Raw genomic sequence first — 144,179 nt, 5'->3', positions numbered from 1 at the left:
CACTTGATGTTCTAGTTTCAAGCATGTTTTACTCAATATAGGTCAACAAATCTCAGCTACAAGCTGTAATATCTTACTGAGATCATTTAGGACCTAAACACTTAAAACAAGTATAACATTTTATGTATGGCCGCGCAAGTCCCGGGATGCCCAAAATGTCCATAACACACCCAGCCGAGTCCCATGGGAAGGGGGTATGAAAGTTGGAAAAGTCAGCAGAAGTCCCAAAAATGTTCAAAATACCTACACAGGTTCGAGTCCAACAAGTTCCCGCGCCGGCCGGGATGCCCAAAATGTCCAAAACGCGCCCAGCAAAGTCCCACGGGAAGGTGGGGAGAAAAGTCGGTGAAATGTTCAAAAGTCCCACCCGGGTTCGAGTGTGCACTCAAACTCGAACCCGGTTGGGACTCGAACCTTGGTAGATATTTTGAAAATTTTAGGGGGACTTTTGCCGACTTTTCTAATTTTCCCCCCCTACTTCCCGTGGGACTTTGCTGGGTGCGTTTTGAAAATTTTTTGTATCCCGGGATTTGTGTGGCCGGCGGCGGGACTCGTGGGACTGGAACCCGGGGAGGTATTTTGGACACAATTGGGACTTATGAGCATTTTGGCCGCCTTTTCCCCCTCTTCTTCCTCGCCTTCCTGTGCACCATTGCTGGGTGTGTTTTGGACACTTGGACAAAAATAGTTTCAAGCATATTTTACTCAAAATAGGTCATAAAATGTTGGAAACAAGCTGTAATATCTTACTGAGATCATTTAGGAGCAAAACCCTTAAAACAAGTAAAATACTCTAACATAAAATCTGCTTAGTGAGAAAAATGATCTCATCAGACAGAAAATAAGCAAATATCCCCCTTATTTGAGATATTTCATCTTACTTAGATTTCAGTTTTTGCAGTGCAGGAGATGAAAAACTGAGGCGGACAATTCTTTCTTTTGTCTGCGGAAAAAAGAATGAGCATGCAAAAAAAACAAAAAAAACCCCGACAACAACACAATGTCAGCCCCTCACAAGCCTGGCTGGAAGCGTCAAAGTGGGGACTCGGTCTGAGGAGATTTAGGCATGAGCCCAAGATGAAATGAAGCCTGACTTCAACACAGCAGCACAGAGCCGTGCTTGTTAATGAGCATGAGCATGTACGTCTTTTTTTTTTTTGCCCTGCATGTTGGCAGGGACTTATCAAATTGCATGCATGAATGTGTCTATTGCAGTAAAGTATTTAAGTGTGTGTGTGTGTGTGTGTTCTTGTATTTCTACCCGTCTTGAGACATCAACAAGGAAAAGTACCTTGCATCTAGTAGAGAGCCAAGTACTAGAGCAGTGGTTCTTAACATTGTTGGCTGGCATCAAACCCCACCAGTTTCATATGTGCATTCACCGAAGCCTTAATTAGTGAAATTCAAGACAATGTTATACGTTTTTGGTAACACTTTAGTATAGGTAACACATTCTAAGTAACAAAGACTTAATTTTGTCATGATCTGTGGTCTGGATAATGTTTTTGTTATTTTTTTGTTAGTTTTTGGACTCTTTTAGTGTTCTGTCTGCGCTCCCTTTTTTGTTCGGTTACCATGCCGACTTATGGTTTTCACCTGTCTCTGGTGTTCGGACCGTGCACGTGTTTCTAATCAAGACCCTTATTTAAGCCTGTCTTTGCCAGTCAGTCGGCCTGGCGTCATTGCCTGTTTTCATGCGATAGCACAGTTTGTGTGTGCTCGATTCATGCCGTGTCCATGTAAGTCTTGTTTATTTCTTGCCACAGTTTTGTGTTTTTTCGAAGCCATAGTTTATGTTTGTTTGTTTCATGCACTGTTTTGTGTTTGTTCCACGCCATAGTTTATGTTTGTTTATCTCATGCCCTGCCAAGATTTATCGAGTTAATAAATATGTTTCTACCTGCAAGCATAGTCTATTTGCATCCCGGACAACAAACCTCGCAGTAAGCTGCGACCCCTCCGTCCTGACAGAATGATCATAAGTCGGCATGGTAACCAAACAAAATAAGGGAGCGCAAACAGGAACTAAAAGAGTCCAAAAACTAACAAAAAATTACAAACATAATCCGGACCATAGATCATGACCAATTTAGAGTTATTTGGACAATAGGGAATGTTTTCTAAGTAATAAAGACTTAATTTAGAGTTATTTGGTTAGGGTTAGGGACAAGGTTAGAGGGTTAGGGTTATAATAAGGCCTTAATAATGACTAGTTAAGATCCAAAATGTTACTAATTCGCATGTTAATAAGCAACTAATTAATGGTGAATATGTTCCCCATACTAAAGTGTTACCTTGTTTTTTTACTGGTGCACAAAATGAACCGTGCATGAACATCACTTTGTTCAAACAACAAAACCAACACAGTGCATAAACTCACAACAAATTACACACATGCAAATCAATCATTTGTTGCCGTATCCGTAAAACGCCGATAGGGAGAATTTTGAATTTACACGGTGAGTCGGGTGTGTTTTGACCTTCGCCGAACCCCTGAGGCCGACACACCGAACCCCTAGGGTTCGATCGAGTCTGTGAACATTGCTCCAAAGTCAGGATTATTTTGTTGATTTAATGTGCATACAAAAGTAAACATTGACAGGTGCAAAGGCAGCAATATATGATCAAACAAGACGGTAGCTAAAGAAGGACTTCCCTATTCATCCGGGAATAAGCCGCAAGGAGAACAGCTGATTTTACGACTTCTGGCGCTGACTTAAGACAACCCATATGTAAGCATAGGGTGAACAAATACACTACAGTACTAGGACTATGGTGGCCATTAACAGTTAGCCTCTGCAGCTGGGTTGCCCAAAGTGCGGCACCGGGGCCATCTGTGGTCCATGACTCCTATGTCATCGGCCTTAGGCACATTACAAAAAACAAAACAGATCTCAATTTTGCCCCCTGGTGGTGAAATCTATCAAAATGAGGTTGGTCCCAAAAAGGAGGGATTTTCAAAATTGACTGTGTGTTGGTTTTAAAAGTGCTCGCCCTCTGATCAACATATGAAATAACAAGTGTGTGTAAAAATTTGAGGTGGTCCCCCTCTGGCCAACATATGAGCTAACAAGTGTGTGTAAGAACTTTAAATGTGCCCCCTTTGGCCAAAATGTATTTAAAAAAATAAACAAATATGTATATGGAGACATACCATATGTAATAACTTGAAGTAAATAAAAAACACAAAATAAAATAAAATAAAAAATTTATAAAAGAAGTTTTTTCTCACAATTGGTTGACTTGTTTCCTTATAAAATTGTGAACAATTTCTCATATTCTTTGTGTTTCTGTAATATTGCAATATTTTCCCGTAAAATTAATACTTTTTTTTAATGTAAAATTGTTACTTTTTAACACAAAATGTTGACATTTGTGACATACAATTCTGTCTTGTATAACAATATTGCCGGTTTTGTTGTTTTTGTGAAATAGTGACATTTTTGGAGTGAAATGATGACTATCGTCATCATTTCGCCAAGTAAAATTCCGATTATTTTTATAATATGGCCCACATTTTTGAGTTTTCTTATACAACTATGACTTTTGTCAAGTAAGAGTACGACTCTTTTCAGAAAATTGCCAAGATTTGAAGCTGTTCTTGCAAAATAGCAACGGTTAAGTCAAATTCCAACTTTTATCATAATATTGCACAAATCTTCAGTTTTTCTTGTAAAATGTTGACTTGCCTTGAGTAAAACTACAACCACAGGCAGATTGGTAGGGTGGTCCAGAAACATCTAAAAGAGGGGCTCGTAAAGATCGACGGCAGCCAACTTCCTGGGAAGTTGAAGGTTTGGCGTTACCACTTCACATTTTTCCACCGCGTGATGTGGCCGCTGAAAGTAGCCGAAATTCCATCTTCTCAGGCCAGCAAGATGGACAGCACCGCCAAAGGTTGTATCAGGAAGTGGCTGGGCCTCCCCCGGCGTTTCTCGGACACAGGTCTTTTCGGCAAGAACATTCTGCAACTTCCTCTAAAGTCCATCAATCTGGGTTACAGGCAAAAGAAGACTCGCCTTGTACTGGAGATGAGGGAATCAAAAGACGAAGCTGTGAAGAGTACAGCGGTGACAGGTCCGCACTGGACGAAAGTGGATGGCCCAGGTGGGAGTGGACCAAGCTGTCTCGAGGCTGAAATACAAGGAGATTCTGGGAAGAGTCCAAGACAGCCGGGCAGGACTGGGATGGGGGAAACCAGTCCAGGTCTGGTCCAAAGCCAGCAGAGGAAGGCCATGGTGGTGGAAGAGGTCACACAAGTGGCACAAGACCAGTATCGGATCAAGGCCGTATCCCAGGGAAAACAGGGGGCATGGACTCGCTGGGAGGATACCATCAAAAGAGTCATAACCTGGGCCGACATCTGGCGAACTCCTCAATCTCGGCTAAGCTTCCTCGTGAGGGCAGCGTATGACACCCTGTCATGCCCTCGAAACCTCGCCCAGTGGTTCAGAAGCGATAGCAAGTGCTCCCTGTGCAGCAAAGACAATGCAGGACTCAAGCACATCCTTTCAGGTTGCAATGTAGCGCTGACGCAGGGGCGCTTCCGGTGGCGACACAATCAGGTGCGGAGGAAGTTGGCAGAGCTGTTAGAGAGATGCAGAGTCGGGGCAAACAACGCCACAGATCCCCATCGGCCAAACATCACTTTTATCAAACCAGGTGAGGTAGGACAGAAGACAGAGAAGGGAAGATCATCACTTCTGCTTACCCCTGGTAAGGGCTGGGAGATGCGCCTTGACCTGGACAAGCAGCTAGTCTTCCCAACTGAGGTAATACAGACAACGCTAAGACCAGACGTTGTGATGTGGTCCTCAGCTGCTAAGAAAGTCCTCATCATTGAACTAACTGTGCCATGGGAAGAGGGAATATCAGTAGCACATGAGTTCCAAAGGTGAAAGTACAGCGACCTAGCAGAGGACTGCAAGGGGGGAGGCTGGTCTGCTTCCATTCACCCCGTGGAGATCGGATGCAGGGGCTTCGTAGGAGGTTCTGCGACCCGGCTCCTGCGTGCGGGGGGGATGACCGGTTCCAGCCTGAGGAGGGCCATCAAGGAGTTGGCAGAGGAGGCAGAGAAGGCAAGTTTCTGGATGTGGCTAAGAAGGAGGGACAAGACTTGGGGCTCAACACCCAAGTGAGGTCAGTTGCAGGGAGTGGCTCGGGGAGACGTCCCCGCGTAGCCACTGCCCCCCCACCGCGAGGTGTCCTGGCTCAGGGGGCGAAAAACAGCAGTGAACGGTGGCACTAGCTGAAGACCCCGCAGCTGAACTCGAAGTGCACTGGAGGAGGTGCGACAGGCAGAGATGCCGAGCAGTTTGGTCTGTACGTATTAATAATACTGCCAAAATTCGAAGTTTTTCTTGTGAAATTCCGACGCATTTTTCACAATAAGCTTTTTGATATTTGCACAAGAACAAGAAAGTTTGATCACATTACGCCTGTACTGGCTCGCCTGCACTGGCTTCCTGTGCACTTAAGATGTGACTTTAAGGTTTTACTACTTACGTATAAAATACTACACGGTCTAGCTCCATCCTATCTTGCCGATTGTATTGTACCAGATGTCCCGGCAAGAAATCTGCGTTCAAAGGACTCCGGCTTATTAGTGATTCCCAAAGCCCAAAAAAGTCTGCGGGCTATGGAGCTTTTTCATTTCGGGCTCCAGTACTCTGGAATGCCCTCCCGGTAACAGTTCGAGATGCCACCTCAGTAGAAGCATTTAAGTCTCACCTTACAACTCATTTGTATACTCTAGCCTTTAAATAGACTCCCTTTTTAGACCAGTTGATCTGCCGTTTCTTTTCTTTTTCTCCTATGTCCCACTCTCCCTTGTGGAGGGGGTCCGGTCCGATCCGGTGGCCATGTACTGCTCGCCTGTGTATCGGCTGGGGATATCTCTGCGCTGCTGATCCGCCTCCGCTTGGGACGGTTTCCTGCTGGCTCCGCTGTGAACGGGACTCTCGCTGCTGTGTTGGATCCACTTTGGACTGGACTCTCGCGACTGTGTTGGATCCATTATGGATTGAACTTTCACAGTATCATGTTGGACCCGCTCGACATCCATTGCTTTCCTCCTCTCCAAGGTTCTCATAGTCATCATTGTCACCGACGTCCCACTGGGTGTGAGTTTTCCTTGCCCTTATGTGGGCCTACCGAGGATGTCGTAGTGGTTTGTGCTGCCCTTTGAGACACTAGTGATTTAGGGCTATATAAGTAAACATTGATTGATTGATTGATATTATTCATGTTGTAAATACACATCTTTATATATCTAGAAAGGGTGCACCTAAAGGGGAAGGCATTATTCGGAGGTCTCAACAAAGTCGGAAATACAATAATTTGTGTGTGTGTGTGTGTGTGTGTGCGTGTGTGTGTTTCTCACCACACATCCCTCCCACAGATCCCACAGCCTGAGCTCTGTGGTCCAGATTTTCTCTGCAGCCCCTCCGCTGCCCCTATCTGCCATCTGAACGTAATCCTTTTGGCCTCCTTTGACATGCATCTTGCTAATGAACGTCAATATTTTGGTCAGGGAGAAAAGCGCTGGGCTTACGAGCACAGGAGCGGACTAGACTGTGTGCGTAGTGTATGCATACATGCAAGTCATGATGGTAAAAGTGTGGTTTGGGATGAAATTAACTTGTTAATATTATATGACAATTTAGTAATTGGTGGCAGATTAATGTCTTGAATGGAATGGCTATAAGTATCATACTTGTTATCTTTAAATATTGATTGTAACTCACAATCATTTGTATTACATGTGGCTAATGGCTAAGATCCATTGTAGTACTGGAGGACTCCAGCAGGGGGCGCATGGTGCTTCAAGCTATACTAGCTACGCCCGGTCTCATCCAATTGCAGGGGTGCCCAAAGCATGACCTCGGGGCCATTTGTGTCCCGCAGCTACTTAGCCAAAGGCCCGTGGCACATATTAAAAATACGACTGCAAAAACTAAACCATAAAAAGTGGAATACAAGAGCAAATGGGGGCAATGCATCAAGAAAATGGTGCAATATTGACACTAGCGCCACAAAGCTGCCATGCAGGCAGTTTTTTTTTTACTTTAAAACGTGCATTGTGGATGAAACATACTTAAAGAATATTGGATAGAAGTTGATCTCGAGCACAAGTATGAAACTCAAGGCCCGGGGGCCAGCTGTGGTCCGCCACTTTATTTTATTTGACCCTTGAAATCCTGGAAATATGCATCAATAAACTTTAATTGATTGATTGCTTGAAACTTTTATTAGTAGATTGCACAGTTCAGTACATATTCCGTAAAATTGACCACTAAATGGTAACACCCAAATAAGTTTTTCAACTTGTTAAAGTCGCGGTGTCATGATCCGCTACCCGGATGTTTTGTGGAGTTTTGAGTTGGTTTGTTCACTTCCTTGTTTGTTCTGTCACCATGGTTGCTTATTTGTTTCACTTGCTCCTTTTTTCCGGACTCTCACCTGTTTGTTGATTGCCATCCTTATTTAAGCCTGCCCTTTCTGTGACTCGTTCTCGCATCCTAGCTTTTGTTGCACGCAACTAGTGACGACGCTGTTTCCTTATTCTGGTAAAACTTGTTTTGTTCTTGTTAACTTCCACGCGATGCTTTTGTTTTTTTCTAGCTCCCATGCTATCTCTTTGTTTTTGCCTTTTCTGTGCCTAGTGCAAGTTTTCTGTTCCTAGTCTGTTTTTAGTTTTTATAAATCAGTATTTCTAAACCTTTCGCTGTGTCCGAGCCCGAACTGCATTTTGGAAGAACGCACCATCACCACCATGCCCAGCAAACGTCACACGGTGTCCACAGTAATCAATTCATTCATTGTTTAAGTCGCGGTGTCATGATCCGCTACCCGGATCATGTGTTTTGTGGAAGTTTGAGTGTGTTTGTGCACTTCCTTGTTTGTTCTGTCACCATGGTTGCTTATTTGTTTCACCTGCTCCTTGTTTCCGGACTCTCACCTGCTTGTTGATTACCATCCTTATTTAAGCCTGCCCTTTCTGTGACTCGTTCTCACATCCTAGCTTTTGTTGCACGCAACTAGTGACGACGCTGTTTCCTTATTCTGGTAAAACCTGCTTTGTTCTTGTTAACTTCCACGCGATGCTTTTGTGTTTTTCTAGCTCCCATGCTAGCTCTTTGTTTTTGCCTTTTTTGTGCCTAGTGCAAGTTTTCTGTTCCTAGTCTGTTTTTAGTTTTAATAAATCAGTATTTCTAAACTTTTCGCTGTGTCCGAGCCCGAACTGCATCTTGGAAGAACGCACCCTCACCACCATGCCCAGCAAATGTCACACGGGGTCCACAGTAATCAATTCATTCATTGTTTAAGTCGCGGTGTCATGATCCGCTACCCGGATGTTTTGTGGAGTTTTGAGTTGGTTTGTGCACTTCTTTGTTTGTTCTGTCACCATGGTTGCTTATTTGTTTCACCTGCTCCTTGTTTCCGGACTCTCACCTGCTTGTTGATACCCATCCTTATTTAAGCCTGCCCTTTCTGTGACTGGTTCTCGCATCCTAGCTTTTGTTGCACGCAACTAGTGACGACACTGTTTCCTTATTCTGGTAAAACCTGCTTTGTTCTTGTTAACTTCCACGCGATGCTTTTGTGTTTTTCTAGCTCCCATGCTAGCTCTTTGTTTTTGCCTTTTTTGTGCCTAGTGCAAGTTTTCTGTTCCTAGTCTGTTTTTAGTTTTAATAAATCAGTATTTCTAAACCTTTTGCTGTGTCCGAGCCCGAACTGCATCTTGGAAGAACGCACCATCACCACCATGCCCAGCAAACGTCACACGGGGTCCACAGTAATCAATTCATTCATTGTTTCAGTCGCGGTGTCATGATCCGCTACCCGGATCATGTGTTTTGTGGAGTTTTGATTTGGTTTGTGCACTTCTTTGTTTGTTCTGTCACCATGGTTGCTTATTTGTTTCACCTGCTCCTTGTTTCAAGACTCTCACCTGCTTGTTGATTACCATCCATATTTAAGCCTGCCCTTTCTGTGACTCGTTCTCGCATCCTAGCTTTTGTTGCACGCAACTAGTGACGATGCTGTTTCCTTATTCTGGTAAAACCTGCCTTGTTCTTGTTAACTTCCACGCGATGCTTTTGTGTTTTTCTAGCTCCCATGCTAGCTCTTTGTTTTTGCCTTTTTGTGCCTAGTGCAAGTTTTCTGTTCCTAGTGTGTTTTTAGTTTTAATAAATCAGTATTTCTAAACCTTTCGCTGTGTCCGAGCCCGAACTGCATCTTGGAAGAATGCACCATCACCACCATGCCCAGCAAACGTCACACGGGGTCCACGTTAATCAATTTATTCATTGTCTTACGAAATGTACTCTTTCTTTCTATTTTGGCATAAAAAAAAATGCATGTACTCCATGCAAACGCAAATGATGTTATCCAATCCACTTTATTTGTATAGCACATTAAAAAAATCAACAAAAATATTTCCAAAGTGCTGCACAACGATATTAAAAACAATATTCAAATATTATCACTAGCTCCATTAATGACTGAATACAAACACAAATAAATAAATATAAAAACATTATAAAATATATATTTGATTAAGAATGATGTTAAAGGGTAAAACCAATTAAAACAATAAATAAAAATCAACATTTGAAACAGAGAACCACACAGCTCACATAGTGTTAAAAGCCAGAGAATAAAAGTGGGCCTTTTAAGACGTTACTACCCACTATAATAACTTAAATATTGTCTAATTATGTAAAAATGTATTACCAAACATTCAAACCATTTTTAAAATAGAAATAAATACTAATAATAATGATTTCAAAGCAAGTTATCCAACAAATTGTGCAATGTAAAAGTAGCAATAGATTGCATGTTTAAATCGTGAAATTTACTGTGGTTTTTACAGCATTTTTCTCTAAATGTAAAAAAAAAAACTGTATTTTTTTTTTTTTTACTGTCATACACCATAAGATGTATAGTTATTGATTTGCGGCTAAAATAACAAACAAAAAAACTGGCGGCTCGGGTGTCAAATATTGCTTTGAAAAGGCATTGTTTTTATTTACAGGAAAAAAAACAAATGTATATTTTACAAGGTCTTGTGAGATGACGCTGGCTGCTGCCAGATCAATATTAGGTCATACCTGAATGTCGGAGGGGTGTGGCCACGGGTGTGGTGACCGCCAGTGTCTCTGGTGGGAGGAGGTAAGAGAGTCCGCATCTGCAGGAGGACGCAATCTCCGCTTATGTCTACGGTAAGAGCCGACTTATTACCACAATTTTCTCACCGAAACCTGGTCAGGAACCATGTTCGCTTGACCACTCTGTTCCATAGTAAAACTTCACCTTCGGGAATGTAAAATATGTGTTTCTCTTGCTAAAGGCAGCTGCAATACACCGCTTCCCACCTACATCTTTCTTCTTTGACGTCTCTATTAATAATTGAACAAATTGGAAAAAATTCAGCAACACAGATGTCCAGAATACTGTGCAATTATGCGATTAAAGTAGACTACTGATAGCTTGGATCGGGCTGGAAAATAATGTCCGGTGACGTCAAACGCAAGCGTCATCATGTTTTTAACACGACACTTTGCGGTAAATTTAAAATTGGAATTTTGCAAACTAAAAAGGCCGTATTGGCATGTGTTGCAATGTTAATATTTCATCATTGATATATAAACTATCAGACTGCGTGGCGGGTAATAGTGGGTTTCAGTAGGCCTTTAACCATACTCCAGAGCAGTAAAGGCTAGAATGTGGATTTAATATTGAAATTGGGCTCATTTAGTGCTTGAGTGACTAATGTTGCTCTGTGTGGTTTTATAATGGTTTTCTAAACCTATTAGAGTCAGCTCTTAATAAGAGATGGACCGAGATGACCAAGAAAAGATGTAGAAATGAGTTTGAACAGGAATATGAAAAGGAGCAAATGGGTTCGGCATGTGTGTGTATATCACATGCCACTCTCTGCAAGCTTTCAATCAAGACATAATTCTCCAGCCTGGCTTTTGTGACCACATTTTATTGCCTACAGGCCCGCGAGCATGGCTTTTTTGTTTTTATTATTTGGCAGGATCTTAAAGCCGAGCAGCAACAAGTTGGATTTTTTTTTTTTTTTTTTCCGTACCCGGCTGCGGTTTCAAACTGCAAAGGTTTTTCTTTCGATCGCCCCTGACCGCAACCCGGGAGGAGACGGGAGGCAAAGTAGGGCGAGCGGACGCCAAGGTTGGGGAAAGGAGAAACCAAACGGAGCATCACGGAGGTCGAGGGGGGAATAAAAGATGAAGAGGGTCGTTTAATCTGGACACAAGGGGGCTTAAACCAGGTTTGGAATGTGAACATAATAACTTTCAAAGAAAATGTTTAACAATTGCTTTTTTGCACTGCAAAAACTGAAATCTAAATAGGATGAAATATCTCAAATAAGGGTGATATTTACTTATTTTCTGTCTGATAAGATAATTATTCTCATTAAGCAGATTTTACGTTAGAGTCTTTTACTTGTTTTAAGGGTTTTGCTCCTAAATAATCTCAGTAAAATACTACAGCTTGTTTCCGACATTTTATGACCTATTTTGAGTAAAATATGCTTGAAACTATTTTTGTCCAAGTGTCCAAAACACACCCAGCAATGGTGCACAGGAAGGCGGGGAAGAAGAGGGGGAAAAGGCGGCCAAAATGTTCATAAGTCCCAATTGTGTCCAAAATACCTCCCCGGGTTCCAGTCCCACGAGTCCCGCCGCCGGCCACACGAAACATTTCCAAAACGCACCCAGCAAAGTACCACAGGAAGTAGGGGGGAAAAATTAGAAAAGTCGGCAAAAGTCCCCCAAAATTTGCAAAATACCTACCAAGGTTCGAGTCCCAACCGGGCTCAAGGTTGAGTGCACACTTGAACCCGGGTGGGACTTTTGAACATTTCACCGACTTTTCTCCCCACCTTCCCGTGGGACTTTGCTGGGCGCGTTTTAGAGATTTTGGGCATCCCGGCCGCCGGCGGAACTTGTGGGACTCGAACCTGTGTAGGTATTTTGAAAATTTTGGGGGCTTTTGCTGACTTTTCCAACTTTCATACCCCCTTCCCATGGGACTCGGCTGGGTGTGTTATGGACATTTTGGGCTTCCCGGGACTTGCGCGGCCATACATAACATTTTATACTTGTTTTAAGTGTTTAGGTCCTAAATGATCTCAGTTAGATATTACAGCTTGTAGCTGAGATTTGATGACCTATATTGAGTAAAACATGCTTGAAACTAGAATATCAAGTGTTGCAAAGCTGTGTCATCAACACTCACAAGTATAAAACTACTTTTTAAAGTAAGAATTTCTTATTTTAAGAACGTAAAACAAAGTCATGACTTTGACACAATTGTTTCTCATATTAAAACAGATGACAGCCAAATAGACTTTGCCGTTTTATTTTCAATGAAAAAATAGAAAATACGTACTCGTATAGTAGTACACTTGTTATTAGTGAGAATATACTTATTTTAAGAAATTTTTGGGTTCATTGAAGTTAGCTAATTTTACTTGTTTTGAAAAGTCTTGACAAGCCAAATTTTCTTGTTCTATTGGCAGATAATTTTGCTTAGTTCAAGTAAACTACCCCTCATTTTTGTATTATTTTTTCTTGTTTTTGAACACTGACTTTTTGCAGTGTGTATTGGTAACTTTGCTGTGATTTCTTGGTTGGTGGGTTTCCTGTGTTAAGCAGCTCATCCTTTAGTCCGCCCAGCGACTTCAATCACGCTGCACAAGAGAGGGCTTAGTGCAATAAAGTGTTGAAAATGAAGTCAAGAGATGAATCAGCCTTTCTGTTCCCGTATCAAACCGCTCATGATAACTCGCCTTCTCGCCATGTTTATCTCTCCTGGCGGCCAGACCGTGTTAGTTGGATTAGTAAAGATCCTCTCGCTGGAGGAGTTGGGGATAAATGATGTCACGACTAAAACTTACATGGTGATTTCGTTGTTTTTTTGTCTCTTAAAGGCCCACTGAAACCCACTACTACCGACCACGCAGTCTGATAGTTTATATATCAATGATGAAATATGAACATTGCAACACATGCCAATACGGCCGGTTTAGTTTACTAAATTGCAATTTTAAATTTCCCGCGGAGTTTCCTGTTGAAAACGTCGCGTGGCGTCACGGACTGTCAGGAAATATTAGCACAGAACCATTAAACAGTATTCTGGACATCTGTGTTGCTGAATCTTTTGCAATTTGTACAATGAAAGGGGAACATTATCACAATTTCAAAATGGTTAAAAACAATACAAATCAGTTCCCAGTGGCTTGTTTTATTTTTCGAAGTTTTTTTCAAAATTTTACACATCCCGGAATATCCCGAAAAACTGCTTCAAAGTGCCGGATTTTCACCATCGCTATATCCACCCGTCCATTTCCCTGTGACGTCATACAGGGCTGCCAATACAAACAACATGGCGGTTACCACAGCAAGATATAGCGACATTAGCTCGGATTCAGACTCGGATTTCAGCGGTTTAAGTGATTCAACAGCATGTATTGAAACAGATGGTCGAAGTATGGAGGCAGATAGCGAAAACGAAATTGAAGAAGAAATTGAAGCTATTGACGCTATTCGGCCATAGCATGGGTGTACCTAATGAAGTGGCCCATAGCATGGCTGCCTTATTAGCATCGCCGGTAAATTGTGCGGACCAAACGATCAGGACTTTCGCATCTTGTCACACTGTAGCAACTTAAATCCGTCGATTGGTAAGTGTTTGTTTCGCATTAAATGTGGGTATTTAGTTTCAAATGTACATACAGCTAGCGTAAATAGCATGTTAGCATCGATTAGCGTAGCATGTTAGCATCGATTAGCTGGCAGTCATGCCGCGACCAAATATGTCTGATTAGCACATAAGTCAACAACATCAACAAAACTCACCTTTGTGATTTCGTTGACTTAATCGTTGCAAATTCATCTGCAGGTTATCCATACATCTCTGTGCCATGTCTGTCTTAGCATCGCCGGCAGACACTCTGGCAAATTCAATGGGGGTCTGGCAGCAGATTTCTTGCCAGTGGTGCAACTTGAATCCCTCCCTGTTAGTGTTGTTACACCCTCCGACAACACACCGACGAAGCATGATGTCTCCAAGGTTCCAAAAACTAGTCGAAAAAAAATGGAAAATAACAGAGCTGAGACCCGGTGTTTGTAATGTGAAAATGTGACGTCACGTTCTGACGTCATCGCTAAAAGACCGATAAACAGAAAGGCGTTTAATTAGCCAAAATTCACCCATTTAGAGTTTGGAAATCGCTTAAAAAAATACATGGTCTTTTTTCTGCAACATCAAGGTATATATTGACGCTTGCATAGATTTAGTGATAATGTTCCCCTTTAATAATGGAGAAGTCAAAGTAGAAAGATAGAGTTGGGAAGCTTTAGACTTTAGCCACACAAACACACGGTGATTCCTTGTTTAAAATTCCCGGAGGTGAAGCTTTACTACGGATCAGAGCGGTCAAGCAAACATGGTTCCCGACCACTTGTCAATCGGCAGGTTTCGGTGCGAAAATTATGTTAAAAAGTCGCCTCTCACCGGTGATCTGTGGATCTGACAGCAAAATTTGATTTAGTTTTAGTCATAGTCTTTTGACTAAAATGTAATTTAGTTTTAGTCATGATTTAGTTATTTAAATTGTTTTAGTTTTAGTCTAGTTTTAGTCGACGAAATATCATAAGATTATAGTCGAGGAAAAATACAGTAGATTTAGTCGACTAAAGGGTAATATGTAAACGTTCCCTTCAATTTCTGAAAGTCAAAGCAAAACAGCGGAAAAATCACAGATACAAGTCGTATTTTGATGAAAATCATGTCTCAAATTTAGTATTTCACGAGTAAGCCGTGTAATAAACGGGATAACGTAGAGTGAGTTGTATGTTGGGGAAAAAGCTTACCTGTGTGTGGATTTCGGGGTGATTCGACTGTAAATGTCGCTTAAAATTTGTTGTGTTTTTCCTCGTAATCCTCACGCTGCATTTCTTACACTGCGTCTTGTTATTTTTGACGTCAAATATAAAATTTCCCCATATGTCATCTCTCCTCTTCCTCCCCGGCGTTGACTCAAACGCAAACTACGTTTACGTAACTTCCTTACCATGTCGCTCTGATTGGTTCTCTTCCCAACTCCTACCGCCTCTTCCTAACGAAATGAGTTCCGATTGGATCTCGTCTCTGGCAGACATTTTCGTCTCGTTTTTATTCGTTGACGAATATGTCAATGCACCTCGTCACGTTAATTATTTTTTATTTAGTCATTGTCTTGTTTTAGTCGGAAAAAAAAGGTCGTTGACGAAAATTTTTCGTCAACAAAATTAACACACCCATCCGACTATCAGGTACTATTTAATCTCACTAAAACACCAGCAACACAATAGAAAGATAAGGGATTTCCCAGAATTATCCTAGTAAATGTGTCTATAAACATCTGAATCCGTCCCAATGCAATTGCCTTTTTTTTTTACTGTTTTTTTTTTTTTTTCCTAGTCCTTCGCTATCAATATCGTCATCCACAAATCTTTCATCCTCACTCAAATTAATGAGGAAATTGTCGTTTTCTCCGTCCGAATAGCTCTTGCTACTGGAGGCTCTCACCCTTGTGACGTCATCGTCTGCGATTTCCGGTAAAGGCAAGGCTTTTTTATCAGCACCAAAAGTTGCGAACTTTATCATCGATGTTCTCTACTAAATCCTTTCAGCAAAAATATGTCAATATCGGGAAATGATCAAGTATGACACGCTATCCCCGTTTAAATAAGAAAATCTCATTTCAGTAGGCCTTTAATGATGGTGATTCATTACCAAAAGGACATGACGCCTTCTTTGATTCGATCGCACTTCTCAGTCACACTAACACAACATTCTCAGCTGAATGAATTTGAGTGGAGAGGAGTGAACTTGGAAAAAAAGTGTTTGTTTTTTGTTGTAATTTTATTATTTTGGATGCAAACCCCACAATAACTTTTCAAAAAATCTTATAAGGCCCAACTCGTCCGTTTGACAAAAATTTCACTAAAAAGGTCCCATTAGTGTTTTTTTTGGTCCTGAAAATTAATCTGGCAGTCATTTCCCATAATATCAATTAGTTGTTGAGCAATAAGTAAACAAATAATGTATTTTACAGACTATACTACACACTCAAATTTTGACAGTGCGCCTTAAAAACCGGTGTGCCTAATGTGCGGAATAATTCTGGTTTTGCTCACCGACCTCAAAGCAATTTTATTTGGTACATGTAATGACAAGTGTGACCAGTAGATGGCAGTCATACACAAGAGATGCGTATAGACTGCAATGTGATGGCAATATAACTCAAGTAAACAACACCAACATTGTATATGTTCCATTGAAAATATAGAACATTACACACAGCGCTCAAAAATCCATAAAATTGTTTTTAGTAGGACTTTGGTAAGCTATGAAGCCACGCCGCTTGATGGATTATACTGTGCTTCAACATAAATGGTAAATAAATGGTAAATAAATATTTCCGGATGGCGAAATAAAAACAAAAAGACGAAGTTGAGGCAGCTTTTTTTTTAAACCCTTTGTGAGGATTGTGATTGAATCTTCATCCAAACAGAATAATGAGAGCGTCCCGTCGGTCGGCATCCCAGCGAAAATGGAAATATTACATTAAGTGTTTCTTATTAAGGTTAAATAAATGATAAATGGGTTGTACTTGTATAGCGCTTTTCTACCTTCAAGGTACTCAAAACGCTTTGACACTACTTCCACATTTACCCATTCACACACACATTCACACAGTGATGGCGGGAGCTGCCATGCAAGGCGCTAACCAAGGCCCATCAGGAGCAAGGGTGAAGTGTCTTGCTCAAGGACAAAACGGACATGACGGAGGAGTGTTATTATGCTGTGTGTATAAGGTAAGACATTATCTGGCGTTTTGTTTCGCAATATTATGCAAAAACAACTTTTTTTATTTTCTGGTTCTTGCTGATCTGTATTTGGGATCTGCATAAATCCTGAAAAATTGTACCAGTCCGCCTTTGTAGTCCGTGTGGACACTGTAGTCGATTAGCTTCTTCTTTTTCTCTATCTTCTTGTTATGTGACATTCATCCTCTACTGTTGCCATTTGTAATATAAAGTAGTTTAAAATTATTGCTTATATCTGTCAGTAAACTCGCCATGAAAGCAGTAAAACATACCGGTGTAGTGAGTTGACATTTTTCACCCAAGAAACTTTAGTAATTAGAGAGTTCCGGTGGGACTTTTTTTTCACGGGACACATTTTGGGTGTTGTAGTTGCACTAGTGAGCCACGGATGAGAAGATTCTGCTCCAGTTATTGATTGACGTAAAGTCTGAATGTCATTAAAACAGTTAGCGCCATCTTTTGACACTTTTTCCACTCCCGTCTTTGCACGCTACACCGCTACAACAAAGATGATGGGGAGAAGATGTTGTCCAAGTGGAGGCATGTAAATAAGACCGCCCACAAAATGGTGCATCCTGAAGTGACTTGAAGATGTGTAAAACATCATCTATGCAACATTTTGACCAAAGGACTACCATTACATGTTATGTTGACCACGAGGAAGTATTTTACCATATAGAAAATAATAATAATAATATGACTGGTTTAATGCACCCTATAGTCTGGTGTGCCTTAGAAATGAAAACGATCTAAAATAGACCATTGATCGGCAGTGCGCCTTACATTCCGGTGTGCCCTATGCTCCGGAAAATATGGTAAATATACCTGATATGCTGCCTTCTCTTGGTTCTGACGTCATTTACAGAACTGGATCCCATTTCCCCATATAGACAGCGTGGGTTAAGGCATGTAAAACTGTTATTTTGATCACATAATGCAGGGGTAGGGAACCTATGGCTCTAGAGCCAGATGTGGCTCTTTTGATGACTGCATCTGGCTCTTGGATAAATCTGAGCTGACACTGCTTAACACAATACGTAATGACTAATTCCACTTGTAAACAAAGTGTTAAAAATAACGTTCAAAATATTAAACATGCTCATGCATTTGAATCCATCCATCCTTTTTCTACCGCACTTTATTTTATTTTTTATTTTTTTAGGGCTTGCCCTCCTGGGGGTTCTTCAGACCACATAGCACCGACATGAAAGCCTGTGTCAGGGTTACGATATGTTTTTATTTTTCAATAAGTCTCTCTTTTTATCTTTCATTCTCGCTCACACTCTGGCTCCAGCTCCAACCCTGTCTCTCCTCCTGGCTGCTGCTTATAACAGAGCGACAGGTGATTAGATAACAAGGCCTATGTGGGTTTGTCTACGCACCTGTCGCTGATTTCGAGGCAGGTCCCGGCACACCCCGCTTCGCTGCAGGCCCGCAGGCTACGCCCCCTCCACGGTTAGACCTATTATACTTTAGTAATGTTGGTCTTACTTAAAAATGCACGCATTTAGGTGTGTTCAGTGTTGAAAAAAAAATTATATGGCTCTTACGGAAATACATTTTAAAATATTCGGATTCTTGGCTCCCTTAGCCAAAAATGTTCCCGCCCCCTGACATAATGGCATGTTTTTGTCGCCTAGGTCCATGATTACTTCAACATCCATATGTATGCAGGCTGGACATATTCTATTACTCTAAAGTTAATCTGCCATGAATAATTGCGGACTGTTCATGTCTCTGTTTGGGGCTTGAACTTGCAAAATCAGCAAAGGATGAAATCGTTATTTCCCCCAAGGTACTGTCAGGGACTTGACAGAGGAAGGACACAAAGGCAGACTTGGCAGACAAGATGCATGGGAGTTTACTACGGGGCAGGAGTCGGTATGCACAGGACAGTCCGACGCAGCAAAGGTATGCAAAAAGTGGAAGGCAGAAGACGAGATCCGAAATCAGGCAGTGGTTGATAAGGAAACCGATCAGGGAGGAGAATGCTGAGACCAGGGGCGTCGCCAGACATATTTCAGTGGGGCACGTGCCCCACTGTTGATCTGCAGTGCCCCAGTAAAAATTTCACCAATAAAAAAAAAACGCTTCAGAGTTTTAAGTCTACATAACATAGACAACAGCGCACATACTACTTAGTATGGTAATTGATTGCTACTGTATTCACTCCACCTAACACTGAGCACATGGCTAATTAATATGGTAATTTATGCACGTGTGGATCGAGACTTCGGTTGAGAGAGAGAGAGAGAGAGAGAGAGAGAGAGAGAGAGAGAGAGAGGGGGGGGGGGGGGGGGGATGCGTATCACTGCGTGAGGTAGGTAACGTTAGCCAACAACAATTTGCTAATTACATTATTTTGATTTTGATTTTACTTAAACTGTAACTCCTAGATGGATATCAGAAAGTTATTCGCCCGCAGCAATGAAGAAGAAGCAGCAGGAATGAGAGATGTAAGTGAAGTCCTAGCTAGCTAGGCAACATCATTGTCTTAAGTTGATGCTAAGTTAGCTAACGTTATTCCTTGTATCAAGACAAACATATTCATTTGCTGTACGAGCTGTCGGGGGAATTGCCAATGAACATGAAACATAATGTTGGTTATTGTCTGCTGGTTCTGCATCAATGATGATTTGGAGTAAGCATGTGTGAGTTGAGTGCTTCTCAAATGGTTTATCTTCAGGAAGAAAAACATTTTTCCATATCATCAAGTCGTGAGCCAAATTTGGAAATCATTCAAGTTTATTTCACAGAAAAATAGCACAGTAGACTTGTCTTGTTAATCGGTGCGACTTTGACTAAAATAATCTTGTTTTGTCAGCAGAAAAATGGCTACAGCTAAAGCATCTGGTTTTGTTTCAAGAAAAAATAGCAACATTTCTGTATTTGTTTTCAGAAAGATGGCTAAAAATATCGGGTTTTGTTGCCCGATATAGATTTTTTTTAAATATATTTCCATGTCTGTCCTGAGTCCTCCTCCAACTTGTTAGTCGGTTTGCCTTTTGCTAAAATACTCACTAATAGTCACTAGAAAAAAGGCTGAAATAATCTGGTTTTGTTGCCACAATTTGATTTTTTTCTCCCTAAACTTTTTTTTTTAATGCACACATCTGACTGTGACTCACTGAAAATGACACACAATCCACTTTTATGTCACGACCCAGCAGTTGGGAACCACTGGTCAACTGTGTAACAGTTACTGTAATATTTCCATGTCGGTCCAGACTGATTGACCACTTTGCGAAATGAAATCGAGACGTTACAGTTTACTTCTCAGAAAATGATTCCCTGAACAGTTGTTCATTTATTCTACTACTGTGGCTTTATTGTTTTGTGTATATTTTATAGTTTTGTGTATCTGAAATAGGATTAGCCACATTGCCAGAAATGGAAAATAAATAATATAAAACAACCCAGACATGTAGGGGTGCTTTATTTTTTGTTTTACTTTTGTAGATGTTAAATTTGCAGATGATTACTGCAATATATATTTCAAAAACAATGATTGCTCTTCCTTTTTGCTTTTGCCAGAAGCAGTTCAGAAGTCTGGAGTAAAAAAAGTGCACAAGTAGGTCAAATGCATTAGTTAATTTCAGGTGATTAATCAAAGATCCATACAACATAATCTGATATGATTTCATAGTTTAAAGCACTATTTATGTATTTTTTATGATAAATAAGTGCTGAAAATGTTTTTGCTTGCACGCTTTGCACGCTCACATGAATTATTTGTGCCCCAGGTGTGCCCCAGTACAGTATTAGGTCTAGTGACGCCCCTGGCTGAGACGTGACTTGAAGTACAAACGAACCGGCACAAGACAGAAGAGCGAGACAATATTTATGGGGCTTGTGACGACCCCAGATAGGAAACACCTGGGCGGACACAGACAGACAATGATTAGAAACACCTGGGCGGAGACAGACAGGCAGAGGGTAGTCCCAGAGGAGGGCACAACCGCCAGGCCAGAAAGATGGCAGACATGACAGCAGCTGGCACCTAAATCAATCAAACTTCATTCATAAAGCACTTTTCATACAGAAGAGAAATGCAACACAAAGTGCTTTGCAAAGTTAAAAACAATACCCTGAAGACGACACACACAAACAAACACATCTGCAACTGTATGAGCAAATGAATGCATGGCTGAATACAGAGGAGCCACGTGAGTAAACACTATCACAGGAGCCATCTGCACCAGGAGGTCCTGAGACCACGGCCACCAAGATGATGACAAAAAGCGCCCCCAGGAGCACGGCCGATATCCCCTAATGAAGTAAAGTGAAGTTATATTTATATAGCACTTTTCTCTAGTGACTCAAAGCGCTTTACATAGTGAAACCCAATATCTAGGTTACATTTAAAGCAGTGTGGGTGGCACTGGGGGCAGGTGGGTAAAGTGTCTTGCCCGAGGACACAACGGCAGTGACTCGGATGGCTGAAGCGGGGGATCGAACCTGGAACCCTCAAATTGCTGGCACGGCCACTCTACCAACTGAGCCACTCTACCATCGAAGTTATACCGAAATGGCTCCCACTGAGGAACGTTGGGAAGTAAAAATAACACAACTTGTAAAATAGTACGAACCTGGAGTAGGGATTAAGCATAAAATACAAGTAAGACATTTAAAGATTAATGGAAGGAAAAATAAATAAAATACAGTAAACAAACAATAATCAATTAATCAAAGTTTACTTATACAGCCCTTAATCACAAGTGTCTCAAAGGGCTGCACAAGCCACAACGACATCCTCGGCTCAGATCCCACGTCAGGGCAAGGAAAAACTCAACCCAATGAGATGACAATGAGAAACCTTGGATGGGGCCGCAGATGTCTGTGCCTTGGTTTTGCTTACCAACCTCAAAGCTATTATATTTGGTTCATAGTGAAATGTTAAGTGTGACTGGTAGATGGCAGTCACACATAAGAGATATGACTCAAGTAAACAACATTGAGAATATAGGACATTACACACGGCGATCTAAAATCTTAACAAAATGTTTTAGTGGGACTTTGGTAAGCTAGGAAGCCACACTGCTTGATGGATTGTACTGTGCTTCAACATAGGAGTATTATTATAGTCTGTGTGTACAGTAAGACATATTATCTGGTGTTTTGTTTTGCAATATTATACAAAAGCAACTTTTCTTACTTTCTGGCACCTGCTGATATGTATTTGAGATCTGCATAAGTCCTGAAAAAGTGCACAAGTACGCCTTTGTAGTCCGTGTCGACTCTGTAGTCGATAAGCTACTTCTTTTTCTCTATCTTCTTGTTATGTGATATTCATCCTCCACTGTTGCCATTTTTAATATAAAGTAGTGTAAAGTTTTTACTTATATCTGTCAGTAAACTCGCTTTGAAAGTACTAAAACATACCGGTGTAGTGAGTTAACATTATTCACCCAAGGAACTTTAGTTAGTAGAGAGTTCCGGATGGACGTTTTTTCACGGGACACATTCCGGGCATTGTTGTTTTCGGATGAGGAGATGCTTTCTCCATTATTGATTGAAGAAGTGTCTGAATGTCATTAAAACAGATGGCGCCATCTTTTGACACTTCTTCCACTCCCGTCCTTGCACGCTACACCGCTAAAACAAAGATGACAAATGTCGAAATGGAGGCACGTAAATAAGAGCGCCCACAAAACGGTGACTCCTGAAGCGACTGTCAAAAAGAGACTTGAAGATGATCTACCTACTCAGTGGCCTAGTGGTTAGAGCAGGAGTCGGGAACCTTTTTGGCTAAAAGAGCCAAAAATTTTAAAATTTTAAAATGTATTTCTGTAAGAGCCATATACTTTTTTTTTCAACACTGAACACACCTACACGCATGCATTTTTAAGTAAAACCAACATTACTAAAGTATGATAGGTCTCTTATTCTTTGTAATAACATTGATATTCTGAAGCTAACCGTGGAGGGGGCGTGGCCTGCGGGCCTGCAGCGAAGCGGGGTGTGCCAAGACCGGCCTCGAAATCAGCGACAGGTGCGTAGACAACCCACCTGGCCCTTTTTATCCAATCACCTGTCGCTCTGTTATAAGCAGCAGCCAGGAGGAGAGACAGGTTTGGAGCTGGAGCCAGAGTGCGAGCGAGAACGAAAGAGAAAAAGACAATTGCTGGAAAGCAACTGAGAGACTTATTGAAAAATAAAAAAATATTGTAACCCTGAAACAGGCTTTCATGTCGGTGCTTGGTGGTCTGAAGAACCCCAAGGAGGGCAAGCCCTAAAAAAAATAATAATAAATAAAGTGCGGTAGAAAAGGGATGGATGGATTCAAATGCATGAGCATGTTTAATATCTTGAACGTTACTTTTAACACTTTGATTACAAGTGGAATTAGTCAATACTTATTGTGTCAAGCAGTGTTAGCTCAGATTTATCCGAGAGCCAGATGCAGTCATCAAACGAGCCACATCTGGCTCTAGAGCCATAGGTTCCCTACCCCTGGGTTAGAGTGTCCGCTCTGAGATGGGTAGGTTGTGAGTTCAAACCCCGGCCGAGTCGTACCAAAGACTATAAAAATGGGACCCATTACATCCCTGCTTGGCACTCAGCATCAAGGGTTGGAATTGGGGGTTAATTCACCATAAATGACTCCCGAGCGTGACCACCGCTGCTGCTCACTGCTCCCCTCACCTCCCAGAGGGTGAATAAGGGTGATGGGTCAAATGCAGAGGACAAATTTCACCACATCTAGTGTGTGTGTGTGACAATCATTGGTGCTTGAACTTTAACTTGAATCTGTAAAACATCATCTATGCAACATTTTGAGCAAAGAAGCACCATTACAGGTTATGTAGAACTGTGGTCCCCAACCACCGGGCCGTGGCGTGGCTCGATTGGTACCGGGCCGCAGAAGAATTTTTTATACATTTGTATTATTATTATTTTTTTTTTTATTAAATCAACATAAAAAACACAATATACACTTACAATTAGTGCACCAACCACAAAAACCTCCCTTTTTCATGACGAAGGAAAAAAAAAAAAAAAAAAAAAGGATTCCCCCCCTCGTCCCCCTGGGCCGCGGGACAAATTATTAAGCGTGGACCGGTCCGCGGATACAGAAAGGTTGGGGACCACTGATGTAGACCACAAGGAAGTCTTTTGTATTTAGAAAAAAAAAATCATAATATGACTCCTTTAATGCACTTTATGTAATCCAGTGCGCCTTATGGTCCCAAAAATACGGAAATGTCTTAGCTTGTGCATGCTAATTAGCGCTTACACTGCAAAAACTGAAATCTAAGTAAGATGAAATATCTCAAATAAGGGTGATATTTGCTTATTTTCTGTCTGATAAGATAATTCTTCTCACTATGCAGATTTTATGTTAGAGTCTTTTACTTGTTTTAAGGGTTTTGCTCCCAAATGATCTCGGTAAGATACTACAGTTTGTTTCCGACATTTTATGACCTATTTTGAATAAAATATGCTTGAAACTATTTTTGTCCAAGTGTCCAAAACACACCCAGCAATGGTGCACAGGAAGGCGGGGAAGAAGAGGGGGAAAAGGCGGCCAAAATTGTGTCCAAAATACCTCCCGGGTTCCATTCCCACGAGTCCCGCCGCCGGCCACACAAATCCCGGGACACAAAAAATTTCCAAAATGCACCCAGCAAAGTCCCACGGGAAGTAGGGGGAAAAATTAGAAAAGTCGGCAAAAGTCCCCTAAAATGTTCAAAATACCTACCAAGGTTCGAGTCCCAACCGGGTTCGAGTTTGAGTGCACACTCGAACCCGGTTGGGACTTTTGAACATTTCACTGACTTTTCTCCCCACCTTCCCGTGGGACTTTGCTGGGCGCGTTTTGGACATTTTGGGCATCCCGGCCGGCGGCGGAACTTGTGGGACTCGAACCTGTGTAGGTATTTTGAAAATTTTTGGGACTTCTGCTGACTTTTCCAACTTTCATACCCCCTTCCCATTGGACTCGGCTGGGTGTGTTATGGACATTTTGGGCATCCCGGGACTTGCGCGGCCATACATAAAATGTTATACTTGTTTTAAGTGTTTAGGTCCTAAATGATCTCAGTAAGATATTACAGCTTGTAGCTGAGATTTGATGACCTATATTGAGTAAAACATGCTTGAAACTAGAATATCAACTGTTGCAAAGCTGTGTCATCAACACTCACAAGTATAAAACTACTTTTTAAAGTAAGAATTTCTTATTTTAAGAACGTAAAACAAAATAATGACTTTGACACAATTGTTTCTCATATTAAAACAGATGACAGCCAAATAGACTTTGCCGTTTTATTTTCAATGAAACAATAGAAAATACGTACTCGTATAGTAGTACACTTGTTATTAGTGAGAATATACTTTTTTTAAGGTATATTTGGGTTCATTGAAGTTAGCTAATTTTACTTGTTTTAAAAAGTCTTGACAAGCCAAATTTTCTTGTTCTATTGGCAGATAATTTTGCTTAGTTCAAGTAAAATACCCCTCATTTTTGTATTTTCTTTTCTTGTTTTTGAACACTGACTTTTTGCAGTGTACTAGCGTTATTTAGTAGCTCAGGAATCAGAAAGTACGTATTGCTTTGTATCGCCCTGTATCAAAGTTAATCAGATTGTGACAATGTATTAAAATTGTGGCAATATGTTTACTTTTAATGGGACAAAAAGGTCTAAAAAGTGAGAAATGTGCAAAAGTGCTTGGTTGATGACACTTTCTGTGCTTTCTCGGCTTTGTGGGATGCTCACATTTGCCTCCCGGGCTGATAAAGGTGATACAGGATGTATCACTGTGGCTGAGGAGGAGGAGGGTGGGTGGGAGGAGAAAGGTGGCGGGTGTGATGCAAAAACAAAGGAAGAAAAGGCGGGGGTACAAGAAGGGGTTATGTTGAGGAAAATCCGAGGGATTGTGAAGGTGGAAGAAAGGGGTGGACACGACATGCAGGACAGGCAGTTTGATGAGGCAAAGGTGGGAGTTCTTCACACATGGGAGCTGCAGCAACAGACGTGTTGCTGCAAAAAAGACGTGACGGATAAAAAGTGAGCCGTATAGAAACGAGGGGGAGGAAGAAGATGCGACTCGGGGCAACAGACATGATTAAAGAGATGGGGAGGGAGGACGGAGGATAGATGGAAACTGGAAGGATGCCCGAATGATAGCCATTTGGCAAATGTCAGGAAATGTCACAGAGTAAACATGAAAAATAGCACATATATACATATACACATACATATATTTGGGAAATTGTGTTAGATGTATATATAAACGAAATACAATCATTTGCAAATCATTTTCAACCCATATTCAGTTGAATGCACCACAAAGACAAGATATTTGATGTTCAATCTCATAAAGTTTTTTTTTTGCAAATAATAATTAACTTAGAATTTCATGGCTGCAACACGTGCCAAAGTAGTTGGGAAAGGGCATGTTCACCACTGTGTTACATCACCTTTTCTTTTAACAACACTCAATAAACGTTTGGGAACTGAGGAAACTGATTGTTGAAGCTTTGAAAGTGGAATTCTTTCCCATTCTTGTTTTATGTAGAGCTTCAGTCGTTCAACAGTCGTATTTTACGCTTCATAATGTGCCACACATTTTCCATGGGAGACAGGTCTGGACTGCAGGGAGGCCAGGAAAGTACCTGCGCTCTTTTTTTTTACGAAGCCACGCTGTTGTAACACGTGCTGAATGTGGTTTGGCATTGTCTTGCTGAAATAAAGAGGGGCGTCCATGAAAAAGACGGCGCTTAGATGGCAGCATATGTTGCTCCAAAACCTGTATGTACCTTTCAGCATTAATGGTGCCTTCACAGATGTGTAAGTTACCCATGCCTTGGGCATTAATGCACCCCCATACCATCACAGATGCTGGCTTTTGAACTTTGCGTCGATAACAGTCTGGATGGTTCGCTTCTGCATTGGTCCGGATAACACACTGTCGAATTTTTCCCCAAAAATGTTTAAATGTGGACTCGTCAGACCACAGAACACTTTTCCACTTTGCATCAGTCCATCTTAGATCATTTTCAACCCATATTCAGTTGAATGCACTACAAAGACAAGATATTTGATGTTCAAACTCATAAACTTTTTTTTTTTGCAAATAATATTTAACTTAGAATTTCATGGCTGCAACACGTGCCAAAGTAGTTGGGAAAGGGCATGTTCACCACTGTGTTACATCACCTTTTCTTTTAACAACACTCAATAAACGTTTGGGAACTGAGGGAACTAATTGTTGAACCTTTGTAAATGGAATTCTTTACTATTCTTGCTTGATGTACAGCTTGTCACGCTTCGCGGCGCACTTGCTGGGCGGAGTTGCCACTTCGTGGATGCACACGCTACCGGTCAGCAGGATTGCAGGTAAGAATAAGTTTTAATATAATAAAACGAAAGAACACTGGTGCAAAAAGGGGAAAAACAAAGCGCGTGCCAATGCACGGAAAGCTAATGCTAAAACGTAGCAGGAAACAGAAAACATTAAACGACGTGCCACACGCACGTGAAGCTGAGGCGGAACTTAGCACAAAATAATCGAGGACACAGGATACAAAAACGTGACGTGTTGCGAAAAGAAAGTAATGAGCCGAGGACGAACTGAGGAATCAGGTGGGCTTAAATACACAAATAATAATCAAAAACAGGTGTGACAGGAGGCCGTGAGGAGGAGCACACTACGTTGCCATGGGGACTAAACAAACGGGGAAGTGCTCAAACACAAGGAATCGGCAGAGTCCAGAACTAAACATGAACAAAGACATATAAGCGGCAAAACAATAAACGATCCGCATAGCGGATCGTGACACAGCTTAAGTTGGTCAACAGCCCGGGGTCTTGTTGTCGTATTTTACGCTTCATAATGCGCCAAACATTTTTGATAGGAGACACGTCTGGTCTGCAGGCAGGCCAGGAAAGTATCCGCACTCTTTTACTACGAAGCTACACTGTTATAACACATTTTTTGGAATTGTCTTGCTGAAATAAGCAGGGGCGTCCATGATAACGTTGCTTGAATAACAAAATATGTTGCTCCAAAACCTGTATGGACCTTTCAGCATTAATGGTGCCTTCACAGATGTGTAAGTTTCCCATGCCTTGGGCACTAATACACCCCCATACCATCACAGATGCTGGCTTTTGAACTTTGCGCCAATAACAATCCGGATGGTTATTTTCCTCTTTGTTCCGGAGGACACCACGTCAACAGTTTCCAAATATAATTTGAAATGTGGACTCGTCAGACCACAGAACACTTTCCCACTTTGCATCAGTCCATCTTAGATGAGCCCGGGCCCGGAGAAGCCGGCGGCGTTCCTGTGTGTTGTTGATAAATGGCTTTTGCTTTGCATAGTAGAGTTTTAACTTGCACTTACAGGTGTAGCGACCAACTGTAGTTACCGACAGTGGTTTTATGAAGTGTTCCTGAGCCCATGTGGTGATATCCTTTACACACTGATGTCGGTTTTTGATGCAGTACCGCCTGAGGGATCGAAGGTCGGTAATATCATTGCTTACGTGCAGTGATTTCTCCAGATTCTCTGAACCTTTTGATGATTTAACGGACCGTAGATGGTAAAATCCTTAAATTCCTTGCAATGTATCGTTGAGAAATGTTGTTCTAAAACTGTTCGATATTTTGCTTACAAATTGTTGACCCTCACCCCATCCTTGTATGTGTATTACTTAGCATATACATATTTATATGTATATATATATATATATATATATATATATATATATATATATATATATATATATATATATATATATATGTCATGTCTGTTGATCATGTTTTTGTTTGGCCATGTGCTGTTTGACCTTTGGACTCTTTAAGTTCCTGTTTTTTTTTTCACTCCCTTGTTTTGTTGCCATGGTTGCAAATTGTGTCCACCTGTCTCTGGTTAGTGCTCGCCCGCTCACCTGCTTCCCGAGCACTAATCAGAGGCAGTATTTAAGCTCGTCTTTGCCAGTCAGTCGCCCTGTCGTCATTGTGTTCTTTTCTTGCTCTGTGCTGACCTGTTTCATGCCTTGCCATAGTTTCATGCTTCATGCCATGCCAAGTAAGTTTTTATTTATTCATGCCATAGGTAGCGAATTTTGTTTCTTGTCCATAGGTAGGTCTAAGTTGTGTTTTGGCCTCGTGCGCCTTTTTGTTTATTCCTCTTTTGTTTATTCCTCTACTCATGTCATGAGTAGTCCGTCTGCTTTCCTGTATACTGTATCCAATACTGTATACATATATATATATATATATATATATATGTACATATATATATATATATATATATATATATATATATATATATATTGCAAAGTACTTCAAACCAACTGAGACCTCGTATGAAGCAGACTGTTGGATCCGAGCAAACGGCCGAGATGTAAATAAGCGACCCAACATGGACCACAAGGGTAAATATTTCCCTTGCAGTCCCGCCTCAAGAGATGATGCTCACATATTTGTCTTGGACATCTCCCACTGCGAGATGTGTAATCATGTCTTCATAAGTGGGAACACAAGACTTGTTCAATGTGAGTCCAGGAGGAACGCAGATGAAAGGTTTTGGTGGAGTTTGTTAGGATTAAACGTGGCATTTTAGGATTAACTCTAGTATACTTCTTCTTTTCTAGAACACACGGAAGGGACGTGGCTCATTCCAGAGAGAGGAATTAAGCAAACTTGACTGATGTCTTTCCATGCAAGCTTTGTTTTTCCTGCAGTTTATAGTTTATTTTTGATTTAAAAAAAACAATGCTTATTGTGACAAAAAAAAACACTATATGTACACACACACATACACACACTTTTGTATTTGTTACCTTCTTGAGACCTCTGAAAAATTCCTACCTCTTGAGGACCACCCTTTCTAGATAATTAAATATTTGTATGACACCATTAATAATATATACATACTATGCAAATACCAAAAAATAAGGTATTAGTTATTTTTTGTTTGTAATTTGTTTTTCATCTTCATTATTTATTTCAAGTTATTACAGTATGTCTCTATATACATATGTATTTTATTTTTGGGATTAATTTTGGCCAAAGGTACTGCATTTCAATTTCTTACACACACTTATTACTTATTGGCCAGAGGGGGAGCACATCAAATTTTGACACACACTTGTTATTTCATATGTTGACCAGGGGGGTAGCACTTTTAAAACCGACACGCAGTCAATTTGAAAAATCCTTCCTTTTTGCAACTCACTTAATGTTGATGGTTTTCATTCCCAGGAGTGAAAATGAGGTCTCTATTTTTCTAACAAACACGTTACGGACCACGGATGGCCCCTGTGCCGCACTTTGGCCAACCCAGCTGGAGAAGCTAACTGTTAATGGCCACTATAGTCTTAGTACCGTAGTGTATTTGTGCATCCTTTGGTCACATATGAGTCGCGGGTTGTCTTATGTCAGCACCGGAAGTCATAAAATCCGCTTTTCACCTGGCGGGTTATTTCGAGGATGGATATCAATCAATCATTTTTTACTTATACAGCCCAATGGACAGTCCAATAGGGAAGTTCTTCTTTGGCTGCCGCCTTGTTTTATCATATATTGCTGCCTTTGCACCTGCCAATGTTTACTTTTGTACGCACATTAAATCAACAAGAAAATCCTGACTGGAGCAATGTTCACAGACTATATAGTATTTGGCTCTCTATCAGATGCAATGGTTCTCCGTATCGGGACCATGATTTCGGTGCGAACTTGTTCACCGGTCCTCATATGGAAGGTACTTTTCCTTGTTGATGTCTCAAGAAGTGAAGCAATACAAGAACACACACACACACACACACGTTATTGTATTTTTTACCTTGTTGAGACCTCCGAAAAAATGCCTCCCTCTTTAGGACCACCCTTTCTTAATATATAAAGATTTTTTACTAACAAAATTAATAATATATACATACTATGCAAATATAGAAAAGCTTGTTGTGAAAAATGTGTTGGATTTTCACAAGAAAAACTTTGAATGTTGGCAGTGTTATTATTATTAAAAGTCATTGTGTGCAATTTTATAAAAAGTCATAATTTTACTCGGCAAAAGTCACCATTTTATAAGGAAACTTTAACATTTTGGCAATATTAAAATAACAATCGAAATTTGACTTTGAAAAAAAGTCATAATTTTACTCCAAAAATGTCACTTTACCATGAATTGATTAACGTGGACACCGACTTAAACAAGTTGAAAAACTTATTCGGGTGTTACCATTTAGTGGTCAATTGTACGGAATATGTACTGAATTGTGCAATCTACTAATTAAAGTATCAATCAAAATCAGTCAACCAAAAAATGTTTCAACAAGATGTCCGAGTTTTTTTGTGGCGAACCCCAAGATGCAGAGACGGAGGTAGGCATTGAACAGGAAAACATGATTTAATTAAAGTATTAGAATAACCACAAACAAAAGGGTGCTAACAAATAACGTGCACGAGGCGGATAACAAACAAAAGGGTCTTTAGCATGGAAGCTAGCAAGAAACAAAAATGGGGCCTAGCGTGGAAACTAGCGGGTAGCAAACAGGAAAACAGAGGTCGTTACTTTTAGAGTGAAAAGAAAACGGAAGCAGGGAACAAAAAACAGTAAGCTACAAACAGATACCGAAAGATAGCTTACCGCTACGCTGCAATGACTCGACATGAAACGACACGACAGGAGCGACAATACGGAAGTCATCGACAAGACAATAATCCAGCACTGATTGGAAGAAAAAGCAGGTACAAATAGGAATGGGCTGATTGACACCAGGTGTGGCCAACCAGCCACATCTGAGGGGAAACAAAGCACTCAGGGAGACAAACAGGAAGCTGAACCAAAATAAGAGTGCTGACAGGAACTAAGGACAGGAAATACTAAACACACAGAGGAAAAACTAAAACGCACACAAACTGTCAGTGGCAAGCCTGACACAAAAACAAGCAAAACAATTGGAAATATTATGATCAATATCAGAATTCTGTACGAAAAATGTCACCATTTTGCATTAAAAAGTAATACTTTTACATAAATAAGTCATAATTTTAGGAGTAAATATTGCACTATTACAGAAACAAAAATAATATAAGAAATTGTTCCCAATTTTATAAGGAAGAAGTCGACTCATTGTTGTGCTGATTGACGACAGGTGTGGCCAGGTGCCAATCAGCCGCAATTGAGGGGAAACAAAGCACTCAGGGAGACAAACAGGAAGCTGAACCAAAAAAAGAGTGCTGACAGGAACTAAGGACAGGAAATACTAAACACACAGAGGAAAAACTAAAACACAAACAAACTGTCAGTGGCAAGCCTGATACAAGAACAAGCAAAAAAAATTGGCAATATTGTGATGAATATCAGAATTCTATACGACAAATGTCACCATTTTGCATTAAAAAGTAATAATTTTACATGAATAAGTCATCATTTTACGAGTAAATATTGCACTATTAGAGAAACAGAAATAATATAAGAAATTGTTCCCAATTTTATAAGGAAGAAGTCGACTCATTGTTGTGCTGATTGACACCAGGTGTGGCCAGGTGCAAATCAGCCGCAACTGAGGGGAAACAAAGCACTCAGGGAGACAAACAGGAAGCTGAACCAAAAAAAGAGTGCTGACAGGAACTAAGGACAGGAAATACTAAACACACAGAGGAAAAACTAAAACACAAACAAACTGTCAGTGGCAAGCCTGATACAAGAACGAGCAAAAAAATTGGCAATATTATGATCAAATCAGAATTCTATACGGCAAATGTCACCATTTTGCATTAAAAAGTAATAATTTTACACAAATAAGTCATAATTTTACGAGTAAATATTGCACTATTACAGAAACAGAAATAATATAAGAAATTGTTCCCAATTTTATAAGGAAGAAGTCGACTCATTGTTGTGCTGATTGACAGCAGGTGTGGCCAGGTGCAAATCAGCCGCAGCTGAGGGGAAACAAAGCACTCAGGGAGACAAACAGGAAGCTGAACCAAAATAAGAGTGCTGACAGTAACTAAGGACAGGAAATACTAAACACACAGAGGAAAAACTAAAACACAAACAAACTGTCAGTGGCAAGCCTGATACAAGAACAAGCAAAACAATTGGCAATATTGTGATGAATATCAGAATTCTATACGACAAATGTCACCATTTTGCATTAAAAAGTAATAATTTTACATAAATAAGTCGTAATTTTAGGAGTAAATATTGCACTATTACAGAAACAGAAATAATATAAGAAAATGTTCCCAATTTTATAAGAAAGTCGACTCATTGTGAGAAAAAGACTGCTTTAGTTATTAATTTATTTTTGTTTGTAATAGTTTTTTAACCATCATTATTTACCTCAAGTCATTACAGTATGTCTCTGTGTACACATATATATTTTTTTAAATGCATTTTGCCCAAAGATGGCGCGTTTCAATTTCTTACACACACTTGTTATTTCATATGTTGGCCAGAGCGGGAGCACTTTTAAATGTGAAAAATCCCTCCTTTTTGGTACCCCCCCTCATTTTGATGGATGTCACCACCAGTGGGTGCAATTGAGACATTGCCTATTAGATTCATTGTTATTGGGACCATGATTTATGTCATCACTTGTTCACACCTCCTCATATGGAAGATACTTTCCCTTCTTCATGTCTTAAGAAGGGCAGAAATACAAGAACACATACACACATGCACCAGATCTATTTCAGTCCTCTTGAAAGTATTTTACACCCAAAAACTCCTGACTCTGAGTTTATGCCGTTTGAAGGGTGTGACAGTAAAGGAGAGAACTCTGCCGTTTTAAGTTCCAACACTCACAACCACCTAGAAAGATGAGAAATAAGCAAAATAATTTCCTCGCAGAATGCAAAAGTAGGACGTGACAGCCGCCATGTGAGCCAAAACGTGAAACTGTTAGATGTCATAAAGGTACACTTACGCAAAGTGAACATGATCTCATTTCCCCGTTTACTTCTAAATCGCTCTGTGGGTGTATACGCTTTTTTTTTTTTTTTTTTTTTTCTAAAACCACATCCCACTCAGCATGGCTCTCGTCTTCGTTTCAGACCCCGACTGAACACCATCTGTTGGAGTAGACTGCCGCAGCCATTCCGGTTAAGTGCAGAACACTCCTTTGTGATAAAGTCACTGGCAACTAAATATAGGCTCAAAGTTTGCTTCAATTTCCATGAAAGAAAAAATTAGATGGGAATAACATTTTATTTATTTGTATATACTAGAGATGCGCGGTTTGCGGTCTCATCCGTGGATAAACCGCGGGTCGGGCGGGTGACATGACGAAAACATTTATTTTAATTAGATTCGGGCGGGTGGCGGTTGAACCATCCGGAAATATTTGATATACGTGGTTCTGGGATCGGTATCCATTCAAAGAGCCATTTAAGACCCAAGTCACAAAGCGAAAACGACAATAGGAGACGCTAATATTCTCTAGAATGACTGCCGGCAGTCACCCGGATAATAAGTATTAGGGCGTGCTGTGAAGCCATTGACTTCGTCGCCTTCTACAGCGTTTACGATCTGCTTGTCAGTCCAGCATCATGTTGTGTGTGGTTTCCGCGGCAACACGCACACGACTGCAAGGCATACTGGGTGACACAGAGTACACTAATGGTTGTGATATAAACAATTTTAACACTCTTAGTAATATGCGCCACGCTGTGAAGCCACACCAAACAATATTGACAAACACTTTTCGGCAGAACATCCTCCCAGTAACACAACATAAACGAAACACAAGGAATACCCAGAATCCTATGTGTCCATGACACACCCTGATTATTTTATAAGCCACGGTAGCAGCAACCCCCTCCCTCCCCCCGTGCGTCGGTAAGGTGGCGCAGGGGTGTAAAATATATTCAGGAAGTGTCACAGATACAAAGGATTCTGGGTATTTGTTGTGTTGCGTTTATGTTGTGTTACTGTGAGGATGTTCTCCCGAAATGTGTTTGTCAATCTTGTTTGGTGTGGCTTCACAGTGTGGCGTATATTAGTAAGTGTTAAAGTTGTTTATATCACAACCATCAGTGTACTCTGTATCACCCAGTATGCCTTTCAATCTTGTACGTGTGATTGCGGAAGCTGCACACAACATGTTGCCGGACTAACAATCGGTTTGTACATGTTGTTGAAGGTGTCAAAGGCAATGGCTTCACAGCACGCCCATATTCTTGTCATCAGGATGAACGCCAATTGGATATTCGCGAGAACGTTAATGGCTACAATTGTCTTCATTACTCTGTGAAACAGGTTTAAATAGCTCTGTGGGTGGTAAAGGTGGCTCACCTCTGATGTATTTCAGCGGGCGGGTGGCGGTTCTGATAAAATTTTGGTTCGGGTAGATGACGTGGATGACGACTTTGGTGATGCGGTTGCGGATGATTTAATTGCCTGTCCGCGCATCTCCAGTGTATACAGTATTTTCCGGACCATAGGGCGCACCGGTTATAAGGCGCACTGCCGATGAATGGTCTATTTTCAATCTTTCTTTATATAAAAGGCGCACCAGACTATAAGGTGCATTACAGGGCTCATATTATTATTATTTTTTTTTTTTTAAAGACTTCCTTGTGGTCTACATACAGTGGGGCAAAAAAGTATTTAGTCAGCCACCGATTGTGCAAGTTTTCTTACTTAAAATGATGACAGAGGTCTGTAATTTTCATCATAGGTACACTTCCACTGTGAGAGACAGAATGTGAAAAAAAAATCCAGGAATTCACATTGTAGGAATTATAAAGAATTCATTTGTAAATTATGGTGGACAATAAGTATTTGGTCACTTCAAAAAAAGGAGGATTTTTGAGCGCCGTGTATAATGTTTTATATTCTCAATGGAACATACAACATGTTGGTGTTGTTTACTTGAGTCATATTGCCATCATTACTCTTACCTCATATTTATTATGTTTGACTGCCATCTACTGGTCATTTTTGTCATTACACCATGTACCAAATAAAATTGCTTCGAGGTCGTAGAGAAAAACCAGAATTATTCCGTACATTAGGTGCACCGGGCTATAAGGCGCACTGTCAAGTTTTGAGGACAAAAAAAGGATATTTTAAGTGCACCTTATAGTCCGAAAAATACGGTACTGTATTTTCTCTTTCTATCCCATCCTGCACCAAATAATAATATAAATAAATTCAATAAAGTCAAATACAAATAAGGCAACAGGGGGAGTATCCCACACATTTTTTTTTTAAGTATATGTGTACAGCAGATATAAGAATCTACAGATTATATGATCTGCCTGAGTAGCCGGACAGGACAAAAAATAAATAAAAATAATGTAAAAAAAATAAAAAAGATCCAACCTCCACAAGTGTAGTACTGTGACCTTGTAAAATATTGTGGGTGCCAAGCTATACTATTAGGTGTAAGGTTTAGGTTCCTTTCTGTGGGAAACCTCCCGGATTTTCCAGGAGACTCCCGAAATTCAGCGTCTCTCCCGAAAACCTCCCGGGACAAATTTTCTCCCGAAAATCTCCCAAAATTCAAGCGGAGCTAGAGGCCACGCCCCCTCCAGCTCCATGCAGACAGACCTGACTCAATGTTGTGACCCTCTTAAACAGGACAATACTGCCCTCTATTGTACATAGAATAGAATGTAAATATATTCTACATTTAAGTGGAGTCAAGGAACATGCATTAAGGAGTCTGTTCTGAAGCCCACAGTAAAGAGACGTTACTTCATCACGTCGCCTGGTTATTGACTCCAACCCAGTATATTACACCGTCGATGAGCAAAATGAAGAAATACGCTTGCAAGTTCCAGAACAATTGGAATCAAGAATTTCAGTTCATCCAGGAGAGTTCGAAGGGGAAGGGGAATGTTGCCTGTAAATTTTGTAGAACAAACTTCTCCATTGAACACGGCGGCTGAACGGATATTCAGCCATGAACGGTCAGCGCAGCATCGTTCACAACCCTGTATTATGGGCCACCTCGCAAAATGGAGACCCGACGGTGTATCTTATGCTGAGACAAAGATGGCTATGCTGATAGCTGGAAGCAACATCCTGTTCTCATTTCCGGCTGTCTACAACAAATCCGTGAAGGATGTTCCCGGATTCAGAGACCGCTCGCCAATACGCAAATGGCAGAACAAATGTTACTCAAATAGTGAAAGGTAAGTGTTTTTTTTTTTTAGTAACCAGCAAGCACCAGCAAGCACATTACAGTTAGTAGAGCAACTGTGTTTTTATTACTGTGTATTTGATACGTGCCATTGGAAATTCAACTATTTATTTTCTTTATATATATAATAAAATAAATATATATATATAGCTAGAATTCACTGAAAGTCAAGTATTTCATACATATATATATATATATATGAAATACTTGAGTTGGTGAAATATATGCCACCCCTCTTAACCACGCCCCCCCGCCCCAACCACGCCCCAAATTACGCGTACGCCCCACCCCCCACTTCCGACCTCCCGAAATCGGGGGTTTAAATACAGAACTGGATTACAAACAGCAGCTTTATGTTCCCTGGGCAGACAAGGACCAAGTACTGAACACACCTGTTTTATAACGAAAAAAACATCACCATAACAAGTGAAGTATTAATACAAAAAGTTCCTATAGTGTGCTATGAAGCAGAACAACACAGAGACTGGAAGATTTAGTGCGAGGTCATGAAAAGGGAACCAATGAAGACAGAGTTTACTCGACAGTTTACAGGATTGTCGGAGTTGGAAACACAGGAATAAAAGTGAAGGGATGGAGGTGAGGAGAAATATGTTGCGATGAGAAAAAAGCATGAGCTGTCCTTTTGGAGCACAAGTAAAGCACTTGAAGAGCAGTTGGCCTGATTGCATTGGAGAGAGTTGAGAAGAAAAGCTACAACTTGAACGCCTGGCAGCAAAGTCCGGAGTGTTCAGGGGAAATGGGAAATAGGACTTCCAATTCACGTACATTTAATTAACTTTAATATATAATGTTCACACTATTAATTAGATCCACTATGAACCGGACTCTCACGCTATTAATTAGATCCACTATGGACTGGATTCTCACACTATTATGTTAGATCCACTATGGACTGGACTTTCACTATTATGTTAGATCCACTATGGACTGGACTCTCACATTGTTAACTAGATCTACTGTGGACTGGACTATCACACTATAATGTTAGATCCACTATGGACCGGACACTCACACTATTAACTAGATCCACTATGGACTGGACTCTCACACTATTATGTTAGATCCACTATGGAGTGGACTCTCACATTGTTAACTAAATATACTGTGGACTGGACTCTCACTATTATGTTAGATCCACTATGGACTGGACTCTCACGCTATTAATTAGATCCACTATGGACTGGATTCTCACACTATTATGTTAGATTCACTATGGACTGGACTTTTACTAGTATGTTAGATCCACTATGGACTGGACAATCACACTATTAACTAGATCCACTATGGACCGGACTCTCACACTATTAACTACATCCACTATGGACTGGACTCTCAAGGTATTACCTAGATCCACTATGGACCGGACTCTCACTATTATGTTAGATCCACTATGGACTGGACTCTCACACTATTAACTAGATCCACTATGGACTGGACTGTCACACTATTATGTTCGATCCACTATGGACCGGGCTCTCACACTATTACGTTAGATCCACTATTCCACTATGGACTGGACTCTCACACTATTATGTTAGATCCACTATGGACTGGACTCTCACTATTATGTTAGATCCACTATGGACTGGACTCTCACTATTATGTTAGATCCACTATGGACTGGACTTTCACTATTATGTTAGATCCACTATGGACTGGACTCTCACATTGTTAACTAGATCTACTGTGGACTGGACTATCACACTATAATGTTAGATCCACTATGGACCGGACACTCACACTATTAACTAGATCCACTATGGACTGGACTCTCACACTATTGTGTTAGATCCACTATGGAGTGGACTCTCACATTGTTAACTAAATATACTGTGGACTGGACTCTCACTATTATGTTAGATCCACTATGGACTGGACTCTCACGCTATTAATTAGATCCACTATGGACTGGATTCTCACACTATTATGTTAGATTCACTATGGACTGGACTTTTACTATTATGTTAGATCCACTATGGACTGGACAATCACACTATTAACTAGATCCACTATGGACCGGACTCTCACACTATTAACTACATCCACTATGGACTGGACTCTCAAGGTATTACCTAGATCCACTATGGACCGGACTCTCACTATTATGTTAGATCCACTATGGACTGGACTCTCACACTATTAACTAGATCCACTATGGACTGGACTGTCACACTATTATGTTCGATCCACTATGGACCGGGCTCTCACACTATTACGTTAGATCCACTATTCCACTATGGACTGGACTCTCACACTATTATGTTAGATCCACTATGGACTGGACTCTCACTATTATGTTAGATCCACTATGGACTGGACTCTCACTATTATGTTAGATCCACTATGGACTGGACTTTCACTATTATGTTAGATCCACTATGGACTGGACTCTCACATTGTTAACTAGATCTACTGTGGACTGGACTATCACACTATAATGTTAGATCCACTATGGACCGGACACTCACACTATTAACTAGATCCACTATGGACTGGACTCTCACACTATTATGTTAGATCCACTATGGAGTGGACTCTCACATTGTTAACTAAATATACTGTGGACTGGACTCTCACTATTATGTTAGATCCACTATGGACTGGACTCTCACGCTATTAATTAGATCCACTATGGACTGGATTCTCACACTATTATGTTAGATTCACTATGGACTGGACTTTTACTATTATGTTAGATCCACTATGGACTGGACACTCACACTATTAACTAGATCCACTATGGACTGGACTCTCACACTATTATGTTAGATCCACTATGGAGTGGACTCTCACATTGTTAACTAAATATACTGTGGACTGGACTCTCACTATTATGTTAGATCCACTATGGACTGGACTCTCACGCTATTAATTAGATCCACTATGGACTAGATTCTCACACTATTATGTTAGATTCACTATGGACTGGACTTTTACTATTATGTTAGATCCACTATGGACTGGACAATCACACTATTAACTAGATCCACTATGGACCGGACTCTCACACTATTAACTACATCCACTATGGACTGGACTCTCAAGGTATTACCTAGATCCACTATGGACCGGACTCTCACTATTATGTTAGATCCACTATGGACTGGACTCTCACACTATTAACTAGATCCACTATGGACTGGACTGTCACACTATTATGTTCGATCCACTATGGACCGGGCTCTCACACTATTACGTTAGATCCACTATTCCACTATGGACTGGACTCTCACACTATTATGTTAGATCCACTATGGACTGGACTCTCACTATTATGTTAGATCCACTATGGACTGGACTCTCACTATTATGTTAGATCCACTATGGACTGGACTCTCACTATTATGTTAGATCCACTATGGACTGGACTCTCACACTATTAGGTTAGATCCACTAAGGACTGGACTCTCACTATTATGTTAGATCCACTATGGACTGGACTCTCACAATTACGTTAGATCCACTATGGACTGGACTCTCACACTATTATGTTAGATCCACTATGGAACTAGACTCTCACACTATTATACTAAATCCACTCGACATCCATTGCACCGGTTACCCAGGGGGAGTTTCCTTGCCTTGATGTGGGGTCTGAGCCGAGCTTTTTTTGGCTTGTGCAGCCCTTTGATACACTCGTGTTTTAGTAAAAGTAAACTTCGAGATATATATATATATATATATATATATATATATATATATATATATATATATAAATATATATATATATATATATAAATATATATATGTGTGTGTGACATCATACAGTGCTGCCAATGTAAACAAACAACGGCGAATTCCACAGCAAGATATAGCGACATTAGCTCGGATTCAGACTCGGATTTCAGCGGCTTAAGCGATTCAACAGATTACGCATGTATTGAAACAGATGGTTGGAGTATGAAAGTATTGAAGAAGAAACTGAAGCTATTGAGCGAATAGCTATTGACGCTATTCATAGCCATAGCATGGCCGAATAGCTGCGTTAGCATCGCCGGTAAAATGTGCGGACCAAACGATCAGGACTTTCGCATCTCTTGACACTGGAGCAACTTAAATCCGTCGATTGGTGAGTGTTTTTTTCGGATTAAATGTGGGTGGAAGGAAACGTAATATAGTTGCAAATGCATCTGCAGGTTATCCATACATCTATGTGCCATGTCTGCTTCAGCACCGCCGGTAAATAGCATGTTAGCATCGATTAGCGTAGCATGTTAGCATCGATTAGCTGGCGCTCAACATCAACACAACTCACCTTTGTGAATTCGTTGACTTTATCGTCACAAATGCATCTGCAGGTTATCCATACATGTCTGTGCCATGTCTGCTTTAGCACCGCCGGTAAATAGCATGTTAACGTCGATTAGCGTAGCATGTTAGCATCGATTAGCTGGCAGTCACACCCCAACCAAATATGTCTGATTAGCACATAAGTCAACATCAACAAAACTCACCTTCGTGATTTCGTTGACTTTATCGTTGCAAATGCATCTGCAGGTTATCCATACATCTCTGTGCCATGTCTGTCATCGCCGGTAAAATGTGGAGAAACTTTGGCACATTCAATGGGGGTCTGGCGGCAGACACTTTCGCATCTTCGGGCCGGTGGTGCAACTTGAATCCCTCCCTGTCAGTGTTGTTGCACCCTCCGATAACACACCGACGAGGCATGATGGCTCCAAAGTTCCAAAAAATAGTCGAAAAAACGGAAAATAACAGAGCTGAGACGCGGTGTTTGTAATGTGTTGAAAATGAAAATGGCGGGTGTATTACCTCGGAGACGTCACGTCCCGACGAAGAGCGATAAACAGAAAGGCGTTTAATTCGCCAAAATTCACACATTTAGAGTTCGGAAATCGGTTAAAAAAATATATGGTCTTTTTTCTGCAACATCAAGGTATATATTGATGCTTACATAGGTCTGGTGATAATGTTCCCCTTTAGGTATTTCAAGAAGTGACATCTAAGGAGTCGTCGTACCCACAACTGCATCAGTGGACTTGCTTAACGGCCACTAGGTCGCTTCCATGTGTCAGCCTATGTTACGTGTTAAGCCATGGGTGTCAAACTCTGGCCCGCGGGCCAAATTTGGCCCGCCGTGTAATTTTATTTGGCCCTTGAGGCAATATAAATTTAACATTAGAGCTGGCCCGCCGATATCATACAGCGTCGGTGCCGCTGTAACACCGCATTCACCGCTAATACTCCTACTTGCCAACCCTCCCAAAGTTCAGTGCCCCTCCTGAAAATCAACCATTCTCCTGAATTTCTAACAAATTCCACCTGCACAACAATATTGGGAGCGTGCCTTTAAGGCACTCCCTTTAGAGTTCCCTACCTTTCTATCATCACGTCTGCTTTTCCTCCGTACAAACAGCGTGCCGAACCCAGTCACATTAATATTTGCAGCTTTTACAGACAAACAAGTGAATGCAAAGCATACTTGGTCAACAGCCATACAGGTCACACTTTAAAAACAACTTTAACACTGTTACAAATATGCGCCACACTGTGCACCCACACCAAACAAGAATGACAACCACATTTCGGGAGAACAAATTGTATTTAATATACCATTGATGGGGCTTCACGGTGGAAGAGGGGTTAGTGCGTCTGCCTCACAATACGAAGTTCCTGCAGTCCTGGGTTCAAATCCAGGCTCGGGATCTTTCTGTGTGGAGTTTGCATGTTCTCCCCGTGAATGCGTGGGTTCCCTCCGGGTACTCCGGCTTCCTCCCACTTCCAAAGACATGCACCTGGGGATAGGTTGATTGGCAACACTAAATTGGCCCTAATGTGTGAATGTTGTCTGTCTATCTGTGTTGGCCCTGCGATGAGATGGCGACTTGTCCAGGGTGTACCCTGCCTTCCGCCCGATTGTAGCTGAGATAGGCGCCAGCGCCCCCCGCGACCCCGAAAGGAAATACGCGGTAGAAAATGGATGGATGGATGGATACCATTGATGATTTTTTGTTTGTTTTTTGAAAGTTGATTTTGCACTATTCAGTTATGTGTTATAGCAAATTAGTGTAGCAAACTGAGCAGTAATGAACTTTTTATCCATGCACATTCTCTTGCTACTTCAAGGCTTCAGTGTTTGATTCATTTATTATTATTATTTTATTTTCTAATTTATTATTAGCCTGTGGAAAAAAAAAATATTTTGATGTTTACCTCAGAATGCTGCTAACAGAAAAGAGGCATTCCATTTTTATTAAAATTGTATTTGATATGCCATTGATATTTTTTGTATTATTATTATTTGAAACTGGATTTTGCATGTCACTATAAAGTTATATAAGCCTTGCTTGCTCAATATTCAATGCAAAACTCATTTGCGTCCCCTATTAAAGGTTGATTTGTTCAACTTTGGCCCGCGGCTTTGTTCAGTTTTAAATTTTGGCCCACTCTGTATTTGAGTTTGACACCCCTGTGTTAAGCGGTGGCTTAGTTGCCAAAAATAAAAATAAAAAATAAAAAATGGATGTGTTCAATTTCCTTCCACGAAAATAAAAAACCTTCAAAAGAATGTTCTCAATGGGCACTTATTTTTTTTTTCATTTGCAGAGTGACGTGTGGAGATGACAGCGCTTTCCACGCTGAAGCCCTTCATTAGAAGTGGCTCCCTCTCGCCAGCCTTTGCTCGGGTTCAAAGGTCAAGCCGTCCAAAGCCTGCTTGTTTCCCTCCCTGTGGTTAGAGCTGCCCTTTCACACATGTGTGCCATCACACACCACTTGGCCCCAGCACACATTTTTCTCCACTTGGCTTGCATATGAACTTTTTTTTTAAACAACAACAACAAAGTTTAAAAATTTAAATGTGGGTTGTGCTGTGTGTTTATGCTTCTACTTTTAACTTTTAATACTCACTTATGATTCCAGGAGAGGTTGGGTGGTTCCCAAATAAAATCAACCGACAACCGAGTTGACATCGGAGCATTAAATTTGATTTGTGTGAGAACGCTTGAAACGACAGGAAGGAAATGAAGAAATGTTGTGGATTTACACAAAACATGTCGGGGTTTCAGATGCATCTTGTAGCGTTTGTCAACTGGCTGCTCGGGAATGACGCGAAAGATGCGAAAGTCCATCGTTTGTTGCCAAAGTAGTTGGGAAAGGGCATGTTCACCACTGTGTTACATCACCTTTTCTCTTAACAACACTCAATAAACGTTTGGGAACTGAGGAAACTAATTTTTGAAGCTTTAAAAGTGGAATTCTTTCCCATTCTTGTTTTATGTAGAGCTTCAGTCCTTCAACAGTCCGGGGTCTCCGGCAGGGGACAGCCGATGATTTTTTGTGCAGACTTTATGGCCCTCTGAATCGCCTGTCTGTCTGCTTCAGTGCAGCTGGCGTACCACACTGTTATGCAGTACGTCAGCAGGCTCTCGACAGCCGAGCGATAGAAGGTCACCATCAGCTGCCTCTCCAGTCTGTTCTTCCTCAGCACCCTCAGGAAGTGGAGTCTCCGCTGGGCCTTCCGGATGACCGTAGTTGTATTTTGGTTCCAGGACAGGTCAGCAGATATGAGGGTGCCGAGGAGCTTTAAGGAGCTGACTCTCTCCACCTCCTCGCCGTTGATGTAGAGGGGGGCGGGTCCTCCACACAACAGGAGTCTCCTCGGCTTTTAGGAGCGTGCTGCATCAAAATTTCGATGGCGTCAGATGGCAGTGTATCAGAAACCGACATCAATCTCTAAAGGATATCACCACATGGGCTCAGGAACATTTCAGAAAACCACTGTTACTATATACAGTTTGTCGCTACATCTGTAAGTGCAAGTTAAAGCTCTACTATGCAAAGCGAAAGCCATATATCAACAACATCCAGAAACGCTGCCAGCTTCTCTGGGCCCGAGATCATCTAAGATGGACTGATGCAAAGTGGAAAAGTGTTCTGTGGTCCGACGAGTCCACATTTCAAATTTTTGGGGAAATATTCGACATCGTGTCATCCGGGGAAGCGAACCATCCAGACTGTTATCAACGCTAAGTTCAAAAGCCAGCATCTGTGATGGTTTGGGGGTGTATTAGTGCCCATGGCATGGGTAACTTACACATCTGTGAAGGCACCATTAAGGCTGAAAGGTACATACAGGTTTTGGAACAACATATGATGCCTTCAAAGCGCCGTCATTGTCATGGACGCCCCTGCTTATTTCAGCAAGACAATGCCGAGCCACGTTCAGCACGTGTTACAGCAGCGTGGCTTCGTAAAAAAAAGAGTGCGGGTACTTTCCTGGCCCGCCCGCAGTCCAGACCTGTCTTCCATCGAAAATGTTTGGCGCATTATGAAGTGTAAAATATGACAGCGGAGACCCCGGACTGGTTCTACGGAATATCCAAAATGAGACTAATAGCGGAGGTAGAAGTTCGGACCCCCGGTCCTTAGTTTTCTGGAAAATAATGTATTTGACTATCCCTGCTATAATGAACCAGCGTTCTCTGCAGTGGACATATGTTTTTGCCACTTGCACAAAAACTTACGAGGACTCGGGTTCTCAGGAGGATGTGGCGCCAATCCAGAAGTACGTCGCTTTAAAAATGGTGACATCTGGTCTAATTAATAATCATTTGTATCTTGAACAGATTGCTATCTAAGGGTACCAAGGTCGATTCGGCCAAGCATTGGGAAAACCTCTCAGCTTTACTTAAAAGAATAAAAACAAAGAAAGCAACGCTTTTTTGTGTTTCCACTAATAACCGTCTGGCTCCAGCCAAGCTGCCTCTCTTGTGTCTATTTATCGACAAGGACCGACTGACCACTGCCTGAGTTTTTTTTTGTTGACACAGCTTATGCTGCTATTTTGTGCTAGCCACACCGCAGCGAGTAATAACTATGTTTGCACAAGATGGATGGAAAGGATAGCCTTTGTTGACACAAATCAGCGTTGAGACATATCGCTGAAAGAAAGTCACATCCAAGCCGGAATACTGATGATTTTCCAAAAGCCCAACCGGTCTCGCTTAGTTCGGAACCATGTCAGTGCACACCCCAGAAAATGAATTAATGCAATTCCGTGATTTCAAGCAAAGTCTTCTGCTCTATGATATGATCACATATCTAATACATAGCATTTAAACGATGCACATCTGCAGTCGTATCTCAGCTTGGGATCTAAATTGTTTCTCTGCAGAGCTCATCACTGAAAACACTTCCATCTCAAATCAATCTTCCATTGAAATTAATTGAAATCAGTTTGATTGGTGCTTGGCTGCCCCAAAACAGAGCCATTCTGTAGAAAAAAAACAATGTAACATGCCTTTTTGAAAATAAAAATGATATTTTAGATAATAATCATTCTATAAAAAAAAACAATACAATAAAATGTACAGCTAACAACTACGGTCAGGTCGCATGGTTATGCACGGATCGTTTCCCTAAGAGGCAGCGTGCAGCTAGGTGTCAGGCGTTCCCCTGACAGTTTGTCTATGTTTTAGTTTTTTCCTCTGCATTTGTCTTTTTCCTCTGTGTGTTTAGTATTTCCTGTCCTTAGTTCCTGTCTAGTGCTCTTATTTTGTTAGCTTCCTGTCTTGTTCTCTGTTTGCTGTGTTCCTCCTCAGCAGCGGCTGATTGGCACCTGGCCACACCTGTTGCCAATCAGCCCGCTCCTATTTGTACCTGCTTTGTCTTGCGTCAGTTGCTGGATCATTGTATTGTCATTTGTACTTGTATTGTCGTTGCCATATGTCACTCTTGTCGTGCTACCTGTCGTGTCGATGTGATCATTTCAGCTATTACCTGTTGTGCGGTAAGCTGTTTTTGTTAGCCATTAGTTATTTCCAGTTTTTCTGTTTGCTATCCACTAGCTTCCATGCTAAAGTTCCTTTTTGTTTTTCTAGCTCCCAGTGCTAGCTCCCTTAGTTTGTTATCCGCCAACGTGCGTGTTTTTTGTTTGTCTTAGTGATTTATATTAAAACCATGTTTTCCTATCCAATGCCTGCCTTCATCTCTGCATCTTGGGGTTCATCAAACACTAACTTTGACACTAGGAAGATGATTTATTTTCCATAAATCAGGTGAAAATACAAGTAAGTGTGCCGATGGTATGGGTAGCTACGACAAAGCTACGGGCAGGTTTAGCATCGAAAAACAAGCACAAGAATGCAAACATCCCCAAACGCGAATGTTGCATAAAGCAAACAAATGGCAAAGCTTAGCTCAAGTACAGGAATTAAAAAGATTTACAAACTTAACGTGTTGAATGAAGTAAACAAATGGCGAAGCTAAGCTCAGGAACAGGAATCAAAAAGGTTTAGAAACTTAACTTGTTGCATGAATCAAACAAAACATCCAGACCGAGTGTGGTGGGCGAAAGGCAGGCATAAATAGCTCTCTGATTAGTGCCAGGAGCATCCCAGAGGAATGTAAAAATAATCAGCACCCATGGCAACCAAGAGCCACAAACCCAGGGGTGCTGAAGCCGGACTAAGGGAGTCTAACACTAAACAAAACATGATCCGGGCAATGGATCGTCACAGCTTTGCCAAGTTGGTGACACTCGGCCAGGTTTTTAATGATTTCTTTCTTTGATTCAATAAATAATATCCGCTTCTTCTTCTCAGCCGTGTCCTTCATAGTCACTTTCTTCCTTCCCATGTTCCAAAGTCGTGTGGTTCTCTAGCTATGAGTTACTGCTCGCGAGCAATACCAGGGGCCTAATGTATTAAGATTTCTGACTAAATTTTGGCAGTCACTGATATCCAAAAAGTGATGTCTGCAAAACTATGTAAAATGTGTTAAAGTGTGCGCACAAACTAATCCAAGCACATTTCTTTTTTACAAACCACACACAGGCCACGCCCTCTTAAAATATACATAATTTGGGGTGTGCTTACTGACCTCGAAGCAATTTTATTTGGTACATGGTTGTGACAGTCGCTTGCTGTCGTGTGGGTTCCCAGGACCACCAAGGAAGGACATTTTGCTCTTGAGCAGGTCTGACTTTGGTTTATTTTTCAATAAACAAGCTTTAGTGTAGGTCGGATCGCTTTTCAGCTGCTCCTTTCCACTGATCGCTCACGGTCCGCTCTTTCAGCCGCCGTTGTCGTCGTTCTCTTCTATGGCTCGCTCTCTGTCGCTCTTTGATTGCTCTTGCTCTTCATCTGCTCCTGCAGACTCTCCAACTCCTTCCTCGATTTTCCTCCTTCTCCCCTTTTATGCTCTGCAAGGAGATAAGTCAATCGTGTGCCAGTGCGCGATCCACGCACCTGAGTCAGATTGCGGCAGCGTCGCTCCCTGCAAGCCCCGCCTCTCCGCTCCGCCGCAATCTCCTCCTTCTTGCCGCCATCTTGGGCAGGGTTCCAGCGTGCCCTGCCCTGCCGTCGGCCTGTCGGCTCCGCCTCTCCACACTCCTCTACCGCCAGACGCAAGCCGGGCTTCCGACCGGCTGAGCCTACTCCCCCCTACTTTTTTAAAGGGGCGGGAAATGAAGACTGCCACGGCCACCTGTCTTCTCTTCTTCCTGTCTCCTCTCCTCATTCTCTCTCCACAATGGTGTAATGATAAGTGTGACCAGCAGATGGCAGTCACACATAAGAGATAGGTGTAGACTGCAATATGATGGCAGTAAACAACACCAACATTTTAAATGTTCCATTAAGAATATAGAACATTACACACGGCGCTCAAAAATCTGTGAAAAAGTTTTTAGTACAACTTTGATAAACTATGAAGCCACACCGCTTAATGGATTGTCGGCGCATTAAACATACGAGTATTACCATGGTGTGTGTATAAGGACGGCAAAATGGCACACATATTATCTGGCGTTTTGTTTCACAATATTATGCAAAACCAACTTTTCTTACCTTCTGTTGCCTGCTGATCTATATTTGGTATCTGTATAAGTCCTAAAAATGTGCGTGGGTCCGCCATTGTAGTCTGTGCCGACGCCGTAGTCGATGAGCTACTCCTTTCATTGTACCTTCTAACGGGATAGTCAACTTGCCGTTTTTAATATAATGTAGTGTAAAGTTCTTACATATATTCGTCAGTAAACTAGCTATGAAAGCGCTAAAAACTGTAGTGCGTTTACATTATTCACCCACGGAACTTTAGTTACTAGAGGGTTCCGGTCGGCCGTTTTTTCACGGGACATATTTCTGGCGTTGTTGTTAGCACCATCACACTTTGCATTGGTTGCAGGAACATACCATCTAGAAAATATCATAGACTGTATTGAACAGTATAGTTGACATACCAAATGTCCATTTCCATGTATTACAAGTCATAAGAAAAGGTAAATGCCTGATTTACCTATCGAGGCAAGTTTGGCGTCTGATGAAAAAATCTTCAATAGCTTCCCGATACAAATCCTGGTTTTATTCCTGGCTTCGTCATGAATAAGTTGAGAATGGTAACGTTTAGATTGACTAAGGTCTGACATGTTTAGTAACTTTACCACTGGCAGTAGCCAGACCAAGATGGCCAACTGGGTGTGACACACTCACACACTTTCTAATTGGTCAAACGGTGGAGGGCGGGACATCGACATGAAAACAAAAACAACATTTTGGGACTGTAAATCCATCCATCCATCCATCCTGGTTTTGTTCCTGGATTCGTCATTAATAAGTTAACAATGGTAACGTTTAGATTGACTAAGGTCTGACATGTTTAGTAACTTTACCAGTGGCAATAGCCAATCAATCCAATCAATCCAATCAATCCAATCAATCCAATCAATCCAATCCACTTTATTTATATAGCACATTTAAACAACAAGAACGTTTCCAAAGTTCTGCACAGCCATGTTAAAAACAATATTAAAAAACAATATTATGCTCCACCAATGACTGAATGAAAACAAAAAATAAATAAATATAAAACCAATATAAAAAACAATATCAAAATAAATTTGATTAAAAACTATTTTAAAGCCAGACCAAGATGGCCAACTGGGTGTGACACACTCACACACTTTCTAATTGGTCAAACGGTGGAGGGCGGGGCATCGACATGAAAACAATAACAACATTTCGGGACTGTAAATCCATCCATCCATCCATCCATCCATCCATCCATCCATTTTCTACCGCTTATTCCCTTTGGGGTCGCGAGGGGCGCTGGTGCCTATCTCAGCTACAATTGGGCGGAAGGCAGCGTACACCCCGGACAAGTCGCCACCTCATCGCAGTAGCAAGTTTGGCGTCAGATGAAAACATATTCAATAGTCTCCATCTTTCAAAGGCATCCCCGATACAAATCCTTGTTTTGTTCCTGAATTTGTCATTAATAAGTTGAGAATGGTAACGTTTACATGGACTAAGGTCTAGATAGATAGATAGATAGATAGATAGATAGATAGATAGATAGATAGATAGATAGATAGATAGATAGATAGATAGATAGATAGATAGATAGATAGATAGATAGATAGTACTTTATTGATTCCTTCAGGAGAATTCCTTCAGGAAAATAAAAAAAGATAACAGATAAAATATATGTTTATAAGATCTAATAACTAATAATAATATTCAAAGATAAAGATAAAAGATGTACAACTACAGAGCTACTGAAGATGCAGCCGCCTTCCAAGCCGCAAGCAGCAAAAAAAAAAAAAAAAAAAGACATGTTTAGTAACTTTACCGGTGGCAGTAGCCAGACCAATATGGCCACCTGGATGTGACACACTCACATACTTTCAAATTGGTCAAACGGTGGAGGGCGGGGCATCAACATGAAAACAATAACAATATTTCAGTGCTGTAAAGCTACTTTTTGGAATGAGCATATGAGCTACTGTTATCAGTTTTACAGGTATTGGAAAACAACAGGATTTATGAATGCCTTTTGACGTATGAGGGCCATTTAATGATGAAATATTACATATGACTCCTTTAATACTATTTTTTCTGTGAAAACTGAAAACAATTAGTTGCTTTGATGTATGTCATGCCCTCCACCCACCACCATCAGCACAGGTCTGTTACCTATATTATTATTTTGAAGTCATTTTTCAATTTTAGAAACACTTTTTCTTCTCGTTAACTCTCTGTACTGTGTCAAGTGTCAGCATATTAGTAAGCCACGTGGTTATCCTTCATGTATTTGGTAATTCATGTTAAAAACTCACTCAGTCCTGTTACCCAAATGAGTTATCTTTGTCTTAGAAACCAAAAAATTAATATAGTTGCGTGAGGTGAACTAATCCACGTTTGAACCACTTCTATGGTGTATTATCAGATTTAGAGTTGGAAAAAGAACACATAAATTGGAACGGACGGGTCCTTAATATTTATTTAAAACCCAGCGAAAAGAAGAATGTGCTCTTTTAGAGGCTGATGCTATCGCAATCATCTGGGACAAATATGATGCTTACATAAATAATCCAATAAAGCTTAAAATAATCAAATGTCTTTGTTTTGTTTATACTTTTGGACTCCCTGACCCGTGTTAAAATGTCCCCAAAACAATCCAGAACCTGAAACGTAAACACGACATTAAAATCCAATGTTGCCAAGTGAGAAAATAACTGAATCTTATCCAAAGTTCCGGACAACCGCTGCCAAAATTCTCTTTGCTGTGCAAACTGTGGGCTGCCGGGATTTTGTTCATGTCCAAATCAAAAATTACGAGGGACACAAATGACTGTACCTCCAATGCCGGGTTCTTGAATTCCGGAATGTTCTAATGTGCACACATGGGATTTATTTTCTTCCTCCCGGCCGCTGCTCTGACTTGGTTAGCAATGAATGTGGTTGAGAAGGCGTGACAAGAGTCGGACTTGAAAACAACATGCAGCGATGACAACCTTGTAAAAGTCATGAATATCATTTGAGAGGCGGCGAAAAGTGTGGGCAGTCACTTTCTGGTGATGCATCCTGTCTTTCATTAGCACTCACTTCCCCCCCCCAACTCAGCCACAACTACAGAAAAAGATGTATTGAACAGAACTTGTTCATTAATATGCTTTTGAATGGTTGTTGTACAGCACCTATTAATTAATATGGTTTTTAATAGTTTTTAATGGTTTTTAAACATCACTTTGTTTTTTTAACAGCACTTATTAATTAATAGTTTTTTTAATGGCTTAAATGGTTTTTAAATTGAGCCAAAACTGCATACAATTATGTATTAAACAGCACTTGTTAATTAAAATGTTTTTTTAATGGTTTTTAAACAGCACTTGGTTTTTGAATATAACTTGTTTGATTTTGAATATAACTTATTTATTGATATGGTTTTTAACGTTTTTAAACAACACTTTGGTTTTTGAACGGCACATATTAGTTAATATGTTTTTTATTGTTTTTAATAGTTTTTAAACATCACTTTGGCGTTTGAATAGCACTTAATTTAACCATTTAATGGCTTTAATGGTTTTTAAATTGAGCCAGAACTACATCAAATTATGTATTGAGCAACACTTATTAATTAAAATGGTTTTTAATGGTTTTTAAACAGCACTTGGTTTTTGTATATAACTTGTATGAATTTGAATATAACTTATTTATTGATATGTTTTTTAAACAGCACTATGGTTTTTGAACAGCACATATTAATTAATATGTTTTTTTATTGTTTTTTAATGGTTTTTAAAAACCACTTTGGTTTTTGAACAGCACATATTAATTAATATTTTTTAATGGCTTTAATGGTTTTTAAATTGAGCCAGAACTACATCAAATTATGTATTGAGCAACATTTATTAATTAATATATATTTTAATGGTTTTCAAACAGCACTTCTGTTTTCGAACAGCATTTATTAATTAATATGTTTTTGAATTGTTTTTAAACATCACTTTGGTTTTTGAACAGGACTTATTAAATAATATATTTTTTAATGGCTTCAATGGTTTTTAAATTGAGCCAGAATGACATAAAATGATGTGATAAATAGCACTTATTAATTAAAATGTTTTTTAAACAGCACAAGGTTTTTCAATATGACTTTTTTGAATTTGAATATAACTTATTAATTAATAGGCTTTTCCAATGTTTTTAAAAAGCACTTCAGGTTTTGAACAGCACTTATTAATTAATATGTTTTTAAATGTTTTTTTATGGGTTTTTAAACAGCGCTTTAGGGTTTGAACAGCCCTTATTATTTAATATGTTTTTAATGGTTTTCAAACAGCACTTTTGTTTTTGAACATCACTTATTAATTAATATGTTTGTAATGGCTTCAATGGTTTTTAAATTAAGCCAGAACTGCATAAAATTATGTATTAAACAGCACTTATTAATTAAAATGGTTTTTAATGGTTTTTAAACAGCACTTGGTTTTTGAATATAACTTGTTTGATTTTGAATATAACTTATTTATTGATATGGTTTTTAATGTTTTTGAACAGCACTTTGGTTTTTGAACAGCACATATTAGTTAATATGTTTTTTATTGTTTTTAATAGTTTTTAAACATCACTTTGGGGTTTGAATAGCACTTAATTTAACCATTTAATGGCTTTAATGGTTTTTAAATTGAGCCAGAACTACATCAAAATATGTATTGAGCAACACTTACTAATTAAAATGTTTTTTAATGGTTTTTAAACAGCACTTGGTTTTTGTATATAACTTGTATGAATTTGAATATAACTTATTTATTGATATGTTTTTCAAACAGCACTATGGTTTTTGAACAGCACATATTAATTAATATGTTTTTTTATTGTTTTTTAATGGTTTTTAAAAAACACTTTGGTTTTTGAACAGCACATATTAATTAATATTTTTTAATGGCTTTAATGGTTTTTAAATTGAGCCAAAACTGCATAAAATTATGTCTTAAACAGCACTTATTAATTAAAATGTTTTTTACGGGTTTTTAAACAGCACCTGGTTTTTTAATATAACTTGTTTAATTTTGAATATGACTTATTTATTGATATGGTTTTTAATGTTTTTAAATAGCACTTTGGTTTTTGAACAGCACATATTAATTAATATACTTTTTATTGTTTGTTTAATGGTTTTCAAACATCACTTTGGTTTTTTAACAGCACTTATTAATTAATATGTTTTTTTAATGGCTTTAATGGTTTTTCAATTGAGCCAGAACTACATCAAATTATGTATTGAGCAACACTTATTAATTAATATGTCTTTTAATGGTTTTTAAACAGTACTTTGATTTTTGAACAGCACTTATTAATTAGTCGTTTTTTAATGGCTTCAATGGTTTTTACTACACAAAATTATGTATTAAACAGCATGTATTAATTAAAAATGTTTTTTAATAGTTTTTAATGGTTTTTAAACAGCACTTGGTTTTTCAATATAACTTGTTTGAATTTGAATATAACTTATTAATTGATAGGCTTTTCCAATTTTTTTTTAAACAGCACTTATTAAGTAATATGTTTTTAAATGGTTTTTAATTGTTTTTAAACAGCGCTTTGGGGTTTGAACAGCCTTTATTAATTAATATATTTTTAAACAGCGCTTTTGTTTTTGAACAGCACTTATTAATTAATATGTTTTTTTAATTGCTTCAATGGTTTTTAAATTGAGCCAGAACTACATCAAATTATGTATTAAACAGCATTTATTAATTAAAATGTTTTTTAAGAGTTTTTAATTTTTTTAAACAGCACTTGGTTTTTCAATACAACTTGTTTAAATTTGAATATAACTTATTAATTAATATGGTTTTTAAACAGCCCTTTGGTTTTTGAACAGCACTTATCAATTCATATGGATTTTAATGGGTTTTAATGGTTTTCAAACAGAACTTTGGTTTTTAAAAAGCACTTATTAATTAATATGTGTTTTAATGGTTTTCAAACAGCACTTTGGGGTTTGAACAGCACTTTGAATTGATATATTTTTTAATGGTTTTTAAATTGAGCAAGAACTACTTTAAATTGTGCGACATTTTCTAAGATGGCCCAATGTACGCCAGTATTGAACAGCACTTATTCATTAATATGGTTTTTCACCTAAGATGAGGTGGCGACTTGTCCAGGATGTACCCCGCCTTCTGCCCGATTGTAGCTGAGATCGGCACCAGCTCTCCCCGCCACCCCAAAGGGAGTAAGCGGTAGAAAATGGATGGGTTTTCACATTTTTTTTAATTTTTTTTTTAACGCAAGCACTTTTAAAAACTCTATCGCCACAGAAAGGGTACCGTATTTTCCGTATTTTGGATTATAAAACACACTGCCGATGAGCGGGTCTCGTCAGGTTTATTTTCATACAAACAGTGCAATGAGTATGATTTTTTTTCTAAATGTAAAATACTTTTATTCGCGTGCCTCCATTTCTACTGCGTCTTCTCCCTGTCATCTTTTTTTTTTTTAGCGGTGTAGCGTGCAAGGACGGGAGTGGAAGACGTTTCAAAAGATGGAGCTAACTGTTTTAATGACATTCAGCCCCTGCTTATTTCAACAAGACAGTACCAAGCCATGTGTTACAACAGCGTGGCTTCGTAGTAAAAGAGTATGGGTACTAGACTGGCCTGTCTGTAGTCTAGGCCTGTCTCCCACTGAAAATGTGTGGTGCAATATGAAGCCTAAAATACCATAACGGAGACTGTTGAACAACTTAAGCTGTACATCAAGAAAAAATGTGTCTCCAAACAGTTGTAAAAATGCTTTTGTGACATGTGTTTCTGCCATTAAATTCTAAGTTAATGATTATTCACAAAGAAAAATGAAGTTTTTTAGTGTGAACATGAAATATGTCGTCTCTGCAGGCTATTCAGTTGAATATAAGTTGAAAAGGATTCGCAAATCATCGTAATCTGTTTTTTATTCACCATTTACACTACGTGACAACTTCACTGGTGTTGTAACTAAATAAAAACTATGTTAAATGTTTGCCGGACTGATAAAGCATGGACGTAAATGAGCAAAATAATAACACACAAGGTGTACTACGTAGACCCAGGCTAATGTGCCTGTGGTTTGGGACAAACAAATGTGTTCTGTGTTTTCGTGGCACCCCTGCTGTGAAGGTTAACAAAGAGGTTGGCGTCTCGGCGGGCGATGAGAATATTGCGGAAATGAACACAGTCCTTGCATTTCCATAATGAGATGGAACCTGATCCTGAATTGTTAAACCCCATTTTTTTTTTTTTTACGTCTTCTTGACTTAAAAAGAACGACTGGCGACTGATTTTTTGACATCGTGTTAGGTCAGTTTTGACACTAAGGGCCTGGGCAAAATATGCGGCCAATTAAGATTTTCAACCCACCTCTTCCGACGTTCTACTCCATTTCTTTAGACCTTTAACATCAAAAGATTGTTTGCCACTATGATATGCAGTGATGTTTTCAAATGAGCGTAAGTCTTGAAACTATGGAAAGTATTTCACAGGGTGAAATCTGCACTTTTGTGTGTTATAGGAGTTATAATCAATCAATGAACTTGTGGATGACTGATTTTTCTAATGCCTTTTTTTTTTGTGATGCAACAGGTTGCAACCATGACAACATTGTGGGGGAATCTAGTCATCGTGTTAATGAACACCCAAGGGGGACGGGAGTAAACATGAGTCTTCTGCAGTTGAACACAAAAAATAACATGTCCTTGTTATACCTTTTCACAAAATAATAACATTAACTCATAGTGCTCATTCTCTAAGTGCACTTTTTTTTGGAATTGTGCCTATCCTTCACAATCTCTATCTAGACAACCAAACATATGTTTGTCTTTTTTTTTAATGCATTCTAAATCATAAACATGGGTCTTCTTTAATGCATTCTAAATCATAAACATGGGTCTTCTGCAGTTGAACACAAAAAATAACATGTCCTTGTTATACCTTTTCACAAAATAATAACATTAACTCATAGTGCTCATTCTCTAAGTGCACTTTTTTTGGGAATTGTGCCTATCCTTCACAATCTCTATCTAGACAACCAAACATATGTTTGTCTTTTTTTTAATGCATTCTAAATCATAAATAAGCGTTAGAAAAAGTCAGTTAACGTTGGAGTCAATGGGAGTCACGCTTTTCCGCCTATTCTCTAAAAACATCCAAACTTCTCCATGAAGCATGTATATACACGTTTTAAATATATATGTAATGTATTAACAGGCACGTTCATAATAAAGTGATATTTACGTATTTTGCTTATTTCAAGTCTACGCCTTTTCCTTTTAACAACACTGACTACTACTCATGCAGACTTCATGAGGGACAACACATGTAATAAAACAAACACTCAGGGCAGGATTTATTAAAGGGTTGCATGTACTTTATGAGGTTTATTAACTATGGATAAATATATGAGGGCATTGAATTTTTGTTACTGTTTGTAACTAAAATGTCTATATTTTGAAGAATAGTATTTTAAATGTTTGACACATCCTTTCCAGTGTAATACGTATCAAGGTTAGAATGAACAATTATTGAATAATTTATTGTGTCACGGCCCGGGCGCATTCCAATGCGCATTCAACTGTGCGCCACTCCTGCAATAAATCAGCACTCAACACACCTGTCACTGATGAGTTCCCTGTGCTTCTTAAACCAGCTTAAACCCGTGTTCCAGGCCAGAACGTAGCTACCTGTTCCCGTACACATTCCTCCGTTCCCTGGTTACGAGCAGTGTGTCTCGTCTTTCCGCATTCCCTCTGGTTGCCTGGCTGCCCTTTTGGATCTCGACCTCCCGCCTGGACACGGACTTTGACACCTTGCTCTTGCCCCTGACCTCCTGCCTGTCCCTGGATCTCTGAGTTTGCTTTGCCCTCTTGGACTTCCGCACCCCGCTCAACAATCCTGGTAACATGACTCAGATAATCCCTACACATAGTCACACCATAGACATACTCGGGTTAGGTTTCTCACTTCATACTATTGTAAATATAATAAATAGAGCTAAAGAACGCCTCTGCATTTGTGCCGTCTTCTCCTCCCGCTGTGCCGTAACATACTTCATCTTAAAACACCCAGGGTTTACATGAGATGCATGGACATCCAATAACATAGTTGCACAGTTTTCCAGTGTGCATCATTCCAAAGTTGTTCGCTTTAATCTAATTACCCTGGCAAGAAATATGTATATATATAAATATATATATATATATATATATATATATATATATATATATATATATATATATATATATATATATATATATATATATATATATATATATATATATATATATATATATATATATATATATATATATATATATATCCATCCATCCATTTCTACCGCTTTTATATATATATATATACATATATATATATATATATATATATTGGAAAATGTGCAAACACAAACAAACTGAATTACTTACTGAATTGTGCCTTTTTCACTTTTGCATATTCCATCAATGTAGAGTTTCTTGCCATATATATATACATATATATATATATATATATATATATATATATATATATATATATATATATATATATATATATATATAAATATATATATATATTTATATATATATATATATATATATATATATATATATATATATATATATATATATATATATATATATATCTATCTATATATATATATATATATATATATATATATATAAATATATATATCCATCCTTCCATCCATTTTTCCACCGCTTATTCCCTTTGGGGTCACGGGGGGCGCTGGTGCCTATCTCAGCTACAATCGAACGGAAGGCTGGGTGCACCCTGGACAAGTTGCCACCTCATCGCATATATACATATATATATATATATATATATATATATATATATATATATATATATATATATATATATATATATATATATATATATATATATACATATATATATATATATATATATACATATATATATATATATATATATATATATATATATATATATATATATATATATATATATACATATATATATATATATATATATATATACATATATATGTATATATTTGTATCCTTCATACCGACAGCCATTATGAATTGATTAACGTGGACCCCAACTTAAACGACTTGAAAAACTTATTGAGGTGTTACCATTTAGTGGTCAATTCTACGGAATATGTACTGAGCTGTGCAATCTACTAATAAAAGTATCAGTCAATCAATCAATCAATCAATCAATCAATCAATCAATCAACCCCTCAATCAGACTGTATAATGCACAAGGTTCCTTTTGACTGTAGATCTACTGTAAATGTATAATGTATTTATAAAATTCACATGTGAATAATGCTGTATAATAGACTGTATTTATCTTATTCACATATGAATAATGATGTGTAATAAACTGTATTTATTTTATTAACATGTGAATAATGCTGTATAATAAACTGTGTTTATATTATTCACTTGTGAATAATGCGGTATTTATATTATTTACATGTGCATAATGCTGTATAATAGACTGTATGTATATTATTCGCATGTGAATAATGCTGTATAATAGACTGTATTTATATTATTCACATGTGAATAATGCAGTATATATATATTATTTACATGTGCATAATGCTGTATAATAGACTGTATTTATATTATTCACATGTAAAAAAATACCTAAGTGTTTATTGTTTATTGTGAGAAAACTGTGGTGCTGAATATCCCCCAAAGATCAATAAAGAACTTTCTATTATATTCTATACCATATTTTTGGGTGCAATTACACATACAACTGATGCTGATTTCCTCGCACATTAGCTATTGTCTTTTATAAGCACGATGAAAACAAATATGAATTGTACCAAATAGGAGAAAAGAGCAAAACAAATCTTTAAATAGCTGCATCACGTTTCGGTCAATCAGGTCGCAAAAAAAAGAATTCCCTACTGTAATTCCCTTATTGTGCATGCTCAGTTTACCCAAGTGCTCCTTTTTTACGCTTAAACTCACTAGAAACGCTTGCTTAATAAGGCAAAACGTGGCATTATGTGTGTGAAGGTGACACTATGTTGCCCACACACACACACACACACACACACACACACACTGGCACACCACCGCTGGCCACCTCCCGCCTCTCACCGCCCGCCTCTCACCGCCCTCTCCTCCATCTTCCGCAGCCATTTCCCCCTCTAGCAAACCCAGCAAATGTTTAAATTACACGACCAAGTAAGCAAGATTAATTAAAATGATAATCTATGAGCAGAATATATTTCACAGTTTGCCAGGCAGCAGCTTGAGTTGGAAAGTCAAAGTGGTGTTTCAAAGTGTTGACCTGTTCATCTGCCACAGTCGTCCTGGGCATCCAGAGAATGAAAGTTGCACAATGAAATCCTCATCACGCGCGGAACGATCATATACTGGATCAAGAATAATGATAAACTCGGGAAATGTGAATTATAAATAGGACTTATGACTTTGAATTATTCAACATAAGACACAGTTGACTCAAAACAGTTAAAACGCTTTGTCCAGGAAACATTACGATGTGCATCCATTTTCTACTGTTTGTCCCTCCCAGGGTTGCGGGGGTGCTGGAGCCTATCCCAGCTGCATTTGGGCATACACCCAGGACAATTCGCCCCCTCATATTGCGCAATCAAAGAACAAATTAAAGGGCCCATCAAATGCTGACAAAATTGGCACTAACTTCATAGTCTGGACCTAAAAATGATGTCTACAAGATAGGGTTGTACGGTATATATAGGACCACCATACTAATGAATTAAAAAAGGTACTACAAACCCCGTTTTTATATGAGATGTAAATACAAACAGAATACAATGCTTTGCAAATCATTTTCAACCCATATTCAGTTGAATATGCTACAAAGACAACATATTTGATGTTCAAACTGATAATCGTTTTTTAGAATTTGATGCCAGCAACACGTGACAAAGAAGTAGGGAAAAGTGGCAATTAATACTGTTAAAGTTGAGGAATGCTCATCAAACGCTTATTTGGAACATCCCACAGGTGTGCAGGCTTATTGGGAACAGGTGGGTGCCATGATTGGGTATAAAAGCAGCTTCCGTGAAATGCTAAGTAATTCACAAACAAGGATGGGGCGAGGGTCACCACTTTGTAAGCAAATTGTCGAACAGTTTTAGAACATTTCTCAACGAGCTATTGTAAGGAATTTAGGGATTTTACCATCTACGGTCCATAAAATCATCAAAAAGGTCAGAGAATCTGGAGAAATCACTGCACATAAGCGATGATATTACAGACTTTTGATCCTTCGGGCGGTACAGCATCAAAAACCGACATCATTGTGTAAAGGATATCACCATACGGGCTCAGGAACACTTCATAAAACCACTGTCAGTAACTACAGTTGGTCGCTACATCTGTAAGTGCAAGTTAAAACTCTACTATGCAAAGCCAAACCCATTTATCAACAACACCCAGAAAAGCCGCCATCTCGGCTGGGTCTGAGCTCACTTAAGATGGACTGATGCAAAGTGGAAAAGTGTTCTGTGGCCTGACGATTCCACATTTCAAATTATATTTGGAAACTGTGGACGTGGTGTCCTCAGGAACAAAGAGGAAAAGTCCCATTCGGATTGTTATAGGCGCGAAGTTCAAAAGCCAGCATCTGTGATGGTATGGGGGTGTATTAGTGCCCAAGGCATGGGTAACTTACACATCTGTGAAGGCACCATTAATGCTGAAAGGTCCATACAGGTTTTGGAGCAACATATGTGGTCATCCAAGCAACATTATCATGGACGCCCCTGCTTATTTCAGCAAGACAATGCCAAGCCACGTGTTACAACAGCGTGGCGTCATAGTTAAAGAGTCCGGGTACAACACGGGCCTGCCTGCAGCCCAGACCTGTCTCCCACTGAAAATTTTGAAGCCTAAAATATGAATACGAAGTTCCTGCAGTCCTGGGTTCAAATCCAGGCTCGGGATCTTTCTGTGTGGAGTTTGCATGTTCTCCCCGTGAATGCGTGGGTTCCCTCCGGGTACTCCGGCTTCCTCCCACTTCCAAAGACATGCACCTGGGGATAGGTTGATTGGCAACACTAAATGGTCCCTAGTGTGTGAACGTGAGTGTGAATGTTGTCTGTCTATCTGTGTTGGCCCTGCGATGAGGTGGCGACTTGTCCAGGGTGTACCCCGCCTTCCGCCCGATTGTAGCTGAGATAGGCGCCAGCGTCCCCCGCGACCCCAAAAGGGAAAAAGCGGTAGCAAATGGATGGATGGATGGAATACGACAACAGAGACTGTTGAACAACTTAAGCTGTACATCAGGCAAGAATGGGAAAGAATTCCACCTGAAAAGCTTCAAAAATGTGTCTCCTCAGTTCCCAAACGTTTATTGAGTGTTGTTAAAAGAAAATGTGATGTAACACAGTGGTGAACATGCCCTTTCCCAACTACTTTGGCACGTGTTGCAGCCATGAAATTCTAAGTTTATTATTATTTGCAAAAAAAAAATAAAGTTTATGAGTTTGAACATCAAATATGTTGTCTTTGTAGCATATTCAACTGAATATGGGTTGAAAAGGATTTGCAAATCATTGTATTCCGTTTATATTTACACCTAACACAATTTCCCAACTCATATGGAAAAAAGGGTTTGTACACCCAGGACAATTCGCCACCTCATATTGTGCTATCAAAGAACAAATTAAAGGGCCCATTAAATGCTGACAACATTGGCACTTACATCATAGTTCTGGACCTAAAAATCATGTCTACAAGTTAGGGTTGTACGGTATATCGGTACTAGTATAGTACCGCCGTACTAATGAATCAAAAACGGTCCTACATTCCCCTTGAAAAATTCCAAACCCTTTTAAATATATTTTTTACAGGCATGACAACACATCGTCACGTCGTGAGGAGCATGTTCGGCAGCGCACGCACACAGGGTACGTACAAGCAGACACAGTGTGTAGACATAAAAAGGAGAATGGACGCATTTTGGCTGAAAAACTAACGAGCAAGGTGAAGTTATAACACTGAAACACCCTCAGGAAGAGCTGCTTTACGACATGGCTAGCTAGCCAGCAGTTAACATCTATTGGCAGTCAAGTAACGTTATCACTGGATAATGAGGAATAGCTAAACATGCTTCACTACACACCGTAGCTCACAATGTCATGGCTGTCTTGAGTTTCTAATAATTTCTACAACTCTTATTTTTTTGTGGTGTAGTGATTGGAGCACATGTTGGTCACAAAAACATTCACAAAGTTTGGTTCTTTTATGAATTTATTATTATTATACAGCAATGTTAATATTTGCTTGCATGTCCCTTGGCAAGTTTCACTGCAATAAGACGCTTTAGGTAGCCATCCACAAGTTTCTGCTTCAATATTTGATCACTCCTCTTGACGAAATTGGTGCAGTTCAGCTAAATGTGTTGCTTTTCTGACATGGACTTGTTTCTTCAGCATTGTCGTCACATTTAAGTCAGGACTTTGGGAAAGCCGTGCTAAAACCTTCATTCTAGCCTGATTTAGCCATTCCTTTACCACTTTCGACCTGTGTTTATGGTCATTATCTTGTTGGAACACCCAACTATGCCCGAAACCCAACCTCCGGGCTGCGGATTTTAGATTGTCCTGAAGAATTTGGAGGTAATCTTCCTTTTTCATTGTCCCATTTACTCTCTGTAAAGTACCAGTTCCATTGACAGCAAAACAGGCCCCGAGTATAATACTACCACCACCATGCTTGACAGTAGGTATAGTGTTCCTGGCATTAAAGGCCACACATTTTCTCCTCCGATATATTGCTGGGTATTGTGGCCAAACAGCTCCATTTTCGTTTCATCTGACATCACATGGACAAAGATAAGACCTTCAGGAAGAAAAGTTATGTGGTTGTAAGTTAGAGACAACCCAAGACAGCCATGACATGATGTTCTTTACAAGTGTTTGTAAACTTTTGACCACGATTGTACATGTTCAACAGTTGCACTACAGTTGCTACAAGCCCAGACTACACCACCGTCAGGAAAAGTTTTCCCCTTTCCCAATTCTCTTCACTGTCGCTCCTTTATTTTTTTTCCCCTTGTACTCTTTTCAAAAACATAGACTTATCCTCCAGGGTTCACCATGTGCCAACAATGCCTGCTGTTCAACGGCTCTCACTGCCGGTTCTGAACCAAATCAAAACATGGGTTCAAGTCCGTATTCTGGGCGTTGAATAATCCTTATGGGAAATAAACCCACATTTTGGTACAAACCCTGTTTCCATATGAGTTGGGAAATTGTGTTAGATGTAAATATAAACAGAATACAATGATTTGCAAATCCTTTTCAACCCATATTCAGTTGAATGCACTACAAAGACAAGATATTTGATGTTCAAACTCATAAACTTTAATTTTTTTTGCACATAATAATTAACTTAGAATTTCATGGCTGCAACACGTGCTAACGTAGTTGGGAAAGGGCATGTTCACCACTGTGTTACATCAGCTTTTCTTTTAAAAACACTCAATAAACGTTTGGGAACTGAGGAAACGAATTGTTGAAGCTTTAGAAAGTGGAATTCTTTCCCATTCTTGTTTTATGTAGAGTTTTAGTCGTTCATTATTCCGGGGTCTCCGCTGTCGTATTTTACGCTTCATAATGCGCCACATTTTTTTGATGGGAGACAGGTCTGGACTGCAGGCGAGCCAGGAAAGTACCCACACTCTTTTACTACGAAACCACGCTGTTGTAACACGTGGCTTGGCATTGTCTCGGTGAAATAAGCAGGGGCGTCCATGATAATGTTGCTTCGATGACAGCATATGTTGCTCCAAAACCTGTATGGACCATTCAGCATTAATGGTGCCTTCAAAGATGTGTAAGTTACCCATGCCTTGGGCACTAATACACCCCCATACCATCACAGATGCTGGGTTTTGAACTTTGCGCCTATAACAATCCGGATGGTTCTTTTCCTCTTTGTTCCGGAGGACACGAGGTCCACAGTTTCCAAATATAATTTGAAATGTGGACTCGTCAGACCACAGAACACTTTTCCACTTTGCATCAGTCCATCTTAGATGAGCTCGGGCCCAGCAAAGCCAGCGGCATTCCTTGGTGTTGTTAATAAATGGGTTTTGCTTTGCATAGTTGAGTTTTAACTTGCACTTACAGATGTAGCGACCAACTGTAGTTACTGACAGTGGTTTTACGAAGTGTTCCTGAGCCCATGTGGTGATATCCTTTACACACTGATGTCGGTTTTTGATGCACTACCGCCTGAGGGATCAACGGTTCGTAATATCATCGCTTACATGCAGTGATTTCTCCAGATTCTCTGAACCTTTTGATGATTTTACGGACCGTAGATGGTAAAATCCCTAAATTCCTTGCAATAGCTCATTGAGAAATGTTCTAAAACTGTTCGACAATTTACTTACAAATTGGTGACCCTCGCCCCATACTTGTTTGTGAATTACTTAGCATTTCATGGAAACTGCTTTTATACCCAATCATGGCACCCACCTGTTCCCATTTAGCCTGCACACCTGTGGGATGTTCCAATTAAGTGTTTGATGAGCATTTCTCAACTTTATCAGTATTTATTGCCACCTTTCCCAACTTCTTTGTTTCGTGTTGCTGGCATCAAATTCAAAAGTCAATGATTATTTGCAACAAAAAAAACAAGTTTATCAGTTTGAACATCAAATATGTTGTCTTTGTAGCATATTCAACTGAATATGGGTTGAAAATGATTTGCAAATCATTGTTTTCTGTTTATATTTACATCTAACACAATTTCACAACTCATATGGAAACGGGGTTTGTACTTACTATCTTAAGTCGATTCTGCAAGAAGTATACGACGACCAGGTTGTATGAAACTCACTCAAGAGTTTTGAGGGTCCTCGATCAAAGACAATTAATAAATGAACGTGTGTGTGTGTGTGTGTTGTGTTCATTTGTGTTTGCATCAATCAATCAATCAATCAATGTTTACTTATATAGGCCTAAATCACTAGTGTCTCAAAGGGCTGCACAAACCACTACGACATCCTCGGTAGGCCCACATAAGGGCAAGGAAAACTCACACCCAGTGGGGCGTCGGTGACGATGATGACTATGAGAACCTTGGAGAGGAGGAAAGCAATGGATGTCGAGCGGGTCTAACATGATACTGTGAAAGTTCAATCCATAATGGATCCAACACAGTCGCGAGAGTTCAGTCCAAAGCGGATCCAACACAGCAGCGAGAGTCCCGTTCACAGCGGAGCCAGCAGGAAACCATCCCAAGCGGAGGTGGATCAGCAGCGCAGAGATGTCCCCAGCCGATACACAGGCGAGCAGTACATGGCCACCGGATCGGACCGGACCCCCTCCACAATGGAGAGTGGGACATAGGAGAAAAAGAAAAGAAACGGCAGATCAACTGGTCTAAAAAGGGAGTCTATTTAAAGGCTAGAGTATACAAATGAGTTTTAAGGTGAGACTTAAATGCTTCTACTGAGGTGGCATCTCGAACTTTTACCGGGAGGGCATTCCAGAGTACTGGAGCGCGAAATGAAAACGCTCTATAGCCCGCAGACTTTTTTTGGGCTTTGGGAATCACTAATAAGCCGGAGTCCTTTGAACGCAGATTTCTTGCCGGGACATATGGTACAATACAATCGGCAAGATAGGCTGGAGCTAAACCGTGTAGTATTTTATACGTAAGTAGTAAAACCTTAAAGTCACATCTTAAGTGCACAGGAAGCCAGTGCAGGTGAGCCAGTACAGGCGTAATGTGATCAAACTTTCTTGTTCTTGTCAAAAGTCTAGCAGCCGCATTTTGTACCAATTGTAATCTTTTAATGCTAGACATGGGGAGACCCGGAAATAATACGTTACAGTAATCGAGACGAGACGTAACAAACGCACGGATAATGATCTCGGCGTCTTTAGTGGACAGAATGGAGCGAATTTTAGCGATATTACGGAGATGAAAGAAGGCCGTTTTAGTAACGCTTTTAATGTGTGACTCAAAGGAGAGAGTTGGGTCGAAGATAATACCCAGATTCTTTACCGTGTCGCCTTGTTTAATTGTTTGGTTGTCAAATGTTAGAGTTGTATCATTAAATGCTTAGTGTGTTGTGCTGTGCATGAGCATCCTCATCGCCATGCCTCATTTACCTGTCATTAGCACAATTAATGAGTGCATGAGCGCAGGTTCAAGGTAGCTGGAGACTATGGCAGACTTTGAGAGAAACACTGAGCAGATGTGTGGAATGTGCATCTTCAAAACGTTATTTTTGCCAAGTATTCGGGACAAACCGATCCATAATGTCTACAAGACATGAACGTTAACTATTCAACATACTCGGGCATTTTGTAAAATTACCAACTTTCTGTGAACAGTCTGTTTAAAGTCCAGAAACGCATGCTTGTGTCTAGCGGGGAGGAAAGTATTGATCTCACGTTCTGAACGAATGATAAGTGAGATTATGAGCAGTGGTTCTCACGCGTTTGTGTATTTATTGCAGCAGATCATTTTAGAGGATGCAGTATACATCATAAGTCGGAGTCCTAACACTACTCATACGTACGTACCTGGTCTTCCAGAGAATAAAAAGACAGAGAGGGGGGGTCGCATTCGCCAAATTAACTACAAACCCAGTTTCCATATGAGTTGGGAAATTGTGTTAGATGTAAATATAAACGGAATGCAATGATTTGCTAATCATTTTCGACCCATATTCAGTTGAGTGCACTAGAAAGACAAGATATTTGATGTTCAAACTCATGAACTTTATTTATTTCTTGATAATAATAATCAACTTAGAATTTTATGGCTGTCACAAGTGCCAAAGTAGTTGGGAAAGGGCATGTTCACCACTGTGTTACATCACCTTTTCTTTTAACAAACGTTTGGGAACTGAGGAAACTAACTGTTGAAGCTTTGAAAGTGGAATTCTTTCCCGTTCTTGTTTTATGTAGAGCTTCAGTCGGTCAACAGTCCGGGGTCTCCGCTGTCATATTTTACGCTTCATAATGCGCCACACATTTTCAAATGGAGACATGTCTGGACTGCAGGCGGGCCAGGAAAGTACCCACACTCTTTTTTTTTACGAAGCCACGCTGTTGTAACACGTGCTGAATGTGGCTTGGCATTGCCTTGCTGAAATAAGCAGGGGCGTCCATGAAAAACACGGCACTTAGATGGCAGCATATGCTGTTCCAAAGCCTTTACGTACCTTTCAACATTAATGGTGCCTTCACAGATGTGTAAGTTACCCATGCCTAGGGGACTAATGCACCCCCATACCATCACAGATGATGGCTTTTGTACTTTGCGTAAATAACAGTCTGGATGGTTTGCTTCCCCTTTGTCCGGATGACACGATGTTGAATATTTCCAAAAAACAATGTGAAATGTGGACTCGTCAAACGACAGAACACTTTTCCACTTTGCATCAGTCCATCTTAGATGATCTCGGGCCGAGAGAAGCCGGCTACATTTCTGGATGTTGTTGATAAATTACTTTCGCTTTGCATAGTTAAGCTTTAACTTGCACTTTCTTGCATTTGCACTTTGAGAAACGTTGTTCTTAAACTGTTTAAACTATTTGGTCACGCAGTTGTGGACAAAGGGGTGTACCTCGCCCCATCGTTTCTTGTGAATGACTGAGCATTTTTGGGGAATCTGTTTTTATACCCAATCATGGCACCCACCTGTTCCCAATTAGCCTAAATCGCGAGATAGCAGTCACACATAATAGATACGTGTGGACTACAATATGATGGCAGTCACATACAAAAGATATGTGTGGACTGCAATATGATTCAAGTAAAGAACACCAACATTTTATAGGCTTGATTGAAAATATAGAACATTACACACGGCGCTCAAAAATCTATCAAATGTTTTAGTAGGACTTTGGTAAGCTATGAAGCCACACCGCTTGATGGATTGTACTGTGCTTCAATTTAGGATTATATTATGGTGTGTGAATAAGGTAAGACATATTATCTGGTGTTTTGTTTCGCTATATTATGCACAAGCAACTTTTCTCATCTTTTGGTACCAGCTGATCTGTATTTGGGATCTGCATAATTCCCGAAACTGTACACGAGTCCGCCTTTGTATTCCGTGCTGACGTCGTAGTCAATAAGCTTCTTCTTTTCCTAGACCGCCCACAAAACGGTGCATCCTAAAGCGACCCCAAGATGATCTGTAAGAACCACCATTACATTTTATGTAGACCACAAAGAAGTGTTTTCAATTTTGAAAAAAAAAAATAAATAACTCCTTCAACGCGCCCCATAATCACTTTATGTATGAAAAAAGTGTCATGTCTGTGTGATCATGTTTTGTTTTAGTCATGTTCAGTTTTGTTTTTGGACTCTTTGTGCACTTTTGTTTGTTTTGTCACCATAGCAAGCCGTTAGTTTTCACTAGTTTCCTGCACCTGTTTTCCCTGATCATGTCACTGCTATTTAAGCCAGTCCGTTTCTGTTGTTTGTCCTGGTGACATTATCCTATCTATCTATCTATCTATCTATACTACCTCTGTTTTCAATTTAAAAAAAAAAAAACTCCTTTAATGCGCTCTATAATCACTTTATGTATGAAAAAAGTGTCATGTCTGTTTGATCATGTTTTGTTTTAGTCATGTTCGATTTTGTTTTTGGACTCTTTGTGCACTTTTGTTTGTTTTGTCACCATAGCAACCCATTCGCTTTCACCTGTCGAGTCACGCACCTGTTTTCACCGATCATGTCACTGCTATTTAAGCCAGTCCGTTTCTGTTGTTCGTCCTGGTGACATTATCCTATCTATCTATCTATCCATACTACCTCTGTTTTCAATTTTGAAAAAATAAATAAAAATAACTCCTTTAATGGGCCCCATAATCACTTTATGTATGAAAAAAGTGTCATGTCTGTGTGATCATGTTTTGTTTTAGTCATGTTCGGTTTTGTTTTTGGACTCTTTGTGCACTTTTGTTTGTTTTGTCACCATAGCAACCCATTGGTTTTCACCTGTCGAGTCACGCACCTGTTTTCACCGATCATGTCACTACTATTTAAGCCAGTCCGTTTCTGTTGTTCTTCCTGGTGACATTATCCTATCTATCTATCTATCTGTCCATTTAACCTCTGTTTTCAATTTTGAAAAAAATAATAAAAATAACTCCTTTAATGCGCCCCATAATCACTTTATGTATGAAAAAAGTGTCATGTCTGTTTGATCATGTTTTGTTTTAGTCAGGTTCGATTTTGTTTTTGGACTCTTTGTGCACTTTTGTTTGTTTTGTCACCGCAGCAACCCGTTAGTTTTCACTAGTTTCCCGCACCTGTTTTCACTGATCATGTCACTACTATTTAAGCCAGTCCGTTTCTGTTGTTCGTCCTGGTGACATTATCCTATCTATCTATCTATCCATACTACCTCTGTTTTCAATTTTGGAAAAAAAAAAAAAATAACTCCTTCAATGCGCCCCATAATCACTTTATGTATGAAAAAAGTGTCATGTCTGTTTGATCATGTTTTGTTTTAGTCATGTTCGGTTTTGTTTTTGGACTCTTTGTGCACTTTTGTTTGTTTTGTCACGATAGCAACCCGTTAGTTTTCACTAGTTTCCCGCACCTGTTTTCACTGATCATGTCACTACTATTTAAGCCAGTCCGTTTCTGTTGTCCGTCCTGGTGACATTATCCTATCTATCTATCTATCCATCCATACTACCTCTGTTTTCAATTTTGAAAAAAATAAATAAAAATAACTCCTTTAATGCGCCACAAAATCACTTTATGTATGAAAAAAGTGTCATGTCTGTTTGATCATGTTTTGTTTTAGTCATGTTCGGTTTTGTTTTTGGACTCTTTGTGCACTTTTGTTTGTTTTGTCACCATAGCAACCCATTAGTTTTCACCTGTCGAGTCACGCACCTGTTTTCACCGATCATGTCGCTACTATTTAAGCCCGTCCGTTTCTGTTGTTCTTCCTGGTGACATTATCCTATCTATCTATCTATCTATCTATCTATCCATACTACCTCTGTTTTCAATTTCGAAAAAAAAAGAAAAATAACTCCTTTAATGCGCCCCATAATCACTTTATGTATGAAAAAAGTGTCATGTCTGTGTGATCATGTTTTGTTTTAGTCATGTTCGATTTTGTTTTTGGACTCTTTGTGCACTTTTGTTTGTTTTGTCACCATAGCAACCCGTTAGTTTTCACTAGTTTCACGCACCTGTTTTCACTGATCATGTCACTACTATTTAAGCCAGTCCGTTTCTGTTGTCCGTCCTGGTGACATTATCCTATCTATCTATCTATCTATCTATCCATACTACCTCTGTTTTCAATTTTGAAAAAAAAAAATAAAAATAACTCTTTTAATGCGCCCCATAATCACTTTATGTATGAAAAAAGTGTCATGTCTGTTTGATCAAGTTTTGTTTTAGTCATGTTCGATTTTGTTTTTGGACTCTTTGTGCACTTTTGTTTGTTTTGTCACCATAGCAACCCATTAGTTTTCACCTGTCGAGTCACGCACCTGTTTTCACCGATCATGTCACTACTATTTAAGCCAGTCCGTTTCTGTTGTTCGTCCTGGTGACATTATCCTATCTATCTATCTATCTATCTGTCCATACTACCTCTGTTTTCAATTTAGAAAAAAAAAAAAAAATAACTCCTTTAATGCGCCCCATAATCACTTTATGTATGAAAAAAGTGTCATGTCTGTTTGATCATGTTTTGTTTTAGTCATGTTCGATTTTGTTTTTGGACTCTTTGTGCACTTTTGTTTGTTTTGTCACCATAGCAACCCATTAGTTTTCACCTGTCGAGTCACGCACCTAATTTCACTGATCATGTCACTACTATTTAAGCCAGTCCGTTTCTGTTGTTCGTCCTGGTGAAAATATCCTATCTATCTATCCATCCATACTGCCTCTGCTACCCATGAGATTCCTGTTTATTATAGTTCTTGCTTCATGCCATGCCACAGTAAGTATTTTTGTTTCGTGTTCATCGTTAATTGCCTTTGTGCTAGTCTTTTGTTTTCATTACTCAAGTTTGTTCTCCGCCATTGTGCGCGCCTTTTGTTTCATTCCTTTTTTGTAGTTTGTTAGTGTTAAAATAAATGTTTTTTCTACCTTCACGCCTTGCCTGAGCCAACTTTACTTTGCCTTCTGGGAAAATAAACCTACAGTTCACGCTTTGACAAAAATATCTAAAATAAACCATTCATCGGCGGTGCGCCCTATGGTCCAGAAAATGAAGTACATTTTATTTTTTTTTTAGTTTCTGTAGAATTAATCGCCCTTTGGCCCAATACTAATGTTTGCATACTAAATAGCTGAAAGTGAAGTAAAATGGCTTTGGTTCAATCAAGTATTGATTTATTGATTAAAAGTACTGTGCATATTCCGTACAATTGACCACTTCAAAGTATCACCCCAATAAGTTTTTCAACTTGTTTAAGTTGGGTCCACGTTCATCAACTCATGGTACACACACAATAATGTACTTCTGTTTAAGAAGATACACGAAGGGAAACATTAAAGGTGGAGGCTACACAATTTGATTCACGACAACCAAGTCAAGTTAGAGATGGCAAAGCAGAAAGAACTATCAAAGAGAAAAATAATATTCAAAGTTGTGTAAGCCAAGTGTGGCTGAAGGACGAATGCGTTGATAAAAGACAGAGCTTTTCCTCCCCTTCGGACTGAATAAAGGACAAAAACCTTTTCAGATTCTAGGATGGAGGGGAATATTTAAGCTTTACATCTTTAAAATAAGTTCTTGAAACGTACACGTGAATATTAAACATCATCACGATACTTTAATACATAATTAATGTCAGGCTTGTTGTTACGATCCGTTACTCTGATCTTCACGTTGTTGTTTATTTTTCCATCCGTGTTTTCATTCTCCGTTCTGACTCGTTTACTTCCTGTTTTGTCCGTTTCCGTGGTCACTTATTATTTCCACCTGCTAGTCTTGGTTCTCGCACACCTGTTCTTGTAATCACCACCCTTTATAAGCCAGCCTCTTCTGTTTATTCTTTCTGGGACTCTAGTTCGCTCTCACGCAAACTATACGTCTGTTTTGATCATTTGCTTTCACACAATTCCTACTATTTTCGCGAGCTCTCATGCTACGCACCTCGTTATTAGCTCACATGCTAAATGTTTTATTTACTCCTTTTGTGTGCCGACGTGCCAGTTTAATTTCCTATTTTGTACCTCCTAGTTCTCATACTGGCGTCTTTGGTTTGCCTTTTGTTAGCTCCAGTGTTTTTGTTATAGCTCTCCTTCGGTTATTTAGAATAAATCGGTTATATCTTAACGTTGTTGTGTTCTTCGTTTTGACGCATCCTCGAGGGAATCGAACCCGGCACCACGATGCCGAACAGGCGTAACACTTGTACCTGACAGTTTGGCTGTGTTTTAGTTTTTCCTCTGCGTTTGTCTTTATTTCCTGCTTGTTTCTCTGTGTGCTGTGTCCCCTCAGCTTGCACCTGACCACACCTGGTGTCAATCAGCAAGGAACTATTTAGATCTGCTTTCTCATCCAGTCAGTGCTGGATTATTGTCGCTCCGACTGGTTGTTTGTCGCTAATACCTGTCGATGTCTTGCTACTGCTTGTCGCTGTTCCTGTATGCCACGGACTGCTTTCCGTCTTTTTGTTCCTAGTTCCTGTTTGCCGGTTCTTGTTTCCAATTTGTCTGTTCCTGGTTCCTGGTTTGTGTTTTTTTCTTCATATTTTGGACATTAAATTAGGCGTTTCTGCCGTCATCTCTGCATCTTGGGGTTCGTCACCTACAACTCCTGGCAATGAAAAGACCAAAGGAAATTAAGATTTTGTTTAGTGCTTAGGCTGAGAATAATAGACACCAATAGTAGAGCACAATAAAGCAATGAATGGGACTATTAGTATGTAAAGTGGGTGGATGATTGTTTCATTATGTTTGCTGTCAAGTTCTTTCCCCTCACGGGGATTCACTGCTTTATTGGCGCTTAAAAGCTGCAAAATGGTGGTCCATCCATGGCTGGATAGACAACCGTAGTGACAATTACACTACAACACGGTTGATGGACGAGAGTTTTAAATGGAAATATTCTGGGAGCAGGAAAAGTTTTAAAGGGGTTGAGGGTTTGAAACTAACACATACAGTCATGGTCAAAAGTTTACATACACTTGTAAAGAACATCATGTCTTGGCTGTCTTTGAGTTTTTGATATTTCTACAACTCTTATTTTTTTTAATGTAGTGATTGGAGCACATACTTGTTGCTCACAAAAAACGTTCAAAAAGTTTGCTTCTTTTATTGAACTGAATTTATATAGCGTGTTTCTCTATTGACTTAAAGCACTTTACATAGTGAAACCCTGTATCTAAGTTACATTTATACCAGTGTGGGTGGCACAGGGAGCAGGTGGGTGAAGGGTCTTGCCCAAGGACACGACGGCAGTGACAAGAATGGCGGACGTGGGAATCGAATCTACCAACTGAACTATACCGCCCGGTAATGTTAATATTTGTTTGGCAAGTTTCACTCCAGTAAGGCGCTTTTGGTAGCCATCCACAAGCTTCTTCTTAAATTTTTTACCACTCCTCTTGATAAAATTGGTGCAGTTCAGCTAAGTTGGTTGGTCTTCTGATTTGGACTTGTTTCTTTAGAATTGTTCGCATGTTCTCAACGGGGTTTAAGTCAAGACTTAGAGAAGGCCATTTTAAAACCTTAATTGTAGCCTGATTTAGCCATTCTTTTACCACTTTTGACCTGTGTTTGGGGGTCATTGTCCTGTTGGAACACCCAACTGCACCCAATACCCAACCTCCGGGCTGATGATTTTAGCTTATCCTGAAGAATTTGGAGGTAATTCTCCTTTTTCATTGTCCCATTTACTCTCTGTAAAACAACAGTTCCATTGGCAGCGAAACAGGCCCAGAGCATAATACTACCACCACCATGCTTGATGGTAGGATGGTGTCCCTGGGATTAAAGGGACACTTATAAGAGTTGTAAAAATTCCATTACTTATTATTATTAAGACCCAACCTCCGGGCTGATGATTTTAGCTTGTCCTGAAGAATTTGGAGGTAATCCTCCTTTTTCATTGTCCCATTTACTCTCTGTAAAGCACCAGTTCCATTGGCAGCGAAACAGGCCCAGAGAATAATACTACCACCACCATGCTTGACGGTAGGTTTGATGTTCCTGGAATTAAAGGGACACTTATAAGAGTTGTAGAAATTCCATTATTTATTATTATTGATGATTTTAGCTTGTCCTGAAGAATTTGGAGGTAATTCTCCTTTTTCATTGTCCCATTTACTCTCTGTAAAGCACCAGCAAAACAGGCCTAGAAAATAATGCTACCACCACCATACTTGACAGTAGGTTTGATGTTCCTGGAATTGCAGGTCTCACTAAACATATTACTGGGTATTGTGGCCAAACGGCATAATTTTAGTTTCAACTGACCACAACACTTTCCTCCAGAAGGTCTTATCTTTGTCTCAGGGGAGTCGACGGCAGCTATTGACGGCACAAGTTCAGCTAATCTCCGGTAAGAAGCGACTTTTTACCACAATTTTCTCAAAGAAACCTGCTGGTTGACATTCTGTCGTGATTCCTGTTCGCTTGACCGCACTCTGATCCATAGTAAAGTTCCTCCTCAAACAAGGAATCACCGTGTGTTTGTGTGGCTAAAGGCTAAAGCTTCCCAACTCCATCTTTCTACTTTGACTTCTCCAATATTAATTGAACAAATTGCAAAAGATTCAGCAACACAGATCTCCAAAATACTGTGGAATTATGCCGTTCAAGCAGACGACTTTTAGCTGTGTGTGTGCGCAGCGCTCATATTTCCTTAAAACCTGTGACGTCTTGCGTACACGTCATCATTACACGACGTTTTCAAGACGAAACTCCCGGGAAATTAAAAATGGCAATTTAGTAAACTAAAAAGGCCGTATTGGCATGTTTTGCAACGTTAATATTTCATCATTGATATATAAACTATCAGACTGTGTGGTCGGTAGTAGTGGGTTTCAGTAGGCCTTTAAAGGGAAACATTATCACAATTTCAAAAGGGTTAAAACAATAAAAATCAGTTCCCAGTGGCTTGTATTTTTTGAAGTTTTTTTCAAAATTTTACCGGTCCCGGAATATCTCTAATTAAAGCTCTAAAGTGCCTTATTTTCGCTATCTTCGAAACCACTATCCATTTCCCTGTGACGTCATACAGGGCTGCCAATACAAACAACATGGCGGATACAACATTAAGATATAGTGACATTAGCTCGGATTCAGACTCGGATCTCAGCGGCTTAAGCGATTCAACAGATTACGCATGTATTGAAACAGATGGTCGGAGTATGGAGGCAGATAGCGAAAAACGAAATTGAAGAAGAAATTGAAGCTATTGAGCGAATAGCTATTGACGCTATTCTGCCATAGCGTGGGTGTACCTAATGAAGTGGACCATAGCAGGGCTGCCTTATTAGCATCGCCGGTAAAATGTGCGGACCAAACGATCAGGACTTTCGCATCTTGTGACACTGGAGCAACTTAAATCCGTCGATTGGTAAGTGTTTGTTTCGCATTAAATGTGGGTATCTAGTTTCAAATGTACATACAGCTAGCGTAAATAGCATGTTAGCATCGATTAGCTGGCAGTCATGCCGTGACCAAATAAGTCTGATTAGCACATAAATCAACACCATCAACAAAACTCACCTTTGGGATTTCGTTGACTTAATCGTTGCAAATGCATCTGCAGTTATCCATACATCTCTGTGCCATGTCTGTCTTAGCATCGCCGGTAAAATGTGGAGACACTTTGGTACATTCAATGGGGGTCTGGCGGCAGATTTCTTGCCAGCGGTGCAACTTGAATCCCTCCCTGTTAGTGTTGTTACACCCTCCGACAACACACCGGCGAGGCATGATGTCTCCAAGGTTCCAAAAAATAGTCGAAAAAACGGAAAACAACAGAGCTGAGACCCGGTGTTTGTAATGTGAAAATGAATATGGCGGGTGTGTTACCTCGGTGACGTCATCGCTAAAAGACCGATAAACAGAAAGGCGTTTAATTTGCCAAAATTCACCCATTTAGAGTTCGGAAATCGGTTAAAAAAAATATATGGTCTTTTTTTCTGCAACATCAAGGTATATATTGACGCTTGCATAGGTTTGGTGATAATGTTCCCCTTTAAACAAGACACAGTAACGTCATGACTAGTGTCATGAATAGCGGTATAGGTACCATGGGGTATCTACGCCGTTGCACTCCCAGTATGTCAAGTACAAGAAGAAATGTGTTTGCCAGGACTGTGTTTTTAGAGCTATCTGTGTCCGTGGGGCATTACCAAGGCAGATTTATAATTGGGGTAGCAGTAATTAAAACTGTTTGACTTTAATTGATGTCATGAACATAGTGAGGGGTCAGGCTGCTAAAGCACACTGGCTGCCAGACACATTTTATTCACAAAAAGAGGCAGGAAACCAATGTAGATGATGCTATAAACGGCAAATAACTCTAAAAGGGATGAAACAGTTGAAATACAACAAACAATCCACAGTGACAAGCAATAACGTAAACATGCTCACTATTTACTTTGAAGCTTTAATAACCTGCCTGGAGAAGGCCACCCCTGTGGAGTGATGGAGGGAATATCTGAAATACCCATTTCCATAATTCATTGTTCATTGACCCATGCCCTTGTCAGCCTCTCTCTCTCTCATTACTTTGACAACCTTAATAAAATAATGCCTGCAAAGTATGTATGAGGAGATTTTCCTCCATTGTGTGAAAATCACTGCGCGGTTTTGAAAGGACAAGAGCCAAACTGTATTGAAAAACCTGAGGATTTTCATCCGTGGAACATCTTGAGAAGAGGCATTGATAGTGCAGTGGTTCACTGTGCAAGGCTGCAGGTTAAGTTCCCATTCAGTGATCATGTGAATATGAATGCCGTGGAACTGACAAAAGATTTCAGGATGTGATTTTCCTCTTTCCGCTGCCACAACTGAAGAGGCTTACAGCAAGTTGGTCACATACCATTGAGCATGAATACCACATGACTAAAGAAATAGTACAGTATTTTCCGGACTATAAGGCGCACTTAAAATCTTATTTTTTTCCTCAAAACTCGACAGTGTGTCTTATAAACCGGTGTTCCTAATGTGAGAAAATATTCTAGTTTTGCTTACCAACCTCAAAGCTATTTTATTTGGTACATGGTGAGATGGTAAATGTGACCAGTAGATGGCAGTCACACATACGAGATATGTGTAAATTTAAAGTTAAAGTACCAATGATTGTCACACACACACACGAGGTGTGGTGAAATTTTTTTTTTTTTATTTGACACTTCAGTTCAGTTTATTTTCAGTCTAAAAAAAACATATTCAAACATAGGTCACGATTCAAAAATGAATAACATGACTGAAACAGGCAGAAGCAAAACATTTTTTACATTCAATTAAGTTACCTTTTCTAATAATTTTGTAATAAAAAAAGAAATATAGTCATTCAGCATTTACATTTAAGTTGCCCTTTCACAAATAATACAAAAATATGTACTTACACACATGCACTTTTTTTGTAAATAGATAAACATACATACCTTCTTAATACAACATTTAACCAAACAAACATACATTTCTAGTTCACATAACTTTTTAAAATACATCTTTTTGAAATTAAATACTGAGTCACTCATTTTTATTTCTTTACCAACAGAAATGTTTCCTCTGCATTTGACCAATCCCCTTGATCACTCCAGGGAAGTGAGGGGAGCAGTGTGCGGCAGCGGTGCCGCGCCCGGGAATCATTTATGTTGATTTAACCCCCAATTCCAACCCTTGATGCTGAGTGCCTGAGGCAATGGGTCCCTTTTTTTTTTATATAGTCTTTCGTATGTAGACTGCAATATGATTCAAGTAAACAACACCAACATTTTTTATTTTCCATTAAAAATGCAGAACATTACACTCGGCCCTCAAAAATCCATCAAAATGTTTTAGTGCATTTTTGGCAAGCTATGAAGCCAGACCCCTTGATGGATTGTACTGTGCTTCAACATAGGAGTATTATTATGGTGTGTGTATAATATAAGACATGTTATCTGGTGTTTTGTTTAGCAATATTATGCATAACCAACTTTTTTTACATTCTGGTACCTGCTGATCTATATTTGGGATCTGCGTAAAGCCTGAAAATTGCGCGAGTCCCGATTGTAGTCCGTGCCGACACCGTAGTCAATAAGCTTTTTCCTTTACTCTATCGTCTTGTTATGTGACATTCATCCTCCACTGTTGCCATTTCTAATATAAAGTAATGCAAAGTTCTTACTTATATCTGTCAGTAAACTCACAATGAAAGTGCTAAAACATACCGGTGTAGTGAGTTTACATTATTCACCAAAGGAACTTTAGTTATTAGAGAGTTCCAGTCGGACGTTTTTTCTCGGGACACATTTCGGGCGTTGTTGTTGCACTAGTCCGCCACGGATGAGAAGATGCTGTCCTGATTTAAATGTGTGGACAATGCTGAAAAAAACAAGTCCATGTCAGAAAACCAACACATTTAGCTGAACTGCACCAATTTTGTAAAGAGGAGTGGTCAAAAATGTAAGCAGAAGCTTGTGGATGGCTACCAAAAGTGTCTTATTGCAGTCAAACTTGCCAAATATTAACATTTCTGTATGTATACTTTTGACCCGGCACATTTGCTCACTGCCGAGAGGCTGAGCCGATGGGCCGACGGCGGGGCAGGACACGCTGTGGCCCCGCTCAAGATGGCGGCAAGGAGGCGGAGAATGCGGCGGAACGGAGAGGCGGGGCGTGCCGGGAGCAATGCCGCTGCAATCGAGATCAGTTGCTGTGTTACTCACTCACAGAAGTCATTTTGCTATTTTGATATTTTGCTGTAAAGAAGGTCAGTGAATGAATATATATAATTGTGGGCGCTCTGAAGTGGAAAAGGGGTAGGATTAAATAAGCTTTGCTTCTTCCTACTCCTTTTCGGACATGATGTATTGTGTATTGCGTAATGATGAAATTACCTGATCTATAATGTTGTATGTATGTCATGTCAATCAATCAATCAATGTTTATTTATATAGCCCCAAATCACAAATGTCTCAAAGGACTGCACAAATCATTACGACTACAACATCCTCGGAAGAACCCACAAAAGGGCAAGGAAAACTCACACCCAGTGGGCAGGGAGAATTCACATTCAGTGGGACGCCAGCGACAATGCTGACTATGAGAAACCTTGGAGAGGACCTCAGATGTGGGCAACCCCCCCCCCTCTAGGGGACCGAAAGCAATGGATGTCGAGCGGGTCTAACATGATACTGTGAAAGTTCAATCCATAGTGGCTCCAAGACAGCAGTGAGAGTCCCGTCCACAGGAAACCATCTCAAGCGGATCAGCAGCGTAGAGATGTCCCCAACCGATACAGGGGAGCGGTCCATACTGGGTCCCGACGAGCGGTCCATCCTGGGTCTCGACTCTGGACAGCCAGTACTTCATCCATGGTCATCGGACCGGACCCCCTCCACAAGGGAGGGGGGGACATAGGAGAAAGAAAAGAAGCGGCAGATCAACTGGTCTAAAAAGGAGGTCTATTTAAAGGCTAGAGTATACAGATGAGTTTTAAGATGAGACTTAAATGCTTCTACTGAGGTAGCATCTCGAACTGTTACCGGGAGGGCATTCCAGAGTACTGGAGCCCGAACGGAAAACGCTCTATAGCCCGCAGACTTTTTTTGAGCTCTAGGAATCACTAATAAGCCGGAGTCTTTTGAACGCAGATTTCTTGCCGGGACATACGGTACAATACAATCGGCAAGATAGGCTGGAGCTAGACCGTGTAGTATTTTATACGTAAGTAGTAAAACCTTAAAGTCACATCTTAAGTGCACAGGAAGCCAGTGCAGGTGAGCCAGTACAGGCGTAATGTGATCAAACTTTCTTGTTCTTGTCAAAAGTCTAGCAGCCGCATTTTGTACCAACTGTAATCTTTTAATGCTAGACATTGGGAGACCCGAAAATAATACGTTACAGTAATCGAGACGAGACGTAACAAACGCATGGATAATGATCTCGGCGTCTTTAGTGGACAAAATGGAGCGAATTTTAGCGATATTATGTTCGAAATAAACTAAGAAAAGAGAAGAAAAGAAAGAAAAAGGTGCGTGGCTCACACACCGGTAATAAATCTACTTATCTCCTCGTAGAGTATAAAAGGGGAGAAGGAGGAAACATCAAGAGAGACGGGGAGGAGTGTCCGCAACGGATGCAGCAGTGCCGGAAGAAGCGAGAACGATCCGAGAGCGAGCCACAGACGAAGACAAGGACAACGGCAGCTGAAAAGGAGCTGAAAAGCGACCTGATCGACACTGAAGCTTTGTTATTTGTAAAAGTAAAAGGGGTCCAACCTGCTCGACAAGATGTCCTTCCTGGGTGGTCCATGCAACCCACACGACGACAGCCGGTGTCCGTCGTACTCACATTTTCAGTTGAGCCATAATAAAATCATAAAAGAAGCAAACTTCATGAATGTTTTCTGTGAGCAACAAGTATGTGCTCCAGTCACTCTATCAAAAAAAATAAGAGTTGTAGAAATGATTGGAAACTCAAGACAGCAAGTGTATGTAAACTTTTGATCGCAACAGTAGGTCCATTAAAAAAGAGCGTCTCGAGTGTTTCCGTCTGGATTGCAGCAGAGCGCATGCATACATCGATAGCTACGTCCTTTTTTGGCGTGGTTATTACGGTGCATGTTGGCACCGGTGCCATTAAAGGAACCGAGTGGGGCACTTGTCCCTGGCGATTTTGAAATGGGGATTGAGTGGGAATTGATCCCGCGCCATCTGTGAGAACAGCAGCTTTGTGGACCGCCGCATTCCCAATGGCCTCTTTTTATTTCACAAATTTAATCAGAACTCTGCAACAACGCTTTATTCAATTTGTCACCTCGCCTGTCATTCATGTTTTCCCTGAAGCTTTGATCCTTTTCAAACCTGTTCACTTTAAAACACGTGGCATGTCCTCGCTTGCATGCGGCCGATGCTAATTGACCCTGCCTTGCAGAGAAGAAAAGCACAGCAAGCGGGAGCTGAGGTTCTTGTACTAGGTCAGTGGAAGCAATTAACTTGCCGTTAGTTCTTCTTAGCTAATACAACAAAGCCCAATTAATACAGTAGCTGCACTGTTCCAAAGGTGGAGGTCGGCCCACTTCACTAATTATGCATGTAATAACCGTGGTGGAGCTGTCATTTTAATGTTTCGGACTTCCAAAATACACACATTGCTGATTTGACTAACGAGCCTAATTTGGCAAATATACAACTTTGTCATATTCGATCCTGTGTGGCACAATGGAAGGTCATCAATAATGTCATTGTGAGGAGGCGTGGCCTGCGGACCTGCAGCGAGGCGGGGTGTGCGTATATGGGCGCGTTTATCTGATCACATGTCACTCTGTAAAAGGGCAGCAGCCGGGAAGAAGATGGGTGGAGTGGTCGATGGTGGAGAGAAGACCCAAGCACGAGCGAGAGCAAGACAGAGATGGAGACGAGAGCGGATGGCTGAAAAGCAACCCGAAGAACGAGTCTGTCACGAGAGGCAATTGCTGGAAAGCAGAGCGAGTTTATTGAAAAATAAACAAAGTCACAAAACCGTCGAGCCTGTCATGCTCGTCCTTGGTGGACCGAAGAACCCAGAGGTGCAAGACCTCCATAGTTTTGTATTGTTGGGATTATGGTGTAGAACATATGATTGGTAATGGATCCTCAACTTGTTTGCTCGGCAGCTAGAGTGGTCTTCTCCCGTCCTGATAGTGGTGGGTCCGATTCTGACTTTGAAGGTAGAAATAAATGGGTTGTACTTGTATAGCGCTTTTCTACCTTCAAGGTACTCAAAGCGCTTTGACACTACTTCCACATTTACCCATTCACACACACATTCACACACTGATGGAAGGAGCTGCCATGCAGGACGCTAACCAGCACCCATCAGGAGCAAGGGTGAAGTGTCTTGCTCAGGACACAATGGTTGTGACGAGGTTGGTACTAGGTGGGGATTGAACCAGGAACCGTTGGGTTGCGCACGGCCACCTTCCACTGTGCCACACCGTCCCCAGAAAGGCTCTATGCAAGTGAAAGCCCATTTACCATATTTTCCAGGCCATAGGGCGCATCGGCACACTAAAAGAGTCACATTATTATTTTATCTTTTAAATTTTAAATACTTCCTTGTGGTCTACACAACATTTACTTGTGGTTCTTTGGTCGAAATATTGCATATATGATGTTTTACACATCATCTTAAAGTCGCTTTCTGACAGTCTCTTTAGGATGCATCGTTTTGTAGGCGGGTCTTATTTACCTAGCTCACCTGCGACAGCGTCTTCTCCTCGTCATCTTTGTTGTAGCCGTGTAGCGTGCAAGGACGGGAGTGGAAGAAGTGTCAAAAGATGGCGCTAACTGTTTTAATGACATTCAGACTTTACTTCAATCAATAACGGAGCAGCATTTCCTCATCTCGAAAAAAGAACAATGCCCAAAATGTGAAAATGTTAAAAAAAAGTCCAACTGGAACTCTGTAATTGACAGGCTTGCCACTTGTTTGTGTTTTAGTTTTTCCTCTGTGTGTGTTTAGTGTTTCCTGTTTTTAGTTCCTGTCAGCGCTCGTATTTGTTCTGTTTCCTGTTTTTTCCCCTGTGCGTTGTTTCTCCTCAGATGCGGCTGATTGGCCCCTGGCCACACCTGGTGTCAATCAGCCCACTCCTTTTTGTACTTGCTTTTGTCCTTCAGTCAGGGCTGGATTATTGTCTTGTCGATGTCGCTCTTGTCGCCTCTGTCGTGTCGTGCCGTGTCTTGTATTTGCAGCGTAGCGGTAAGCTATATCCGTTAGATGTTTGTAGCTTACTGTTCTTTGTTCCCTGGTTCCAGTTCGTTTTTCACTACATGTTACGACTTCTGTTTTCCTGCTCGCTAGACCCTTTTTTTGCTAACTTCCATCAATCAATCAATCAATCAATCAATGTTTACTTATATAGCCCTAAATCACTAGTGTCTCAAAGGGCTGCACAAACCACTACGACATCCTCGGTAGGCCCACATAAGGGCAAGGAAAACTCACACCCAGTGGGACATCGGTGACAATAATGACCCAGTGGGACGTCGATGACAATGATGACTATGAGAACCTTGGAGAGGAGGAAAGCAATGGATGTCGAGCGGGTCTAACATGATACTGTGAAAGTTCAATCCATAATGGATCCAACACAGTCGCGAGAGTCCAGTCCAAAGCGGATCCAACACAGCAGCGAGAGTCCCGTTCACAGCGGAGCCAGCAGGAAACCATCCCAAGCGGAGGCGGATCAGCAGCGCAGAGATGTCCCCAGCCGATACACAGGCAAGCAGTACATGGCCACCGGATCGGAGCTTCCATGTTAAGCTCCTTTTATTTTCTAGCTCTCATGCTAGCTCCCTTAGTTTGTTATCCACCTTGTGCGCGCTTTTGGTTGTACCCTTTTGGTTTGTTCTTGTTCTAATATTTTAATTAAATCATCTTTTCCTGTTTAATGCCTGCCTCCGTCTCTGCATTTTAGGGTTTGTCACAAACTAACTCTGACACTAATAACTGAAGTTCCTTGGGTGAATAATGTAAAGTCACTACACCGGTATGTTTTAGCGCTTTCATAGCGAGTTTACTGACAGGATATAAGAAAGAACTGTACACTACTTTATATTAGAAATGGCAACAGTGCAGGATGAATGTCCCATAACAAGAAGATAGAGAAAAAGAAGAAACGTATGATAACGGGCACGGACTACAGTGGCGGTGGTGCGGAAATTTTCAAGACTTATGCAGATCCCAAACACACATCAGCAGGTACCAGAAGGTAAACAAAGTTTGCTTTTGCATAATATTGTGAAACAAAACACCAGATAATATGTCTGCTAATACGTACAATTTTGCGGTCCTTATACACACACTATAATAATACTCGTATGTTGAATGCGCCGACAATCCAGCAAGCGGTTCGGCTTCCTAGCTTACCAAAGTCGTACTAAAAACATGTTGACGTATTTTCGAGCGCCGTTTGTAATAATCCATTTTAAAGTTTTGGTGTTGTTCACTTCCACCATATTGCAGTCTACACATATCTCTTATGCTTGACTGCCATCTACTGGTCACACTTATCCTTACACCATGTACCAAATAAGATAGCTTCGAGGTCGGTTAGCACAACCAGAATCATGCCGTGCATCAGGCGCACCGGGTTATAAGGCGCACTGTCGATTTTGGAGAAAATGAAAGGATTTTAACGCGCTTTATAGTACGATAAATATGGTATATATTATTGTAAGGAATTAATCATATTATTAAAATATGAAAAGGGTCCTCCCGTCACGCTTTGGACTCTCCTGATAAACAACATTTCTTTTTATGACCTCGCTAAGCTGCTGACCAATTCAACATTTTGAACAGTTAGATTTTTTTTCTTTGTGTGTTTAGAAGATAGGAAAGTTTCTTTGTGCCTGAAGTGCGGCATTAATTGTAGCATACAATGCTTTCTTCTTGTTCCCTTGTCTTTCCACCTTTTATGTATTTCAGAGGCTCGGAATTCCCCACAGACTATTGGTAGCCATGACTCCCGGGAGCTAAAGACTGGGCTTCGCTGTTTTCATGCTCTTTTATAGACACACTCCCCGGGCCAAAGCGTGCCTGGATCTCCACTCATACACTGAATTTCTCTCCATTATATCGGACGAAGCTTCTTGCACCAGACCCTATTTTTCGGACTATAAGGCGCACTTAAAATGATTTATTTTCCTCAACACTCCACTATGTACGGAAAAATTCTGGTTTTGCTTACCGACCTCGAAGTCATGGCTGTCTTGAGTTTCCAATCATTTCTACAAGTCTTATTATTTTGTGATGTAGCGATTGGAGCGCAAAAAAACATTCATGAAGTTTGGTTCTTTTATGAATTTATTATGGCTCTACTGAAAATAAGTTTACATACAGCAAAGTTCATATTTGTTTACATGTCCTTTGGCAAGTTTCTCTGCAATAAGGCGCTTTTCATAGCTATCCCCAATTGAATTTTCGACCACTCCTCTTGACAAAATTGGTGCAATGCAGCTAAATGTTGTCGGTTTTCTGACATGGACATGAAAAACCGTCCGACCGGAACTCTATAATAACTAAAGTTCCTTGGGTGAATAATATAAAGTCACTACACCGGTATGTTTTAGCGCAGGGGTGCCCATTACGTCGATCGCAAGCTACCAGTCGACCGTGGGGGGTGTGTCAGTCGATCTCCAGCCAGGCTTTTAAAAAAAATAGACCTAAAAATTAGTGATCATCAATCTTCACCAAGACGTCACTTAAATGACATTCACGGTACCGGAGGGTCTTGTGAGATGACGCTGGCTGCTGCAAGATCATTATTATTAAAATATGACCGAGAGGAAGGCGAGAAACACTTTTTATTTCAACAGACTCTCGCGCCGTACCTTCCGTCAAAACTCTAAAGGTCGACTGCACATTTCCTATCTTCACAATAAAAGCCCTGCTTCATGCTGCCTGCGCTAACTAAATACAGAGTCTCGGAAAACCGGCGTGCACAAGCGATCCCTCAGAAAGCTGGCGTGCACATCACTTGTGCACGCCAGCTTTCCGAGACTCTTATTTTGTTAGCGCAGGCAGCATGAAGCAGGGCTTTTATTGTGAAGATAGGAAATGTGCAGTCGGCCTTTAGAGTTTTGACGGAAGGGACGGCGCGAAAGTCTGTTGAAATAAAAAGTGTTTCTTGCCTTCCTCTCTGTCATTTTTTCATAATAATGAACTGGCAGCAGCCAGCGTCATCTCACAAGACCCTCGGGTGCCGTGAATGTCAATCAAGCAAGCTACGGAATTTGCCGCCAATGTTTTTCTTGTAAAGTGTATGGAAGCTGGATGAATTAGATGCCAAAAACCAACCACTTTCATGTGGTATTGTACAGAAAGGACAACTTTTTTTCTCCTCCATTTGAAAATGTGGGCGTTATCATCATTACTGTCTGATTCCAATCAATGCAAGTCATCAGAATCAGGTAATACACCAACTTATATTCTTGTCTTCGTGAAAGAAATACATCTATATGTGTTACACATGCTTGTATTATCATTAAACACATTTAACGTGTTTACAAAAATGTCTCTTTCATAAATAAATAAATATAAATGATATATATAAATGAGGTAGATCCCCTCGAGTTGGTCAATTGAAAAGTAGCTCGCCTGCAGAAAAAGTGTGGGCACCCCTGCTTTAGCGCTTTCATAGTGAGTTTACTGACAGATATAAGTAAGAACTTTACACTACTTTGTATTACTTTTAGTAGCCATCCACAATCTTCTGGTTGAAATTTTGACCACTCCTTTTGACAAAATTGGTGCAATTCAACTAAATGTGTTGGCTTCACGGTGGCAGAGGGGTTAGTGCATCTGCCTCACAATACGAAGTTCCTGCAGTCCTGGGTTCAAATCCAGGCTCGGGATCTTTCTGTGTGGAGTTTGCATGTTCACCCCGTGAATGCGTGGGTTCCCTCCGGGTACTCCGGCTTCCTCCCACTTCCAAAGACATGCACCTGGCGATAGGTTGATTGGCAACACTAAATTGACCCTAGTGTGTGAATGTGAGTGTGAATGTTGTCTGTCTATCTGTGTTGGCCCTGCGACTTGTCCAGGGTGTACCCCGCCTCCCGCCCGATTGTAGCTGAGATAGGCGCCAGCGCCCCCCGCGACCCCAAAAGGGAATAAGCGGTAGAAAATGGATGGATGGTGTTGCTTTTCTGACATGGACTTGTTTCTTCAGCATTGTCTACACGTTTAAATCAGGACTTTGGGAAAGCCATTCTAAAATGTTCATTCTAGCCGGATTCCTTTATCACGTTTAACGTGTGTTCGGGGTCATTGTCCAACTGCGCCCAAGACCCAACCTCCGGGTTGAGGATTTTAGCTTGTCCTGAAGAATTTGGAGGTAATCCTCCTTTTTCATTGTCCCATTTACTCTCTGTAAAGCGCCAGCTCCATTGGCAGCCAAACAGGCCCAGAGTATAATACTACCACCACCATGCTTGACGGTAGGGATGGTGCTCCTAGGATTAAAGGCCTCACATTTTGTCCTCCAAACATATTGCTGGGTATTGTGGCCAAACAGCTCCATTTTTGTTTCATCTGACATCACATGGACAAAGATAAGACCTTCTAGATAGATAGATACATAGATAGATAGATAGATAGATAGATAGATGGATAGATAGATGGATAGGTCTTTATTGTCATTGCACAAGCACAACGAAACTTTGTTTTCAGCACAAACCCGTTCAAGATTAGACAAACAAACAGTGTACAGGGTGACAGAACAGGAACGCTGATGGGTCCCCACAAGACGGCCCGTAAAAAGATGGGAAAAAGGTAAAACACCGCGGAAGGATGAGTAAAAAAATACAATCCAGACTGGACTCCTAAAGGAGCCCAGTCTGGAGTGGGAAAAAAAACCTCCATAGCAAAGCACATATGCATATTACAACATACATCTTGAGATATCTAGCAATAGAGGGAAGGGAGTTTGGGGTCATGGTGGTGGGCCGCAGCACTCAGGCACTGATCAGAGTCGAGACCCAGGATGGACTGCTCGCCTGTGTATCGCTTGGGGACATCTCTACGCTGCTGATCTGCCTCCGCCTGGGACGGTTTCCTGTGGACGGGACTCTCGCTGCTGTCTTGTATCCGCTTTGAACTGAACTCTCGCGGCTGTGTTGTAGCCACTATGGATTGAACATTCACAGTATCATGTTAAAGCCGCTCGACATCCATTGCTTTCGGTCCTCTAGGGGGGGGGGGGGTTTGCCCACATTTGAGGTCCTCTCCAAGGTTTCTCATAGTCATCATTGTCACTGGCGTCCCACTGGGTGTGAACTCTCCCTGCCCACTGGGTGTGAGTTTTTCTTGCCCTTTTGTGGGTTCTTCCGAGGATGTCGTAGTCGTAGTGGTTTGTACAGTCTGTTGAGACATTTGTGATTTAGGGCTATATAAATAAAGATTGATTGATTGATTGATTGATCATCCATTCATCACCCCTATGGGATTTGCGTCGAGGGCGTTGGGTTGGGGGTGCGGGGTGTGTATGTGTGGCGTATATTTCTGTGGATGTGTGTGTGTGTAAGCCCGTACTTGGTCTCTGTTCCGCGGCCTTGATGTATTTTGCAGTCGCTAGTCCAAAGTCAACAACAACAGGTAGTCCCTGAGAGACAAGAAGGAAGTTTGTTGTGTCTTTGCCACACTGTCCTTCAGGAGAGTCTCCACGCCAGGGAAACAATCCAAGTTAGACTGTTTTGTATGCGAGTGAAAATAAAATTTCCTTTCACTCTAAATTGTCTATGACTGGTCCTCAAAACTGCGGGGTAGACAGTCCGATGTAATCCACAGTTCTTCCCGCATCCTCCAATCATTTGTGGCAGCTTTGGGGTACTTTGAAGACTGACCGAAACGCCCAATTTGTCGACAAACCAGAGCAACGCTTACTCCAATCAGCAGATGTCCTGTTGTCATGATAGGTCGATATCTTCACGTCGTCGACATGAAAAGGGACAGCAGGTTCCCCCAAACCCAAGATCTGAGGTCATGTACACTTTTGACCACGACTGTATGTGAATAAAGATCAAAAATAGACCATTCATCCGCAGTGCGCCCTATGGTCCGGAAAATACGGTGCACCCCTTCACCTTGGCTCCAGGCAGATGACTATTTATCTTTTAATTTCCGTGCAGGCTTAGTGTGACATCACTTGATAAACAATGACTGTCTGGCACAGGCTGCTTTGGAAATCTCTTACGGAGACTCTTTTATTTCCCAAGTAGTCCGATAAGGGGGCCCGCTGTTTGTGAATGCATGCGAAGGTAACTCTGCCAAAAACCACAGATGCTGTGATAGTGTGCAGAAGAGGAGTTGCTTCGAGGGGTTTTAATTTCCCCAAAGCAGGAATGAAATGATGATGTCGAACAAAAAAAAAAGACAGCCTCAATGCGGAAAAAAAGAGGAATAATTACTACGCGAGAGGGAGGCTAATTAACAAGTTCTGAGATTTCCCAGTGTCATCCAGGACAATGAATACATCAGTCAGGACACCATTACATAACCATTGAATTAAGCACCACAGAAGCTAGTCCTGCTGTACTTTATCACTTCTGCAACTCAAAACTCTTGTTTCAGTCTGTTAATATTTAATGACCAAAAAGGCAGTAGGAATTATTGGGTGAAGCAGTTGATGTGAGGACCTGAATGAAACTAAATTGACTGCAATAAAGCCAGCAAATTGTATAAAAGGGAGGCTTTAAGACATAAAAAGGTGGTCAAATTAAATTAAGAATTGGATACTGTTGTGATCAAAAGTGTACATACACTTGTAAAGAACATCATGGCTGTCTTGGGTTTCCAATCATTTCTACAACTCTTATTTTTTTGTGATAGAGTGATTGGAGCACATACTTGTTGATGAAACAAAAATGGAGCTGTTTGGCCACAATACCCAGCAATATGTTTGGAGGAGAAAAGGTGAGACATTCAATCCCAAGAACACCATGTCTACTGTCAAGCATGGTGGTGGTAGTATTACACACTGGGCCTGTTTCTGCTGGGTCAAAAGTATACATACAGCAATGTTAATATTTGCTTGTATATCCCTTGGCAAGTTTCACTGAAATAAGGCGCTTTTGGTAGCCATCCACAAGCTTCTGACCACAGAACTCAAATACTTGTTGGCCACAAAAAATATTCATGAAGTTTGGTTCTTTGGTTCTTACAGAATTTTCCTCCAGAAGGTCTTATCTTTGTCCATGTGATGTCATATGAAACAAAAATGGAGCTGTTTGGCCACAATACCCAGCAATATGTTTGGAGGAGAAAAGGTGAAGCCTTTAATCCCAGGAACACCAGACCTACCGTCAAGCATGGTGGTAGTAGTATTATGCTCTGGGCCTGTTCTTGCTGGGTCAAAAGTATACATACAGCAATGTTAATATTTGCTTACATGTTTCACTGCAATAAGGCGCTGACCACAAAACTCAAATACTTGTTGGTCACAAAACATATTCATGAAGTTTGTTCTTTGGTTTTTACAGAATTTTCCTCCAGAAGGTCTTATCTTTGTCCATGTGATGTCAGATGAAACAAAAATGGAGCTGTTTGGCCACAATACCCAGCAATATGTTTGGAGGAGAAAATGTGAGGCCTTTAATCCCAGGAACACCACACCTACCGTCAAGCATGGTGGTGGTAGTATTATGCTCTGGGCCTGTTTTTGCTGGGTCAAAAGTATACATACAGCAATGTTAATATTTGATTACGTGTCCTTGGCAAGTTTCACTAAAATAAGGCAATTTTGGTAGCCACCCACAAGCATCTGACCACAGAACTCAAATAGTTGTTGGTCCCAAAAAATATTCATGAAGTTTGTTCTTTGGTTCTTACAGAATTTTCCTCCAGAAGGTCTTATCTTTGTCCATGTGATGTCAGATGAAACAAAAATGGAGCTGTTTGGCCACAATACCCAGCAATATGTTTGGAGGAGAAAAGGTGAGGCATTCAAACCTAAGAACACCGTGTCTACTGTCAAGCATGGTGGTGGTAGTATTATGCTCTAGGCCTGTTTCTGCTGGGTCAAAAGTATACATACAGCAATGTTAATATTTGCTTACATGTCCCTTGGCAAGTTTCACTGCAATAAGGCGCTTTTGGTAGCCATCCACAAGCTTCTGACCACAGAACTCAAATACTTGTTGGTCCCAAAAAATATTCATGAAGTTTGGTTCTTTGGTTCTTACAGAATTTTCCTCCAGAAGGTCTTATCTTTGTCCATGTAATGTCAGATGAAACAAAAATGGAGCTTTTTTGGCCACAATACCCAGCAATATATTGGAAGAGAAAAGGTGAAGCCTTTAATCCCAGGAACACCAGGCCTACCGTCAAGCATGGGGTTGGTAGTATTATGCTCTGGGCCTGTTTCTGCTGTGTCAAAAGTATACATACCGCAATGTTAATATTTGATAACATGTCCCTTGGCAAGTTTCACTAAAATAAGGCGCTTTTGGTAGCCATCCACAAGCTTCTGACCACAGAACTCAAATACTTGTTGGTCACAAAACATATTCATGAAGTTTTGTTCTTTGGTTCTTACAGAATTTTCCTCCAGAAGGTCTTATCTTTGTCCATGTGATGTCAGATGAAACAAAAATGGAGCTGTTTGGCCACAATACCCAGCAATATATTGGATGAGAAAAGGTGAGGCATTCAAACCTAAGAACACCATGTCTACTGTCAAGCATGGTGGTGGTAGTATTATGCTCTGGGCCTGTTTCTGCTGGGTCAAAAGTATACATACAGCAATGTTAATATTTGATAACATGTCCCTTGGCAAGTTTCCCTGCAATAAGGCGCTTTTGGTAGCCATCCACAAGCTTCTGACCACAGAACTCAAATACTTGTTGGTCACAAAACATATTCATGAAGTTTGGTTCTTTGGTTCTTATTGAATTTTCCTTCAGAAGGTCTTATCTTTGTCCATGTGATGTCAGATGAAACAAAGTGGAGCTGTTTGGCCCCAATACCCAGCAATATGTTTGGAGGAGAAAAGGTGAGGCATTCAAACCTAAGAACACCGTGTCTACTGTCAAGCATGGTGGTGGTAGTATTATGCTCTGGGCCTGTTTCTGCTGGGTCAAAAGTATACATACAGCAATGTTAATATTTGCTTATATATCCCTTGGCAACTTTCACTGAAATAAGGCGCTTTTGGTAGCCACCCACAAGCTTCTGACCACAGAACTCAAATACTTGTTGGTCCCAAAAAATATTCATGAAGTTTGGTTCTTTGGTTCTTACAGAATTTTCCTCCAGAAGGTCTTATCTTTGTCCATGTGATGTCAGATGAAACAAAAATGGAGCTGTTTGGCCACAATACCCAGCAATATGTTTGGAGGAGAAAAGGTGAGGCATTCAAACCTAAGAACACCATGTCTACTGTCAAGCATGGTGGTGGTAGTATTATGTACTGGGCCTGTTTCTGCTGGGTCAAAAGTATACATACAGCAATGTTAATATTTGATAACAGGTCCCTTGGCAAGTTTCACTGCAAGAAGGCGCTTTTGGTAGCCATCCACAAGCTTTTGACCACAGAACTCAAATACTTGTTGGTCACAAAACATATTCATGAAGTTTGGTTCCTTGGTTCTTACAGAAGTTTCCTCCAGAAGGTCTTATCTTTGTCCATGTGATGTCAGATGAAACAAAAATGGAGCTGTTTGGCCACAATACCCAGCACTATGTTTGTAGGAGAAAAGGTGAGGCATTCAAACCTAAGAACACCATGTCTACTGTCAAGCATGGTGGTGGTAGCATTATGCTCTGGGCCTGTTTTGCTGCCAATGGAACTGGTGTTGCGATCCGCTGCTCGGATCCCTACATGTTATTGTTTACTGTTCCATTTTTATATCACTCCCCCTGCTTAGTTCCTGTTTAGTCTGTTTCCATGGTTTCTTATTAGTTTCAGCTGCTACTTTACTAATCACCTTCCGCCGGATCTTAGTTTGCTTTCACGCAACTGCCGATGACTTGTCTTTCATGCTCTATCTCGCTAGCTTTCACGCTAAGCTTTATTTTATTCCTAGCTTCCATGCTAGTTGTTTAGTTTTTCCCTTTTTGTGCCTTCGTGCCAAGTATCGTGTTTCTGTTCTGATTCCTAGCCTCCATGCTAGCGCCATTTTTTCACCTGTTTCTATTAGCACCAGTGTTTTTTTTCTAGCCCGTTTTTGAGTTTAATAAATCTCTACCTTTTACTGTGTTCTTGCTGACGCATCCACGGAGGACCGAATCCGGCAACAATATGCCACAAAATTCTCACAACTGGTGCTTTACAGAAAGTAAATGGGACAATGAAAAAGGAGGATTACCTCCAAATTCTTCAGGACAAGCTAAAATCAACAGCCCGGAGGTTGGGTCTTGGGCGCGGTTGAGTTTTCCAACAGGAAAATGACCCCAACACATGTCAAAAGTGGTAAAGGAACCAAGCTAGAATGAAGGTTTTAGAATGGCCTTCCCAAAGTCCTGACTTAAGTGTGTGGACAATGCTGAAGAAACAAGTCCATGTCAGAAAAGCAACACATTTAGCTGAACTGCACCATTTTTGTGGTCAAAAATTCAATCAGAAGCTTGTGGATGGCTACCAAAAGTGCCTTATTGCAGTGAAACTTGCCAAAGGACATGTAAGCAAATATTAACATTGCTATATGTATACTTTTCACATTTTCAGTAGAGCCACAATAAATTCATAAAAGAAGCAAACTTGATGAATGTTTTTGTGAGCAACAAGTATGTACTCCAAACAAACAACTAAGAGTTGTAGGAATGATTGGAAACTCAAGACAGCCATGACATGATATCCTTTACGGGCAGGGACGTGCACATGACTATAAAGGGGCAGGGGCTCAAAGGCAGAAAAGGGCAGGATTTTTTTTTTTTTTGGTTCTGTACACGATACGGAAATTAATGTAAAATTAAATTTGCTAATAGGAAGCTAACTACTTATCTATGTGTCCTTTGTAGGTAAAAGTGATTTTCATTTCTTTTGTGTCAACAAATTATTGTCATAATGAGTTAATTCACATTATCATAGGCTTGGAAGACATGAAAAGCAACAAAACACTGGTTTATTATTAGGATATTTATTGTTATAGATAAGCACTTTAATATTGAACATTGAACAGTGCAACATAAACTTCGAAAAAAAATCAAATAAATAAATACCCAAATGAAAAAAAAAACTTCAATGTGAAAATCTGTCCTTCTTCCTTTAACTTGATGAAAACAGCATCAAGTTGTAACTTATGGGTTTTCTCACTTAATGCTCAGACTAAACCAGTGGTCCCCAACCAACGGGCCGTGGCCCGATTGGTACTGGGCCGCAGAATAATTTTTTATTCATTTTTATTTAAAATTTGTATTTATTTGTTTTATTTTTTTATTAAATCAACTTAAAAAACACAATACACACTTACAATTAATGCATCAACCACAAAAACCTCCCTTTTTCATGACAAAAACGTCCCTTTTTCATGACAAAGAAAAAAAAAAAAAAAAAAAGGATTCCCCCCCACCCCCGGGCCGCGGGACAAATTATTAAGCGATGACCGGTCCGCGGATACAAAAAGGTTGGGGACCACTGGACTAAATAACTGAAACGCAAAAAAACTTTATATCTAAACCTCTACTGTGAGAGAACTGTGATCCGCCGTAAACACAGTGAATTTTATTTTGAAAATCAACCCGGTGTTTTATTTTGTATTTTGTACACTACTTCCTGTCCCGCTGGAAGTAGTGTATAAAATACAAAATAAAACACCGGGTTAATTTTTTTAATGATGTGCTATGCTCCAGTGTTCATTTTGTTGACGAAAAATTTTCGTCATAGTTATCGTCAACAACCTTTTTTTTCTGACTAAAACCAGACAATAACTGAATAAAAAATAATTAACGTGGAGTAAAACGATGACGAGGTGTATTGACATATTCGTCAACGGATAAAAACGAGACGAAAATGTCTGCCAGAGACGAGATCCAATCGGAACTCATTTCGTTAGGAAGAGGCGGGAGGAATTGGGAAGAGAACCAATCAGGTAAGGAAGTTACGTAAACTTCGCAAAAGACAACATGTCGGGGAGGAAGAGGAGAGAGGACATATGGGGAAATTTTATATTTGACGTCAAAGATAACAGGACGCAGTGTGAGAAATGCAGCGCGAGGATTACGGGAAAAAACACAACAAATTTTAAGCGACATTTACAGTCGAATCACCCTGAAATCCACACACGGGTAAGCATTTTCCACAATATACAACTCACTCTACGTTATCCCGTTTATTACACGGCTTACTCGTGAAATACTAAGTTTGAGACATGATTTTCATCAAAATACGACTTGTATCGGTGATTTTTCCGCTGTTTTGCTGTGACTTTCAGAAATTGAAGGGAAAGTTTACATATTACCCTTTAGTCGACTAAATCTACTGTAGTTTTCGTCGCCTATAATCTTATGATATTTCGTCAACTAAAACTAGACTAAAACTAAAACAATTTAAAAAACTAAATTACGACTAAAACTGAATTACATTTTAGTCAAAAGACTATGACTTAAACCAAATCTAATTTTGCTGTCAAAATTAACACTGCCGTGCTCAATTGATGCGCCGTGCTCCGACGTCCGGCAAAAACAGAAGCTGACACATTGAATAATAGAATAATATAGCGTTTTTCTGAAATATTACCCATATTAGATGCTGAATAAGTGGACGGCGAGTAGACCATAACTCACAGGTTCATGTTGCTCCACTGTCACTTCTACTCACGGGCGTAGTTGGCTCTGTCTCCTCTCTCTCACTCTCTCTCTCTCTCTGTCTCTGGCGGAGGCGGCAGGCTCAAACAACCCGGTATTACAAGAAAACGTGGAGTTTTTGTACCGCAGTTTTTTCGTTTTGTTTTGTTTTGTTTTTTTTATCAATCAATCAATCAATGTTTATTTATATAGCCCTAAATCACAAATGTATCAAAGGACTGTACAAACCATTACGACTACAACATCCTCGGAAGAACCCACAAAAGGGCAAGGAAAACTCACACCCAGTGGGCAGGGAGGATTCACATCCAGTGGGACGCCAGTGACAATGCTGACTATGAGAAACCTTGGAGAGGACCTTAGATGTGGGCAACCCCCCCGCTCTAGGGGACCGAAAGCAATGGATGTCGAGCGGGTCCAACATGATACTGTGAAAGTTCAATCCATAGTGGCTCCAACACAGCCGCGAGAGTTCAGTTCAAAGCGGATCCAAGACAGCAGCGAGAGTCCCGTCCAAAGGAAACCATCCCAAGCGGAGGCGGATCAGCAACATAGAGATGTCCCCAACCGATACAGGCGAGCGGTCCATCCTGGGTCTCGACTCTGGACAGCCAGTACTTCATCCATGGTCATCGGACCGGACCCCCTCCACAAGGGAGGGGGGGACATAGGAGAAAAAGAAAAGAAGCGGCAGATCAACTGGTCTAAAAAGGAGGTCTATTTAAAGGCTAGAGTATACAGATGAGTTTTAAGGTGAGACTTAAATGCTTCTACTGAGGTAGCATCTCGAACTGTTACCGGGAGGGCATTCCAGAGTACTGGACCCCGAACGGAAAACGCTCTATAGCCCGCAGACTTTTTTGGGGCTTTAGGAATCACTAATAAGCCCTAACAGGAATTTATTAATGTTATTTAAAGAAAAGAAAAAAAACACACACACACAAAGGCAGAGGGCACTTTTTAAGACGAGGCTCAAGCACCCATAGAGTCCTATGTGTGCACGTGCCAGTTTACGAGTGCATGTACACTTTTGACCAGGACTATAAGTACTTCAAGTAGACGGCATCTATGTGTTCAGAAAAAGGGCAGTGCATATTTCCCCGAAGGTTTTTGAAGCTCAATTACAAGACTGCAAGGAAATACAACTACTAAGCCCTGGCAGGTTGCACTACTTCAAAGAAAAGACCTATTGATATACACACACAAAAGTGGGGAAAAAAAACAACAAGCCCCTCTGGCAAAGGTAATAAATAAACAAGGATGACAGCATCCAGCTGAGTCTTGGAGGACTTGGGGGAAAAAAAAGACCTTATTTAAGAACATTTTACATCCAAGGGATTGGAAGTTTAGACGCTATATTTTCTATACTGACTTTGACAGTTGAAGTTTTGCTATCATATTTAAGACCCCACTCTCACATTTTCCAGTAAGTTTCATATTTATTTTTTTTGACGCACTTGAAGTTACGCAGGTTTTTCTTGTTTGTGTTCTTCCATCTAGCCAGGCTGGAAGAAAGCCAGGCTCATGACTAATAAGGAGGACCTTGCAGCCAGGCTGTTTTTCTTTGGCTGTGTGAGAAGGATGGAACATGAAGATTGACTAACACTTGTGAATGTCATTTAAAACTCATGAAGAAAAATAACACTTTTAATTTGAAAAGGCTGTTGGGATGCATTGAATGCTAAAGTTAAAATACCACTGATAGTCTCACACACACACACACACACATGCAAACACACGCTCAAACACACACGCACGCACAGACACACACACACACACAAACACACGCTCTCACACGCACACACGTACACACACACAAACACACTCGCACAAACACACGCTCACACACACAAACACACGCTCACACACACACACACGCTCATGCACACACACACAAACACACGCACGCACGCAAACACACACGCTCACACACACAAACACACATGCACAAACACAAGCTCACACACACACGCACACAAGCACAAACACACGCTCACACACACAAACACACACGAACAAACACGCTCACACAAACAAACACACACGCACAAACACACGCTCACACACACACACACACGCTCACACACACACACACACACACACACACGCTCACACATAAACACATGCTTACACACACACACGCACACACAAACACTCGTGCACACACACAGACACACACACAAACACACGCACACACACACGCACACACACATACATATACACACACGCTCACACACACGCGCACACACACAAACAAACACACGCTCACGCACACACACACATGCTCACACACACACACACAAACACACAGACACAAACACACACACACACACACTAGGTGTGGTGAGATTACTCTCTATATTTTGCCCATCCTCTTGTTCCACCCCCTGATAGGTGAGGGGAGTAGTGAGCAGCAGCGGTGGTCACGCTCGGGAGTCATATATATATATATATATATATATATATATATATATATATATATATATATATATATATATATATATATATATATATATATATACAAACCCCGTTTCCATATGAGTTGGGAAATTGTGTTAGATGTAAACATAAACGGAATACAATGATTTGCAAATCCTTTTCAACCCATATTCAGTTGAATATGCTACAAAGACAACATATTTGATGTTCATACTCATAAACTTTATTTTTTTTGCAATTAATAATTAACTTAGAATTTTGTGGCTGCAACACGTGCCATAGTAGTTGGGAAAGGGCATGTTCACCACTGTGTTATATCACCTTTTCGTTTAACAACATTCAATAAACGTTTGGGAACTGAGGAAAAGCTTTGAAAGTTGAATTCTTTCCCATTCTTGATTTATGTAGAGCTTCAGATGTTCAACAGTCCGCTGTCGTAGTTTACGCTTCATATTGCGCCACACATTTTTGATGGGAGAAAGGTCTAAACTGCAGGCGGGCCAGGAAAGTACCGGGACTCTTTTTTTTATGAAGCCACGCTGTTGTTACACTTGTCTTGCTGAAATAAGCAGGGGCGTCCATGAAAATGTTTTTGTTACAAAACCTGTATGTACCTTTCAGCATTAATGGTGCCTTCACAGATGTATAAGTTACGCATGCCATCACAGATGCTGCCTTTTGAACTTTGCATTGATAACAGTCTGGATGGTTTGCTTCCCTTTTGGTCCGGATGACACAATCTCGAATTTTTCCAAAAATAATTTGAAATGTGGACTCGTCAGACCACAGAACACCTTTACACTTTGCATCAGTCCATCTTAGATGATCTCGGGCCTAGGAAGCCAGCAGCGTTTCTGGATGTTGTTGATAAATGGCTTTCGCTTTGCATAGTATAGCTTTAACTTGCACTTACAGATGTAGCAACAAAGTGTATTTAGTGAAAGCGTTTTTATCGAAGTGTTCCTGAGCCCATGTGGTGATATCCTTTAGAGATGGAAGTCGGTTTGTGATACACTGCCGTCTGAAGGATCGAAGATCACGGTCATTCAATGTTGGTTTCCGGCCATGCCGCTTACGTGGAGTGATTTCACCAGATTCTCTGAACCTTTTGATGATATTATGGACCGTAGATGTTGAAATCTTTAAATGTCTTGCAATTGCACTTTGAGAAACGTTGTTCTTAAACTGTTCGACAGTTTGCTCACGCAGTTGTGGACAAAGTTGTATACCTCGCCCCATCCTTTCTTGTGAAAGACTGAGCATTTTTTTAGGCACTGTATTTATACCCAATCATGGCATCCACCTGTTCCCAATTAGCCTGCACACCTGTGGGATGTTCCATATAAGCGATACAGCTCGGTTGGTAGAGTGGCCGTGCCAGCAACTTGGGGGTTGCAGGTTCGATTTCCGCTTCCGCCATCCTAGTCACTGCCGTTGTGTCCTTGGGCAAGACACTTTACCCACCTGCTCCCAGTGCCACCCACACTGGTTTAAATGTAACTTAGATATTGGGTTTCACTATGTAAAGCGTTTTGAGTCACTAGAGAAAAGTGCTATATAAATATAATTCACAATAAGTGTCTGATGAGCATTCCTCAACTTTATCGGTATTCATTGCCACCTTTCCCAACTTCGTTGTCACGTGTTGCTGGCATCAAATTCTAAAGTTAATGATTATTTGCAAAAAAAAAAAAAAAAAAAAAAAAATGTTTATCAGTTTGAACATAAAATACTGTATGTTGTCTTTGTAGCATATTCAACTGAATATGGCTTTAACATGATTTGCAAATCATTGTATTCATCTAACGCAATTTCCCAACTCATATGGAAACAGGGTTTGTACTCACCTGCCTGCTGGCTTCGAGGCCGGTCCTTACACACCCCGCTACGCGGCAGGCTGGCGGACCACGCTCCCCTCCACAAAGTCGATTTTGCAAAGGGAAAGGAGTATGTCCATCCTGTATCTCACCTTTTTTGTATGGGGAGCCAGAAGTTGGCAGACCGGTCAGCGATCCTGTTCTGTCTCCCTGTAATGTTTGTCTGATCTTGAATGGGAATGAGCTGAAAAGTTGAATTTCCCCTCGGGGATTAATAAAGTATTTCTGATTCTGATGTCACATTTTGTATTTCAAATCTTTTAACATCGTTGTTGAAAATGTCGTCAGGGACGTTTAAAGCATCTAAGGAAACCGAGTCTAAACTGAACCACGTAACGTCTTTATTCCCTTACCTTAGTCACGTTTCTGAAGAGGTACAAAGCGCTGCAAGTGAATATAAATCATTAATGCGCCCTCAGCTGCATGCTAAATAATGGCAGACAGACTTGCTCCTGCATTGCATTGATAGCACTTCAGTAGCCGTGGATCTCAAAGATGATGAAGCACGTGCTTTTATCATCACTGACCCATGGGCAGCGGGCTTCTATTATTGTGTCTTGAAGTATGCAGCACTAATTAAGTACTTGGGGGAAAAAAATGCAGTTTGTCACACATGGACACATTTTCTGTATGTGTTCATAAAGTAAATACTTCGTTGGTATTTGCACGACTGCGTGTGGATCATAAACTCAAGGCCCGGGGGCCAAATCCGGCCCGACACGTCATTGAAAGTGGCCCCCTGGGAATAATGTGCATACTTCTTACTAAATAATTTCATTATTTTGACATAAAAATGTATGGAATGCATGAAATTTCATAGGTTTTAATCATTGATATGCATACAAATATTATATTTTATTGGTGTGAATCTTTAGGCAACTCGCCATTAAATTCCCATTCTTGGAATGAGTATTTGATTCATAATCGATACTTAATTTAAACTTATTTTTTTAATGTATTAATTGGTATTATAATAACAATATTAACACCTTAACAAAATACCTAACAGGTTACAAAACTTCCTTTTGGTAGCTGACGTATGACACATACATTTACCAAGTAAGCATAGAAATGGCCATAAAAATGTTTGTTGTTTTTTAATTAATTCATAAAAAAAAAAAAAAAAAAATCGGTTAAAAAATAAATACTAAAACAAATCGGGACTAGAATGTGATAAAAACAATATTTAGCACACCTAAATATAACATACTCATGTTGTCCGGTACCGGTACCAAAATTATTTTAATACTTTTCGGTACTTTTCTAAATGAAAGGAACCACAAAAAATGGCATTATTGTCTTTATTTGAACAATAAATCTTAGTGTACATGAAACATATGTTTATTATTGTAATTTAGTCCTTAAATAAAATGTTGAACATACAAACAACTTGTCTTTTAGCAGTAAGTAAACAAACAAAGTGTGACGATTGCTGGGCATAGTGATGCGGGTCGTTCTCTCAATTGATGCAGTTCGGGCTCGAACACAGCGCAAAGGTAAGAAATAAGGATTTATTTAAACTAAAAACAGACTATAAACAGAAAACTTGCACGAGGCACAAAAGGCAAAACAAAGAACTAGCATGGGAGCTAGAAAACACAAAAGCAAGTATAAAGCAGGTTTACCAGAATCGGGAATCAGCGTTGTCACTTGTTGCGTGCAACAAAAACTAGGAAAGCGAGGACGAGTCAACGGAAAAGGCAGGCTTAAATAAGGACAGTAATTACAAACAGGTGTGCGTCCGGAAACAAGAAGCAGGTGAAACAAATAAGAAACTATAGTAACAGAACAACCAAGAACTAAGGAAAACATTAGCAGAATATATTACAAAAACGGAACAAAACCAGAATATGATATGATCCGGGCAGCGGATCATAACACAAAGACTCCTAATTAGTCTGCTGACGTATGCAGTAACATATTGTGTCATTTATACGGCTATTATTTTCTACACATTATGAGGGACAAACTGTAAAAATGGATTTTAATCTACTTGTTCATTTAGTGTTAATATCTGCTGATTTTCCGTTCTAACATGTTCTATCTACTCTTTTGTTAAAATGCAATAATCACTTATTCTTCTCTTCTTTGATACTGTACATTAGTTTTGGATGATACCACACATTTAGATATCGATCCGATACCAAGTAGTTACAGGATCATACATTGGTCATATTCAAAGTCCTCATGTGTCCAGGGACATATTTGCTGACTTTATAAACATAATAACTATATCATACTACCGGTATTTTTCAGAGGCGGTATAGTACTGAATATGTTTAATTACTATAATGGTACAATACTAATACCGGTATACCGTACAACCCTATTACGTACGTATGATAGTTTGTAAAAATAGCAAGTTATCCATCAATGTGTACGTGCACGAATCAAATAACTTAATGCATAACAGCGGCTTAGTTCAGTTGGTAGAGTGGCCGTGCCAGCAACTGGAGGGTTCGAGGTTCGATTCTTGCTTCCGCCATCCTAGTCACTGCTGTTGTGTCCTTGGGCAAGACACTTTACCCACCTGCTCCCAGTGCCACCCACACTGCTTTAAATGTAACTTAGATATTGGGTTTCACTATGTAAAGCGCTTTGAGTCACTAGAGAAAAGCGCTATATAAACATAATTAACTTCATTTTATATTCATACATTGACTGCTCCACTCTGAGAGAAGCCATGACTGCCAAGTTCCACACCCCTGGTGTAGATACAGTAGATATATTATTGGATATTTGAGTAGATACAGTAGATGTTTTATTGAATATTTGAGTAGATACAGTGGATGTTTTATTGAATATTTGAGTAGATAAAGTCGATGTTTTATTGATTATTAGAGAAGATACAGTAGATGTTGTATTGAATATTTGAGTTAAAGCATATGTATTATTGAATATTTGAGTAGATAGAGTAGATGTTTTATTGACTATTTGAGTAGATACAGTAGATGTTTTATTGAATATTTGAGTAGATACAGTAGAAGTTTTATCAAATATTTCAGTAGATACAGTAGATATTTTATTGAATTATTTGAGTATATACAGTAGATGTTTCATTGAATATTTGAGTCGATAAAGTAGATGTTTTATTGAATTGTTGAGTAGATACAGTAAATGTTTTATTGAATATTTGAGTGGATACAGTAGATGTTTTTTGGGACATTTGAGTAGATACAGTAGATGTTTTATTGAATATTTGAGTAGATAGAGTATAAGTTTTATTGAATTTTTGAGTAGATACAGTAAATGTTTTAATTGAATATTTGAGTGGATACAGTAGATGTTTTATTGGACATTTGAGTAGATACAGTAGATGTTTTATAGGATATTTGAGTAAATACAATACATTTTATATTAAATATTTGAGTAGATAAAGTAGATGTTGAATTGGATTATTGCAGAAGATACAGTAGATGTTTTATTGAATATTTGAGTAGATAAAGTAGATGTTTTATTGATTTTTTGAGTAGATACAGTAGATGTTTTATTGAATATTTGAGTAGATAAAGTCAATGTTTTATTGATTATTTGAGTAGATACAGTAGATGTTTTATTGAATATTTGAGTAGATACAGTAGATGTTTTATTGAATATTTGAGTAGATACAGTAGATGTTTTATTGAATATTTGAGTTGATAGAGTAGATGTTTTATTGAATATTTGAGTAGATACAGTAGATGTATTATTGAATATTTGAGTAGACAGAGTAGATGTTTTATTGAATATTTGAGTAGATACAGTAGATGTATTATTGAATATTTGAGTAGATAGAGTAGATATTTTATCGAATATTTGAGTAGATACAGTAGATGTTTTATTAAATATTGCAGTAGATACAGTAGATATTTTATTGAATTATTTGAGTATATACAGTAGATTTTTCATTGAATATTTGAGTCGATAAAGTAGATGTTTTATTGAATTGTTGAGTAGATACAGTAAATGTTTTAATTTAATATTTGAGTGGATACAGTAGATGTTTTATTGGACATTTGAGTAGATACAGTAGATGTTTTATAGGAAATTTGAGTAAATACAATACATTTTATATTAAATATTTGAGTAGATAAAGTAGATGTTGAATTGGATTATTGCAGAAGATACAGTAGATGTTTTATTGAATATTTGAGTAGATAAAGTAGATGTTTTATTTAATATTTGAGTGGATACTGTAGACGTTTTATCGAATATTTGATTAGATACAGCAGATGTTTTATTGAATAAATGAGTAGATACAGTATATGTGTTATTGACTATTTGAGACGATACAGTAGATGTTTTATTGAATATTTGAGTAGATAAAGTAGAAGTTTTATTGAATTGTTGAGTAGATATAGTAAATGTTTGAATTGAATATTTGAGTGGATGCAGAAGATGTTTTATTGGACATTTGAGTAGATACAGTAGATGTTTTATAGGATATTTGAGTAAATACAATACATTTTATATTAAATATTTGAGTAGATGAAGTAGATGTTGAATTGGATTATTGCAGAAGATACAGTAGATGTTTTATTGAATATTTGAGTAGATACAGTAGATGTTTTATCGAATATTTGAGTAGATACAGTAGATGTTTTATTGAATATATGAGTAGATACATTAGATGTGTTATTGACTATTTGAGAAGATACAGTAGATGTTTTATTGAATATTTGAGTAGATATAGAAAAAATGTATTGACTTGTTGAGTAGATACAGTAAATGTTTTATTGAATATTTGAGTGGATACAGTAGATGTTTTATTGGATATTTGAGTAGATACAGTAGATGTTTTATTGGATATTTGAGTAGATACAATACATGTTATATTGAATATTTGAGTAGATAAAGTAGATGTTTAATTGGATATTTGAGTAGATACAGTAGATGTTTTATTGGATATTTGAGTAGATACAATACATTTTATATTGAATATTTGAGTAGATACAGTAGATGTTTTATTGGATATTTGAGTAGATACAATACATTTTATATTGAATATTTGAGTAGATAAAGTAGATGTTTTATTGGATATTTGAGTAGATAAAGTAGATGTTTAATTGGATATTTGAGTAGATACAGTAGATGTTTTATTGGATATTTGAGTAGATACAATACATTTTATATTGAATATTTGAGTAGATACAGTAGATGTTTTATTGGATATTTGAGTAGATACAATACATTTTATATTGAATATTTGAGTGGATACAGTAGATGTTTTATTGGATATTTGAGTAGATACAGTAGATGTTTTATTGGATATTTGAGTAGATACAATACATGTTATATTGAATATTTGAGTAGATAAAGTAGATGTTTAATTGGATATTTGAGTAGATACAGTAGATGTTTTATTGGATATTTGAGTAGATACAATACATTTTATATTGAATATTTGAGTAGATACAGTAGATGTTTTATTGGATATTTGAGTAGATACAATACATTTTATATTGAATATTTGAGTTGATAAAGTAGATGTTTTATTGGATATTTGAGTAGATACAATACATTTTATATTGAATATTTCAGTAGATAAAGTAGATGTTTAATTGGATTATTTGAGAAGATACAGTAGATGTTTTATTGAATATTTGAGTTAATACAGTAAATGTTTTATTGACTATTTGAATAGATACAGTAGATGTTTTATTGGATATTTGAGTAGATACAGTAGATAATTTATTGAATTATTTGAGTAGATACAGTAGATGTTTATTTGAATATTTGAGTAGGTACAGTAGATGTTTTATGGAATATTTGAGTAAATTTAGTGGATGTTTTTTGAATACATGAGTATATAAAGTCGATGTTTTATTGAATATTTGAGTCGATGAAGTAGGTGTTTTATTGAATATTTTGGTGATTTTGTCACACACTGCGAAGACATGTCATGTCACTTTCACTCGTTGAGTCACGATCTCAAGGCCTGACATCAGGACTGTGAAATTGTTGGTAAGTACCTTTTTTTGTAAAGCTGCTTTGAAATGATTTCCTTGTGCTCCTGAAACAAGACCAAGGACCCGCCGGAGGTGGAGGAGAAATGAACTTTACATCAGCCATCACGCTAATGAGCCGGCGAACGTGACGTCTCACAAGGCGAGGCAGTTACGGCTGCTCCGTAGTCTCTTCAAACACGCCGTGCTACAAAACAGGCCAGCATCCCAGTGACAGCTAAATTGGGATTAACAAGCTTTTAGGGAAAAGCTGGAAGAGCAACTCTTGTTTTTCCTTGTTTTTCTACCACTAACACCCCCCAACGTTGCTGTCAGCGTGCTTGGCAGCCTCACCGTCTGGCTTGTGTTTTACATCCCATCAAATGGAAAGGTTTGGAACATCACACCTGCTTGCAGACACCGGCCTTAGGGCTTTTTCTCTCCTGTGTCGCAACGGGCAACAGGCTGAGGTTCGAGAGGGATTTAGGGCAGCAAAACTGCACACCGGGGTAAATACAAACCTCGTGGTGCATTGTCGGCCCTTAAATTTCTGAAGGGTTCAAACTAATAAAAATCAGTTCCCAGTGGCTTATTTTATTTTTCTAAGTTTTGATAAAAATTTTACCCATCACGCATATCCCGAAAAACGGCTGATTTACACCATCGCTATATCCACCCGTCTATTTTCCTGTGACGTCACTAAGTGAAGCCACCAAAAACAAACATGGCGGATGGCACAGAAAGGTATAGCATAGTAGCTCGGATTCAAACTCGGATTTCAGCGCCATAAGCGATTCAACATATTACGCATGTATTGAAACGGATGGTTAGAGTGTGGAGGCAGGTACCGAAAACGAAATTAAAGAAGAAACAGAAGCTTTTGAACCATATCACGACAGATGATAAGCGCGGACGAATTCGGCGATCGCCTTCTAACCAACGATTGGTATGTGTTTGTTTGGCATTAAATGTGGGTGGAGGGAAAGGCTGGATGCAAATATAGCTACAAATGAGGCATAATGATGCAATTTAGGGCGGCATGGCATAGTGGGTAGAGCGGCCGTGCCAGAAACCCGAGGGTTGCAGGTTCGCTTCCCACCTATTGACATCCAAATCGCTGCCGTTGTGTCCGTGGGCAGGACACTTCACCCTTTCCCCCCCGGTGCCGCTCACACCGGTGAATGAATGATGAATGAATGATTGGTGGTGGTCGTAGGCGCAAACTGGCAGCCACGCTTCCGTCAGTTTACCCCAGGGCAGCTGTGGCTACATATGTACTGTAGCTTACCACCACCAGGTGTTAATGAATAATGGGTTCCCACTTCTCTGTGAGCGCTTTGAGTATCTAACAATAGAAAAGCGCGATATAAATCTAATCCATTATTATTATTATTATTATTATATGTACATACAGCTAGCCTAAATAGCATGTTAGCATCGATTAGCTTGCAGTCATGCCGTGACCAGATATGTCCGATTAGCACACTCAACATCAATAACTTCAACAAAACTCACCTTTGCGATTTTGTTGACTTTATTGTTGCAAATGCTTCTGCTTTGAGTGTCGCAGGATATCCACACATTCTTGCCATCTCTGTCGTAGCATAGCTGTCGTCGGTACAGTGTCCGGAACAAACGAGGGACTTTCGCATCTTTTGACCACTGTTGCAACTTGAATCCGTCCCTGCTCGTGTTGTTACACCCTCCGACAACACACCGACGAGGCATGATGTCTCCAAGGTACGGGAAAACAGTCGAAAAAACGGAAAATAACTGGCAGATTGCTTCATGTTGTGACGTCACGGGTGAAAGGTATTTGCTCCGACAGGCGAACAATTGAAAGGCGTTTAAATCGCCAAATTCCCCCTTTTAGAGTACGGAAATCGGTTAAAAAACATATGGTCTTTTTTCTGCAACATCAAGTTATAGATCGACGCTTACATAGGTCTGCTGATAATGTTCCCCTTTAAAGCACGGGATGAAGTGGATGATCTAATAAGAATGTAGAAGAAGAAGGCAGATGGGAAGCCTTTGAGTTGGCAAAGTAAGTTGTACCCAGCATGGTCTGCTTGTGCCAGTTTCACACCACACCATATTTCACTGACAACCTAAGCTGCACAGCATGAAAATAATATTCCAATACTCTTAATCATACAGTGGAACCTCCGTTCAACCACAGGGCTTATAAAGAGAGCACTTTTTTTTTTCAAAATAAAGTACATTTCTCCATAAGGAAGAATGTAAACATGAATGCAGCTGCAACAAAGGTCCATATTTCAGTGAAAATATGTAAACTTTGATCGCAGTAATATTGTTAAAATGCTCCCTCTCTCCTCCCAAGGGGTGGGATGAGGGGATGGGTCCAATTCAGAGGGTGATTTAACCACACCTAGTGTGTGTGCGACTATCAGTGGTACTTGTCACCAAAAAAGATAAAGCAAGGGAAAAAAAATCCGGCAACATAAAGACTCTGCTAATAATGACAAATATGTTTGGACAGGGCAGCACGGTGGGGGAAGGGTTAGTGCGTCTGCCTCACAATACGAAGGTCCTGAGGAGTCCTGGGTTCAATCCCGGGCTTGGCATCTTTCTGTGTGGAGTTTGCATGTTCTCCCCGTGACTGCGTGAGTTCCCTCCAGGTACTCCGGCTTCCTTCCACTTCCAAAGACATGCACCTGGGGATAGGCCCCTCCCATCTACAAAGACATGCACCTGGGGATAGGCCCCTCCCACCTCCAAAGACATGCACCTGGGGATAGGTTGATTGACAACACTAAATGTGTGTGAATGTGAGTGTGAATGTTGTCTGTCTATCTTTGTTGGCCCTGCGATGAGGTGGCGACTTGTCCAGGGTGTACACCCCTTCCGCCCGATTGTAGCTGAGATAGGCACCAGCGCCCCCCGCGGCCCTAAAGGGAATACCATATTTCCTTGAATTGCCGCCGGGGCGCTAATTAATTTAAAACCTCTTCTCACTCCGGCATTTACCAAAGGCACTTGGTAAATTTAGGCCTGCACTTATAAATTTGAGTGTGATGTAAGGATACCATCATGAAAAGCACATTTAATACTTATAAATGAATTCCATGCGCAGCTCCTTCTGATTTAAAAGCATCGATAACTTGTTTTTAGAAGTCTTGCTTATCTTTTTTCAGTTTTTAAAGTCTCTCGGTCTCGATGGAGATCATCCTTTATTAGCTCTTGCTTCGATTGAAAGTCCAGTTTAGAAAACGGTTTTATTTTAGATATGTAATCCTCCATGTTAAAAGTTCAAGTGAGAGGAAAAAATAAACAATTCCTGCTCACTCTTGCTGCTTGTAGTCACTTCTTCTGCAGCCGAGTAGTCGCAAGAAGGATCACTAGCGCCCTCTACCACCAAGAAGCGGGAGTCATTTAATGACTCATATTTGACACACGCAGCTATGGTTTATTAATAAAACATAGATGCTTACTGTTCTTTTTAGCATATTCAATAGCTTGGACCTTGAATCCTGCTGAATAGCTCTTAATCTTCTTCCCTTTATGCGATTTCAAATTATTGAAATCAGCCTCCTCCATTTTGAAAATGATGACAGGTGAAGTGTCACTCGTGACGTGACGAGTTTGACCCGGTGGAAATTCTAGGCATATGCTAATTATTTTGTGAAACGAGTTTGAACCAGTGGAAAGTCCAGACATGCGCTAATAAAAATAATATTTTGCGAAACGAGTTTGACCCGGCGTTAATCCTGAGCCGGCGGTAATGCTAAGCATGCGCTAATTATTTTGCGAAACGAGTTCGACCCGGCAGGAATTCTAGGCAGGCGCATACTATACACCCGGGAAATACAGTAAGCGGTAGAAAATGGATGGGTGGATGTTTGGACAATGGACTTGCAAGCCATTGTACTATAAAACCAAATTGCAGACCCATAGCTTCACCGTCTTTGACTTGAGATCAAAGGGGAGCTACTGCTACACGCGGAGCAAAGAGAGGGTATTTTGAAGGTGTTGTTCAAGACCATCCAGAACTCCTGGATATCAAAGAGTGGAGCGACGACTGTGGTTATTAGAACCGCGATGCATGCCTGGCAAATGCTTTATCATAGCTTGCAAAGAAATACAGGGGACTGTGTCACGTTGGAAGCGCATTGTGATGCGCGTTTTGTTCAACCCCGGGATGCAAAGGACCAGTCGGACAGCACTTGCAAGTAAGGGCTTGATTTAATCCAAAAAATAACAATACTGGTACAAAACAGACAGAAATCAACAAAAGAAAAGCGTGCCGAAAGCACGGGAAGCTAAGGCTAGTACTTAGCACGGAAACGAGGAGTTCAAAGGCAACGTGACAAACGCACGGGAAGCTAAGGTGATGCTTAACACAGAGACAAGAACTAGAAACGTCAACGTGAGTGTTGCTCACCGCAAACAAAGGACCAAGGCCGAACAACGGGAGAAGGCAGGCTTAAATAAGGAAGTAATCAACAAACACTGGTGCGCGTCAGGAGCCAGTGACATGTAAAAAAAAATACATGACTATGGTAACAAAATAAACAAGGAAGTCCCACCAGGAACTAAGGTAAACATTAGCAGAACATGATACCAAAACGGAACAAAACCAGAATATGTTATGAGCCGGGCAGCGGATCATAACAGACTGATAACACAGAAATACCTTTTTATTTATAAGTGGTTGATTTATATAGGCTACTAAGGTAAAGTTTTGTACCTTACAAGCTTCGGCTACCTTGCTTCTGCAGCCTTCATCAGAGGTCTCACGTGATGTCATCGTTACGTCGTCTCTGACGAGTTATATGGATTGTTCCATCCCACCTGAAGTGGTGGTGTGCACCGGGGGTAGGGCGGGGCGACCCCGTCGTCTGGATGTCTACCAAACGGCCGGGGGCGACCCTGCAGGACTGTGTCCCAGGTGTGGGATAGGTGATATGCTCCTTCGTCCCTGTTGACAGTGTTAGTCAGGTACAAAACTTTAGCTTACTAGCCTAATTAAATCAACCAATTATAAATACACATCAGTAGGCTAAATGAACCTCTTCAACATACAGAAATACCTAGTTGCTAGGCACACGCAGATGGCGATGAACAATTAAACGCAAAGTGGTAACAGATGTCTTCACTTTGACAGACTATGTCATCATACTCCAGACTGCAGGAATTAGCCCAACAATTTGCCATGTGAAGGTGCTAAAGTATGGTGAGTTCCTGGAAATGAATGGATCTTACTTCGCAAGCATCAGACCAGGCAAAAAAATCCTGGATTTTTCCTAAATCGCTTGCGGACTCTTTGATTTAGCAGTGAAGGAAAAGTCCATTTCAAGCTGTCCTACGGGGAGGACTCTGTGGTGCCAAATGAGCCGATGAAATGGACCAGAATGTTTCAATGTGCTTTGCCAATCATGAAGAGGAAGTTCCAGGACCTCCAGTCAATGAAACACGTCATACCCGTGGAGTGTCATCACTTCTTTGGCAATTTTCCACATTCATAGGCATCAAATAACCCAACAACGAATATCTGGAGGGAGATATTTAGGTATCAGTTTGATTTATCAGTATTTTATTGTTGACACTAATATTAGTAACACGGTACTCTAGGGCAGGGATGTCAAACACACGGCCTGCGAGTAGGTTTAAACCGGCCGGTAGGTCTTTATAGTCATTACACAAGTACAACAAAACTTTGTTTTCAGCACAAACCCATTCAAGATGAGACAAACAAACAGTGTAACAGGTTTTACAGACCAGGAACGCTGATGGGTCGCCACAAGGCGCCTCGATAAAGATGGGAATAAGGTCAACGCTGGAGTAAAAAAATACAATCAAGACTGGGCTCTTAAGGGGGCTTAGTACGGAGTGGGAAGAAACCTCCATAGCAAAGCAGAAATACATACAACATTATCTCGGGATATCTAGCAACAGAGGACAGGGAGTGGGGGCTACGGTGGCAGGCTGCATCACTTCCCCTAAGGCATGGGTGTCAAACTCTGGCCCGCGGGGCAAATTTGGCCCGCCGTGTATTTTCATTTGGCCCTTGAGGTAATATCAAATTAACATTGGAGCTGGCTCGCCGGTATTATACAGCGGCGGTGTCGCTGTAACACCGCATTCACCGCTAATACTCATACTTGCTAACCCCCCCCCCCCCCCCCCCCCCCAATTTTCCAAGGAGACCCCCAAATTTCAGTGCCCCTCACGAAAATCACAGGGGGCAACCATTCTCCCAAATTTCTCCCGATTCCCACCTGGACAACAATATTGGGGGCGTGCCTTAAAGGCACTGCCTCAAGCGTCCTCTAAAACCTTTCGTCATGTCCGTTTTTCCTACGTAGAAACAGCGTGCCGGCCTAGTCACATGATATATGTGGCCTTTACACACACACACACACGCTAATGCAATGCAAGCTTGGTCAACAGCCATACAGGTCACACTGAAGGTGGCCGTATAAACAACTTTAAGACTGTTACAAATATGTGCCACACTGTGAACCAACACTAAACGAGAATGAGAAGCAAATTTCGAGAGAACATCCGCATTGTAACACAACATAAACACAACAGAACAAATACACAGAACCCCTTGCAGTACTACCTCTTCCTGGACGCTACAATATAAAAAAATATTATTAGCCTGTGGGAAAAGTTTATTTTGATATTTACCTGAGAAGGCTGCAAATAGAAAAGAGACATTCAATTTCTATTTAAATTTGCTTTGATATGCCATCGCGTGGACATCGGGGGTGGTACCTCTGGATTGGCAGACCGGGGTGGTGGTTCCTCTCTTTAAGAAGGGGGACCGGAGGGTGTGTTCCAACTATTGTGGGGTCACGCTCCTCAGCCTTCCCGGTAAGGTTTATCCAGGTGTACTGGAAAGGAGGCTACGTCGGATTCAGGAGGAGCAGTGTGGTTTTCGTCCTGGTCGTGGAACTGTTGACCAGCTCTATACTCTCGGCAGGGTTCTTGAGGGTGCATGGGAGTTTGCCCAACCAGTCTACATGTGCTTTGTGGACTTGGAGAAGGCATTCGACCGTGTCCCTCGGGAAGTCCTGTGGGAAGTGCTCAGAGAGTATGGGGTATCGGACTGTCTTATTGTGGCGGTCCGCTCCCTGTACGATCAGTGCCAGAGCTTGGTCCGCATTGCCGGCAGTAAGTCGAACACATTTCCAGTGAGGGTTGGACTCCGCCAAGGCTGTCCTTTGTCACCGATTCTGTTCATAACTTTTATGGACAGAATTTCTAGGCGCAGTCAAGGCGTTGAGGGGTTCCGGTTTGGTAGCCGCAGGATTAGGTCTCTGCTTTTTGCAGATGATGTGGTCCTGATGGCTTCATCTGACCGGGATCTTCAGCTCTCGCTGGATAGGTTCGCAGCCGAGTGTGAAGCGACCGGAATGAGAATCAGCACCTCCAAGTCCGAATCCATGGTTCTCGCCCGGAAAAGGGTGGAATGCCATCTCCGGGTTGGGGAGGAGACCCTGCCCCAAGTGGAGGAGTTCAAGTACCTAGGAGTTTTGTCCACGAGTGAGGGAAGAGTGGATCGTGAGATCGACAGGCGGATCGGTGCGGCATCTTCAGTAATGCGGACGTTGTACCGATCCGTTGTGGTGAAGAAGGAGCTGAGCCGGAAGGCAAAGCTCTCAATTTACCGGTCGATCTACGTTCCCATCCTCACCTATGGTCATGAGCTTTGGGTCATGACCCAAAGGATAAGATCACGGGTACAAGCGGTCCAAATGAGTTTCCTCCGCCGTGTGGCGGGGCTCTCCCTTAGAGATAGGGTGAGAAGCTCTGTCATCCGGGAGGAACTCAAAGTAAAGCCGCTGCTCCTCCACATCGAGAGAAGCCAGATGAGGTGGTTCGGGCATCTGGTCAGGATGCCACCCGAACGCCTCCCTAGGGAGGTGTTTAGGGCACGTCCAACCGGTAGGAGGCCACGGGGAAGACCCAGGACACGTTGGGAAGACTATGTCTCCCGGCTGGCCTGGGAACGCCTCGGGATCCCCCGGGAAGAGCTAGACGAAGTGGCTGGGGAGAGGGAAGTCTGAGTTTCCCTGCTTAGGCTGTTGTCCCCGCGACCCGACCTCGGATAAGCGGAAGATGATGGATGGATGGATGCCATTGCTATTTTTAATTTATTAGTATTTTTTGAAACTCGATTTTGCATGTCACTATAAAGTTATATAAGTCTCACTTGTTCAATATTCAATGCAAAACTTGTTTGGGTCCCTATTAAAAGGTTAATTTGTTCAACCCTGGCCCGCGGCTTTGTTCAGTTTAACATTTTGGCCCACTCTGTATTTGAGTTTGACACCCCTGCCCTAAGGGATTCGCGTCAAGGGCTTTGGATGGGGTGTGGGGTATGTGTGTGTGGCGTATATTTTTTTGTGGATGCATGTGTGTGTGTAAGTCTGCCGCGTGTCTCTGTTCGGCGGCCTTGGTGTTGTGCAGCCGATAGTCTGTCCAGTCAGAGCAACTATGGCAGGCAAGAGACAAACAATCAAGTGTGGCTTTGGCTCCTCCCCCTCCACCCAACACATGAACATTGTGCTTTGGTGCCCTTTTGCCGCCAAGTCTCAAAAAAGACAAACGTGGATGCAGAGAGTTCCGAGAAAAATGGTCAGCCTCTCATGTATTTACCGAAGCGATTGGAGAAGCTGTGTGTTTGGTCTGAAAGTTCCAGTGCTGCAAGAAAATAACATTATGTCGCCATGATGAGACTCTTTATGCCAACTAATACAATCACTAACAGGAAGGAGAGAAGGTGAATGAATTATTGGCAGCTCTGAGAAGAACAACAGTCTGTATTTACTCATAGCGGTGAAAGCTCGTTATCTTATCGCTAATGAAATCGTGGTGGCTTCAAAACCATTTAGGTTTTGGGTCAATGTGTGAAGAAGACATGCACGCTGAAAGCTGCGGAGATTGTGAGCCCTGAAAAGTGTCGGGCTTTCGCAAATATCGGCCTGACAAGAAATGACGGTTGCAGACAGGATTTCTGATCTTTGGATGGATTTGGACAGCTAGCTTGTATACTCTAACCTTCAAATAGACCCCCTTTTAAGACCACTAGCTTCTCTTTTCTGCCCAGCCCCGCTCTCCTTTGTGGAGAGGCTATCAGGTGACCACAGATGAGGAGCTAGCTGTTCCAAGGCGGGACCAGAGGTGGACCACTCCTCCTGCATCAGTTGGGGACGTCTCTGTGCTGCTGACCTGTCTCCACTCAAGATGATCTCCTGCTGGTCCCACTATGGACTGGACTATCACACTATTGTTTTAAATCCACTATGGACTGGACTATCACACTATTGTTTTAGATCCACTATGGACTGGACTCTCACCCTATTATGCGAGATCCACTATGGACTGGACTATCACACTATTGTTTTAGATCCACTATGGACTGGACTCTCACCCTATTATGCGAGATCCACTATGGACTGGACTCTCACACTATTGTGCTAGATTCACTATGGACTGGACTCTCACACCATTATGTTAGATCCACTATGGACTGGACTCTCACTATTATGTTAGATCCACTATGGACTGGATTCTAACAATATTATGCTCGATCCACTATGGACTGGACTCTCACTCTATTATGTTAGATCCACGATGTACTGGACTCTCACAATATTATGTTAGATCCACTATGGACTGGACTCTCCCACTATTATGGTAGATCCACTATGGACTGAACTCTCACACCATTGTTTTAGATCCACTATGGACTGGACTCTCACTCTATTATGCGAGATCCACTATGGACTGGACTCTCACACTATTGTGCTAGATTCACTATGGATTGGACACTCACACTATTATGTTAGATCCACTGTGGACTGAACTCTCACACTATTATGTTAGATCCATTATGGACTGGACTCTCACTATTATGTTAGATCCATTATGGACTGGATTCTAACAATATTATGCTCGATCCACTATGGACTGGACTCTCACTCTATTATGTTAGATCCACGATGTACTGGACTCTCACAATATTATGTTAGATCCACTATGGACTGAACTCTCACACTATTGTGTTAAATCCACTATGGACTGGACTCCCTCACTATTATGCCAGATCCACTATGGACTGGAGCCTCTTACTATTATGTTAGATCCAATATGGGCTGGACTCTCTCACTATTATTTTAGTTCCACTAAGGACTGGACTCTCACTATTATGTTAGATCCACTATGGACTGGACTCTCACACTATTATGTTAGATCCACTATGGACTGGACTCTCACTATTATGTTAGATCCACTATGGACTGGACTCTCACACTATCATGTTAGATCCACTATGGACTGGACTCCCTCACTATTATGCTAGATCCACTATGGACTGGACCCTCTCACTATTATGTTAGATCCACTATGGACTGGACTCTCACACTATTATGTTAGATCCACTATAGACTGGACTCACACTATTATGTTAGATCCATTATGGACTGGACTCTCACACTATTGTGTTAGATCCACTATGGACTGGAGCCTCTTACTATTATGTTAGATCCAATATGGGCTGAACTCTCTCACTATTATTTTAGTTCCACTATGGACTGGACTCTCACTATTATGTTAGATCCACTATGGACTGGACTCTCACACTATCATGTTAGATCCACTATGGACTGGACTCCCTCACTATTATGCTAGATCCACTATGGACTGGACCCTCTCACTATTATGTTAGATCCACTATGGACTGGACTATCACACTATTGTTTTAGATCCACTATGGACTGGACTCTCACCCTATTATGCGAGATCCACTATGGACTGGACTCTCACACTATTGTGCTAGATTCACTATGGACTGGACTCTCACACCATTATGTTAGATCCACTATGGACTGGACTCTCACTATTATGTTAGATCCACTATGGACTGGATTCTAACAATATTATGCTCGATCCACTATGGACTGGACTCTCACCATTATGTTAGATCCACTATGGACTGGACTCTCACTATTATGTTAGATCCACTATGGACTGGACTCTCACACTATTACGTTAAATCCACTATGGACTGGACTGTCACTATTATTTTAGTTCCATTATGGACTGGACTCTCACACTATAATGTTAGATCCGCTATGGACTGGACTCTCACTATTATGTTAGATCCACTATGGACTGGACTCTCACACTATTATGTTAGATCCACTATGGACTGGACTCTCACACTATTATGTTAGATCCGCTATGGAATGGACTCTCACACTATTATTTATGTTCCACTAGGGACTGGACTCTCACTCTATTATGTTAGATCCACTATGGACTGGACTCTCACTATTATGTTAGATCCACTATGGACTGGACTCTCACACTATTATGTTAGATCCACTATGGACCGGACTCTCACACTATTATGTTAGATCCACTATGGACTGAACTCTCACAGTATTATGTTAGATCCACTATGGACTGGACTCACACTATTATTTTAGTTCCACTATGGACTGGACTCTCACTATTATGTTAGATCCACTATGGACTGGACTGTCGCTATTATTTTAGTTCCACTATGGACTGGACTCTCACCATTATGTTAGATCCACTATGGACTGGACTCTCACTATTATGTTAGATCCACTATGGACTGGACTCTCACACTATTATGTTAGATCCACTATGGACTGGACTCTCACACTATTATGTTAGATCCACTATGGACTGGACTCTCACACTATTATTTATGTTCCACCAGGGACTGGACTCTCACTCTATTATGTTAGATCCACTATGGACTGAACTCTCACACTATTATGTTAGATCCACTATGAACTGGACTCTCACTATTATGTTAGATCCACTATGGACTGGACTCTCACACTATTATGTTAGATCCACTATGGACTGGACTCTCACACTCTTATGTTAGATCCACTATGGACTGAACTCTCACAGTATTATGTTAGATCCACTATGGACTGGACTCACACTATTATGTTAGATCCACTAGGGACTGGACTCTCACTCTATTATGTTAGATCCACTATGGACTGGACTCTCACACTATTATGTTAGATCCACTATGGACTGGACTCTCACACTATTATGTTAGATCCACTATGGACTGGACTCTCACACTATTATGCTAGATCCACTATGGACTCAACTCCCACCATTATGTTAGATCCACTATGGACTGGACTCTCACACTATTAACTAGATCCACTATGGACTGGACTCTCACACTATTATGTTAGATCCACTATGGACTGGACTCTCACACTCTTATGTTAGATCCACTATGGACTGAACTCTCACAGTATTATGTTAGATCCACTATGGACTGGACTCACACTATTATGTTAGATCCACTAGGGACTGGACTCTCACTCTATTATGTTAGATCCACTATGGACTGGACTCTCACACTATTATGTTAGATCCACTATGGACTGGACTCTCACACTATTATGTTAGATCCACTATGGACTGGACTCTCACACTATTATGCTAGATCCACTATGGACTCAACTCCCACCATTATGTTAGATCCACTATGGACTGGACTCTCACACTATTAACTAGATCCACTAAGGACTGGACACTCTCACTATTATGTTAGACCCACTATGGACTGGACTCTCACACTCTTATGTTAGATCCACTATGGACTGAACTCTCACAGTATTATGTTAGATCCACTATGGACTGGACTCACACTATTATGTTAGATCCACTAGGGACTGGACTCTCACTCTATTATGTTAGATCCACTATGGACTGGACTCTCACACTATTATGTTAGATCCACTATGGACTGGACTCTCACACTATTATGTTAGATCCACTATGGACTGGACTCTCACACTATTATGCTAGATCCACTATGGACTCAACTCCCACCATTATGTTAGATCCACTATGGACTGGACTCTCACACTATTAACTAGATCCACTAAGGACTGGACACTCTCACTATTATGTTAGACCCACTCAACGTCCATTGCACCGCCGCCCAGGGGTACCCTCCAAGGTTTCTCATTGTCATCCCATTGGGTTGAGTTTTTTCCTTGCCCTGATGTGGGATCTGAGCCGAGGATGTGGTTGTGGCTTGTGCAGCCCTTTGAGACACCGGTGATTTAAGGCTATATAAGTAAACTTTGATTGATTGATTGATTGATTGAAGAATGTCAGTCACCAGAATGGATGCAGGACCTGCTGGATGTTACAGAGCAGCTGAATACGTGGAACAGGATGCTTCAAGGGCGCAATAAAGTTGTCAGGCAGTATTATGTTTTAACACGTGTGCGTTGGAGTTGAAGCTGCCATTGTGGGAGTCGCAACTCGCAGGTGGTGACGCAGCTCGCTTTTCTCGCTGGAGTTGGAGCAACACTTTCAGATTTTTTTTGTGAACTGGAAAGAGACTTCAACATTTTTTGCTCAGCATTCACTGTGAACGTCTCTAATCTGCCCGTCAACAGCAGATAGATTGCACTGTGATTCTAATTTGAAGGGCAAATTTGCCACAGCTGGCGAGGACACATTTTATAAGTATTTCTTGCCAGGTTGGCCCAATTTGACAAACCCTGGCTACAAAAGTGTCGTGCATGTTTGGAGCCACGAAACTGTGTGAGCAACTTTTCTCTCTAATGAGCACAGAGTTACGCTCGAGGCTCACGCACAAGCACTACTACCGACCATGCAGTCTGATAGTTTATATATCAATGATGAAATATTAACATTGCAACACATGCCGATACGGCCTTTTTAGTTTACTAAATTACAATTTTAAATTTCCCGCGGAGTTTCTTGTTGAAAACGTCGCGGAATGATGACGTGTGTTTGTGACGTTATTGGTTGGAGGGGACATATTAGCTCAGCACCACTTAGGGCTAAAAGTCGTCTCTTTTCATCGCATAATTACACAGTAATTTAGACATCTGTGTAGCTGAATCTTTTGCAATATGTTCAATTAATAATGGAGGCGTCAAAGAAGAATGCTGTTGGTGGATTGCAGCTGTCTTTAGCACCGAGACACAAACAGTTTCTTTGTTTGTTGTGAAGCTTTAACACAGAGCGGTCAAGCCAACATGTTTCTCTACGTCAACTAGCATGTTTTTGGATGGGAAAATTGTGATATAAATCTTACTGGAGACATCAGTGGATTATGCATCCTCCTGCAGTAGCTGTCAAAAAAGGCAGCTGTGAGCTTGGGTCCTCGGCTTCTCTCTGAGACACTGCGTGTTCACCGCAGCCATCCGACTTTGAGGTATGTCTTTAGAATCTCACTAAAACACTATTAAAACAATAAGCAGATAAGGGATCTTCCAGAATTATCCTAGTAAATGTGTATAATTACATCTGAAATGCTCACACTGCCGCCGCCCGGAGCCGTCGCTTTTTATTTTATTATTTTATTTTAATTTTTTTTCTAGTCCTTCACTATGAATTTCCTCATCCATGAATCGTTCATCCTCGCTCAAATTAATGGGGAAATTGTATTTTTCTCGGTCCAAATTGCTCCAACTGCTGGTGGCTCTCATTATAAACAATGTTCAGATGTGAGGAGCTCTCACACCCGTGACGTCACGCGCACATCGTCTGCTACTTCAGGTACAGACAAGACTTTTTTATTAGCGACCAAAAGTTGTGAACTTTATCATCGATGTTCTCTACTAAATCCTTTCAGCAAAAATATGGCAATATCGCAAAATGATCAAGTATGACACATAGAATGGACCTGCTGTCCCCGTTTAAATAAGAACATATCATTTCAGTAGGCCTTTAAACAACATCCTGACATTGTCTGCCACTCAAGAGGGGACAACTGTTATCAATGGACTTTAATAAACAACAATAAAATAAACAAATACCCTATTTTTCGGACTATAAGGCACACTTAAAAACCTTTAATTTTCTCAAAAATGGACATAGCGCCTTATAACCCATTATTCTGGTTGTGCTTACTGACCTCGCAGCTACTATATTTGGTACATGGAGTAATTATAAGTATAACCAGTAGATGGCAGTCACACATAAGAGATACGACAGTAAATCAATCGATGTTTATTTATATAGCCCTAAATTACAAGTGTCTCAAAGGGCTGCACAAACCACAATGACATCCTCGGTTGAGCCCACATAAGGGCAAGGAAAAACTCACACCCAACAGGGTGTGAGTTTTTAGACCCAAACTGCAAATGTTCCGTTGAGAATGTAGAACATTATAGATGGCGCTCAAAAATCTGTCAAAATGTTTTTAGTACGACTTCGGTGAGCTATGAAGCCGCATCGCTTGATGGATTGTCGACGCATTAAACATCCAAGTATTATTATGGTGTGTGGCACCTATTTTTAGACATTATTTGCGGGGGGTTTTCGCAACATTATACAAAAGTGATGTTTCTTCCCTTGTGGTACCTGCTGATCTGTATTTGAGGTCTGCACAATTACTGAAAATTTCCACGCGTCCGCCATTGTAGTCCGTGGCGAAACCGTAGTCGATAAGGTTCTTCTTTTTCTCTATCTTCTTGTTATGTGACATTCATCCTCCACTCTCGCCATTTCTGATATAAAGTAGTGCAAAGTTCTTACTCATATCTTTCAGTAAACTCGCCATGAAAACACTAAAACATTCCGGTATAGTGAGTTTACAATATCCACCCAAGGAACTTTAATTATTAGAGAGTTCCGGTCGCACGGTTTTTTCACGGGACATATTTCGGATGTTGTTGTTGCACTAGTGAAGTCTGAATTGTGACGTTCGCAAAGCATGGTGGCTAAAGGTGCTTCTTCCAAGATGCAGTTCAGGCACGGACACAGCGTAAAGGTAAGAAATGTAGATTTATTAACTAAAAACACGCTAAGAACAAAAACATTGGTGCTAGGTAGATAAGACAAACCAAAAGCGCTAGCCAGGAGGCTAGGGAACTAAACACAGGGATAGCGTGGAAGCTAATCGGTATAAAACAGGATTACCAGAGTCAGGAGATAGCGATCGTCACTGTTGTGGGAAACAAGGCTGGGATCAGAGAGCGGGTAATAGAAAATGCAGGCTTAAATAAGGATGGTAATCAACAAGCAGGTGAGAGTCATGAAACAAGGAACAGGTGAAACAAATATGCAATCATGGCCGCGGGATTAGGTCTCTGCTTTTTGCAGACGATGTGGTCCTGTTGGCTTCATCTGGCCGGGATCTTCAGCTCTCACTGGATCGGTTCGCAGCCGAGTGTGAAGCGGACCGGAATGAGAATCAGCACCTCCAAATCCGAGTCCATGGTTCTCTCCCGGAAAAGGGTGGAGTGCCATCTCCGGGTTGGGGAGGAGACCTTGCCCCAAGTAGAGGAGTTCAAGTACCTAGGAGTCTTGTTCACAAGTGGGGGAAGAGTGGATTGTGAGATCGACAGGCGGATCGGTGCGGCGTCTTCAGTAATGCAGACGTTGTACCCATCTGTTGTGGTGAAGAAGGAGCTGAGCCGGAAGGCAAAGCTCTCAATTTACCGGTCGATCTACGTTCCCATCGTCACCTCTGGTCATGAGCTTTGGGTCATGACCGAAAGGATAAGATCACGGGTACAAGCGGCCCGAATGAGTTTAGAGATAGGGTGAGAAGCTCTGCCATCCGGGAGGAACTCAAAGTAAAGCCGCTGCTCCTCCACATCGAGAGGAGCCAGATGAGGTGGTTCGGGCATCTGGTCAGGATGCCACCCGAACGCCTCCCGAGGGAGGTGTTTAGGGCACGTCCAACCGGTAGGAGGCCACGGGGAAGACCCAGGACACGTTGGGAAGACTATGTCTCCCGGCTGGCCTGGGAACGCCTCGGGATCCCCCGGGAAGAGCTAGACGAAGTGGCTGGGGAGAGGGAAGTCTGGGCTTCCCTGCTTAGGCTGCTGGCCCCGCAACCCGACCTCGGATAAGCGGAAGAAGATGGATGGATGGATGGATGGGCAACAGAAACCAATCAGGAAGTGCGCAAACTCAAAAATCTAAACAACGAACGAAACAGCGGATCGTAACACTGAATGTCATTAAAACAGTTAGCGCCATCTTTTTGACACTTCCACTCCCGTCCTTGCACGCTACACCGCTACAACAAATATGACGAGGAGAAGTGGAGGCACGTAAATAAGACCGCCCACAAAACGGGGCATCCTGAAGAGACTGTCAGAAAGCGACTTAAAGGTGATCTTTAAAACATCATCTATGGAACATTTTTAAGTTAAGGTAAAGTACCAATGATTGTCACACACACACACACACTAGGTGTGGTGGAATTTGTCCTCTGCATTTGACCCATCCTCTTGTTCACCCCCTGGGAGGTGAGGGGAGCAGTGAGCAGTAGCGGTGGCTGCACCCGGGAGTCATTTTTGGTGATTTAACCCCAATTCCAACCCTTGATGCTGAGTGCCAAGCAGGGAGGTAATGGGTCCCATTTTTAGAGTCTTTGGTATGACTCACAACCTACCAATTTGAGGGCGGACACTCGAACCACTAGACCACTGACCAAGAACCACCATTACATGTTATGTAGACCTCAAGGAAATCTTTTATATTTAGAAAACAAATCATAATAAGACCCCTTTAATGCGCCTTTTGTTTGAAAAAAGACCTTAATAGACCCGCTCAGGCCTACTGAAACCCACTACTACCGACCACGCAGTCTGATAGTTTATACATCAATGATGAAATATTAACATTGCAACACATGCCGATACGGCCGGTTTAGTTTACTAAATTACAATTTTAAAACGTTGCGGTATGATGACGCGTGCGCGCAACGTCAAGCATTGTTGAGGACATTTTGTTCCAGAACCGTTCACAGCTATAAGTCGTCTCTTTTCATCGCATAATTCCACAGTATTATAGACATCTGTGTTGCTGAATTTTTTGCAATTTGTTCAATGAATAATGGAGACGTCAAAGAAGAAAGCTGCAGGTGGGAAGCGGTGTATTGCGGCCGCCTTTAGCAACACGAACACAGCCGGTGTTTAACTTTTTAAATTTTTATCGAAAGATGATGGTGAAGCTTTACTATAGAACGGAGCGGTCAAGCGAACAGGGTTGGATTGGACCACACACACAAAGTCCAGGGTATTATGCACCGATCATTTCGAAAGGCAGGGATCGGCATTGCTACCACCCGTCGACTGGTGCTGAAGAAAGGTTCGGGGCCGACCTTCAGGTTGTACGGGTACGAGCATATAATCTCACTAAAACACTAGTAAAACAATAAGCAGATAAGGGATTTTTCGGAATTATCCTGGTAAATTTGTCTAATAACATCTGAATCGCTCCCACTGTATAGTCTTTGTTTTTTTCTCCCCTTCACTCTAACTTTCCTCATCCACGAATCTTTCATCCTCGCTCAAATTAATGGGGAAATCGTCGCTTTCTCGGTCCGAATCGCTCTCGCTGCTGGTGGCCATGATTGTAAACAATGTTCAGGTGTGAGGAGCACCAAAACCCGTGCACAATGTCTGTTACTTCCGGTACAGGCCAGGCTTTTTTATTAGCGACCAAAAGTTGCGAACTTTATCGTCGATGTTCTCTACTAAATCCTTTCAGCAAAAATATGGCAATATGGCGAAATTATCAAGTATGACACATAGAATGGACCTGCTATCCCCGTTTAAATAAGAACATCTCGTTTCAGTAGGCCTTTAAAGAAAAGTAAATGCCTTTGGATGCTCGCTGACACGCATGACGATGGTTAGAACTCCAAAGTGTTCATCCTTCCAAAAAGGTCCGCTGTATGCGATCTCCATTGAACTGGGTGGGGGGGGATGATATAATCGTGTTTGCGGTTGTCTTCTTTCGAGCTTGTACTGCTTTACAAATGGGAGTTGTAGTCCTTCTTTTTTCTAGTCATTCACTCTAACTTTCCTCATCCACGAATCTTTAATCCTCGCTCAAATTAATGTGGAAATCGTCGCTTTCTCGGTCCGAATCGCTCTCGCTGCTGGTGGCCATGATTGTAAACAATGTTCAGGTGTGAGGAGCTCCAAAACCCGTGCAAAATGTCTGCTACTTCCGGTACAGGCAAGGCTTTTTTATTAGCGACCAAAAGTTGCAAACTTTATCGTCGATGTTCTCTACTAAATCCTTTCAGCAAAAATATGGCAATATCGCGAAATGATGAATTATGACACATAGAATGGACCGGCTATCCCCGTTTGAATAAGAAAATCTCAATTCCGTAGGGCTTTAAGTAGAAGTAAATGCCTTTGGATGCTCGCTGACACGACAACGATGGTTTGAACTCCAAAGTGTTCATCCTTCCAAAAAGGTCCGCTGTATGCGTTCTCCATTGAACTGGGGGGGGTGAATAACATAATCGTGTTTGCGGTTGTCTTCTTCCGAGCTTGTACTGCTTTACAAATGGGAGTTGTAGTCCTCCTTTTTTAGTCCCTCACTCTAACTTTCCTCATCCACAAATCTTTCATCCTCACTCAAATTAATGGGGAAATCGTCGCTTTCTCGGTCCGAATCGCTCTCACTGCTGGTGGCCATGATTGTAAACAATGTTCAGGTGTGAGGAGCTCCAAAACCTGTGCACAATGTCTGCTACTTCCGGTACAGGCAAGGCTTTTTTATTAGCGACCAAAAGTTGCGAACTTTATCGTCGATGTTCTCTACTAAATCCTTTCAGCAAAAATATGGCAATATGGCGAAATTATCAAGTATGACTCATAGAATGGACCTGCTGTCCCCGTTTGAATAAGAAAATCTAATTTCAGTAGGCCTTTAAGGAAAAGTAAATGCCTTTGGATGCTCGCTGACACGCATGACGATGGTTAGAACTCCAAAGTGTTCATCCTTCCAAAAAGGTCCGCTGTATGCGATCTCCATTGAACTGTGGGGGGGGAATAATATAATCGTGTTTGCGGTTGTCTTCTTCCAAGCTTGTACTGCTTTACAAACGGGAGTTGTAGTCCTTCTTTTTCTAGTCCTTCACTCTAACTTTCTTCATCCACAAATCTTTCATCCTCGCTCAAATTAATGTGGAAATCATCGCTTTCGCGGTCCGAATCGCTCTCACTGCTGGTGGCCATGATTGTAAACAATGTTCAGGTGTGAGGAGCTCCAAAACCCGTGCAAAATGTCTGCTACTTCTGGTACAGGCCAGGCTTTTTTATTAGCGACCAAAAGTTGCTAACTTTATCGTGGATGTTCTTTACTAAATCCTTTCAGCAAAAATATGGCAATATCGCGAAATGATCAAGTATGACACATAGAATGGACCTGCTATCCCCGTTTGAATAAGAAAATCTCCTTTCAGTAGGCCTTTAAAGAAAAGTAAATGCCTTTGGATGCTCGCTGACACGCATGACGATGGTTAGAACTCCAAAGTGTTCATCCTTCCAAAAAGGTCCGCTGTATGCGTTCTCCATTGAACTGGGGGGGGGAATAATATAATCGTGTTTGCGGTTGTCTTCTTCCGAGCTTGTACTGCTTTACAAATGGGAGTTGTAGTCCTTCTTTTTTCTAGTCCTTCACTCTAACTTTCCTCATCCACAAATCGTTCATCCTCGCTCAAATTAATGTGGAAATCGTCGCTTTCTCGGTCCGAATCGCTCTCGCTGCTGGTGGCCATGATTGTAAACAATGTTCAGATGTGAGGAGCTCCACAACCCGTGACGTCACGCGCACTTCGTCTGCTACTTCCGGTACAGGCAAGGCTTTTTTATTAGCGACCAAAAGTTGCAAACTTTATCGCCGATGTTCTCTACTCAATCTTTTCAACAAAAATATGGCAATATCGCGAAATGATCAAGTATGACACATAGAATGGACCTGCTATCCCCGTTTAAATAAGAACATCTCGTTTCAGTAGGCCTTTAAAGAAATGTAAATGCCTTTGTGACGATGGTTAGAACTCCAAAGTCTTCATCCTTATCATCGCGTTTGCGGTTGTCTTCTTCCGAGCTCGTACTGCTTTACAAATGGGACTTGTAGTCCTTCTAATTGACAATGATACGGACCTTAGCTTGAATAAATGTGATTTAACACTCCTGCGAGTGTTGCTTGAATGATATCCATATGTTGTAAATGCCTTTCAAATTTAAGCTGCTGTTAATCATCGCCTGCAGTAATTAACCATTAAGTGCTCGTTGAGTCGCTGTAAATGATTGTTCCGGTTCAAGGAGTGCGGCATACACCAGGAATATATCATCAAAATGGATACTATATACACACCGTCCTCTTTTGTATGTCAGTGAAGCTTTTTTTTCTGGGCTTCTGGCACATAATCTCCATGGACCACACAGCTCTGACCGTACTTTGGCACATTATTAGAGAACATAGGCTCCTCCATCTGTAAAGATGAAGGGGCCGCCTCTGTCAGAATGGTCTGTGAGCTCCAGTTCACTCCAGGGAGGACCGGGTTTTCATTCGGATGCAATCCAGCGTCTCACCGAGACACGTACGCTCACCTTCCCGCACCCTTTGTACATCTGTGCAGGCTTGGCAGACAAAGATGAGAGGCTTCTGCCCCTGGGATCTCACCCGGGAGACGCACTATATGCGTTTATTGCTACTGGCTACCAGGGTCCTGGTGTTTCAGCCAAATCCAACAATGCACATTGCACTTAAAGGCCAACTGAAATGAGATTGTCTTATTTAAACGGGGATAGCAGGTCCATTCTATGTGTCATACTTGATCATTTCGCGATATTGCCATATTTTTGCTGAAAGGATTTAGTAGAGAACATCGATGATAAAGTTCGCAACTTTTGGTCGCTAATAAAAAAGCCCTGCCTGTTCAATTTGCTACACGCAACAAGTGGCGACAAATAGGGGCTTCCATGCTAAGCCCTATTTGTTTTCTAGCTCCCATGCTAGTTTGGTTAGTTTTGTCAAAGTCTGTTTTATATCTCCCATAACAGTGTGACCTCGGACTATGTTAAGGTAACGTGTGGAGTTCCCCAGGGTTCGGTCCTTGGCCCTGCGCTCTTCAGCATCTACATGCTGCCGCTGGGTGACGTCATACGCAAATACGGTGTTAGCTTTCACTGTTATGCTGATGACACCCAACTCTACATGCCACTAAAGCTGACCAACACGCCGGACTGTAGTCAGTTGGAGGCGTGTCTTAATGAAATTAAACAATGGATGTCCGCTAATTTTTTGCAACTTAACGCCAAAAAACGGAAATACTGATTATCGGTCCTGCTAGACACCGACCTCTATTTAATAATACAACTTTAACATTTGACAACCAAATAATAAAACAAGGTGACTCGGTAAAAAATCTGGGTATTATCTTCGACCCGACTCTCTCCTTTGAGTCACACATTAAAAGCGTTACTAAAACGGCCTTCTATCATCTCCGTAATATCGCTAAAATTCGCTCCATTTTGTCCACTAAAGACGCCGAGATCATTATCCATGCGTTTGTTACGTCTCGTCTCGATTACTGTAACGTATTATTTTCGGGTCTCCCCATGTCTAGCATTAAAAGATTACAGTTGGTACAAAATGCGGCTGCTAGACTTTTGACAAGAACAAGAAAGTTTGATCACATTACGCCTGTACTGGCTCACCTGCACTGGCTTCCTGTGCACTTAAGATGTGACTTTAAGGTTTTACTACTTACGTATAAAATACTACACGGTCTAGCTCCATCCTATCTTGCTGATTGTATTGTACCATATGTCCCGGCAAGAAATCTGCGTTCAAAAGAATCCGGCTTATTAGTGATTCCTAAAGTCCAAAAAAAGTCTGCGGGCTATAGAACGTTTTCCGTTCGGACTCCAGTACTCTGGAATGCCCTCCCGGTAACAGTTCGAGATGCCACCTCAGTAGAAGCATTTAAGTCTCACCTTAAAACTCATCTGTATACTCTAGCCTTTAAATAGACCTCTTTTCTAGACCAGTTGATCTGCCGCTTCTTTTCTTTTTCTCCTATGTCCCCCCCTCTCTTGTGGAGGGGGTCCGGTCCGATGACCATGGATGAAGTACTGGCTGTCCAGAGTCGAGACCCAGGATGGACCGCTTGCCTGTATCGGTTGGGGACATCTCTACGCTGCTGATCCGCCTCCGCTTGAGATGGTTTCCTGTGGACCGGACTCTCGCTGCTGTCTTGGATCCGCTTTGAACTGAACTCTCACGGCTGTGTTGGAGCCACTATGGATTGAACTTTCACAGTATCATGTTAGACCCGCTCGACATCCATTGCTTTCGGTCCCCTAGAGGGCTGGGCGGTTGCCCACTTCTGAGGTCCTCCCCAAGGTTTCTCATAGTCAGCATTGTCACTGGCGTCCCACTGGATGTGAATTCTCCCTGCCCACTGGGTGTGAGTTTTCCTTGCCCTTTTGTGGGTTCTTCCGAGGATGTTGTAGTCGTAGTGGTTTGTACAGTCCTTTGAGACATTTGTGATTTAGGGCTATATAGATAAACATTGATTGATTGATCTTAATAAATCATTTTTCCTACCTGCACGCTGTGTCCGAAGCCCGACTGCATCCTTGGGAGAACGAAACCCGCATCATCATGCGACCAACACCTCACAAAAACAGCACAAAATCCAAATTGATGGCAATACTTTTGTTAAGATCCGTACTCCGATCTTCCCATATTATGGTTTATTGTTGCATTTTTTGTATCACCCTGTTTGCCGTCTTTATTTCCTGTTTAGTCCGTCACCATGGTAGCTCATTAGTTCACCTGCTACAATCACGGTCCCTGCACACCTGTCACTGTTGATTACTTCCTCATTTAAGCTCGCCTTAACTGTTCAATCATTCTCGGATCCTAATTTGCCTACGTGCAACCGTGACGACTCTCATCCTTCTACTGTATGTATTTTCTCGCTAGCTCTCATGCTATGCCACTTGTTTATTCCAGTTTTCATACTGATGATTTGTTTTCTCGTTTGTGCTCTTTTGTTTGCCTTCTCTTTACACCAGTGTTTTTGTTCCTAGCCTTTTTATTATTTGATAAATCCATTCATAACTTACCTTGTTGTGTTCATCGCTTCGACGCATCCCTGGAAGAACCAATCCGGCATGACAATGCCACACAAGCGTCACAATTTTAATGAAAATCAACCCTTTTTTGTTTGATTTAAAATCTGCCATGTATAATACAAATCGAAAAATGGCCCTGACTTTGTTTTTTGATTTGCATTTCAGAATTGGAAATAGACAGAATACACGGACCAAACCCATCCATCCATCCATTTGCTACCGCTTATTCCCTTTCGGGGTCGCGGGGGGCGCTGGCGCCTATCTCAGCTACAATCGGGCGGAAGGCGGGGTACACCCTGGACAAGTCGCCACCTCATCGCAGGGCCAACACAGATAGACAGACAACATTCACACTCACATTCACACACTAGGGCCAATTTAGTGTTGCCAATCAACCTAACTCGGAAATAGTATTTTAGCATTTACTTTGCGTTTAGCATGTTTTTAGCATAGCGGTCACATATTTGTTCAGCAGGAGTCCTATTTTGCTTTTAAAAAAGTCTCATTAAACAGTTGTCCAATTTTGATTTAGAAAAGAAAATAGATACATTTACAGAAATAGAATGGACGGAAGGTAAAGGGACCATACTGATATAGATTAGGTGTTCTACATCAGTGGTCCCCAACCTTTTTGTAGACCGGTCAACGCTTAATAATTTGTCCCGCAGCCCGGCGGGTGGTGGGGGGGATCCTTTTTTATTTTATTTTATTTATTTTTTTTCTTTGTCATGAAAAAGGGACGTTTTTGTCATGAAAAAGGGAGGTTTTTGTGGTTGGTGCACTAATTGTAAGTATATACTGTGTTTTTTGTGTTGATTTAAAAAAAAAAAACTTTTTTTTTTTTTTTTTAAATAAAAATTAATAAAAAACTATTCTGCGGCCCGGTGGTTGGGGACCACTGTTCTACATCTTTTGATAGGTAGTGTATATACAGTAAGTTAAAATATATTCGTAAAAGAGTACATTTCTTGTTTTTTCTATAAATAATCGAGTAAAGACATTGTTTTCCACACAATACGTGGAGGGTCCCTTTTTTTTGTTTTTTTCTTTGTCATGAAAAAGGGAGGTTTTTGTGGTTGGTGCACTAATTGTAAGTGTATATTGTGTTTTTTATGTTGATTTAAATTGTATTTTTTTTTAAATAAAAATTAATAAAAAATTATTCTGCGGCCCGGTGGTTGGGGACCGCTGTTCTACATCTTTTGATAGGTAGTGTATATACAGTAAGTTAAAATATATTTGTAAAAGAGTACATTTCTTGTTTTTTCTATAAATAATCGAGTAAAGACATTGTTTTCCACACAATATGTGGGGGGGGGAATCATTTTTATTTTTTTTTCTTTGTCATGAAAAAGGGAGGTTTTTGTCATGAAAAAGGGAGGTTTTTGTGGTTGGTGCACTGATTGTAAGTGTATATTGTGTTTTTTATGTTGATTTAAATTGTATTTTTTTTTTGAATAAAAATTAATAAAAAATTATTCTGCGGCCCGGTGGTTGGGGACCGCTGTTCTACATCTTTTGATAGGTAGTGTATATACAGTAAGTTAAAATATATTTGTAAAAGAGTACATTTCTTGTTTTTTTCTATAAATAATCAAGTAAAGACATTGTTTTCCACACAATATGTGGGGGGATCCTTTTTTTTTTTTTTTTTTTTATCATGAAAAAGGAATGTTTTTGTCATGAAAAAGGGAGGTTTTTGTGGTTGGTGCACTGATTGTAAGTGTATATTGTGTTTTTTATGTTGATTTATTTTTTTTTTTTTTTTAATAAAAATTAATAAGAAACTATTCTGCGGCCCGGTGGTTGGGGACCACTGTTCTACATCTTATGATAGGTGGTGTATATACAGTAAGTTAAAATATATTTGTAAAAGAGTACATTTCTTGTTTTTTCTATAAATAATCGAGTAAAGACATTGTTTTCCACACAATATGTGGGGGGATCCTTTTTTTTTTTTTCTTTGTCATGAAAAAGGGACTTTTTGTCATAAAAAAGGAAGGTGTTTGTGGTTGGTGCACTGATTGTAAGTGTATATTGTGTTTTTTATGTTGATTTAAATTGTATTTTTTTTAAAATAAAAATTAATAAAAAATTATTCTGCGGCCCGGTGGTTGGGGACCGCTGTTCTACATCTTTTGATAGGTAGTGTATATACAGTAAGTTAAACTATAATTGTAAAAGAGTACATTTCTTGTTTTTTTCTATAAATAATCAAGTAAAGACATTGTTTTCCACACAATATGTGGGGGGATCCTTTTTTTTTTTTTTTCTTTGTCATGAAAAAGGGACATTTTTGTCATGAAAAAGGGAGGTTTTTGTGGTTGGTGCACTAGTTGTAAGTGTATATTGTGTTTTTTATGTTGATTTATTTTTTTTTTTTTAAATAAAAATTAATAAAAAATTATTCTGCGGCCCGGTGGTTGGGGACCACTGTTCTACATATTTTGATAGGTAGTGTATATACAGTAAGTTAAAATATATTCGTAAAAGACTACATTTCTTGTTTTTTCTATAAATAATCGAGTAAAGACATTGTTTTCCACACAAAATAAATAAATAAATGATAAATGGGTTGTACTTGTATAGCGCTTTTCTACCTTCAAGGTACTCAAAGCGCTTTGACACTACTTCCACATTTACCCATTCACACACACATTCACACACTGAAGGAGGGAGCTGCCATGCAAGGCGCTAACCAGCACCCATCAGGAGCAAGGGTGAAGTGTCTTGCTCAGGGACAAAACGGACGTGACGAGGTTGGTTCTAGGTGGGATTTGAACGAGTGACCCTCGGGTTGCGCACGGCCACTCTCCCACTGCGCCATGCCGTCCCTATGTGGGGGGGGTCCTTTTTTTTTTTTCTTTGTCATGAAAAAGGGACGTTTTTGTCATGAAAAAGGGAGGTTTTTGTGGTTGGTGCACTGATTGTAAGTGTATATTGTGTTTTTTATGTTGATTTAATTTTTTTATTTTTTTTTTTAAATAAAAATTTATAAAAAATTATTTTGCGGCCCGGTGGTTGGGGACCACTGTTCTACATCTTTTGATAGGTAGTGTATATACAGTAAGTTAAAATATATTCGTAAAAGAGTACATTTCTTGTTTTTTCTATAAATAATCGAGTAAAGAGATTGTTTTCCACACAGAATGTGCAGCATGTGTGACATGAAGTGTCTTCCCTTCGTAAGAAAAAGCAAAATGATGTTGGAGAAAAAGTGACAAACTGTCAAAAAGCAACCAAAACTTATAAAAAGCGAAAAATCTTTATTTTTCAATTTGTGTCTTATTTTGTAGCTCAAATGTGGCTTATCTTGTAATAGTAAACGCTCAAAAGAATTCATTAGTGGGAAGAAAAAAAAACACTTACTGTCTGCTAGTCTTTAAATCTACTCTTCTTCAAAGCTGGTAGAAAATAATGAGCTCATACCAGCGTCGACTTGACACCTGCTGGAACAAAAAAAGGAGGTAAAGATGTTCCCAGTATGTGGATCCTACGCTCTGTAACTGATGCCTTTGTTCACCTCCAACATCTTCATCAAGTCCTCAGTGACACCGTTATGTACAGAATCTGAATCAGAATCAGAATAGTTTGTTATTCCCGTTGTTTGAGAACGAGTTCACAAACTGAGATTTTTTTCCTGGTGCAATGGTGCAACATAAAACACATATAACACAGAATAGGTCATAAAATGAGCTGTAACTGAGCTGAGTACACACACCCTATTTTAGAAGGGACGGATTTGACCTCTTACTGTGTTACAATTCTGTTCTGGATGTTTCTAGTCATTAAAAAAAATTGTTCGGTAAAAATTGCAGAATTTGCACATTTTCTGATCAAATACGCTGCAAAAACGTCTCCTCTCTGCTTTGTGTGCGTTTAAGCCTTGTCACACTCTGAATGTGTGTGTCAGCATGTTTCCAAATGGAGTAACATATTTTCTGGACCATAGGACGCACCTGATTATCAGAATCAGTATCAAAAATACCTTATTATTCTCTGAGGGGAAATTAGACAGAACAGGATCAAACATTACAGGGAGACAGAACAGTATCAAATATTACCTGCTGGCAGAACAGGATCAAACATTACAGAGAGACAGTAGGATCAAATATTACAGGGAGACAGAACAGGATCAAATATTACAGGGAGACAGAACGGGATCAAACATTACAGAGAGACAGAACAGGATCAAACATTACAGGGACACAGAACAGGATCCAACATTACAGGAAGACTGAACAGAATCAAACATTACTGGGAGACAGAACAGGATTAAACATTACAGGGAGACAGGACAGGATCAAACATTACAGAGGGACAGAACAGGATTAAACATTGCAGAGAGACAGAACAGGATCAAATATTACAGGGAGACAGAACAGGATCAAACATTATAGAGAGACAGAACAGGATCAAATATTACAGGGACACAGAACAGGATCCAACATTACAGGGAGACAGAACAGGATTAAACATTACAGGGAGACAGGACAGGATCAAACATTACAGAGAGACAGAACAGGATCAAACATTGCAGAGAGACAGAACAGGATCAAACATTGCAGAGAGACAGAACAGGATCAAATATTACAGGGAGACAGAACAGTATCAAATATTACAGGGAGACAGAACAGGATCCAACATTACAGAGAGACAGAACAGGATCAAAAATTACAGGGAGACAGAACAGGATCAAACATTACAGGGAGACAGAACAGGATTGAACATTACAGGGAGACAGGACAGGATCAAACATTACAGAGAGACAGAACAGGATCAAACATTGCAGAGAGACAGAACAGGATCAAATATTACAGGGAGACAGAACAGTATCAAATATTACAGGGAGACAGAACAGGATCCAACATTACAGAGAGACAGAACAGGATCAAAAATTACAGGGAGACAGAACAGGATCAAACATTACAGGGACACAGACAGGATTAAACATTACAGGGAGACAGAACAGGATCAAACATTACAGGGAGACAGAACAGGATCAAAAATTACAGGAAGACAGAACAGGATCAAACATTACAGGGAGACAGAACAGGATCAAAAATTACAGGGAGACAGAACAGGATCAAACATTGTAAAATGACTTTAAAAGTCTTATATAAGTGTTACAACGAAGGCAACACATGATGTAAGTGTCTATATTAGCTATATTTGCCTACTGTCAAAATGATTATGTGTCGCAGGCTGAAGCAATTCTTCGTTGACAGAAATGTTGGAATGTAATATCTATTTTATACATTTTTACAACAATAGAAACCATTAGTAAATCAGAGGCTACTCAGAAGGTGAGATAACGCCTGGAAATGACTGGCTTTTGATGGCCAAATAGATGTTTGTGCCCAAGTTATTGGAAACGGCAGGCTGTCTTCTTCTAATAGATTTATTACAATCTTTGGCAAGTTGGGTAATGTTTGCTGTGGTCTGGAACAACATGGCACACAAATGCAGCCAATATTACATACAGATAATGTGCCATGAGACATGCAAATATACATCATATCCAAAGAGGACAAAATTAAAGGATATTAAATGAGCTCAAATACACCTACAAATGAGGCATAATGATGCAAAATGTACATACAGCTAGCATAAATAGCATGTTAGCATTGATTAGCTTGCAGTCATGCACTGACCAAATATGCCTGATTAGCACTCCAACAAGTCAATAAAGTAAAAACATGTCAACCTTTATTCATTCACGCACAGTATAAAACATTTGGTGGACAACATGAGACAAAGAAGGAGTGGAAGATTAAACAAACTGTTGCGTCACAGTCCTTACTATGATGAGTTCAAGAACCGCCAAAGTGAGTAGGACAAAATGATGTTCAGCAAATAGTGTGATCAGTGAAGCGTACACGCAAACATATTAGACAGTGGTAGTTCTAAGAGTTGGGAAGGTTTGTGTCATGTTTGTTCTCAAACAAAAAACATATTATAACAAAAACGGTGTTACGTTTTGAACGCATATTGGATGCGCGAGGTGTCACCCCTAGATCCAGACAGAACTCAGGTAGCAGGCAGGTTTAAATACTCAAGCAAGCAATGAGAAACAGGTGTGCGTAAAAAGCATAGCAGGTGGAACAAATCAAGTAACCATGGTGACAAAATGAAACAGGAAACGCTCAAACTAAGGTATCTGAAGAGTCCAAATATAATCAAAACACACAAAAGGACTCAAGAACAAAAACTATGTCTGATCCGGGAGGCGGAACGTGACAAATGTTATTTTTCCAATCTTTTTCAATTGTCAATCTTTTTTTTTTTAAATGCTCCAGGGAGCCACTAGGGCGGCACTCGAGAGTCGCGGGTTGGTGACCCCCGCTCTATTCACACAGTACCAAGAAAAAAGCATGTAACAAAATAAGCCGGCTGTTTTCATTGTTTTCGCCAAAATGTGTCCATTTTCTGTCTTAATTATGTGTGTGCTTGTAAGTACTCTGTGTGTGTGCACTGCCGAACATGCTCATCTGCTCATAAAACCAGCAATGCCACGCCTGTAAAAAAATAAAATTAAATAAAATGGGGAACTACTAATTTTCAGACATAGTACTGTTTTCGATTCATTAGTCCAAACCCCGTTTCCATGTGAGTTGGGAAATTGTGTTAGATGTAAATATAAACAATGATTTGCAAATCCTTTTCAACCCATATTCAGTTGAATATGCTACAAAGACAACATATTTCATGTTCAAACTGATAAACATTTTTTTTTTTTTTGCAAATAATCATTAACTTTAGAATTTGACGCCAGCAACCCGTTACAAAGAAGTTGGGAAAGGTGGCAATAAATACTGATAAAGTTGGAAATTCTCATCAAACACTTATATGGAACATCCCACAGGTGTGCAGGTTAATTGGGAACAGGTGGGTGCCATGATTGGGTATAAAAGCAGCTTCCATGAAATGCTAAGTAATTCAAAAACAAGGATGGGATGAGGGTCACCAATTTGTAAGCAAATTGTCGAACAGTTTTAGAACAACATTTCTTAACAAGCTGTTTCAAGGAATTTTGCGGTCTGTAAAATCATCAAAAAGCTCAGAGAATCTGGAGAAATCACTGCACGTAAGCGATGATGTTACGGACTGTTAATCCCTCAGGCGGTACTGCATCAGACACACACATCAGTGTGTAAAGGATATCACCACATGAGCTCAGGAACACTTCTTAAAATCAAGGAATTTTACGGTCTGTAAAATCATCAAACAGTTCAGAGAACCTGGAGAAATCACTGCACGTAAGCGATGATTTTACAGACCGTTGACCCCTCAGGCGGTACTGCTCTAAAAACCGACATCAGTGTGTAAAGGATATCACCACATGGGCTCAGGAACACTTCATAAAACCACTGTCAGTAACTACAGTTGGTCGCTACATCTGTAAGTGCAAGTTAAAACTCTACTATGCATTGCAAAACCCATTCATCATCCACGCACAATTAAGATTTTTAGCCATGAAACACAACCTTAGCAATATAATGTTGTTTTTTTGTAAACAGAAGCTGTTAGAGTAATCAATTCATAGAAGTAAAACGCTGTCCACGATTGCCTTCCGTGCTCTAATGCTCTTTGGCCAATTCTTCATAAAGTTGCAGAAGTACTTGTCTTTGCTTTTGCTGCCAAGCAATCATTGAGAGAACTCTTGACGAGTCACTGGATGTTCATCTCACTGCCAGTCCTCTGCTGAGCTATTTCCTCTCCTCCAATGTTGACTCTCCATCCCTTAATTAAAGACTCTTGCTGTGGTCTGGAGACCAGCATCCACCCTAAATCTCTGAGGGTCAGGCAAGTATTGACCGTTTGCTAAATCCTTAGGGTTAGCATGCAGCCGATGCCAATAGTTGAAATATGCAAGTTTAAAATAACATTGACTCAGGAAGGATGTCGTGTCATTAAAAGCATTAGGGAAGTAGAACATCTTTGGAAAGTTTATTGTTTTTGATTACCTGCCAAATGAAAAGTACTGGTTACCGGGCATACCATACCATACCATACCAACTTTATTTATAAAGTTCTTTAAAAACAACCACAGTTGAAAAACAAAGGGCCCTTTTAAAAAAAATAAAAAATAAAAAAATTTATATATATATATATATATATATATATATATATATATATATATATATATATATATATATATATATGTATATATATATATATATATATGTATATATTTTTATATTTTTTTTATTTTTTTTTATTTTTTTTATTATTATTTTTTTTTTATTTAAATAAAATAAAAATGATATATTTTTTAAATAAAATACCATTTTTATTTTTTTAGTCTGTCCTTTGCCTTTATTTCCTTATGGTGTACAGCCCTTTGATTTTCTTTTTTTTAATGTTTTTATTTTTTTATATATATTTTATATATATATATATACATATGTATGTATGTATATATATATTTTTTTTTAATTATTTTTTTTATTTAAATATAATAAAAATGATATTTTTTTTAAATAAAATACAATTTTTATTTTTTTTAGTCTGTCCTTTGCCTTTGTTTGCTTATGGTGTACAGCCCTTTGATTTTCTTTTTTTTAATGTTTTTATTTTTTTATATATATTTTTAATATATAGATATATATCCATCCATCCATTTTCTACCGCTTATTCCCATTTTTGGGGTCGCGGGGGGCGCTGGCGCCTATCTCAGCTACAATCGGGCGGAAGGCGGGGTACACCCTGGACAAGTCGCCACCTCACTGCAGGGCCTACACAGATAGACAGACAACATTCACACTCACATTCACACACTAGGGCCAATTTAGTGTTGCCAATCAACCTATCCCCAGGTGCATGTCTTTGGAAGTGGGAGGAAGCCGGAGTACCCGGAGGGAACCCACGCATTCAGGGGGAGAACATGCAAACTCCACACAGAAAGATCCCGAGCCTGGGTTTGAACCCAGGACTGCAGTATCTTCGTATTGTGAGGCAGACGCACTAACCCCTCTGCCACCGTGAAGCCCCTATAGATATATATATTTTTTTTATTTTATTTTATTTTTTTTCAATTATTATTATGCTTTTATTTAAATAAAATAAAAATTATATATTTTTTAAATAAAATACAACTTTTATTTTTTTAGTCTGTCCTTTGCCTCTATTTCCTTATGGTGTACAGCCCTTTGATTTTCTTATTTTTTAATGTTTATATATATATATATATATATATATATATATATATATATATATATATATATATATGTTTAAATATATATATATATATATATATATATATATCAAAAATGTATATAAAAAATAAAAACATAAAATAAAAAAGATCAAATGGCTGTACACCATAAGGAAATAGAGAAAAAGGACGGAATAAAAAAATAACATTTAAAATAGAAGTAAAATACACATTGAAAAAGCAGATACAAATTATCCTAAGAACAATTTGTTAGATAAAAAGTAGTTAGAAAGTTAAAAACAGTTTAAAAAGTTTAAAGTTTCATGCTGGGTTAAAAGCTAGTGAATAAAAATGGGTTTTAAGAAGGGTCTTAAAAGTAGCATGAGGTCACGTCGTAACATTGCTGGTTTTACGGGCGGTGGAGCATGTTCGGCAGCGCACATACACAGAGTACTGTCAGAGTACACTGACAAAGCTTAAAGGCCTACTGAAATGAGATTTTCCATTCTATGTGTCATACTTGATCATTTCGCGATATTGCCGTATTTTTGCTGAAAAGTTTTAGTAGAGAACATCGACAATAAAGTTCGCAACTTTTGGTCGCTAATAAAAAAGCCTTGCCTGTACCGGAAGTAACAGACGATGTGCGCGTGACGTCACCAGTGTGAGGGCTCCGCACATCCTCACATTGTTTATAATGTGAGCCTCCAGCAGCAAGAGCTATTCGGACCGAGAAAGCGACAGTTTTCCCATTAATTTGAGCGAGGATGAAAGATTCGTGGATGAGGAAAGTAAGAGTGAAGCACACAAAAAAAAAAGAAAAAAAAGACGGCTCCAGGTGGCGGCAGTGGGACCGTTTCAGATGTAATTAGATACATTTACAAGGATAATTCTGGAAGATCCCTTATCTTCTAATTGTTTTAAAAGTGTTTTAGTGAGAAGTTATACCTGAAAGTCAGAGGGCTGCGGTGAACGCCAGTGTCTCACAGAGAAGCCGAGGAGCCAAGATCACAGCTGTCTTTTTGGAGGAGGAAGTCGCTAAATCCACTGAAGTCTCCGGTAAGAGCCGACTTAATATCGCAATTTTCCCATCCAAAAACTTGCTGGTTGACGTAGAGAAACATGTTCACTTGACCGTTCTGTGTAAAAGTTTCACAACAAACAAAGAAACACCGGCAGTGTTTTGGTGCTAAAGGCAGATGCAATCCACCGCTTTCCACCAACGGCATTCTTCTTTATAGTCTCCATTATTGATTGAACAAATTGCAAAATATTCAGCTACACAAATGTCCAAATTACTGTGTAATTATGCGATGAAAAGAGACGACTTTCAGCCGTGAGTGGTGCTGGACTAATATGTCCCCTCTAACCCGTCATTCCGCGACGTTTTCAACAAGAAACTCAGCGGAAAATTTGAAATTGTCATTTAGTAAACTAAAGCGGCCGTATTGGCATGTGTTGCAATGTTAATATTTCATCATTGATATATAAACTATCAGACTGCGTGGTCGGTAGTAGTGGGTTTCAGTAGGCCTTTAAAGTTCCATCCTGGGTTAAAAGCCAGTGAATAAAAATGGGTTTTAAGAAGGGTCTTAAAAGTAGCATGACGTGGCGTCGTGACAGTGCTGGTTTAACGAGGGGAGGAGCATGTTCGGCAGCGCACACACACTGACTACTTTCAGAGTACACTGACAAAGCTTGAACGTGTGTACAATGCTGAAGAAACAAGTCCATGTCAGAAAACTAAAACATTTAGCTGAACTGCACCAATTTTGTCAAGAGGAGTGGTCAAAAATTGAAGCAGAAGCTTGTGAAAGGCTACCAAAAGTGCCTTATTGCAGTGAAACTTGCTAGGGGACATGTAAGCAAATATTAACATTGCTGTATGTATACTTTTGACCGAGTCACATTTTCAGTAGAGCCATAATAAGTTCATAAAAGAAGCAAACTTCATTTATGTTTTTTGTGAACAAGAAGTATGTGCTCCCATCACTACATCACACAAAAATAAGAGTTGTAGAAATTATTGGAAACTCAAGACAGCCATGACATGATGTTCTCTATTTATGTCAACTTTTGACCACCACTGTATTTAAAGGGGAACATTCAATCAATGTTTATTTATATAGCCCAAAATCACAAATGTCTCAAAGGACTGCACAAATCATTACGACTACGACATCCTCGGAAGAACCCACATAAGGGCAAGGAAAATTCACACCCAGTGGGACGCCAGTGACAATGCTGACTATGAGAACCTTGGAGAGGACCTCATATGTGGGCAACCCCCCCCCCCCCCCCCCCCCCCCCCCCCAGGGTACCGGAAGCAATGGATGTCGAGCGGGTCTAACATGATACTGTGAAAGTTCAATCTATAGTGGCTCCAACACAGCCGCGAGAGTTCAGTTAAAAGCGGATCCAAGACAGCAGCGAGAGTCCCGTCCACAGGAAACCATCCCAAGCGGAGTCGGATTAGCAGCGTAGAGATGTCCCCAACCGATACACAGGCGAGCGGTCCATCCTGGGTCCCGACTCTGAACAGCCAGTACTTCATCCATGGCCATCGCACCGGACCCCCTCCACAAGGGAGGGGGAGACAGAGGAGAAAAAGAAAAGAAGTGGCAGATCAACTGGTCTAAAAAGGGAGTCTATTTAAAGGCTAGAGTTTTAAGGTGAGACTTAAATGCTTCTACTGAGGTAGTATCTCGAACTGTTACCGGCGGGAGGGCATTCCAGAGTACTGGAGCCCGAACTGAAAACGCTCTATAGTCCGCAGACTTTTTTTGGGCTTCAGGAAACACTAATAAGCCGGAGTCCTTTGAACGCAGATTTTCTATCACCAGACCTATGTAAGCGTCAATGTATACCTTGATGTTGCAGAAAAAAGACCATATGTTTTTTTAAACCGATTTCCGAACTCTAAAAGGGTGAATTTGGCGTTTCAATTGATAGCCTGTCGTTGCGACGACCTATCACCCGAGACGTCACGAAATGAAGCAATCCGCCATTTTCTCAATCTTATTACACGCATCAAGTCAAATCAGCTCTGTTATTTTCCGTTTTTTCGACTGTTTTCCCGTACCTTGCAGACATCATGCCTCGTCGGTGTGTTGTCGGAGGGTGTAACAACACCAACAGAGACGGATTCAAGTTGCAACAGTGGTCAAAAGATGCGAAAGTCCCTCGTTTGTTCCGCACACTTTACCGACGACAGCTATGCTACGACAGAGATGGCAATAATGTGTGGATATCCTGCGACACTCAAAGCAGATGCATTTCCAACAATAAAGTCAAAAAAATCTCCAATATTGGAAAATAGACCACCACAGAATCTCCTGGAGTCGCTCGGGAGCTATTCAGGGACGACGGCGGTCTGTTCCCGCTGACGAGCGAGGTAAACCCCTGGATGTCTTGGCTAAAACGTGATTTATTCCACTTCTTTTTCCGTCTCATTTTGTCCACCAAACTTATAACCTTGTGCATGAATGCAAAAAGGTTAGTTTTATTGATGTTATTGACTTGTGTGGAGTGTGCTAATCGGACATATTTGGTCACGGCATGACTGCAAGCTAATCGATGCCAACATGCTATTTAGGCTAGCTGTATGTACATATTGCATCATTATGCCTCATTTGTAGCTATATTTGCATCCAGCTTTTCCCGCCACCCACATTTAATGCCAAACAAACACATACCAATCGTTGGTTAGAAGGCGATCGCCGAATTTGTCCTCACTTCCTCCCGTGCCGCAGTCTGTGGTGATATGGCTCAATAGCTTCAGTTTCTTCTTCAATTTTGTTTTCGCTACATGCCTCCACACTCCAACCATCCGTTTCAATACATGCGTAATCTGTTGAATCGCTTACGGCGCTGAAATCCGAGTCTGAATCCGAGCTACTACCCTTATATCTTTCTGTGGTATCCGCCATGTTTGTTTCTGGTTGTTTCACGCTGTGACGTCACAGGATAATGGACAGGTGGATATTAGGGCTGGGCGTTTCGATACCAAGTATCGATAGTATCGATACTTGGTGAGTATCGGTATCGTATCGATACTGGCGTGATGGTATAGATACTTCACCAAATTAAGCGAATCACTCCGATTTAAAACAAAATGTGAGCGCAGCGCAACGCTTCTCACCACTCCATCCCCCTCCCTAGTGATGGGTCGCGAATGAGATTTAAAAACACTTTAAAAATTCATCTTCAACCCAAAATAAAATAAAATAAATACAATTAACATGACGCTTGGTGCGTTCGCGCACACACATCAGTATAATTCCCTCCGAGGTTCATTCGGACACACACACACACACGCGTGCGTTTCCAGTGTGACTTAATGTCTTGGTTGTAAACTGTAAAGTATTTTATTGCACTAAAATAACAATACAAATTTCTCAGTTCTTTTGTTTTGTGTTCATTTTTACAACTGTTTAATAACTAGTGTTTTCTTTTTTACTTAAGTTCTTGTGTGTTGTGAGGCGACTCGCCAAGTTCAGTATTTGTTTTCACCTTATTTGCACGACTTACTTTATTGTAATTGATATTATTACTTTTTTATTTGAATTTCTCAGTTCTTTTGTTTTGTGTTCATGTTTACAACTTTGTT

This window comes from Nerophis ophidion, linkage group LG17 (assembly GCF_033978795.1).
Source record: "Nerophis ophidion isolate RoL-2023_Sa linkage group LG17, RoL_Noph_v1.0, whole genome shotgun sequence".
NCBI lineage: Eukaryota > Metazoa > Chordata > Actinopteri > Syngnathiformes > Syngnathidae > Nerophis > Nerophis ophidion.
The sequence above is the reverse complement of the archived record's forward strand: the minus strand, read 5'-3'. Positions refer to the sequence as shown.